The following is a 144,179-nucleotide window of genomic DNA, read 5'->3' on the forward strand; positions in this document are numbered from 1 at the left end:
TTAGAACAGTGTTTGTCAACCTCGGCAACTTGAAGATGTCCGGACTTCAACTCCCAGAATTCCCCAGCCAGCGAATGCTGGCTGGGGAATTCTGGGAGTTGAAGTCTGGACATCTTCAAGTTGCCAAGGTTGACAAACACTGTATTAGAACAAATAGTATATCTGGTTCCAAGAGTAAGGATAATGCTCGTTTGCTGTTTAGGCATTGGTTTGACTAGGTCTCCATGGGCTTTAGTAGAGCATCATTCTCTGTTAGAGGCATAGTGGGACCTAAAAATTCAGCAACAAATGAAAGGATTAGCCCAGATCAATGCTGAAACTGCTCTCTATGCTCCTCACAATGAAGGAATTGTGTAGCAATGAAGGAGAGTTGAGAGACACAAACCTGTTGTCCATTGAGCAGCCTGAATCTCCCTCATAGCAATTGGGTTTTATTATCCTTCATGTCTGCTGGAAAGAGAAAGAAGCAGGTTTATGGCATGTGAAGAGGGCCACTCTCCATACACCATATCATGGTGGGAAGTGCGTGCATGCTGATCCGCTTGTTCAGTGTCCTAGCATCAGGTCACTGTCTCCATGTGAAACAGCAGCCTGGATCAGTAGTGGAGAAAAAGAAAAAAGGTGAAAGGCTGAGATGCATCTTGGCTTCCTGCCTCCACTTGGTGGCACAGGGCAATTTAATACAAGCAGTCTTACTTTGCCTAGAAAACGTCCAAAAGGAATGCTTTGATGTGGGCTTGGCAGAGACTTTTGGGAGCAGACCACCTATATTGTCTGGTGGCATAGAACAGAAATGGCTTAGCATGCCATGTGGTAGCACAGTGCAACAGGAGTATTGAGTGGAACTGGTGTGAATACCTGTGGTTTTCTAGTACTCACAGTAGGAGTAGCTGCACCACCCACAGCCTCTTCCTAGCTTGGAAACATGGAAATTGAATAGCAAGCAGGGACTTGCCATTGTGCTCTCAAAGGAATCTATAGGTGCTCCTTGATAAAGTATATGACTTTGATAATGATAATGAATCATTTGCAGGCATTACTTGGTGCTATTGTTGATCACCTTTCACAATCATTTTCCTCTCTCCTTTCCCACCACTCAATGTCCAGATATTATATGTCTCTGAGAGCCATAATGGTAGAAGCAGCTTTAGTTTACTGATGGAGTTGAATATTAATTATCAGTAGAAAGATAAGCCAGTGTATGCATGCTGCAGTCAAAGTTCTGGCAGTAGTGCAGTCTGATGTAAGGCAAGAAATGGCCTCTGACATCTCTCATTTAGTTCCAGAAAATATTGAAAGGAGGGTGAATAACAGGAATCCAACAAGCCCCAACCACAATTTGAGTACTGATCACTAGGGCAGCATATTAGGAGATTCCAAGACTTGTCTTCCCAAGCATATACTAAGAATGCTACTGGACTGCTTGGCTAGCCATCCAAAAGTGTGGGAAACCCTTAAAAATGAGCATATTGCCTTTTAACAGATCGTTTGTGATAAGTTCAACTCCTCCCACAGAAGCCAAATCTTGCTTGCTCATCTGTAAACAAGATAGAGTGGTGCCAGATTAATTCTGCTCTCCTTTAAATTGTTTCAAAGAGGTCTTACATTATGTAAATACAATAAATGTCATACAATTTAAAAAGAGCCTGCCTCTTTCTCTCGTTCTCTCTCTCTCTCTTCCCCCAACTATTTGAATGAAGGAGAAAAAAAGAACACCGCCCCTTTCTTTTGTCCTGCCCCCTTCTTCCTTCAGGTTCTCGGGAAAGACTTTTATACTTCTCTCTCTCTCTCTCTCTCTCTCCTTTTTTCTCTCACCCACCCCCACCCCCACCAAAAGACTGAATTGGGAGACTTGGCGAACTAAACAAAGCGAGCCTGGCTGCCAGGAACGGTCTAAGAAAAAAGCCACAGGCTGATTGTGAGAATGAGGGGATTGTGCACTGTGGCGTCTCCCCCTCTGCCAGAATCTCAATCCTTGATGTTTTCCAGGTAAGATGAATGGCCCCCATCATCAGCATTTCCAGCCCCCAGGGCAGAAATGCAAGAGCCTCTTGCCATAAAGCTCAGATGAGAGCCAGGCTGGGGGCGGAGGGCAGAAGTTTTCAATAATCCAGTACAGCTTTTTTTTTTTGACAAAACTGAGGCTTTTGCATAATTAGATCAACATGTGATCCGCTTAGAAACACTGATTTTACCATGAATGAATGATGGCAAATGTCAGATTTTCCCATATATCATTCTGAAAGCTTAAGATAAGATTTCTTAGACTAAGCAACAAGTCCCAATCCATGCGCCTTAACATATGCCTTGAACATTTTATCAGCAACTGCAAAAAATCTGGAGTTACACAATGGCATGGAACGATTCAGATCCTATACTTATAAACAATCTAGCAAATCCATGGATATCTTATTGTTAGGGACTACTTAAGATTGTATGTATTTGGAGTTATCTATGCCTTTAATTATATATTTATAGCAAGTCTGCTTTTGGTTTTGTAGTAAAAACTGGTTGTCTTGAATATCATGAAAAGGGACCAATGTCTAGTTTTCATGTCACCTATGTATGATTTTACCTAATGCTAGTATTTTTTTCCCCAAAATTAAGACTGCTGACATAAATGTTCTCACTGGAGAATAAATATCAGCCACATACATTTTCAAATAAATTCCTCTGAAATTAATTTTATGTATTATATCGTAATTCTTCATTGCTGTTTTAATATGTTTATTTGCAAGTAGGTTCTGGTGAGTCCAACCATATTTACTCCCCAGGAAATATGCACTGGGTTCCTACCAAGGTTTTTAAATATTTTCCTCAAATGATTTTAGTTTATTAGCTCATAAATCATAGTGTAGCATTTGCATCAGAAGCTGTTATTATTATTATTGTGGCATGCCTGACATACATCTTTATCAATGACCAAATAATTCATTTAATCAGCACTTTCATTGGAAAAAAAACCAAATGATTTAGGTAGGTAATTTTGTTGTTAAATAACCAACAAATAATAAGGATTCCTATAAAAACTCAGAGAGCACTCAATGGAACAACTTGCCTTCAGAAGTTGTGGAAGCTCCATTACTGGAGGCTTTCAAAAAAAAGACTGAAATGGTATAGGGTCACCTGCTTGAGCAGGGAATTGGATTAAAACACCTCCGATGTCCCTTCAAACTCTGTTATTCAATGTTCTATATTTTAAAACTTTTCAAATAAAGAGCCACTTTATTTTGCTCCACAGGAACTGCCCACTTGCCTGTCTACCAATCAAAGCAGATTCAGTGTGTGGGATGGCCCAACTTGCCATACTAAAAAGAGACCAAACCAGAATAAATCAGGAGCAGCTCGTACAGCAAGAAAAAAAAACCATGAAAAACCCAATGTATGAAATAGCATCCCTGTTACTGGAAAAGTTACTTCTTCTTGCCAACCTTAAAGTTCTTCAAACAGGTTCCAGTGGAGAGGAGGAGAAGAGAAAAAAAGATGTATGTTGGTATGACTCTTCCTATTTCACACCCGGCGATTTGCTAGAAGTGCCTCGCACTCTCTTCATTCATTTTGGCATTTATTTGGGAGATAACCAAGTAGCACATCTTATGCCAGACATTCTGCCTGCTTTCACTAATGACCAGAAGTTGATCCAGAAAGTAGTGACGAATAAAAGACTTATCTTGGGGGTCATCACAAAAATGGCAAGGATCCGTGTGGACACAGTGGAGGACTTTGCTTATGGAGGCTCTATCCTGGTGAACAATATGGATTCATTGTTCAAAAATTGTATTCTTTGTAATGATGAAGTGGTCCACAGAGCAAAAAAGCTAGTAGGCACAACCGAATACAGCTTACTCTGGAACAACTGTGAACATTTTGTGACCTTCTGCAGATATGGCTCTCCAGTCAGCTTCCAAACAACCAAGGTAAACTGCCATTGTCCAAATATCCTCTGACAAATGGGGGCTATATCCTTGTTTTGACTTATGATGTGCTAGAAGGGGGAAGACCAAGTAGCTTATGTTTATAAACACTATAATATATATTTTAAAAGCACTTTTTCCTAAGACATCTTTGTTTAAAACAGAGGTTTGTCTAGGATTTTGGAGTGGGTGGATGTGGTGGAACCCCATTAATAACTGATATCTACCTAGACTGGCTTAAAATGGATTATAAAAGTCTAGAACATGTTTTACATTACCTATTAGATTCAAGCCCCAGTTTTCTTTGCTTATCCAAGAGACTAATATATGGATAGCCACAAATGATCTATGAACTGGGCAGAACTGTTGATGCTGCCAAGGAAGCACAATGATACTGGTGCAACTTTAATTCTTCAATGCCCTTATTTGAATACAGACGCAGGAAGAAAGTTATTCTGTTCATGCTATGTTAATTGGAGTATCTTCTGCTGAAGCATAATTCACTTCTGATTTCACAACTGGAAGAGGAAATAGTACAAAATTGTAATTACTTTTATAAGAGATAATTATCTCTATTTACAGTTTAGCAATATATTCTTGCAGAACATTGGCAATTCATTACTTTAAACTCTCTGGTCTCCCCCCTTCTCTTAAATCAAAGATTTCTTTATTTATTTGTTTATTATGAAATTTATTTGCTGCCCTTCTCGTGCCAATATTTATTGCGAGGGGCAAACCATTTCAGAAGAGAGTTTCAAAATCTTAATGGTTCCTTAATATTAATTCCTTAAGTCTGTGCAGTAATGAGGTATCTTTTAGTATTGCAAAAGTTTAAAAGTCCACCATTTCTACGAAAATAAATTTAAGGATTTGTTCATTTATTTTCCTATTGTGCCACAATTATTCCTCCAGGATATTGCTAAACTTAATGTGCAAGTAAAATTCTGCTGAGAATGCTTTATTAAAATATTAAGAGCAAAACTGAACTCTCCCCACACCGTACACCAAAATGAAGGCATGCTTGTGCAGGGATATGGACGGAAAATTTTTGAAAGGAAATACGTCCTATATTTAAGTCAGAAGCAAATAATTTATTTTAATGGAGATAGTGTTTCTGTGAAGGTAATTAGAACACATGTTTACATCTGTGCGGAATCACTTAAGTTATTGCATTTGAGTAAAAAGCTATTAAAGACATTTAGATTTTCCATGTTTCTATGAACTTATAGGAATTAATATGTAGTACTCTTCATGCAAAAATACATATTAAATACATACATACAGTGTCAGCAACTTTACAATAAATTGTTTAAGAAGGAGAAATTTCAGTTTCTCAATCATTAGAGATGATGTGACTGGAAAAGGATAACAGTACCTTTTATAACTAAAAGGTGGGACTGAAGAGTTTTTCTTGTCCCAATGAAACACCTACTGTTCAGTGTTATGCTCTACCTTTTAGAAGAAATAGTTGCTTTTATGTTGGTTACATTTTCAAATTAAAACAGAAGGGGGCGTGGGAAAGCACCACGCAGTGTTTTCTCACTGGTAAACTACCAAAAGTCCACAGGTAAGTAGATGCCAGAAATATAATTCAATTATCTGGAAAGCTAGGCTAATTTGGGAAGTCAGAATCTCAGAACTAAGATAAGCAGTACTGACAGTTGAAATGGCAACCCTCTAGGAAGGCAATATCTCTTCTGCCCTGCATTCAAAAGACCAAAACTTTGGGTGAAGAAATAAGAAATTATTATCTATTGTCCCTAAGGAGGAAGAAAATTCAAGAGAAATTCTCCTTCATCTTTTAATATTAAAAACTAAATCCATATCTTGTTTTGGAAAACAAGCAATAGCAGTAGACTTATATACCGCTTCATAGGCCTTTCAGGCCTCTCTAAGCGGTTTACAGAGAGTCAGCATATTGCCCCCAACAATCTGGGTCCTCATTTTACCCACCTCGGAAGGATGGAAGGCTGAGTCAACCCGACTCAGACAGGGAAACATGCTGACACTCAGTCTTGAGAGCCAAAATGCCCATCCAATATTGAAACAGCAGAAGCAAGACCCAAGTTAAACATTAACATGATGACATGACCTCCAATATGAATTTGAAACTACCAAAATTCTAGACACCTGAAAACATCACTGCTGGGAAGGAAAGATACTGGCAGTGGAGACATAGATTAGTTGGCAAAAATGAGCTAAAACTCACATGAAAGTTAAAAGAAAGGTTTCTACCATTCCATTTCCAAGGGGGAAAAGTTTCAGACTACAGTTCACATAATCCCTTATCATTACTTACGTTGGCTAGAACTGATAGGAAAAGCTTACAGTGCATGCATTGTTTCAATGTGTAAATTCTACAAGTTTATGCAAGGCTTCAATCTGCACATTCAAATGTGTAGGTTGAACCTGCACAACCTGCACATTTAAACATGGAAGTCATAAATCATGAAACAAAAATTTCCTCCCATGCAAGGGAAGGAACATGTTTAATTTTTTATTCTAAAGTCTTCTACTATCTTTACAGTTCTGTGAAACCGTGAAGATGATCATTCGAGACCAGAGAAGTGTACTTGTTTCGGCACTGCTGGGACTGATTTCTATACTTTATCTGGGTCTGGGACCTTCTACTACTCTTCCTACTATCATCATTCCATTTATGCTGTGGATGGCTGGTTAACGAACACCCTACCATTTATTGGCTACTAGATGACCCATGGCCTATTGAGTCCTCTTTTCAGAGATATTTTGCTAATAGCTAATAGCTAATTGAAGAAACAGAAAAGCAGTGGGAGCAAAAGCAACTTTTGGCTTCCTGCTGGCTTCCTGATTGACTTTGCTTCTGGGAAGCCAGCAAGAAGTGTTAGAAATCACAATCACATGACCACGGCAGCACTGCAACAGTCACAAGTTGATGAATACAACTGAAGATCTTTGACATTTTAATTCCATGGGAGTAATGGGTTTTTGTATGTTGTCCAAATTAGAAAATTTGAAGTAAGTTGCTTCAAGAACAGTTGCTTCAAAAATGGTTGCTCTATGATGCAGCATTTTGGTCAATTGAAGGTTACAAATAGACAACACAGGAGAGTTTTAGTAGTATTTAGATTGTAAATAGAATGTATCATGTATTTATGAAAGCTCAAACTAATAGTATTATACAGTGAAGAAAATATGAAATAATTAATACGCAGCATATAGAATACAGTGAACAAGCAATAACTTGTGGAAAAAAATTCCAAGCAATTTCAGGAATGACCATATTGGGTTTATTCCCAAGGAAAGATGATTAATATGCAGTTTTACACTCAGCATTACATTTTAGAAAACTTAATGAGGGTGATCTCCCAAGTAAATTTGCATAATTTCAAAGCTATTCTGCTTTGCATCTTTTTCTAATTTCTCTCTCAGTTTACATTCACTAACTGTATTTTTATTTAAATGGAATAACTGCATCCTGATTGGACTTGAGATGAACAAAATATTTGCACCAGAAAGGTCTTTGCTATTCCTTGCTAATGAAATCCAATATAAATCAGTCCAAAGGGCTTCCGTAAAATAAGTGACAAGCAAACTACTGGTAGTGAGAAAGATATATGCAGTTATATCCTTTTGGAATTTCCCCCGCACACTATAGACAAATAATTTTCAATCATGGGAAAGGGTGCACAGACATTATCGTGTGTTTGTTAGAGCTGCCATTAAATAGGACAAAAAAGGTTATCCAAGTTTGAGGGATTCTGTTAAAAAGACATAAATGCCTAGCTTGATAAGACCAAATGTTGCTGGTTTTTTTGTGGTTTAGAATACTTGCCATCATGGCAATAAGCATTAATTTATGTCCAATTAACATTCATATAATCAGGCTGCACATGCACTCTTTCAGATTTACAGTTTCCTTTGCTTCCTGTTTTGAGACATTTCTAACTGTATTGGGACATCAGAAATGTAATAATTTAGTCATGTTCTATAAAATAGAGGTACTTTACATTTCAGTAAAATGAGTTGATTTCCATGCTATGTGCTACAATTTCTCCACATCCCATTATTAAATGTCTTTATGGTACAAAGTCAAAGAAAAACAAACAAGCATATGATGCTTTAAATTTAAACATGATAAAATTATGTATATTTTTTTGCCTTACTTCATTGCATTTTTATATAATTCCTGTCATCTGTGAAGATGCTGGTAAATGCCTAAATAACTATGATAAATAAATAATAAATCACCTGCTTTGCTGATGTTCTAAGAAATAGAGTGGTAGGTAGTATGTGACATACATTTATACCCATTGCTCCTGTTGGAAACTGAATGAAGTTTCTGCTTTGTGACTGTGGTCTCAGATCCTACTTACAAATTACACCAACCCATAGGTTGCACTATGAGTTGCTTGGTATGGGTAAAGCTACTTAGAACTATCAAAAGTGAAATGTTTTTTGGTTGTATAATTAATGTATATCCCACAGATAGACATCCATCCAAACAGCTAATGGTCCAAAGATATCCTCAGATTCCTAATGACAACTAATGAAAAATGCACTTGACAGCCTACTTCTCAATGTTTGTTTCCAAAAGAGCAGCTACTTTACAAATATTAAGCCATCTTCATGAAATGTATGCATTAGAAGTTCAGAAGGTGCATATGTTTATGAATTTTACAGTGCAATGTTTTCTCTAAAGCATAAGCTACATCATAACCATGTTGTATTTTGAACATGCACAAATACTTGTTTAAACATGAGACCAATATGTTAATATTTTTAAAAAGTGGTTCATGCTGTCTGTACATAAATGCAACCTACATCTATGGAAGACATTTTAACCAAATAAGTAGTCCTCAACTTATGACCACAATTGAGCCCAAAATTTATGTTGCTAAGTGAGAAATTTGTTAAGTGAATTTTGCCCGATATTATGAGCTTTTTTGCCACATTTGTTAATGATTCACTGCAGTTGCTAAATTAGTAACATGGTTGTTAAGCGAATCTGGTTTCCTGATTGACATTGCTTGTCAAAAGATCACAAAAGATGATCACATGACATCAGGACACTGCAACTGTCATAAATGTGAATCAGTTTTCCAGCAACCAAATGTAAATCATGTAACCATGGGGATGCTACAAGTCATAAATATGAAAAATGGCCATAAGTTACTTTCAGTGATGACATAACTTCAAACAGTCATTAAACGAACTGTTGTAAGTCGAGGACTTACTTGGAAAACAACACAGGACTGCAGGGGTTTGTATAATGGATACAGTTTTAAGTGGGTTAATTATAACTAGTTGCCCTCTTGCATATTATCTTCTTTACTCCAATTGCAAACCATCTATGGGAGAAGTTACACTTTGGACAAGCTGAAAATAGTAGCAATGGGCAGCCCAGCCATGTTGTGCTAACAGCAAGAGACTCCCTTTCTCTGGTGAAATTGTTCAAAAAGTTATTTAGAAGAATTTCTGAAATGAACAGAAAATGTTGGCAAAGGTTATGGGTATTAACAAACTCAATAGAAACAAGGGTGAAGAAAAAGGTTGCTGTTCTGGAATATAAAGGAAAGCTGGACCTTTGTTTCCCAGACTCTATAAGCCTGTCATCTTCCAAACAAGACAAATGACCTCCATCAATAATCCTGGTAGCTCTTGCTGAAATAGGAGATCTGCTTGGTCCCAAAATATACAATCCTCCAACGTGGAAGAGAGAAAGAGAGCAAAGGACGAGACATTTGTATGGAACTGACAAGAGGTGCTTTTTTGTAAAATAAATTGCTCATTTGCATAATGCAAATCATTGTAAACTTTAGTCATGCTGTCCCAGATGATGGAATTAATTGGGATCAATTTGTCAGCCAAAATGAAATCAAAATAATCATAAAGGAAACACAATTGGTTTTATAGGTATGATTTATCTTCCTTCTTCAACACACATTAGTGTCAGAACATAGTGCTTAATATTATCACTCATGTTCTTGATTTATACAAAAAATATATTCTGTATATTAACTAAAATTTAAGTTAACCAGTAATAATTAGTCAGCCGTAACATGTAGTTACATATATGTATAACATGTAGTTATACCCCTACTTTAACACTCCCTTTAGTAGGAACTATTAAAACTTTGGTACAATTTAATATGTACAAACATTTTGTCACTTAATTTGAGATGAAGAACGCCATTTTTTTCCTTTAAAATAGTTACAAATTTCTAGGTAGTTGAATGAATAGTAAGCTGAATCCGCAGTTAAATTAGTTCTGAGCAGCCCAGCAAGCATTAATTAGCCATTTCATTAATTATATATTTCTCTGATTATCTATTCTCCTTCCCTATGGCCTTGTCAGAAGAAAGCCATTTATCACCATTTTGCTTTTGCATCAGACAGCCCAGGAAAAGGAAAGCTGGAACAAACCTATCTTAGTGTCAATTCATCATTTCTATGTAGTTCTTTGATAACAAATTGATAATTGGCAAGGCCCACATACAGAAGGGAATCCTTAATTAACTGCTCAAGCAGACGCAAATTAGGGAATTGACCTTGCTATGCCAGGAGTTTAAAAAAACACTCCCCAAAACCTCTAGCACATCCTGGGCAGGTCCCATTGTGGCAAGTGCCCTGAAATTCTTTTCCACAATAACTTGCATGCCAATTTGACTGAGGGGGGCAGGAGGATGTCTACTACAGTAAACTCCCATCAAATTTAAGATCAACAAATAGGAAAAAAGAGAATATATCTTTTTCAGTTTCTCTCCCGTTCTCCAACTGTACTGTATATTGCAGTGGAATCCATAATTTAGAAATTAGGACCTGGGTATCAGTTTGCTAGTTGCTGTATTGTACATTATTTCCTTGTTTTACTTCCTTCAAATGCTTAAAATTCTTTCTGCTGTTTTCACTAAAGAAGTTGATTTCTTTTTCCTCCCTAATAAATGTTCTCGGAACATTTTCTCTGAATGAACATTAACATATTGAGGCAAGTGGAAACAAAGCAAGTCCTATGTTAAACTTCTACTCTGCAGTGTTCAGTATTGATTACTGTATGACTTATCCACATGATACCTTGGTCCTCACTTCAAATAGAGACATAGAAGACTTTAAGATGACCATTTATTCAGAATCCTGATGATGACACCCTTTGTCTCCCTTCATTCAGGTACTTATAATAGTGTTGGCAAACCTTTTCAGCACCAAGTGCCAAAACGGGAGCGCGCACGCACGCACACACACACACACACCAGTGGTGGGATTCAAATAATTTAACAACTGGTCCTCTGCCCTAATGACAGCTGGGTAGGCCTGGCTTGGTAGTCTGGTACTGGGTGGGTGTGGCCAACTCAATGTCACTCAGGTCAATGGGCACTTCGCCTTAGCTGTTACAATGTAATAAGGGTTAAGCGGAGAGGCAGTTTCTGTAAGCAGGTCAATAAAGATTAGGCTAAAAACACCACCAGAATGTTTCCTTCCTGCCTTCCTTACAGGATTAGCCCTGTAAAGTGGGGAAAAAACAAAAGGAGATTTCTTCCAACAATCGGTTCTCTGAACTACTTAGAAAGTTACCAACTGGTTCTCCCGAATAGGTGCGAACTGCCTGAATCCCACCACTGACACACATGTGCCAGAAACCGAAAGAGCAGCCACCCAGTGCACATGTACGTACCGGGAAGATGATCTTCCGGTTTCTGGCACATGCATGTGCACGTGGACAGCTTCTCTTCTGGTTTCTGATGCTCCCACGCACGGGAAGACCAGTTGGCCGGCGCACCGGAACCTGGAAGAGCAACAGGCAACAGCTCGCATGCCCAGAGAGATGGCTCTGTGTGCCACTTCCAGCAGGCATGCAATAGGTTTGGCATCACAGACTTATAACGTGTAGGATCAGACAGTACTAAACAACCAAATCATGTCTACTGTCAGTCCAAAGGACGTCATATAGTGATCCCCACCAGATCTGAGGACAACAACAAAAAAGAAAAGAAAAGAAAAAAGAAAAAGCTGGGATTTTTTTGTCACACTTTACAGAAGCAGTCCAAAGGACAGCCTCCTCTGGCATTGCCCACTAAACAGTGTTTGGGTATTTATATAGCCCTCCAGTCTGAAAACAGTTCCAAATGGAGCAAAGTTTCCTTTCACAGGGTGAAGCAAGTCTGTTTTGCAAGAGTCCCAAGAATCCTTGCTACTATTTCACAGCAAAAGGGCTGGGCCGGATACAGATGCCAAATGCTTTTACAATTATTGTTTTAAAAAAGTTGTTACATTTTCTTTTCTTTTTTTAAAGTTTTCATTGTAAATGCAATGTGAGAAATAAAAGTGTTCCTCTTTCATGTATTGTACATACTAATAATAATAGCCTGTAAAAGTCCTTATTTTTAAAATTAGGGTGTCTGGGTCAAAGGAATGTTGTAACCTCTGCTACGTGCAGCTGCTTTGTAACTGGACTTTCGAACGTACTTAGTGTTGCTTTTTCCTTACATTAAACAAAATACATTACATTATAAAGCCAGTATCTAATGAATGGATTGTCCCGGATGATATTTAGTATGTATGTAGATAGCAAAAGGGTTAAACACTGTAAAATACTGAATATAAAGTCGTTACTATTTTTACAATTAAGACCCCTCTTCTATAATGAAATTGCATGAGAGCTGCTTCCCGCTCTTGTGCCATTTTGTTTAATCAGAAATATGACCCGGTATTTAATTACTAGCCCAGATCCATGGGTAGTATAGCAGACACAAGCAACCTATAAATCTCAGGTATATTATTTGCAACCATTGAAGCCTCCGAGACAGTCAGTTATTCCTTCTTTCTGGCCACTCAATCAGTGAGTAGATCAGGAACAGATAATTTCCATTTCTGGCTCCAGAAAATCAGAGACTTCGAGCAGAATTCCCTTTCCTCAGCACTTCTCTCTAGATCTATGGTATCTTAAAACAGTACTATCAGTAGCAGAAAACTATTATTCTGTTCCTGTCAACTACCTGATTAGGTTGATCAGCTTGCTAGCAAGAAAGATAAATAGCCTATAGCAGGAACCAGTCCTAGGTATATAGCAGTGTTGGCGAACCTTTTCAGCATCAAGTGCAAGAACGGGAGCATGCGCGCATGCATATACGTGCCGGAAACCAAAGGGGCAGCCACCCGGTGTGTATGCGTGTGCTGGGAAAATGATCTTCCATTTTCCAACACGCGCATGTGCACTGGCCACCTGGTCTCCTGGTTTCTGGCACCTATGTGAGTGTGAAGACCAGCTGGCTGGCACTCATGCGGCACCAGAAACCGGAAGATCATCTTCCTGGCGTGTGCATGTGCACCGGGCGGCTGCTCTTCCCATTTCTAGCACGTATGTGCATGTGCACACTCTCCCGTTTCTGCACTTGGTGCCAGTTTCTGGAATTCCCACGTGCGTAAAAAACAGCTGGCTAGTGTACTGGAACCTGGAAGAGCAACGGGCGATCGCTCACGTGTCCGGAGTACATAGAATTGGGTATATAGAATCCTTTGAAGGGAAGAAATAAGAGTTTTGTTCTCTTCCCTCCTAATATTCATGCTCAGTGTAGGCAAATGTGTTGTGTGATACGTAGATGGGTTTACATTTATGTCAGGATATACCTCCAACCTGGCAATCAAGGTAGTCCTTATTGGAAGTTCTTCCCTACAAGAAGAAACTAACCACTTGTTCACTTGTTTAAGTGATGGAACAGGTAGTGGACATGAAAGAAAGCTTTCTGTTGCATCTCTGTGCCAAGGATACGCAGAAAGTGGGATACCAGAAGAGGAGACCTCCTCCTTTGTGCACTGCACTCTCTAATAAAAGAAAGATCCACAGTAGCAAAGGCAATCAGGTACAGACTGGATATCTGTTTCCACAATTACCAGACAACATTATCCATAGGTATGATGCCTATCATTTATCATATATGTCATATAAAATAATGCATACTGATAATTATATTTCAACATAACTGGAAGGGACTAGTTAGAGTCTTTGAAAAAAAAGTTGGAAAAAACTTTAAGACAATGCTTGATGAACAGAAATAAGAGATATCAAGTTTCCTTGATCTAGATTTCGCATATAAAGAAAACAATTAAATTCAGATAGCATGATAAATTTCATCTTTTTATTTGCATCTATGACTAAGGTAGGAAAATTTTTGTTTTATAAATCATATCACTCATACAATTCATACCATAAAATAAACAGCGTTTTTTTAAAAAAAACCATCAATCAATGTTGTTATTAAAAAGACTGAGAGGGGATTATTGTAGGATCCAATCTGGTTGGTCACCAGAACCAGAGTTTTAGTCTTCCAGGCTCTGAGACTCATGCTGGATGGAGCCCATCCTTAGGGGACTTCTGTCTACAACAGCGGTCTGCAACCTTAAACACTCAAAGAGCCATTTGGACCGGATCCCCACAGAGAAAAAAAGCACTAAGAGCCAATAATTTAATAACCAGTGTGACTGAGTGGGCATAGCCAACTCAATGTCACTCAGTCCCATCCAGTCACATGACCCCACCCTCCCAAAAGCCATGCCTACCCAGCCAGTCATTAGGGCAGAGAACCGGTTAAGTTATTGGCCCCGCCTCACTTCTTGCCATACCCGGCCTTGGGTGTGTTCTTCACTTTTTTCTCTCTGTCTCTCTGCCTTTCCTCTCTCTCTCTCTCTCCCTCCCTCCCTCCCTCTCTCTATTTCCCTCTTTCTCTCTCCTCCCTACCTACCTCTCTCTCTCACTGTCTCTCTCCTCCTCCCTCATCTGTCTCTGTCTCTCTCTCACTGTCTCTCTCTCTCCCCCCCCTCTCTCTGTCTCGGTTTCCCTCTTTCTCTCTCCTCCCTACCTCCCCCTCTCTCTCTGTCTCTCTCCTCTCTCCTCCTCCCTCATCTGTCTCTGTCTCTCTCTCACTGTCTCTCTCCTCCTCCCTCGTCTCTGTATCTCTGTCTCTCTCTGTCTCTCTCTCCCCCCTGTCTCTGTTTCCCTTTCTCTCTCCTCCCTACCTCCCTCTCTCACTGTCTCTCTCCTCTCTCCTCCTCCCTCGTCTCTGTATCTCTCTCCCACTGTCTCTCTGTTTCCCTCTTTCTCTCTCCTCCCTACCTTCCTTCTCTCTCTCCCTCACTGTCTCTCTCCTCCTCCCTCGTCTCCGTATCTCTCTCTCTCTCTGTCTCTGTTTCCCTCTTTCTCTCTCCTCCCTACCTCCCTCTCTCTCATTGTCTCTCTCCTTCTCCCTCGTCTGTCTGTCTGTCTCTCTCTCTCTGTATCTGTGTGTGTGTGCGTGCGCGCGCGCGTCTGCATGTGTGTGTCTTCTCTCTCTCTCTCGGAAAGCCGAGGCTGGGCCAACCCAGCGAGTTCTCCTTGGGGCTCTTCGCTACTCCTTTTCTTTCTTTTTGGCAACTTTTTGGAAATCTGGGCTGGGGGGAGAGCAAACGCAAGCTGTAGCAGAGGCTTCCCCGAAGATGACCCTTCTCATCCTTCTCACATGACCCCCTGGCCAGTTGTGCTGGGGCCAGGAGGGCATGCACAAGCGGGGAGACCCTCAAGCGAGTGGTTGGGCTCAGGCAAAGTGCAGCAAAGGCGAGCGGAGTAGGCAGGTTGACCGACTAATGGGCGAGCATCTTTGGCAAAGGCACTCTGGTTTTCTCCAAGCCTGACCCTCAGGGTGGGCATGCAAGCTTCAACGGGGCCAACCCTCTTTTTCTGCTGCCCTGAGCTTCTTTACTCAAGTGACCAAGGCATGCAAAGGCCGGAAGAAGTGCCCATGAGACCCAACAAGAAATGAGACCCAGCTGCTTCTCCATCCCCTGCCATTGCTCTTACCTTCTCAGGCCAGGCAAGGAGTGACTGGGAAGGGAGGGGAGAGGGGCGGGGCCAGCCATTGGTAGAATCAGCCGGTTTGCCGAACTGCAGAAGTTTACTGGTTCGGCAGGGAGACGCAGCAGATGGATCAAAGAGCCACATGCAGCTCCAGAGCCACGGGTTGCCAACCCCCTATCTACCAGAATGCATGCTTTATGCCTGTGATGGTGAATCTATGGCACGCATGCCTCAGGTGGCATGCAGAGCCATATTTGCCGGCACTATACCCCTCTGCTCTCGGTCATTTTCGCCCTCCCCAGGCTTCAGGAAAGCCTCCAGAGCCAAGGTGGCGCAGTGGTTAAAAAGCAGCACTGCAGGCTACTGCTAGATCAGCAGGTCAGCGGTTCAAATCTCACCGGCTCAGGGTTGACTCAGCCTTCCATCCTTCCGAGGTGGGTAAAATGAGGACCCAGATTGTTGGGGGCAATATGCTGACTCTCTGTAAACCGCTTAGAGAGGCCTGAAAGGCCTATGAAGCGGTATATAAGTCTACTGCTATTGCTATTGCTATTGCTATTGCTCCAGATCCTGGGAAGGATGAAATCACCATCCCGCATGGGAGGTGGTCATGTGCGCACGTGCGGGGTGTGTGTGTCATGCACACATGCACAAGTGGATGAGCCAGTGTGCATGTGTGATAGCATGCACACACAATTTTGGCACACCTTTAGAAAAAGGTTAGCCATCACTGCTTTATACTATTCTATGCCTAGTATCTATTTGGTGCCTGGTTATGTGTGGCTTTTTAGTTATTGATAGGAGTGTTGATGGTCAGTTATTAAGTTATTGGCTGTTGGCTGTGCTGCTCCTAAGTACCCGATAAGCTGGTTCCCCGAGGAAGGAGCCCAGCACAAGTCGTAAAGCTCAGAAGACTAAATCTTTGGTTCTGGTGACTGACTCAGATTGGATCCTACAACGTTATCCTGGAACACATATATTTGCCTTCATCTGTGAGAGAGGATTATAGACAATGCAGCTACCTCAATTAGTTTCTTGAGATCACCAAGCCTGTTGATGTAGTCATATTTTGAGGGATTTTTTGGAAGAACATCAAGTATGGGAGCCAGTCTCACCTTGGGAGGATATTGCACAAGGTATCCACATCGAGATACAGACATCACACTAATGGACTTTTTTTAAAAATCTCTGCAAGAGAAGTATGTTCCTCCCACTTTTTTTTTTCCTATCCAGCAATAGGCAAATCTGGGACCCACTGGTATTTCCCTTCATGCAGTTTTCATTGGGGTATGGTGTAGCTATAAAACTGATAGGCTGTAGGTATTTTTAAAAGGGATCATTCATTAGCCATAGAATTACTCTTATCTTCCATCAAATCTTGCCAAGGAATTTCTGAGAAATCATTTTTTTTGCAGCTCTATTACGGTATTTTACATTATATAATATTGCCACCTAGTGGTTCAACAGGGACTTCAGTATAGTATTGTATATTTCAAATAACACATTTTGACCACCTTTTAACATTATTATTATTCAACATCTTAGAATTTTATTTATTGGGACAAATAAGGTGTGATTTTGTTCTCTGTGCACAATTCTTGTTTCTATACCAATAATAGTTTTATGATTTTTTTTTTTTTTAAATATGCTTTTAGAATATGGGGCTTTTCAGGGACTCGTGCTTCCAAGGGATTTTAAAACCTAAACTGTAAAACATATTTCTTCTTTGTATAGGTTCCTGTAAAGTACAATAAAGCTTTGATTTAGCTAACTGAGGGTATTTGGTATTATTGACTCTACATTAAATACCAAAGTATATCATTTGTATCAATTTGCATAATACCAAGAGTTGATGCTCACACTGATAAGAAGTTTAACAAATGTTTCTAAAACTATCAACAAGTCTGGACTATCTTCAAAAAAGAGACAAGCCTCTTCCCCTTACACAAACAAGTATAAAAAATTGAATTAAAATCTTACTCTTTTCAATTGTATATATTTTTCAACTGAAAGAAGATTGATAAAATTCTTCTGTTGCACCCTTAATTCATTTTCTAGTAAATATTACTAGTTAGAACTCTGAGGACCTTATTCTCTGGACTCTTTCCAGTTAAGATTGCTGCAAGAAACATCTTATTAATTTCAATAAATGCTTCTTCCCTTTATAATTTGGTCAATTGTGCTTCAAATACTTAAGAGCAAATGACTGATTCATTTGCTGTGCTATTGACTGCTGAACAGGTTGCAAATGTTTTCTCTAATATAGAATCTAGCACAGATGCAGCAAAGCCAGACAGATGTCCAAATTACCCAACTAACTCAAGCACATGGGGCAGATCTGTCTACATTCCAGCTCTACTGCATCCCTGGCTATACCACCTCCCACAATGCTCCTTCGACTATGTTATTTTGCTTTCCTGCTTTCTTATCTGATAAATACAAGAGAAATGCAGAGAAATTCAAAGTTTTCATGACTCAGTTTGAGTTATATGTATTATTGAGATGATAATTATCCCTAGCTGAATTTTAAGTGCAATAGAGCCGTCAAATCAGCAATTCCAATTTTAGAGAATAATGACTCTGTGATCATTTATGCGAGTTTTATGTTTACACTGAAATTGGCTTTAATGAACTTGCCAGAAGAGCAAGAGTTAATTGAAATATGCAGATAACATTATGGTAAAGACAGGCTATTGGCATGTGTAGTTGATGGAATAGATCCTATTGGAAATTGCTAAGAATCAGCACCTAACTAAGACAGGGGTGTCAAACTTGATCCCATTGTGGGCTGCATCAGGTGGTTTTTCTGCCCTTGGGGGGCTGGGATGGGTGGCCTCATTGTTGCCCATTGGATGGGCATGGCCAGTCCTGGAGCATTAGGGGCCAGTTCCTCGCCGTCTCTGGGACAGCCCCATGAGCCAACTCCGCAGCGTATCGCAGGCCACATCTGAACTAAGAGATTGCTAAGAGTCAGGTGATCAATCCGATTACCTCAAAATGGACCTTAAGGCAAATGCATACATTGTCCTGGAGCATCCGCAAGAAATATTACAAAGTTCTAAAACTCTTGCTCATATCCTCATACTGTGCTCCATGATGCCCCAAAGTGTGCTCTGATTGCTCCAATTAAATAAAAGGGCCATACAGTTAAATTTAATTTATTATTTTTTATGGAGTGCTAGCCCCACATTCACAGATCAGCATGCTAAATGTCTGCACCAGGTTATACAAATGTGCAAAACTTTTAATTAGATAAGATTGTTTCATTGCCCTATTATTTTCCCTTTCCCAATAACAAATAGTTATGTTAAACTAATTCTCTTTTTTACTAAATTTTTTATTGTAAAGGCCCAAAGAGCTGCAGTTACAGTTCTACGGAGGAATTATTGAGTCTGTCATTTGTAGTTCTATAACTGTCTAGTTTGGTACAACTATTGACAGGACAGGTACAGACTCCAATTGATAGTTTGGACTGCAGAAAAAACTACTGCAACCACCCTGCCTTCCACTGGTGGCCTGTATGGGTCAGAAAGGGCTGAGAAAATATCTACAGACTCCTCATATCCTGCATATAAACTGTTTTACTTTCTCCCTTCAGGACACCGCTATAGAGCATTGCATACCAAAACAACTAGACAAAGAGAGTTTTTTCCCATCATGCTATCATTCTGCTGAACACCTAATTACCGTAGTACTGTCTTATTATGTCTAAGTATATTTACCCATGTAGTATAGTTGTATTAATTTTATCCATCTGTTTCACTACCTTTCCTTATTGGTATAATTAGTTTGATGTTATGATTATTATTTTTTATTTTGCATGTACATAGATCTTATGCACCAGACACAAATTCCTTGTGTGTATAATTACACTTGGCTAATAAAGTAATCTATTTCTATTTTTATTTCTAAAGACTATCATACAGACATTTGAAAGATCTAGTCTTCTATATTTTCTAACATTTATCAGCATTTTATATATTATTTTGAAGCTCATACAATATTTTTTCAAGTTTATAAAGGGGCTCTTCCACGAGGATCCCCAAAATATGTCAAGCTTTCACATTTTTCACCTATCAGGCTCTTCTCTGTCAGTGCTACATTTGCTCTTTTAAAACAGTTGCTTTTAATTTGCCTTGGGAGCAATTTACCTTGGGAGCAATTTACCTTTAAGTAAAGATGTTTCAGGATTAGAATTGCTGCCTTGGGCCTTTTGTTCTCAGGGGTCGTCACATCAGGACTTTTTTCCTCCTTCCCTAAACTGGGCATGGGCATGACCAGCGTGTGACGCATCCAGGCCGCAGCTTTACAGCCCTGTTCTAAATAAATGCTGTTTGGTGAAAGAAATAGAGATGATTTAAACAAGAAATTCTTACCACTGGAGACATCTGTTGGAAGGGCAATGCACTCTATTCAAGTTTTGTCAACCCTACAAGGTAGACCCAATTAAGAAACTAATGCCATGTAAGTCAGCACTATTTTTATTACAACAGCTGTAGTAACAGAACCTTGCAAGTCTTAATATGCTTCCCCTCTCACTTTATCTTTGTGTGAACTGGGGGGGGGGGCAGGATCTGTATGAGATGTTTACTTGAATTAGTCTCCGGGAATAGTCTCATGCACTACTTATTTGATTGTTCTTTTTTAGTGGTCCTTCCTCTTGACCCTTAAAGCCATTTTCTATGTCATCTACAAGTTAGACTGACCACAAGAATTTGGGTTATCTACAGATTGCATACCATAGAAAGCATATATCAGATCAGATAGATACAATTTTTCCTTCATTTTGACTTCTGTGTTACTTATGTTCCTTGCTCACAGAATAGGCAGATTGATGCTCTTTCTTCTAAAGTGTCTAAAGTGCATCACCCACAATCAAATGATAGCAATAGCAATAGCAGTTAGACTTATATACCGCTTCATAGGGCTTTCAGCCCTCTCTAAGCGGTTTACAGAGTCAGCATATTGCCCCCAACAACAATCCGGGTCCTCATTTTACCCACCTCAGAAGGATGGAAGGCTGAGTCAACCCTGAGCCGGTGAGATTTGAACAGCCGAACTGCAGAACTGCAGTCAGCTGAAGTAGCCTGCAGTGCTGCATTTAACCACTGCGCCACCTCGGCTCTTGCCTTTGCCTTAAATGATGACATTGCAAAGGCAAGTGCTACTTTGGAGCAATACCTTTCTTGTTATGTTAATCCTAAATAGATGTAATTGGCTGTAACAGTATCCTTGAGGAACAAGAGGAAGAGCTGCAACAAAAAACAAGGGTCAAATAAAAGAAATTTAAATCCAAGGCAGATAACACAGATTTGACCCTCCCTGATTTTCTTTGAGAGAAGGAGGCATGTTGAGACTTGCAAGATTCTGTTATTGTAACTCTATAATAAAAGTAATTAAGTAGTCCTTGATTTACAACTGTAATGGAGTCTTGCCCATCATTATTGTAAGTTGTGACAGTTGTAAAAAAAAATGTTACAATCTATTTTTGTGGTGATTTTTAAGCAAACACAACAATCTTAAAGTAACCAACGTGGTCATTAAGCGAATCAAATTTGATCTTGGGTGTGGTTTTGCTGAAAACTGGAAGTAAATGCTATAAAAGTCACATGACCATGGGACAATGCGCTGTAAATGTGGCCCAGTTGCTGAGCGCCTGAAGTTCAGTCACATGACTGCAGGGGAGGGTCCTGACCACCAGAACTTCAAATCCATGTTATAAGTACTTTCTACAGAGGCCCATCACAAAATTAAAGAGTCAATAAGCAACTTGTTGTAAATTAAGGACTACCTGTATTAGCACTCATAAAAGGCTTCCAAATCTGGCCTATTTCAGAGAGCTGACATCAAAACAATTGGGCCGAACTTTTCCCTAATGTTTGTCTACAATTCAATTCATTCTACTTGCATGGTGAAGACTCAAATGATTAGGCAACCTAGGCTGCAAAACACTCTCTGCCTTGGGCTAAGGACAGAAGTGAAATCTGTACCACAGAAAAAAAAGATCGCCAAAGCAAATTGCGTTGTTTAAATGTAAATGTGTTTTACTTATAAGAACCCAGCTACTGAAAGGCAGCTAAAAGTAGTGGCAAGGTAATGTTTTGGGTTTCTCCTGCCTAAGGGAAAAAGTTGCCTCATCGTGGGTCTAATTTGTTGTAAATTGTCAACTACTTTGCAATTATAGACTATACGCAGTAATGCACTGGCACTCCTGACGGAAACTTTTCTTGTCCGTTGGAATAAACGTTACCACCGCCCACATTCTCTCTTCTCCCCCGCCCTTCCCACCAACGAATCTCCAACTTCAACTCCGCCCCATCCTCTTCCCACACTTTGAAACCCAAGTGGGAAACAGAACCTTCCCACCTCGCTTGAGTACCACACCGCCAGTTCAGTCTCAATTGGTTAGAGGTGCTGTCAATCCTATAAAACAGAAGGCAATAAAAAAAAAAAAAGCCCGCGCAAGTTCGGAAGAGCCTGCCCTGAAAATTGCGCGGGCCGTGCGTTAGTTTGAGACCGTGTGTCGGTAGCTGCAAAACCAGTCGCCGTTTCCTCTCCAGGGAAGGAGCGGTAGGCTAGTTTGTAGGGCACGGAGGGTATTGGGTGGGATACGCTTGAACGACGAGGCGTCGTGGATGATAAACGTTTCCAACCCTTGGGTGGGACCTTCGTTGCAGTATTTCCAGTCCCTCGTGCGGGGCATGTCTCTTCATTTAAAAGGGCCAATATAAAGGCGCCTCAAATGAGGATTTGCTTGAGGGAGCAAGAGGGTGGTTATAGAAAGTAGAAATAGTCCTCCTTATGAAATAATTCAGTGGTGTAAAAAGTATCTTTTTTTCGGCCGTGGGCGCTAATTTAAGCGAAATACTTAAGCTAATAAATAGTAATAGCCCATTTAGTAGTTTGTCAGTTAAAAACAACGACCTTCGGTCGTGAAAATGAACTACTGTTAGGAGTAGTGGAGGAGAAAATAGAAAGTAGCGACTCAGCGTTGAGGCAGAGGGGAACTCTTGTGGCGGGTAGTAGGTTGAGGGCCAGGCCGGGAGTAAAGAAATAGCGGAGAAAGTACAGATGCAAAATAGCTATAGGTTAATCGGTGGATATAACCAGTTATAATCATTTTATTACTTCCTATTGGAAGACACTAAAATGTCGTTCTGTTCTTTAAAAAAATTAAAAATAACCAAATAAATTAAACCAAGATAAAATCAAAAGCCATATACATCAATGAATCAAAATTATAATATCAAATGTGAACACCCAATTTAAAGAGAAATTGGCTTGCCACTTTTCCTAGAAGCAATCATAGTTCTAAAGCAGTTTCTCCAATTCTGCCTCGAGATATTTTTTTTATTACAATCCTCATTTTTATCGAGTCCAACCAGAGGTGAAAAGAATTATATAGCACACCTGTATGTATATCACATACATGGTTATTTCACATAGGCTTCAAAAATAGGCCTTCAAGTACAGGCTACTTTCAAAAACACCTATGAATTTTTATAATCAGGCAGACTCAGGATGAAAGAGGCAACTTTTAAATAAGTAATGCCAATAAGAAAACACTATTGTTTCCATTATTTGCAAGCATATATTTCTGTTTACGAAAGCCAGATGGAATTTTAATATCTTTAACCTTGGCTATTTGGCAATTGTTAATCTGTAGAGAGATTGGTTTTCACAAAATACTGTTACTACTTTGCAAAATTCTTAACTTTTAGCAGATAAGTTCCATGGTGTCTGATGCAGAGTGTATTTATAGAACTTCTCCAATACAGTATTTTCATGATAACCTTTCAGCTATGTTTTAGATTATATTTTGATTCAGAAGTTGAAAAGTGATGAATATAGACATTTTTATATAGAGATGTTCAATCTCCGTACATTGTAAGAAATGCACATAACACAAGGTGTATTCTAGAGCAGTAAACGGTATATTTATTAAGTTTCCTCCAATCACTATATGTAATTTTAGTATTCAAGGGGATGGAGCTGACCTGTGAAATCTGATCTCCAAGCATGTTTGCTTTCTGTATTTAGGAAAAGTGCTTGGAATGAATGGTGCTTATGCCATCCCTCATCTGATTTTTTTTTTCAATATAAAAACTGTCCTGCTTATTTAACCTGGCTTATTTTTATGAATTGGGGATTAAAAATGACAAGTGTGATCACATCTTGCTTGATGATAGAAAAGTCTGTATAAATTGAATCTTCAGGTTTATCTTACACAGAATGAAATTAAATATACTTTCAATAAGTAATAAACTTGTTACCACTTGGTGTTCACTTGAAATTTTATTTTTGTCCACAGATATTAATCTGATCCGATTTATTGGACTGGATGATTGATCAGAGTTCTGTTTGTGCAACCCATGTATTAAAGTATTTATTTGAAAACAGTTTGATATTTCAAAAGGCTACAGAGAACAGTGAACTGATTTTGAAACATAAAAAAATCTTGTAAGTTTTAATCATTCTAAAGTGTAATGTGTGCATATAAATTATTTTTCTCTCTAAGTACTCTGAACACTAGTATATAAGATTTAAAATACAGTTTGAAACAGGGCTTCACAAAGTGATCAGTATTAACCTCAGGCTGATAGGATTATCCAAGAGGTCAATAAATGGCTGGAGGTCAGTGGGTAGTCGATAAATGATGGGAGAGTTGATTGGGTTTACTTAATCTTTTGGGATTTCTGAAGAGCTTCATGTGAGTCCCTAGTCCTGAATGTGAAGTGGCTAGCCGGCTAGCTTGTTGCCTAGGTTGTATAGCTACCAGTGAGAGCAGCTTTGTCTCTATTGCTAATATTCATAGCATTATTAAAGTAGATTTATTACATTTTCATTTAATAACCATTTAGCTTCAATGAAGAATCTAAAACTTAATGAAAGATCAATTAACTGAAGAGTTTGGGGACCTCTGATCAAACATTGATGTAATACTGTTTATCACTTTGCAGATTTTATCCCTTTTGCACTTAGCATCTGTTGCAAGCATGCAAGCAGCATCATTTGTAGTGTGATATCACCATGCATATATCACTTTGATATAAGCTTGGCTTTCTGCAGATACTTATTTTGAAAATATTACTTTCCCGTGGAGAATTTAAACATTGGTAAAAGTCTTAAATCTAATTCATGCATGAAATATATACAACATATATCTATACAATATATATATGATTTAAACAACATTTAAATCATAATTTTTAAAGAGCAACTGTCATCTCTGTCCCATAGCGGCTCCTCCGACCCTCTGTTGACTCACCAACAGTCCCAATATTGCAGAATATACAACCTCATGCTACATAACTAAGCTCAATTTCATGCTGAATAAACTAAATTATTAATGTATCTTAAATAGAAAACTATAGCTACATGTTTACTCCAAAAGCATTTTATTAAATTCAATAAAAGAAAATGCAATTTAAAATTTAAACCAATTTTTTAATTATTTTTAAAGCAATTTTTATCCACCCTGAATATATAGCATACTCTGTTGACATAAGTCTACCATTATATGTGTGAGTCCATTTTGTTTTTTGAGAAGTCCACTGAAAAATTTCCCCTTCCTTGCTTATCAAGCTAAAATAATAATTTTAAAATGAACCAAATTAGCAAAGGATAACTGTCAGCTCTGAAGCTGGCAGAAATTTGGGAATATCAGTTTTTGTTACTCATCTACTTAATTCACCACCACTAGTTTAGGTTTGTCTCTAAATTCTACTATACCTTTCTCTGTAATGAAGCAATATGTGATAGATGTTTTTCAGTATTTAGTAGAAAAATATGGTTTTAAAATGCATTTTATTAAGATTGCAATCAGTTTGAGAGTTGAAAAAGCAGGCTGTTTCAGAGTTGAAGAAATGCATTTTGGTGACTATTTCTTCAAAGTACGGTTTCCAAGTATACACAGGTAGACCTCAACTTAACAACCATTCATTTAGTGAAATTTCTAAGTTATAATGTCACTGACAAAAAGTGACTTACACCTGGTCTTCACACTTACAGCCATTACACATCCCTGTGTTCAGTGATCAAAATTAAGGGCAATTGGTATGTGTTTATGATTGTTGCAGCATCTAAGGGTTATGTGATCACCATTTGAACCTTCCCACTGGTTTTCAACAAGCAATGTCAATGGGAAAAGCTGAATTTGTTTAATGACTATATGATTCACTTAATAATTACAGTAATTCACGTAAAAACCATGGTGAAAAAAAATCCTAAAATTGAGATTGATTCAAAAACTGTTTTTAGCAACAGAAACTGGTCCCAATTGTGGCTTTAAGTCAAGGAATACTGTAGTCCAGTCTGTTAATGAATTTTCAATCCCAAATTATAAAATAAATAGTGGATTAATTTGAATATGATGTTTGAAATCATACTATCCAGTTTCCCTGAAAATAAGACCTCCCCAGATAAGCCAATCGGGCTTTTGAGCGCATGTGCTAAAATAACCCCGCCCCCCAAATAAACCCACCCCAAAAATATTGCAACAGAGCAACAGCCATGAGGTGACCATGCTCACCATCTTCTGCACCTCAAAAATAATAAGTCCTCCCCAAAAATAAAGCAAAGCGCTTATTTCGAGGGTCAAAAGAAAATTAGACCCTGTCTTATTTTAAGGGAAACACAATGTATGATTTAGTTCTCCGTAATGAAGCATTTTAATTCAGGTAGTTGATTAATAGGTATTTAAATCAAATAGCAATGGGTTCTACTATAAAACAATAAGGATTCATTCTTATACAGAACTCTACACACTCGAATACTATTATAATATTTTTGTTGATTTGTTTTACCTGAAGCAAACATGTTAAATAAGAATTTGAATAGGATTCAGTCTCTAATAGTTACCATCAAGTATTTGAATTTCTACCCAGAGAGAGACAGATCAACAAGAGTATTATAACTTTTTGATACTGTTGATATTTATAAAAATGTATGCTTTACTTTATATGAACATATGAAAATTTGAATATTCACAATTTTATTTGTTAAATTTATATCCTCATCCATCAGCTCAAGTAGTGTTCACTTATTTCTTTTCCAATTTTCCTCCTAACTAGAATAACACTATGAAGTAGGTTGGCTAAGTTATCAAGTTAGCTTCTGGAGCTAAGAATTGACTTTATACATATGACTTGAGTTTACACATATTAGATGAACTCCTTAACCAGTATAACTCACCAAACAAAATAATGCAAATCCCTTTCTCAGAGGGCTTCAACATAATTTGCAAAATATGTCCACAAAATAATTTAGACCAGCCGATCCCATAATCCCTTCTTAAATTATCCTTACGGTAGAGGTCTATGCATCCAGCAATTTCAACTGGATTTGCCTCATTCCCATGATACATGTTATCTCTCCTCAAGATTCCATTAGGAAAGAAAGTTTTGATGAAGGAGGTTTTTGTCATTAAATTTCTCAAAGCACTTTCTATAATCTCAAAAGGAAAATCTAAATCTTGAACATGATTTCAATTTTAATTTAATGTACATTATGCATAATTTGAATGGTTTGATTTAGTTTGCCATTTTTATTCTGTAATCATTTTCATATATATAGCAATTTGATTCTTTGAGGAATGTAAAATAAAAAATAAACCATACAGTGTAGAAAACCTATGTGATCAAAATCACTATTTAATAAACTAGCTTGAGAATCTTTTGCTATTTTCCATAGATGTGGCTTTGCTTTTCCTTGAAATTATTTACACATGTAAAATGTTTGATTTTCATGTAAGAACTCCTTTCTAAGGAATGTGTTCCATATATATAATAACTATTGGTTCTCCTTAAGATGTTACAGAAATGAATGAAGAACACACAGATGTAACAAATGGATGTAATAAAGTTAGATCTCGTACTCAGAATGAAGCTGCCTTATTGGCTCTTATGGAGAAGACAGGGTATAATATGGTTCAAGAAAATGGACAACGAAAATTTGGTGGACCTCCACCAGGTATTTGATTATTGCTTGATTTGAAAATATTAATTTTGGAAAAATAAATAATTGAAAAATGATTAATGCGCACAAAAATAGACCCTGTAATTATTGCCTAAGTAGTATAGCTTTGATTAGGGTATGTGCAAAATGGGAGAATACCCAACCCATAATAACCATTGTGTTTCAAATATTCTGCTGAATCATTTTTAGGTTAGCTATGGTTGCTAGAACCAAAATCCAGGTGGGACTGGACTAGTCCCATATAGTTCCCAGTGTGGCATACTCCATCAAATCATCTTATCTTCCTGGCACTATTTCTTCCTTCCCACCTCTCACCTGCCAACTTAACCCAGTAGTGACCCACTGGCTTTCCTCCTATTGCTTCTTAAGTGTTTTGCCCAAGTGTTCTCTTCCATTGTTCCCTTACCTTCCTAACATGCTGATATCCTTAGCTTTTTTTCTTCTGTCCCACCATCACTTCTGTCCAGAACAAAATAGACCCATTTCATTCCACATATAGACCAGAACCCCTCAACCAGGCATGTTTAGTTCATAATGGATTACTCTGTAACCACTATCTGCACAGAACATTTTTTCACAGTGTTTTGCACATCTGTGCTGAATAACCATGGAGTACACATTGCATTTCTTTACAATATGACAATTCCTTGTTAAGTTAAAATATTTTACTTAATTTTAGGTATTCCAGTTGAACCAAGTATGATAAGGTTATATTCCTCACTATTCATATTTAGGACTAAATTTAAATTGAAGCAGTAGATCTTTGTTTAAATAGAAATCACTGGAGTAAATTTTGACCAGATAATACAAGTCATATTTAATGGAGAACTGTTGGAGAATCAGTATTTGTAGAGTGCACTAGCATTTTAGTTTGTATAATCTGTTGGATATTAACATGAAAATCTCCCAAATTGTTTTAAGGTAAGTGATAGTAAAATAATATGATAAATAATTGGCCAGGGTTTTTTTCTTAGTATCAATTAATAAAAATGTGTTGAATGTGTTTTTTAAGGTTGGGAAGGTCCGCCACCACCCCGAGGCTGTGAAGTTTTTGTGGGGAAAATTCCTCGTGATATATATGAGGATGAATTAGTTCCTATTTTTGAAAGAGCTGGGAAGATTTATGAATTTAGATTGATGATGGAATTTAGTGGTGAGAATCGTGGATATGCTTTTGTAATGTATACAACAAAAGAAGAAGCTCAGTTTGCCATTAAGACCCTTAATAATTATGAGATTCGTCCTGGAAAATTTATTGGAGTTTGTATAAGTTTGGATAACTGCAGACTATTCATTGGAGCCATTCCAAAGGAAAAGAAGAAAGAAGAAATCTTGGATGAAATGAGAAAAGTCACTGAAGGTGTTGTAGATGTTCTTGTGTATCCAAGTGCAACGGACAAGACAAAAAATCGTGGGTTTGCCTTTGTGGAATATGAATCCCACAGAGCTGCAGCTATGGCAAGGAGAAAATTAATTCCTGGTAAATATGTTCATTCTTCACATAGAAGGTTTAATCACATTCTTGTTGAGAAGATGTATGTTTAAGTTATACTAAAAGCTACTCTGTATGCAAGAGTGCCAGATTCCTTTGCTTCCCTCATGTAGACGGCATAGATTTTGAGAAAAATAAACATGGCTGGAGTGTATTATGCTATCCCCTGATTGTAGGTTTCTCTTTTGCAGTCCTTCTTTCCTAGAACCTTTATTGTTAAAATTAGAAATATCTCCCATTTTCTACTAAATGTAGATATTTGCATATTGCTGTTTTAAAAGTGAATAGCCTTGATTTGAAGGTAAGGTAGGCAAATTTCATTTACAGTAAGCAGAGAGGACATCTCAGTATTTTTTGGAAAGATGATGGAAGTTATAGGCAACATCTGTGCATGAACACACTATCACAATCCATGCTTATATCCTAGAGCTGTGATGGCGAATCTATGGCAAGCGTGCCACAGGTGGCACGCAGAGCCATCTCTGCGGGCACACCAGCCATCATCTCAGCCAGCTCCACCACACGTGTGCGCCTCCTGCCGGCCACCTGATCTTTGGGTCTCTGCTACACATGCGGGGGGCACATGTGTGGAGGGGTCGCATTGTAATTTGGGAGCTTACGCATGCCCGTCATCCATCCCCCCCCCACCCATCTTTGATTTCCAGGTTGGTGCAGGAGGCCTTCCAGGCCCAAAATGGGGCACAGGGGTACCGTGCAAAGTCCCCCTGTGCCCTGTTTTGGGCCTGGAAAGTCTCTTGCACCAACCTGGAAGCCAAAAATGGTTGGGGGGGGGGTGGGGAGCACAGGAGGGTCGCGTGCACATGCACAAAAGTGCAGGATACGCGCATGCACAGTGGCCAGGGCCCATGCATGGGGTGCGCGAGAGGTTCACTTGCCCGTTGCACTGTCCTAGAGGTCTGAATTACTACAGTGAGATTATATGGACCTCAACCTTTATTATTCATGGTATAAACTTAATTTCAGGTTTAATTGCACGTACTTGGGTTACAGTAGAGGTAATCAACTTTTTGCTGTTAAAAGGCTGGATATTCAATGTTTTAGTAGATTTTTTAAACAGTTGTGCTCTGAATATAGGGAAATGAATAGTTTTAGAAATAAGATGGCAAAAATCAATTATTACAAAAAAATTATGTCATAAAACTACTTACCTCAATCTTTGTTTGACTTGATATTTTACTAATTTTACTAATTAGTTAAGATTGCCTGAGTTTTGTAAGCAAATTTGCAGGTGTAGTTCATGCATGTTTTTGATGCACTAATGCAACCCCCTGGTCCGTGGACTGGCACTGGTCTGGCGTGCCAGAAACCAGTCTGCACAAACAAGCAAAACCCCATCTGTGGAATGCAGGCAGCATACAAAACCACCCCTTCTCTCTATGGAAAAACGTCCACAAAACCAGTCCCTGGTGCCCTAAAGGTTGGGCCCTGGCTGATGGGTTAAAAGGCAGACAGACAGGGTGTACTCTATCTTTAGAGTGCCAGCTCTTAAGGTAAGAGAGAAAATACCGATGTGGCATATGACCAATGGGCATAGGAAGAATACCCGCTCAAGACAAGGAACAGTGCAACACAAAGCTCTGACTAATTTGCTGGTAAAAGCAACACAGCTTATACAATTGCTTGTAGTATTATTATTGGACAACTGCTACAGCAAGGAAAGGACAGCAGGGGTAGTCTGACTTTGTTCAAGAGCCCTAACACATTAATGCTCTATATTACTGGGAATCTAAATGACCAGCAAGTTGGGAGAATTTGTCTTTTTTCAGGTGCTGTGTTGCACTTCACCTCTGATGCTAAGTAGTCCTATTCCAGCCACCTTCTGTTCACTAATCAGGCATGTTGTAAGGCAGGGGCTCTTAAAGCTGATATAGCAACCATTTTACTTAAGTACCAGCTTCAGGAAATGAAGTGGCAGAATCACCAGATTTTCTCAGGGATTAGAATGTCCATATTTGCATTCTCCATTAGAGTTTTGTCAATATGGTTTAAATCTACAAGAACCACTGATCAGGAATCCAGATAAATAAAATAGCATCAGGAGAGCTAGTGGCAAACTCCCAACCTCCAAAGTTACCTCATCCTCCCTTGTATTATTTCTAGCTTTTTTTCCACCTCCTTTCACTCATTTTTTCCTTCATCTCTTTTTCTTTAAAACGATTCCGCATCGCTTAGAGTACCCCTAAGTTAATATCATAAAATTCATTAGCATACGATTTATGTTAGAAAACTTTATTTCCTTTCTTTAAAAATTTCTTACAGATATGTATGTATGTGTGTGTGTGTGTGTATGTATATATATAAGTATGTATGTATATGTATATATATGTAAGAAATTGTATAGACAATCTCAATCTTACACGGGAAAAGACCCGAATACAAGACCAGCATACCTACACCTGTGAAAATATATATATATACATACATATATACATACATACATACATACATACACACACACACACACACTGTGTGTGTAGTTTTATGTAATTGTAGTCTGTTGGGTATCTTTCTTCAAAACTTAAGGGGAACAAAATTACTTCTATTTAAATTTTAAAAAACTGATGACTTTTTCTTTTTGGTAGGAACTTTCCAATTATGGGGGCACACTATTCAAGTAGATTGGGCAGACCCAGAAAAAGAAGTAGATGAAGAAACAATGCAGAGAGTAAAAGTACTGTATGTTAGAAACTTGATGATGTCAACTACAGAAGAAACAATTAAGGCTGAGTTTAACAAATTCAAACCTGGAGCTATTGAACGGGTAAAGAAACTGCGAGATTACGCTTTTGTTCATTTTTTCAACCGAGATGATGCAGTTGCTTCTATGTCAATTATGAACGGAAAATGTATTGATGGTGCTAGCATTGAGGTAACACTAGCCAAGCCAGTAAACAAAGAAAGCACTTGGAGACAACATCTTAATGGCCAAATTAGCCCCAGTTCTGAAAATCTTTTAGTCTTTACAAACAAAGAAGATGGTCATCACAAATCACTAACAAAACCAGCAAATCTTCCAATACGTCTTAATGGGCAGAATAGTCCAAGTCCTCCTGAAATTGAAAGATGTACTTACCCATTTTTTCCAGGAACAAAACTTACTCCAATTAGCATGTACTCTTTAAAATCGAGTCATTTTAGTTCTGCTGTGATGCAGTTAGATTATTATTGCAATAAAAATAACTGGGCACCTCCAGAATATTATTTATATTCAACTACAAGTCAAGATGGAAAAATTTTGCTGGTATATAAGATTGTTATTCCAGCGGTTGCAAATGGATCCCAGAGTTATTTTATGCCAGACAAACTCTGCACAACAGTAGAAGATGCAAAAGAGCTAGCAGCACATTTTGCACTCATGCACTTGGGTAAGTTTTTAAAACTTTGGTTTTAATTTTAATCATCTTAGTACTAAATTGTTATTTTGGCATAACTTATCTAAAATGCCCATTCCACTTAGTAGGCAGCTTCTTCAGAAACTGCAGTATTTCAGGTTTTTCTCCCTTTAGGGATATATGTGCGTATACAGTAAAAATATTGTCACCTCAGGATATACTAGTGAGTTTTTAATTTTCTTATTAAGAAGCAAGCCACATCTTGCTTATTACTTAAAAAAAATCTTTGTAGCAAACGTAGAGAATTAATATTTTAAAAACTATTTTAGATATACAGTTTGCTTCTATCCATTGTTTCAGTTTCAGTTTATTGGTATTTGTATGCCGCCCACTCCCAGGGGACTCTGGGGGCAATTGCTGAATTCTTTGCCTTTATACCATTTAACATTGAGATATTCTTTCAAGTGTTATTGAAAAGGCAGTGGCAGTTAATTTGGATTTCTAATTTTTTCTATTTAAAAATGCTATGATTAAAAATGGTTCAGTAGAAAAGGAAGCAATGTTTGGGAATTGATTTTCATACCTATTTAATTTCTTTTTCCTTATGATTTTAAGAAAGTTAAATTTCATTTATGTTAATTACAGTATAAAGTTTGGATTTCCTTTTTTAATTACCTTTGAAATGAGTCTACAAGATAGTCACCTTTAAAAATCTTTAAAAATTTCTTAGTACTTAACAGATAATGGATGGAAATTGTAATTTTTGTGGTAATAGGTAAGAATCCCTGCAGGTTTTAATCCACTGGTCGTAGCTGACTAGGGAGTGGTACTCATCTCCATTTCTTTAATGTATTGATCCAGCGCTGTCTGAAGATATTTCCTCAGTCATGTGGCCAGCATAACATCATGCTGCAAGGCAAAGTGTATGGCGAAACTTAGAATGCTGCTATCTTCCCACTGAAGTATCTATTTATCTACTTGCATTTACATGCTTTCAAAACTGCTAAACTGGCAGGAGCTGTGGCAAGTGAGATGGGAGCTCACTTCATCACACCCTCACACAGTAGTATGAATATAGATATTCTCTGGCATCTTTAAGGCACTGAGTCACTGAACCTCTCAATTTTTGTAGTAGTCAATTATATTTTTATTTGAAAAGACACCTTGATTTCTCAAACTGGATTTTCACATCACACTAAGCCTTAAAAAATTAAATTCGATGGTGAAAAAATACATTTAGGCAAGAAAAACAAAATCCACAGATGCAGTATATGTGGTACCTTGCTTCATAGGGGTGACTGTAAGAGGTATCTTGGGAGTCCTAGTGGACAATTACATATGATCCAGCAGTGTGCTGCAGCTGCTAAAAAAGCCAACTCAGTTCTAGGCTGCAAAAACAGGGATAGAATCAAGATCTTGTGAAGTGTTAATACCACTTTATAATGCCTTGGTAAGGCCACATTTGAAATACTGCATTCAGTTTTGGTCACCACGATATAAAAAAGATGTGGAGACTCTAGAAAGAGTGCAGAGAAGAGCAACAAAGATGATTAGGATTAGGACTCGAGGATAAAACATATGAAGAACTGTTGCTGGAACTGGATATTTCTAGTTTTAAGAAAAGAAGGATTAGGGGTGTCATGATAGTAGTGTTCCGATATCTCAGGGGTTGCCACAAAGAAGTCAAACTAATCTCCACAGCACCTGAGGGTAGAACAAGAAGCAATGGGTAGAAACTAATCAGTAAGAAGCAACTTAGAACTAAGGAGAAATTTCCTGACAGAACAATTAATCAGTGGAACAATTTGCCTCCAGAAGTTGTAAATGCTCCAACACTGGACGTTTTTTAAGAAGAGATTAGATAACCATTTGCCTGAAGTGGGGTAGGGTTTCCTGCCTAAGCAGGTGTTGGACTAGAAGACCTGCAAGGTCCCTTCCAACTCTTGTTATTCTATTCCAAAACATTTGAATTTACCGCAGTATGTGATTCATTACAAATTGAAGGTTTGGTTTTTCGTGTACTGTACTATCATCAGTTAGCTTAGTGTGATAATGTGAATGTAATTTATGTGAAACAAAAAAGTTATCTATTCATCCTTTCCATTTTGCTCATTCTGCTCAAAATGTCAACTGAAAGCAAGTGGTTAAATATAACAGTTCTCCATAGGGGATGGGGAAGCCTCCAGGAGTGAGACATTTTCACAGCCAATCTGCCCTTAGACAGAGTTAATTTTGAAGCCACACCGCTCGGCTTCTTTTGCATGACTCCATTTTCAACTCAGTCTAGCCCTGAAAGACACCTTCTTTAGTTGACTCCGGAATTGTATTTGAAAATTTCTTTCCTGGATACTTTCCTTCCCCCCACCCATCTCCTGGCCTCTGTCTATTTAAGTGTAGGGAGTCTCCGCTTTGATCTGCAGGGTCAAAGGCACCAGTAGGTGCTTGAATTCACGTACAGCTTGATTGGAGTTGCTGGACTCAGTACCCGGGTTTTGAGGCCACCAGGACGTCAAGGTTCATTCCACAGTGAGGCTTGAGTTCCCGTGTGACGGGGGACAGCCTCAGGAGGCAAGCAGAGAGCCACTGAACAGCTGAGAGGCTGTTTCAGCATCGGGAGGATTGCACAGAACCGTTGGAATGCAGCAAATCGCCGGATGGCTGAAGCTGCAACCGCGCAGCAGCAAGAGGCTTCAGGAAGCCTCAAGAATGCATTGGTGGCCATTTGGGGGGCAGGACTGATCCCAGGGAGAGGCAACAGTCGTAGAGGCAACCAGGCACCATTTTGGGCGCCGCATGAGTACCCCGTGGTGAGGGGGTGGTGCAGACAAAATGGTGGATGCTGCGGAGGAGGCTCCTTCCACTTTGGGTGGCAGAAATAGGCCTACAGCCTCTGCTAGGGCTCAGAAGGCAATTTTGAAGAGCTCCTCCAGGAGGAGTAACAGCAAGCCCTCAGGGAAGCCAGGGGAGAGGGCTAGGCAGTCCCTCGAGATCGAGATCCCCACTTGAGATTTCCCCTGTGGCTGGTCCCTCTTGGATGTCCCCTGGGCACATTGCGGGGGAGGAGGATGAACCTTTGTCCCCACCTCTTTCCCTTGGGGATCTAGGGCAAGGGAATGAAGATCCCTTTGCTCGTGGAGTTCAGGCCAGGCCTAGGCTGGCCCCACAGGCCCCTATTCCAGAGGCAGCCAGTTCTTTTCCACCTTGGCCTGAGCTACCAGAGTGTTATAGGTAGCTCATTACACAGGCTATTTCCCAGGGCACAGTTATGGGGCTGCACAGAAGCCATAAGCCTCTGCTGCTCATTCTGAGCGTGGGACCCCACAAAGTAGTATAGACCAACCCTGTTCTCAAGGTACCGGTCAGGATAGGCAGGCCTCCCCCTCCTTGGCCAGTGAACGTTCAATGGAGGGTGAGGGGGCCCAGATTGGTTTGGAATTGTCTGACAATGAGGAGGATAAGGACCCAGATCCACCTGCAACTGCAGGCCTCTTCCCCTCAGGTGTTCAGATCCCTCTTGTGTAAGGCTAGGGCCACTGCTGATTTGGAGGAGGGATATCCTGCCCCCCAAGAAGGAAAAAGGGGGACCTTTCTCTAAGCCTCAGGCCCCTAAGGAGGAGATTCCTGCTACTCAACTTTTTCTGAACATGCTAAAAATCAAATGGGAAAAGCCAGGGTCATTTCCTATTTCTGGGGCAAATGAGAGGAGGTTTTATAATTTAGAATCAGGGTTTTCCCAGGCATTGCAAATGCCTACTGTTGACCGGCCGGTGGTTGCTCTGGCATCTTCCTCTTCCCTGGTCGGGGGATATCGCCGATAACCTCAAAGTGGAGGATAAAAAGGCAGAACTCACCTCGAGGAAAACCTTTCAGGCTGTATCCTGGGCCGTTAAGGCGGCGGCTTCGGCTTCATTTTTCAATTGAACCACTTTGCTGTGGCTACGCTAGATGCAAGAACATCTTCCCCTAGATGACCAGAGTTTGCAGCAAGATTTAAACAAAATCATGGCTGCTACCCAGTTTTCATCTGATGCCACCCTGCATGCAGTAAAATATTCATCCAGAGCCTTGGCGATGTCCATAACCTCCAGGAGGCTCCTATGGCTTTGCAGCTGGCAAGTGGACACCAAACACAAATGGCACCTCACAGCAGCACCTTATGCAGGGACCCAGTTGTTCAGGGCACCACTGTAATCCATTCTTGTCAAAGATAACAAGAAGGAGGTCTTGCCCACGTCAGCCAAGAGGTCAGAGCAGAGGCCTGCTCCATATTACCACAGACCTTCCTTTCGCCAGCAGAACCAGGAAGTCCAGGTACTTTCCTCCCTGTAATGACAGGCAGCAGGACAGGCAATCTGATTAGGACCTTTAATAGAGATAGGTCCCGCTATCAACCCCAGAACAAGAGGCCCTTCCTTCCGCAGAGGGAAGTAATTTGGAATCACTTCCTCCGATTGGTGGCCCCCTCACCCTATTCACAGATTGGTGGCATTCCATCACCACTGAAAGGTGGGTTCTAGATACTGTTAAATTCGGCCTACATCTGGAATTCCTCTCCTTCCCCCTGAACAAGTTTAGGGTTTTCTCTACTTCGAGGAATCCCATTAAACAAAATCTCATGAGGGTGGCCATTCAACACCTGCTCAAGATTCAGGCTGTACAGCTGGTCTCTATGGACCAGGAGGGCCAGGGGTTTTATTCTAACTTGTTTGTGATTCCCAAAAGTTTGGGGGTGGGGGGGGTGAAGGGCGATTTTAGATATCAAAATATTAATCACCACATTGTCTACAGGAGGTTTAAGATGGCATTGTTACACTCTTATCTTGACTGGGATTAGACCTGTGGACTTTATGGTTTCTGTGGACCTGACTGAGGCCTATCTCCATGTCCTGATATTCCCGCAGCATAGGAGGTTTCTGAGGTTTTCCTATGCGGGTATCCACTACCAATAGAGGGTGCCTAACCCTAACCCTCGCCTCAGCCCCTTGGACCTTTATCAAGGTACTGGCCACGTTGGCCGCCCATCTTCATTCAGTTCTGGTTAGACTTCAATGTTATTTAGATGACATCTTAGTTCAAGCATCATCCCTTCAGCAGGCTCAGTCTGGCCTTGACCATTCAGACCTTATAGCAACATGGGTTCTCAGTTAACTTTGCAAGAGCAACCTGGTTCCATCCATTAGACTGCAACATCTCGGGGCGATTATAGATGCCACTCAGGGTGAGGTTTACCTTTCCCCAGAGCGTAAGGAAAGCATTACCCAGTTAGTTAGACAGGTTCGTAGGGAGTGATCTGTTCCTGTCGTCGTTCTCTCCAAGCTGCTGGGAAAATGATTTCCTGCATCGCCATAGTGCCATGGGCCCGTCTCCATGCTAGGACACTGCAGTGGCTGCACCTGCCACACAAATGCAAGGGCACAAGCAACACATCCTTCAAGGTCAAGGTTTCGGCCCAGGTTTGCTTGTCCCTGTGGTGGTGGCTCTCCCCGGCCCTTTGGAAGGGATCAGTCTTCAAGGATCCGGCGCATCTCACATTAACAACAGATGAAAGCCTCTTCAGCTGGGAAGCAGTGCTGAGCTCGCAGTTGGCCCAAGGTCAATGGTCCCCGGCAGACTTAAGACACAATATTAACTGGTTGGAGCTGTGAGCGGTCCACCTAGCGCTCAAACACTTTGCTCCCCAAGTGGCTGGCTGGCATGTGTTGATTCTGACGGACACTGTTGCAGCCAAGTCCCACATCAACAAGCAAGGGGGCACCACTTGATGGCACCATGGCAGGAGGCGTTCAGTCTAGGGACATGGGCGGAACCTCATCTCTTGTCGCTGACAGTGGAATATATCTTCGGAGTGGACAATGATCAAGCAGACTGGCTCAACAGGGCCACCGTTGACCACAGAGAGTGCCAGCTTCAGACCCAGCTCGTCCGCCGGATGTCAGAGGTTCAGCCAGCTGCAGATGGATCTCTTTGTGTCACCAAACAATGCCCAGCTTCCGAGATTCATCTCCCAGCTCGAGGAGCAGAGAACATAGATGCACTATGCTGCCGGTAGCCGGAGTCTCCTATATGCTTCCCCCCCCATTCCCTTCATTCCCGGGGTTCTGAGACGTGTGGTCACAGAGGGTGTGGAAGTGATTATAGTGGCACCCTTTGGGCCTCGCAGGCCGTGGTTTGCAGACTTCCTAGACCTAGAACCCCATTGGAGGATTCTGGAGGAGGAGGTCGTCCTGCACTAGGGGATCCTGTTCTACCCGGAACCACAGTGGCTCCAATTGACTGCCTAGCGCTTGAGCAGGAACATATAAGGGTGGCCAACTTTTCTGACAGGGTGATAGGAACTATCGTAGCCTCATGCAGACAGTTGACCACACGCGTATACAATGCCACATGGGCCTTGTTTGTAACCAGGTGCCGTTGGGAACATGTGACTCCCACCGAGGCCTCGATTCCTCAGGTTTTAGAGTTCCTGCAGGATGAGTTGGAAAAAGGCCTTTCTCACAACACCATCCGTAGACAGGTGGCGGAACTATCTACAGTGCTTGTGGGGGAGAGGTCCGGATCACTTGCCCAACACCCGGTAATCAAGCGGTTCCTTAAAGGGGCTGCTAACCTCCGGCTACTGGTTGTCCACAGATTCCCCGCTGGTGCTCCAGATGCTAACAGAGGGTCCTTTCTAACCGCTGAAAATGGTCAGTACTCAGTATCTCACCCTCAAGATGGTATTCCTGGTGGCAGTCAGAAATTAAGCATATCTCTGAATTAAGTGTCTTATCGTCTAGGGAGGATCTCTGCGTGCTCCATGCAGACCACATGGTGCTTAAATTGGACCCCTCCTTCCTACCTAAAGTTAACACACCCTTTCACAGGGCTCAGGAGGTTGTGCTGCCGGATTTCTGCCTCGCCCCTTCCAGGCCTAGGGAGCGGGCATGGCATCAGCTAGACGTCTGACGAGCGCTGCACATTTACCTTCAGCAGACCGCTTCATTCCGACGCATGGAGGCACTGTTTGTGTCCTTTCGGCCTTCCTCTTTAGGGTCCAGGGTTACCCCTTCCACCATCAGGTGCTGGATTTAGGGCAGTGATCTCCACTGCATATCAGGCAAGGGGCATGCATGTGCCAGCTGGCATCACTGCTCACTTGACGAGAAGTGTGGTGACCTCAGCGGCTTAGTCTGCGCAGGCTCCGTTTGAGGACATCTGTCGAGCGGCTGCCTGGGTGTCGCCCACGCTATTCATCAAGTCTTGATACCTATGCTTCGGCTGAAGCTTCATTTGGTCGCAGGGTTTTGCAGAGGGTTTTGGAAGCCTGGCGTTCTCATGCTTCTTAATTTCCCTCCCTTGCGGGGTAGCTTTGACATCTCCCACTCCTGGAGGCTTCCCCATCCCCTACGGAGAATGATAGTTGGACGTACCTGAACTGTATTCTCCTAGGATGGGGAAGCCTCCAGGTTCCCGCCCTGTGGGTAATTTTGAAGGGTAGCACGTAGATCTGAAGAGGTGGGTGCTTTTCCCTTCTGCCTTGTTTCCAGGTTTTTCATGGATCCGTGATCTTCATTGAAAGCGGAGTCAGTCATGCAAAGGAAGCAGCTTCAAAATTAATTCAGTCTAAGGGCAGATTGGCTGTGAGAATATCCCACTCCTGGAGGCTTCCCCATCCTACGAGAATACAGTTCAGGTAAGTCCAACTATCATTTTACAATTATAAATATATTTAGTTGCAGTTATATCACATTAAGCCATAAATCATAATTATGCATATAATGGCATGTTCTCAAATTCAGCCATGCCTGGAGTTCTGAAACATTATGGGGGCTTAGCACACTAAAATACCATATTTTTTGGAGTATAAGACGCACCGGAGTGTAAGACACACCAAGATTTTGAAGAGGTAAATTTTTAAAAAAAGTTTTTGCCCTCCCGGGCTCCCAGGAGCACTCTGCAGGCATCCCAAACCATCTGCACACCCCGTTTTTTGTTAAAAATGGGGCATGCAGAGAGTTTGGGAGGCCTGCAGAGTGCTCCTGGAGAGGGCAAAAATGTGACGCGTGGGGCTTGATCTTCTTAAAGAGTAAGGCTTTTATCTATCTCAAATCCACTTTTCTCTACCCCTCCCATGGCAGGGCAGGACTAAACAGCTTTCTCTGTGCTTTATTGTTTTTCCCCTTCCCTTGGACTGGTGGTGACAATGAACCGCTTGGCCCAAGGAGCGGCAATCAGCTCGCTTCTCTTCAGCTAGGAGGAAAAGACATGGGGTTGCTGAATGGCTGCTGCTGTGTTTGGCTAGGAATGGCACTTGGATGAGGAGGAGTGGGTATCCCTTCCATTTGGATTAATGGTTCCTCATGACAGTGCCTCAGTGGCAAAAGGGAAGCATAAAGGAAATGAGGCTGCCTTGTCTCACACACACAAACTCCAAATCCGCCCGGATCTGTCAGCAAAGAGATATGGTAGCTGGGCTCAATAGCAGCAATAGCAATAAGCACTGCATGACAGATCCGGAGAGATTGGGGGGCAGGGGGTGGAGCAAGGTTTAGGTTTATTGGACTTATATGCCGCACTTCTCCCAAGGGACTCGGCGGCGTACAACATAAAAACACATATTACAAAAGTTAAAAGAAAGATTAAATAGAATATCCAAAAAATCCAATAGACATTTACAATGAGATTTAGAAATTCAATTAAAATTAACAATTAAAATTAATAATTTATTTTATTCAGGCCAGACTGCCTTGCTGGAAAAGCCAACTTTTTAGGGCACGCCGGAGGTCGGGAATTATGCGAAGCTCCGGGGGCAGTTCATTCCAAAGGAAAGGTGCTCCCACAGAGAAGGTTCTTCCCCTGGGGGTTGCCAGCCAACACTGCCTGGCCAATGGCACCCTAAGGAGGCCAAGTCTGTGGGATCGTACTGGACGGTGGGAGACTACCGGTGGCAGTAGGTGGTCTCACAAGTACCCTGGGCCTAAGCCATGGGACACTTTAGAGATCATAATTAACACCTTGAATCACTCTCAGAAAACAACCGGCAACCAGTGCAGGCCGCCTAAAAGGGGTGTAACATGGGACCACCTAGGTACCCCCATGACAACCGATGCAGCCGCATTCTGGGCCAGCTGAAGCCTCCGGGTGCTCTTCAAGGGCAGCTCCAGGTAGAGAGCGTTACAGTAGTCCAGGCGAGAAAGGACGAGGGTGTGTGATTGCACAGGGCATCCCGATCCAGGAAGGGCACAACTGGCATACCAGGCAAACCTGATAAAAGGTCGCCCTGGTCACAGCTGTCAGGTGTTCTTCCAAACTAAGCCACGTATCCAGGAGGACTTCCAGATTGCGGGCCCTCTCTAAGGGGGCTAAAATTTCTCCCCCTATCATCAAAGATGGTACAAGATGCACAAATCGTTATGACGGGAACCACAGCCACTCAGTCTTGGAGGAATTGAGCTTGAGCCTGTTCGTCCCCATCCAGATCTGTACATCCTCCAGGCATTGGAACATCACGTTGAGGGCATTGTTTGGGTGGTTTGGGTAGAGGTGAAAAGTTGGGTATCATCAGCATATTGATGATACTGTACCTCAAAACCACAGATGATCTCACAGCGGTTTCATGTATATGTTGAATAGGAGGGGTGAGAGATCCAACTCCTGGGGCACCGCACAATTGAGGCGCCTCGTGGTCGATCTCTGCCCTCCAGTCAACATGCGATTGATCCGACAGGTAGGAGGAGAACCACCGCAAAATGGTGCCCCCCACTCCCAACCCCCCCGAGTCGTCGCAGTAGGATACCATGGTCGATGGTATCGAAAGCCGCTGAGAGGTCTAATAGGACCAGGACAGAGGAACAACCCCTGTCCGGGGCCCACCACAGATCATCAACCAACGCGACCAATGCCATCTCCGTGCTGTACCTGGGCCTGAAACCCGACTGAAATGGATCCAGATAGGCAGCTTCATCCAGGTGCTGGGGAAGCTGACGTGCTACCACGCTCTCAACAACCTTGGAAACAGGACGATAGTTGGCTAAAGAGGCTGGGTCCAGGGAAGGCTTCTTAAGGAGGGGCCACCACCTCCTTCAAGGCAGTGGGAAAGAACCCCTCTCTCAATGAAGTTGGTAATCGCCTGGAGCCAGCCTCGTATCATCTCCCGGGAAGCCGAAACTAACCAAGCACACAAGTGGCAGCACTGAGTCTCCCCATAATCCTGTCCATGCCCTCGGGACTCACAGGGTAAAACTCATCCCAGATAGTTTCCACAAGATTCATCCCCGTCGACTTGCCCGAATCTACCCAGTCAGAGTCCAAGCCTGTCTGAATCTGAGCGATTTTATCCTGCAGATACTGAACAAATTCCTCAGCCCTTCCCTGCAACGGAAGAGAACCGATCTCCTCTGTACAAAGACTTTTCTCAGGATCCTAGATCTCCACTTTCTCTCCAGAAAAAACTATTGGCATTGTTGGGATTTTGGCTAGTGAAAGAAGGGCGGGATAGAAAGGAAACTTCAGAATGCGGCAACTGCGTGTGTGTGTGTGTGTGTAGGAAGGGAAGCCTCTACACTTCAAGCTTGATTCAAAGGCTTTGGCTCCTGAGAAAAACCTTTGTGGAGATTTTCTTTTCCCTTTCTCTACCACCACACCCCCCCAATCCGCCCGGATCTGTCTTGCAGCAAAGAGATACAGTAGCTGGACGCAATAGCAATAAGCACATTCGGAGAGATTGGGGAAGTGGGGGAGTGGAGGAATGGAAGGTAAAAGGAACAATCTCTCTACGAAGGCTTTTATCAGAACACTAGATTGGGAAGTTTAAAACTTGGAATGGAATACAATTAAGCTTGATTCAAAGGCTTTGGCTCATGAAATCGCTGCGCTGCCACCCGAAAATGCTACCGCAATCTCTGCCACCAGGAACCACCCGAGAAGGGGCAGGTAAAGCAGGCGCTGCAGAGATCACGGTACCAGCGTTTTGGATGGCAATGCCGCGATCTCAGGAGCCAAAGCCTTTGAATCAAGCTTGATTGTACCCCATTCATGGTTTTTAACTTCCCAATCTAGCTTTCTGAGAAATCTATCATCTCTGAGGCACCTTTCGTTTGCAGGAGGAGGAGGAGGGCAACTTAAAGCAGTGCCTCTTTAAAGCTACATTTGGAGTATAAGACGCACCCAGATTTTCACCCTCTTTTTTGGAGTAAAAAGGTGCGTCTTATACTCCGAAAAATACAGTAATTTGTGTCTTTTGAAATCATGCAAAGGCAAGCTATTTTCAACTTTTCTGGTCAAGCACATCTAGTAAATGGCAGATTTAGATACAGCTGGAAAGCGAATAACTTTTATATCAATGAAATTTAATGAAGGAAAAATTAAATATGGCAATTGGAAAAAGTCCATGGACTTGTAACTTAATTTAAATGTGGCTTTTTTAATAAGCTATCTTTAGTGTTAATACTCTTTCAATATTTATTTATTCTGAAAAACAAGTTACATTTGTTGCTTTTTTGCTTCTCTTAAAAAGTACTTTAATCATTTCCAACAATTATAAACTAGTCTCACATATTAATATGCTATTTTCCCATTGATCTTTTATAGTCACAAAAATTATTCATCAGACATGCTACTCCAGTAATATAAGATACTGAAATATTATAAATTTATAGTAAACATAAACTATGCTTTCCTCAGGACATTGCATAGATTTTTATGGTAACTTCTTATTTGGCAGTTGTATCCTGATTCCAAATCTACCTTTGGAAAAAAAGATCTGACTGGATCCTGACTGGAAAAAAGGAACTAACTCATAAACATTCCTCATGCTTACTAATAATTGTACAATAATTATCTCTGAAAAAACTGACTTTGAAATGTTGACTGCTTAATTGTAAAAAAAAAATTACATTATTTTTAATAAAATCTCTATACTTTACATAAAATCTATCATAATTTACATTACGAGAAATTGATATCTGGTGAAAAAATATTTGGTCGTGTTTAAAAAATGTTATTCTAATTTTTAAAATTAACAGTAGAATATTAAAATGTTCAGTACTCTTGATGATTTTGTATTGAGCGAAATGAAAATATATCTGCAACATTTTACTTCAAGTCTTACTCTAAACCCACATATCTGCACATACGTTACTCTACAGTGTAACATAATACAATAAGCCTAATGGATATTGGGTTTGTAACTTCTTCCATAGCAAGTTGATTAAAACAATGTATTTGTCTGCAACTTTAATGCCCTCTTAACAGTTTTAACTAAAGGATTATATATACATAAAAAGATGTGAATATGTAGTATGGAGTACTGCAGTTAAATCAATCCCAGAATTTCAAACACTTCAATGAAGATTATCATCACTCTTGAAGAGTGTTACATTCTGTCTCCACCACTTGCAGAAAGGGTACATAACATCTCCAGTCAGGACCTGTGTAGGAAAATTTGGACAAAGTAAACAGGTAAGTAACTTAAGTGAAGCAAACCTGAGTAAAATTGGTGCTTGGTTGAAGTCTAGCAATTTTTTTGATACTGTATTTGGCATTGATAGAATAGTATAAACCAATTATGGTTAACCTTTTCCGGACCGAGTGCCCAAAGCATGTGCCTGAACCCCCAATGCAATGAGCACAGCCCCCTGCACATGCCGAGCCCCCATGCATGCGACCCCTCCCCGTCCGTACGCACACAGCCTCCACATACATGTCCCACGCATGTGTGGCAGAGATCCCAGTTACCAGCTGGGGCAATGGCTTGCGTACCCACAAAGAGGATGCTGCATGTCACCTCTGGCCTGTATGCCATAGGTTCTCCATCTGGGTATAAAATATCCTTAGATAACATAGTTTATATTGCAAGCATTTCATATTCAAAATTATAATGTTCAAATTTTTGAAGTCAACTATAGATAAGAAAATAAGGATAAATGCTAAATTATTGACAAAATAATGTGAATGTTTATAGAAATATGCTATAAGAAGTTTTTTAAAATAATATTTTATATTCTTTTATAAATATTAAATATTACATAATATTGTGCTGTGGTTTATTAGATGCGAAATTTATGTTCAAGTAGGAATTTCTTTGGAAAATACAAGGTCCAAGAAATCAAATTAGAAATTAAAACTTAATTATTTTAATCTATCTAATGTAATTATATATAATCAGCTTTGTAACCTTAAAAGTAGCAAAAAGGCAGAAAGAATATCTTAACGATGCTGAAGTTTATAAAATAGATGTTATGTTGTTTATTTACTTTCTCTTGATTAGATATTTACACAGCACTGTCCTTTCAATTTAATAACTGCAAAATTATTGCAATATAATTTTTAAAGGAAGCCATGTACATCGTATATTAGAATGTAACTATGTCAAATCAGTTTAAGTGTATTGTATTGCCTGATGATGGAATGAAATAGGCTCACTCTATTATTTTAATAGTGTTTTGTTTAGGCATTATATTGAAATTATGATTTCAACCTCACTGTTACCTTATGATGTACTATATCTTTTGTTAGGGGTGGGGGAAGCAACTTTCTATTGACAACCACAATTGGGCATACAATTTCCATTGCTAAGCAAGGCACTTATTAAATGAATTCGAACGACATTAAACAAATGGTTGTAAGTGAAGAGTGTATATTATGCATATCAATGCCCATGTATTGAAAAAGATTTTAATAATTATATTTAAATGCCCTGCTTTGCATCTAAAAGATGTCACCGCTGTCTTTAAATATTGGCTATGTAACATGACTAAAAATGCTGCCACTTTATTTTTTCTGAACAGTTTATTGCTAACAAATATGAAATCTTAAAGGCAAAGATTAAAACCATCTTATATTTTGCAAGTTTATTTTAATTTTATTGTGGCAGGAAAATAATTTCCATTTGCTTGTGCAAAATAAAAGAAGTAAATAATAGTTTAAGTGAAAATGTTTAAATTTACCATGCCATAAATTTATCAATCATGTAGTTTTGATTCTATCAACTAGAAGTAAATCCTATTGTGTAAGTGAAATTTATGTCCAGGAAATGAATGTATGCCTCCAGTCCAAACACATTATACATGACCTAATTAAATATATAGATACAAATATATCAGCAACGGGCGCAGTGGTTCTGTGTTTAAAGGCTGAGCTTGACAGCCTGAGTTTGATACCTGAGCCCTGCACGATGGAGTGAATTCCCATTACTTGCCTCAGTTCCTGCCTACCTAGCAGTTCAAAAAAATGCACGTGTAAATAAATAGGTACGACTTCAGTGGGAAGATAATAGTGTTCTGTAAGCCTTGGTGTATAGTCATGCTGGCCACATGACCATGGAAATGTCTTCAGACAATGCTGGCTTCCTCGGTTAAGAAACAAAGATGAGCACCACTTCCTAGAGTCAGACACTACTAGATACCATCTTTACCTTTACCTCTATGCAAATTGTAAGATTTTAAATGATAAGTCCATTTGTATATAATCATTAAATATCTATAGCTACTTGGAACATAACATTTTTCTTACATGTCATAAGATTTTTCAGTCAGTTTCTTTCTTGTCTTGGCTTTCAGTGCTTTTTTCCTATTAAAATAGGAAAGTTAGTGTTTAACAGTCATATTACTTGAGTTATGTAAGAATAGTGTACACTCTGGGAAGTATTGGATAAGTTGTAGGAATTAATCAGGTTATAGGATGGTTCTTCAGATTCTACTTTTTTTTTCTCATTGAAACATTCAGAGTTATCTAGATTTCAGCCAGTAGCTTGATTATGTGAAGAATCACAAAAGTTCTATATTTAATTCACTATATTAACATATATTAAAATAGCCATATTCATTCTTTTGAGAGGGACGTGCAAAATGTATGCACCTAATCTCAGTGAAATCTATACACCTGCAGAAGTGTTTAGTTTCTTCTGTTGAGGACTGGATGCAGTACAATTAACCCATTGAGATTTTTGATTTTGTATTTAATCCTGTAGTTTCTAGTAACGGGAAATGGCTTTTGCATAGGAGGAAATGCTGTTTTTGTTCCCAGTCGCTGAATAGAAAAGGTAGCTTGTGTGTAGTGCATTTGCAGAAGTCACTTGTAGCTATTGGAATTGTTGGATAGACCTTGAAATGACCTGCTTTCCTTTTATAGAAAATATTGTTTCACCTTTCAACTTGCAAAAAGTGCTTCATGTGAAATTTCATCAAAACAAGGCACTACAACAAGGCATAACTCTAATATAAAATACTTTGAAAGCCTGGGATCAAAATTGTATTTATATAGTAGTAGCCCGCAGTATAATTCCTATGTTTTTGAGTGATAAGATTTAGAATAAGAAGTATATGGAGGGAATTATGCTGACATTATTATTTCTCCAGTTTTCTTTTGAAATTGATATTCATGCTGCATAAATTTCTTTTGCAGAATACAATTTTTGTCGAAATCCAGTAAATAACATTTCTCCTGTTAGTGCTACGCTTTCTTCTGGAACAACCAGCGTATTACCATATACATCAAGACCATATTCTTATCCAAGCTATCCCTTATCATCATCAATTCCACTTGCTAATAGCAACCATGTTGGACAGCGTTTGTACATCTCCAGTCAGGCCTCATTCTTTTGAGGAAAAAAAACCTGGATGAAAAAAATTACACTTTAAAAAACAACCCTATAATGTAGTTTTAGTTTTAATTGGGTTTATACAATTGCTTTTGCTTGGTTATTTCATATTACTTATAAATTATAGATAAGAAAACCCATTTAAATGTTTTTTTAAAATAATTTTTCTCATTAAATAGAAGCTTTAAAATATTTTAAATGCTTGCAATTGTTGTAATCTTGTTACCAGGAATCCATTCTTTGGAGATGAAAAGCAGTATTTGGTAAAAAGTAAAGTATTATGTAAGAAGGAAATGATGCACAGTATTTTTTTTTTAAAAAAAACAGAAACCTTAACTCCAAACATATATAAACATTTGGGGTCCTTTAAAATTATATTGTATATTTTAGTTGCATGATATTTGTTTTATTAATCCACTGTTTACATTGTTAAATTTTATTTGTTAAAAATACTGTTCTATTTGCACGTTGTAATGTTTTTAAAGTTCATATCATGTGTTTAATTCCCTACTTAAATACAGTCACTTTGACATTAAAATCTTGCTGTATTAAAATAGTTTGGATTCCTTTTTAATATTTAAACTAAATATTGATAAATTTCAAAGTTCTTTTTTTTCTCCTGTAGCAATTAAGCATGAGTAAACAATAGGCAAATACAGAAAATAGTATGAAATTATCTCTAGTTTGCGAACGTAAAGCTATTTGAACCCTCACCACAGGATTAGGATTTTAGAAGTTTTTGTAGAGACAAAGTTTTGTGTCTGTATTAGTTGATATGCTAGTTGGTCAAAAGTGGTTCTGCCTCTGACCTTTGAGTAGCAAAGCTCTTCTTTATAACAAAGATAGAACTGTAATAAAATTGTAGAATTATAATAAAATTCATTTTGCAAGCCACAGTATATAATGCTTCGTTTATACTGCAGAGGAAGTTGAATCCCTGTTCCATTAGATCTAATTAATACAGGAATCAGGCAAAAGAGATAAACAATATTCTTTCATAAGAGAACTCACCAAATTGATTTGAATTTGTTAAAATTTCATTTATGAATTTAAAATAACTGCTATATGCGAGCAGAAGACATCAGAGGAAACATTTTTGTTGAAAAAGTTTCATATATTGTATTGCAAAAAAAGAAACTTTGCATCTTTTAGAGGTCATATTACAACTTCTAATGTAGGTACCCATTGACTCCAAAGCAGGACCTAATGAGTGCCTCATTATTTTCATCTGATTACATTGGTATTCAACTTTTCTTTCATTTTATCTAAGAAAAAAATATTGTTCCATGACCTTTAAATAGTCTAAATACTGTAATAGCAATTGGGAGTATTGTAAACATTATTTTTTATACATTATATCATGATTTTTCTCCCTTCCTATATGGTAAGTTTGAAAGGTATCTGCATAATTCTGTCTTATTTACCAAAGAAACATTTAAGCTATAACAATATTCAAATTTCTTAGATTCCATTTATATGGTATTTAAATTCACTATCTAGATAAGAATTTAGATACAGATTATTTTAAATGGTCTGAAAATTTCTTCAAAGTATATATTTATTTGGTGGTTTCCAGTATTTACTTCTGGTTTCTGGCAAAAAAAACACCATTGGGGGGAAATTTAAGTTTGCTTAATGACTGGTATTCAATTGACTGCAATAAAAAAGGTTACAGAATCTGCTGCAATTATGTTGTGACCCACTTAATAATCACCACAATTTATTACCATAATTCCTAACAATTAGAATCATACATTGAGGACTAATTGTTGCTTCAGTTCTTCACTATCCTTCAGATCATCCTTTCAATGCGCCTTGGTAAAGTTTGTCAGTGTAATTGTGTGGATGAGGGGTATGATTCATTGCCATTATTTTTCTAGTTTTCCCACCCAAAACTACTTCAGCTTGCATCCAGTCCATTATTCCAGCTGCATAGATATATCTGAAATTGCCCAAGTGTTAATTTCCTTGATAGTATTTCCATCTCTGAATTTGGACTTTAAAAATTTTTTTTCACTCTTCTGATGTATTCATTTCTAACCTTTTTCTTGAACTCAGTGTACTTGATGCTGTTAGCCAGAAGGATGCCCAGATATTTGTAATCACTGTCCCATCCAGCCTTTTGATATTTCCATAGAACATCTTGATTCCTTCAGTTTTCACTATTTCCCCTTCTTGATTATATAGGTCAGTGATGGCTCGCCTTTTTTGGATCACATGCCAAAAGCGGGGGAAGCGCAAGGGGATTGTGCATGGGCGTGCCACACTCATAATGCTATGCGTGTGACCCCCCGCCCATGGATTCATGCGTGATCACCCCACCCCACTTTTGGCACACTTTTTCCACCCTCCCCAGGCTCCAGAGGCTTTCTAGGAGCCTGGGGAGGGTGAAAACAGCCTCCCCCACCCCTCTGGAGGCTTCAGGAACCTCCCTGAAGCCTCCGGAGGATGGTCAACCTGGAGGTTCGAGAACGGTGACTTCCGATTTGTCCATAGGGCTGTTTTTTTACCTTCTGGAGGCTTCCCTGAAAGCTCCGGAGGGTGAAAAACAGCCCTACCGCTAAACCGGAAGTCCCGGTTTGCTCGTAGGGCCGCTTTTTGTTCTATGGAGCTTTCGGGAAAGCTTCCTGAAGGCTACGGAGCACAAAAACTGGCCCTACAAGCAAACCGGAAGTCCATTTCTAAACTTTAGGTTTGCCCATAGGGCACTCTGGAGGGTTCAAGGAAGCCTCCGGAGGGCAAAAAATGGCCTTAAAAGAAGGCTGAAGTCAGCTGATAAGGCAACGCCTCGTGTGCCCTAACAAATGGCCCCGTGTGTCACTTGTGGCACACGTGCCGTAGGTTCACCATCACGGGTGTAGCTGGTTCATTTGTCTTATCAAGTTCCTCTGCAATATCTTTGCTGTATATTCAGACAATGTTGAGCTGGATTCCATTTCAGAGAGAGTTTTTTTCCATAAAGATTCAGATTGTCCATGTAAAGGAGGTCAGGTAGTTTAGCTGGTAATTTTGATGTTTGATTGCCATGGACTGACTTGTTCAATACTGTTGACAGAGGAATCAATGCAAGTAGTGGTGATAATGTGTCTCCTTGAAATATTTCTCTCTTGATAAAGTTTTTCTCTTGAAAAGCTCTCCCATTTGTCACCATTGACCAGCAGCTGTGTCTTCTATTATGCCATTGATCTTTCACAAATTTCAGAGTTTTAATTCAATTTTACCTCCTTGCAGTATCTTGTTAAGCTGCTTAGCAATGAGTGGATAAAGACCATCTTAGTGTTCCAACCAAAGCCATGTAGTTTATCTTCACCTGGATGCTCACCAATTAGCTTCTTTTAACCCTCTCTTGCCTCCTTTACACAAACTATTGTTTTCAATTTTGGCACTGTTAAAACTTTTCTTGTTTGGTAATTTTGCATTTAAAATCTTCAGGTGGTTACCCCTGGTTTGTTTCTAATCTCTCAGCTATTTCTTGCAAGACTTTGATTTCTTTGCTCTGAGTAGATCTTTGCAGTTCTTCTATTTTTATCAACACTTTTGTTTCATATTAGAAATCAATGTCTATCTGCTGTTATGTTCTGTTATTTCTGAATCTAAATGTTTTTTTCAGAACAGGAACATTTTTTTCAAACATCTTATTGGACTTGATTTATAAAAGGAAATCATTTTTCTATGTTTTCAGTCTTCGTATATTTACAAGAAGCAAGTTTTCTTCCAATAGTCCTGCAGCTGCTGGCTCTGGTTGCTTGGTCAAGAGTCCTAAGTTCTGCAGCTCACATGTTACCAGATGTCCAGGAACTCCCAATACTATGGGAGATTATGGTTAGTCAGACAGTCAGCACAATGTTTAGACTGGATTTGGCATTTTTATCCATACGTTGTTTGCTGAACTCCCTCTTATGGATATTTGCCTGGTCCACCCTGTTGGATAGAGTGGGCTTGCTCCAGATGAATGCTGCCAACTAGTGGGATCTAAGAAGTGGAGGAAAACATTTTCAGAAAAAGAAATAGATACTTCATCACTGAATTCTTAAATTGAAAATCATACATCCTATGGATAATCAAAAAATTATCATGGGGCAAGTACTTCTATGGAGTAGGAATGTCATTACAATTTAGATTCAACATGGACAAGTGAATCATTAACCATGCATCACCTTCAAGAAATTATTTATGGCAGGAATTTTTTTAAATTATTAATAAATAATACTCCTTTGAAGACTGCAGAGTTTGCATAGCTGAATATTCCAAATAATACATTGAATCAAATCCTCAAACTCAACCAAATCACCAGGTTTGATGTAATATCATTGACCCAGGCATGCTTGTCCGGGTACATCACTCCATGGTGCTCCATGTAGTTCCAAACTAGGGTCAGGAAGTAAACCAAGTTGTCAGGTCACCCATCAAACGAGATTTCTAGAGCAGGCGGCAGTTGGTCCTCTTGCATTAGGATGTATCCAGGCAGCAGCCTCACTGCAACTAGGGGTGCCTGAATGGGAATACACGCTGCTGCTAGGAATGTGTACCAGTGCTTGCCTCCCAATGGGGCGGTTGGTTTGGGAGATGCTGTCCTTTGATGGAGGGGCTCTCACAGTCCCAGGTGGGTTGGCACCATTGGCTGCAGGAGGAGAGGACATGGGATAGGCAACAGTTTCATGGCCCACATCCTGACTCCCATGATCACTGCCCTTACTGAGGTGGCTCCCTAGACCTCCAGCCCGTTGAACTCCCCTAGCTGCTCCATTTACAGACTGTGAGCTGCAGCTGGGAACTTCCACTCAATTGGGTGATCCCACTCAGCTGCTCACCTAGCCTTCCATTGATTCGGGATAGTCCTCTGCTTCTGCCGTCTTTCCCACGTGACTCACCCACTGGCCCTTGGGGCCTGAATGGGGTCTTTCTGTCGCTCTTTACCCTTTTAGTGTGGGTTGTTACTCTGGCTTCTTGGCCCTCTGCTTGGGGCATGCGCCAGCTGCTTGTATCCTAACTTTGGCTTGGGCTGTCGCCAGGATCTCGAGGGAGCCTTCCTCTGGCTTCATCCTCCTTCCATTCCTTTGTCTGTTGTTAACATCTCAAAAATGCCAACCACCTGGTGGGGTCCAGGTAGGATGCTATTAGCAGAACTGGTTAAATGAGAGGACTGTTGAGATTCTGGGACCATCAATTTCCGATTGTATGAATTCCATACATTTATTCTAATGGGAGAAATGTGCAGAAGCCCCAACTGCTGATCTGAAGTCTTTGGGCTGTAGGATTTTCCCCTGTCTTCTATTTATATAATGGTAAATAGACACATATATCAAGATCTGATAGAACTTATACTGAAAGTCTTTTCCAGCTTTTAGGAGTTTAAGTGGGGAAAATAAATGTTGTGTTCCTTGATGTACAATCTAAGGTTCCAGCGTCTCAGAGACTTCTCTCCTTCAGAAAATCTCCATCTTTTAATGTGAGAGCAAACAAAAATTACACCCTCACTGTGAGATATACTTATAATCCATACTCGTTACTTTAAGCTCATTATAAACCAATTTAGCCCATTTGGAAAAGAAAATACCTCTTAACTTTAGTGTGAACAATAAATCCCTGCAAAGTAATTGCATGCAATTTATTCTCTTTGAACCTTTTACCTTTATTTGAGTGACCATTCAGCCATTTCAATTGCTCTACAAGTGCTCCAGTTGATATTACTGGATTATCTGGATTCCTTTCAGTCTGGTTTCAGGCTTGGCTACAGCACAGAGACTGTTTTGGTCGCGCTGATCGATGATCTCTGGAGAGCCAGGGATAGGGGTCATGCCTCTATCCTAGTGCTCCTTGACCTTTCAGCGCCTTTCGATACCATCGACCATGGTATCCTTCTGCGGCGGTTGTGGGAGGTGGGTGTGGGAGGCACAGTTCTTCGGTGGTTCTCCTCCTATCTCTCGGACAGGTTGCAGTCGGTGCTGGTCGGAGGGCAGAGATCGACCCCTAGGCCCCTTAACTATGGAGTGCCGCAGGGTTCGATCCTGTCCCCCCTCCTAATATCTACATGAAGCCGCTGGGTGAGATCATACGTCGGCACCAGATAAAATACTACCAATATGCAGACGATATGCAGCTGTATCTGTCTGCCCCGTGCCAACTCAGTGAAGTGGTTGACGTGATGTGTCAGTGCCTGGAAGCTGTTAGGGTCTGGATGGGAATGAACAAGCTTGCACTCAATCCCGACAAGACCGAGTGGCTATTATTATTCCCTCCCAAAGATTGGCCATGTACTCCAGCTCTCAGGCTGGGGGGTGAAATTATACGCCCCTCAGACAGGGTTCGTAATTTGGGAGTCCTCCTGGATCCGCAGCTGACTTTAGAACAACATCTGTCGGCTGTGACCAGGGGGGCATTTGCCCAGGTTCGCCTGGTGCACCAATTGCGACCCTACCTGAACCGGGAGGCCCTCCGAACAGTCACTCACGCCCTTGTGACCTCAAGACTGGACTACTGTAACATGGGGCTGCCCTTGAAGAGTATTCGGAGACTCCAGCTTGTCCAGAATGCAGCCGCGCGAGCGATTGTGGGTGCACCTCGGTACACCCACGTTACACCTATCCTCTGCGAGCTGCACTGGCTGCTTATTGGACTCCGGACATGCTTTAAGGTGCTAGTCGTTACTTTTAAAGCCCTTCATGGTATTGGACCTGGGTACTTGAGAGACCGCCTCCTGCCAATTACCTCCCTACGACCAATTAGATTCCACACATTGGGCCTCCTCCGAATTGCATCTGCTAGCCAGTGCTGTCTGGCAACTCCCCGGGGGAGGGCTTTCTCTGTGGCTGCTCTGGCCCTCTGGAACGATCTCCCCGTGGCGATCCGGACCCTCACCACCCTTCCGGCTTTCCGCAAAGCAACTAAGACCTGGTTGTTCCGGCAGGCCTGGGGCTGATGAGTTCCCAGCCCCACTTGAACTGTTAAGACTGTTGCTGTGTTTTAATTTGTCTGTTTTTGTTTTCCTATCTGTATTCCCCTTCCCCTCTGCTTGTTAGCCGCCCTGAGTCTCTCGGGAATAGGGCAGCATACAAATTGAATAAACATTCAACATTCAACATATCTTCTCTTCAAAGGGTTCAAGAATTAGCATGTGTGGAGTGGAGCTATGTGAGCTAAACGCTATTTTCATGAATGGATCAGTTATTGGCTTTTGAATATTATGAAAGCACAAAGTTCATAGTTCAGTAATCAGCAATACATTTTATTTCTCAGACTGACATGATCAGCATGTCCTTGAATATTTAACAAGGAAAGAAGCAGAATATTAAAGAATGAAGGCATTCAAGACAGTATCTTTTTTGATAGCCAGAGAAGCAAACAAAGACCCTATTTATTTAGGATGAATTGGCATTCTCGGAGGCATACTTTTTAGATTGCTTCTGTCATTGCTCTGGGGTCTATGTGTGCGTGCATGCCTGCGTGCGCTAACAACTGGAAAGCGTGTCTGCTGCAGTGCACCTTTCTACATCGCTAAATAACTAGGTCATCATAAATAGCTGTGGCTACGCATGAGACTTTAAAGTAAATGGTTGATTTCCTTGTCCTCAGGGGTCTTGCAAATCCAGCTTACCTAAAGGAAAAAGGATCAAGAGATGAAAAAAGTAATTCTTGCAGCAGATTTCTTCCAGCATAAACTATTATGAATTAGCACCAGTTCATCAGATTTGTGAAATATTACTCTTGGTAGCTAGTAATAGATAGAGCCGAGGTGGCGCAGTGGTTAGGGTGCAGTACTGCAGGCCACTTCAGCTGACTGTTATCTGCAGTTCGGCGGTTCTAATCTCACCGGCTCAAGGTTGACTCCGTCTTCCATCTTTCCGAGGTGAGTGAAATGAGGACCCAGACTGGGGGTGATATGCTGACTCTGTAAACCGCTTAGAGAGGGCTGAAAGCCCTATGAAGCGGTATATAAGTCTAACTGCTATTGCTATTGCTATAGTGCTACCAATCCACCTGTTTTCTAATGAATCCACAGGAAATGCTAATTGTGCTTGTGGTTCTCCAGAAGCAGCAGAATACAATGAGTTAGCTGCTTTGTCTTTAATGTATTGCAAGACTATTGTTCTCCTAGTTGCAATAGCAGGGTAACATAGTTGCCCTTCTAGAATTTGTCCCTAGGGGAAATATGTGTCCATGTATTCGGTGGACAATGGTAAAATTAATACACACAAACACAACCCCAAAGCACTGAGTGTTTTTTTTTGTGTGTGTGTGCATGTGTCTGTGTGAAAGGCAGCAGTGATCACTGATTATAGCAGCACAAGAACAGGCCCACGCACCAGATCCATAGAAGCAGGGATTTAACACACTAGATCTGTGATGGTGAACCTATGCCATGCGTACCACAGGTGGCACACGTATCCCTCTCTGCGGGCACGCAAGCCATCGCACAGCTCAGCTCTACCACGCATGCATGTGCGCCTCCCACCAGATGATTTTCAAGTCTGTTGCACATGCGGGAAACGTGTGCACAGGGAGCAGGGGTGTGTGCCCCATTTTTGGTGCCAGGAGACTTCAGGGAGAGCCTCTGGAGCCCAGGGGAGGCCGTTTTCGCCCTCAGAAGCTTCAGGAAAGCCTCCAGAGCTTGGGAAGGGCAAAAAACAGGACTACCAAAAGTCCAGAAACGGGCCTGTTTCTGGCATCTGGAGGGCCTCCGGAGCCCAGGGGAGGCGGTTTACGCCTTCCCGGAAGTTTGAGGAAAGCCTCTAGAGCCTGGGGTGGGCAAAAATGCCTCCTCCTGCTGTGGGAGGGTTTTTTTCCGCATGTACAGGGGAACATGGCTCATTGCATTGTGGGTGTGGGTACATGCGCGCCCTATTGCAACTAGGAAAACAATAGTCTTGCACACACAATTTTGGCATGTGAGGACAAAAGGGTTAGCTATCACTGGTATAGGTGTTCCTACTTGAGCAGGAAGTTGTACTAAAAGACCTTCAAAGCTCTCTTCCAACCAGTGGTGGGATTCAAATAATTTAACAACCAGTTCTCTGCCCTAATGACCAGCTGAGAGGCATGGCTGGGTATTCGTGTGACTGGGTGGGTGTGGCCAACTTGATGTCACGTCAAGGGATGCCTCGCCTCACCCACCTGCTCGCCTGGCCTCCCGAGCTCTTCTGGTCTTTGTCTATTAATTTGTCTACTACTGTGGTGTCTGTGTTGATTATCTAATGCCTACCTGTCCATCTGGATCCGGAACTCACACAGATTCTTAACTCTATTATTATTCACAACCTTCTGTGAAAACTCCTTGATGGCTGCCTGGAGAATTCTGAGAATTAGTCCACACATCTTTCAACTGAGACACACTGATCTCCCCCTTGGGTTCTATCTAGTGCAGTGATGGCTATCCTTTTTGCCATGGTGCCCATTGAAACCCCAAGATGCAATACAATTGCCCCTGTGCATGCGCCCCTGTGCATGCACCCTGCTCCTTGTGCGTATGCCCCTTTGTATTCACGCATGTCCCCTGCACACCCCCTGGTCCATTTTTGGCTTCCATGTTGGTGTAGGAGCCTTTCCAGGCCCAAAACAGTGCGGTGTGCATGTGCCATGCACGGGAACCCCCAAAACGCAATACGAGTGCCCCCAGCACATGCCCCATCCCCTGGGCATGCCCAGCAGAGAACTGAAACCAGCTGGCCATTAGGAGGTGCACAATCATGCACGATGGAAGTAGGCTGGGGCAACGGCTGGAGTGCCTACAGAGAGGGCTCTGCATGCCACAGGTTCGCCATGACGGCTATAAGACATACATAATGCATTGTATGATTTAAATACAATGTTGACTAGAGATTATTGTAAATTAGACTACTGTAATCAGGAATATAGTATATAAAATTGAGTCCAAAATATAATTGTACTGCAGTACACTTGATGCACTCATTTTAGATTCAGAAAAAAGATATGAAACTACTGAAAATACACTAACCCTATCTAATGCCACCTTGGACAACCTATAGCTCTCAGGTGGGGACAGAGATGTAGATAAATTTAACTAATAATGGAGTCAATTACTATATGAAATGGAAGGACATTTTCCAATTGTTCAAGAAACAACTTGAGATAGTATTTCTGAAATCAATATGGATCTACATTAAGGATTGCTTACCAGCTGTGTGAAAAAGTCCTGCACACTTTACGGTTTACGACATTTTTGGGATAGGCCATTGATTTTATGATATTTTATGCTAACTGCTATGCAAATATTGTTAGAATTAAATAAATACTGGTGGTTTTTAAGTGAAAAGCATAAGCTTTTTGGAATTTGGTGCTGTCTGGATGGGGATTGTTAATTTTCTTCCATGCTTACAACGCATGCTTACAATGACTATGAAAACAGATTAACTGATGCATACCCAGTGGCATACGTGTTCCAATTACTAAGGCCGATGCTAGTGTTTTACTAACATTTTTATTGTTTGTGGCTCTAGAAAGGACCATTTAGGAAACCAAACATGGTTACTAATATGAAATTGGCGAGCCCTTATTGCTTATCACCAGGCGGCATCGCTTCGGCATAGACTGTATAAGCCTTTGCACGTGATCTTTGATGACAATGTGATGCCAGGCTGCAATAATGGATTCAATCAGCTCCTGCTTGGTCTCCGGATGCTTCTTGCTTATTTCATAGCCAATCTTGGCCAATAAGTTCCCAATTGGGTTCAAATCCGGGCTCTGAGATGGCCAATCCAGGAGTCGAACACCATGCTTCTTCATTCACTGCTGGATGGACTTGGCTCGGTGACAAGGAGTGTTGTCATCCTGGAAGTAAAAGTCCTTCCCTACAAATTGCTGAGCTGAAGGAAGCATGGTCTTTTCCAGGACATCAACATACTGCTTGGAATTCATGATTCCCTGCACGATTTGTATCTGACCAATACCAGAAGCAGTGATATAGCCCCAGATCATGCAATGGATGCTTCACAGATCGATTCAGGCAGTACGGCCTAAATTCTTCAGCTGGAAATCTGACATACGTATTGCACTGATTCACAATCAAATAGAAATTGCTCTCGTCACTGAAGATGATCTTGGCCCACTGTTCATTGGTCCATTTGGCATACTTCTTGGTCCACGCACGTCGAGAGCAGTGAGCGTCTGTGAGCAAAGGTTTGCTTCGAGCGCTGCAGCCTTTGAGCTCTCTGGCAAGCAGTCTGTGACACACTGTGCTCTGCACACTTTTACATCACATATTTCATCTCAAATTCTTGTAATCTGAGGTGAGGTGAGTTTCCTCTCAGCCATCAAAATGCATTGCAGAGCCCGATCTTGCTGTTTTGTCGACTTTCTTGGTCTTTCAGAGCAGAGTCTGTCATCAACTGAACCAGTTATTTGCTATTTTTCAACCACTCTGCTCACTGTGGTGCAATGGCATTTCACACTCTTGGCTATTTCTGTACAGGAGTAACTCTCTTCATGAAGCACAATGATGCGATGCCGCTGCTGGTGAAAGCAAAGGCCTTCATCCTTGCCCGCAGCCAGAGCTAAATTAAATTTCTCGATGCTTTTCATGCCTATTTATAGTCAGAGAGTATGACAACATTGATTGGCTCATAGATTTAGCCTCTGTGAATTTTGATTGGTCAGTCAAAGCTCACTGCTGATTGCTACTTTCGATCCTAACATTCTCAAAAATTCAAGTTGTGTTTGTTTTAGCACATAAACTCCAAACCTTTAAAAGACTTTTGTTATATTAATAAAAATTATGCATCTCAATCCGACTGCAGAAATTTTCATCAAAGTACTAATTTTGCGTGCTTTCTATGAGTGAAAAATTGATTAAACGTGTAAATACAGCTTAAAACTGAAAGCATGCAGGATTTTCACACAGCTGTATCCAGTTAAGTACGAACCTATGATCTTTAAAACTAATCCCATGTTTCCCCAAAAATAAGACAGGGGTCTTATATTAATTTTTGTCCCAAAAGATGCTTTAGGTCTTATTTTTGGGAAAATGTGGTACTAAATGCATCAGTCTGGTTGAAGATCTTAACTGGAGCTTATTTGGGGGGTAGGGCTTATATTACAAGCATCCTGAAAAATCATACCAGGTTGGGTCTTATTTTCAGGGAAACAGATTTTTAGCATTTTTTAATCTATGGCTATAATATGTACCTGTAATGTGGCATATATGAAGCTAAAATAGTTTAATGTTCTCATGGATGTAATAAAAGGCAAATTTCTAGTTCCTATTCTCTGAAAGGTTTAGGCTTGACTGCCGACATCTTAAAATTTTACTTTCCAGGAGTATTCCATTACTTTATACTGTTTTAATTTAATATGTTAAGCATACAACCACTGCTACATTATAATAAGTATTATTTTTTAACAATAACAAAACTTGAAAGTATATCTGAAAATGTATTTTAATTTTGTGGACTTTAACATATATAGTTATCACTGACTTTCTGAAACACTCCTAATCATTCCTTTTCTTGACTAATTGCTAAATTGCTTTTCTTTGTAGATCAATGGACAATTGTTCACCAAGACTGTCTATTAATAAGTGTAAGAATCTTGTAAATTCACACTTGTGATATCAGTTATAATATCTCAATTAACATTCTCTGTAATAAAAAACAGAGTACTTATCAAAAAATAAAGTTTATTACATATGAATATTTTAAGGTTGAAATACTACAAACAGTAAATACATTTAAAACATCTAAAAGAAAAATAATATTTTGTTGAAATAAATCAAATATAACACAAGAACACAAAAAAAGTCATTCATGGTCCAATTAAAATAATTTCAGAAGTAATTGTCTAAAGTGTTCTTGTAATAAAAAAGTAAACTGCAGCATTTTTTTCATTTTTAAAAATAATTATTATCTCCTGGGTATTGTAAATTGGTGTTGCACACTGCATAGTTTTGCTATTTTTTTTCTTATGCCTGAATAATGCAATTTCTACAATAAATGTGCCTTTTAAATCAGAACAAGTGATCTAAATGTAAAGCTAAAAAACAAAACAGCTTTAGACTTTGCTATGATATATGTAAACATGGCTATAAGCTCCCAAAGTCTCCTAAACCATCCAATCACGTTGTAGCGAGATGGGTAGCAAACAAATTTAACAAATATCAATGCGAAAAGTTGCCCCTTTTGTGTCAAACTTTTTAAGTCCAACTCCAAAAGATGATAAAGTTACTATGAAAAACTAAAGCTTATTGCTGTAGGAGAGAAGCAATAGATTTAACAAAATAACAGAGTTGGAAGGGATCTTGTAAGTAATCTAGTCCAACATCTTGCCCCAGCAAGAGATTCTATACAAATTCTTACAGTTGGCAGTCCAGATCAATGAGTAAAGAATGAAGAATGAAGAAAAAGATAAAAAGACTGAAGCCCTTCAAAAATTTCTTTAAGTTGACTTAATATTAGGAATCATGTCTAAATAATGGAAAATGGCATGTAGACTCTTTAAAGGGCTATTGGAATCATAACCGATCCTATCTCTTTTTATATCTAACCAGCTGACATTCTCTCATCTCTTTAAGGTAACAAGCCATTTGGATGGAGCACTGCATTTTTGAAGAGAAGCTCCCAGAATTACTTTTCGATATACTTGCACATTAACAACAGCATAAACAATAGCTAGACAGGTAACAGCAATAGCTGTAATTCTTTCTTACTTTTTGGATATAGATTGTTTTCTTTAAAGCTGACAATTATATATGGTTATACATAACGATATAACCATTGGTATAAAAAGCATATAAAATCTTACTAGATAACTATTTTGGATAAAACCAACTTGTTTAATTTCACTGGGTTCAAATTTAAATCAATGTAAATTTTTTCTAGGTGGGGTATAGACGTTTGTTTATGGAATAATGTGCCTATGATTTTGATTTTTCCCTCTTAATTGCTTTCCAAGTCAGAAAATTGTCTTTATTTTTACTAAATTAATCTTTCTCCTAGCTAATTTTTTTTTTGAGTTAGTAGTTGGGCAATCAGTCTACAGATATGTACAAACAATTCCAAGTTTAATGTCTCTCAAAAACTATGAAAATGCAATGGAGGAGGTGAAGATGAATTGTAAGTAGCAAGCTTAATGTGCAGCATATTCCTCTTGTAAGGAAGTCTCTGCTACTATTTTAAAGATGATACAAAAAAATCTATATAACCAACAGAATTAAAAAGTGTAGAAAGCTACAAACGTTTCTCCAAGCAATTGCCCTTTTATTCTACAATTATTTTTAAAAGTTGAAAAAACTGAAAATAAAAATAAAAAGGGAGAAAAAAGGATTAGAAATCATAGTAATTTATTATTATATGTTGTCAAAAGAATTATGATGAAAGTATATTGAAGAATTTTTACTTTGATGCTGTGAAGGATACTACAAATGTTTTTGCATAGTACCCCTGAAATAGGCAATTTTAGAGAGAATTAAATTATTTAGGGACGCGGTGGCTCGGTGGCTAAGACTTTGAGCTTATCAATCAGAAAGATCAGCAGTTCAGCGGCTCAAATCCATAGTGCCACGTAACAGAGTGAGCTCCCGTTACTTGTCCCAGCTTCTGCCAACTTAGTAGTTTGAAAGCATGTAAAAATGCAAGTACAAAAAATAGGAACCACCTTTGGTGGGAAGGTAACAGCGTTCCGTGTATCTTTGCATTTAGTCATGCTCGCCACATGATCACGAAGACGTCTTCGGACAGCGCTGGATATGAAACGGAGGTGAGCACCGCCCCCTAGAGTTGTGGAATGACTAGCACATATGTGCAAGGGGACCTTTACCTTTTAAATTATTTAGAGTATTACAAAAACAACGTACCATTGTCTGCCAGTGTTTGAAAAGAAATTTTAAATATTGCAAAGTTTAGCATAACAAAGCAGGCTTCTGAAATGCTTGTCTCTGTTGTGACTGGAAATATTCCAAAATGTTAACACGTGAAATGCTAATTTTTTTTTAGTGGTCCCTTTTTCTTCTTAGAGATGGCTATTCTCCTTTGTTTCAGCATCAACTTAATGGTAGTTTCTGCACAATTTACGTTTCATCAAGAATACTCTTCAGCTCCTTTCTCCAACATGGAGTCCTCCAAATGTGTGGGAGTCCAATTTCCAGGATTTTTACACAGGCAAATTTGCAAATTCCTAACCTGAAGACATTAGCCCTGTGAACAAAAGGATTATTGCACTATGCACAGTGGTGGGTTCCTACCGGTTTGGCCCAGTTCAGCTGAACCAATAGTGTTATGGCGGCCTGGGTCGCTGGAACCGGCAGCGACCCAGGCCTACCACGCCTACCAGATCGGTTCTCCAGTCGCTTCTGTCACCATCTTGTTTTTGAGTTCTGCACATGCGCAGAACAATTTTAATTGAACTGTGTGTGCGCGGACAAGCGAACCGGCAGTAAAGCTGGCCAGAACCCACCCCTGACTATGCATTATAACACTATGAAAACTGAGCCATGTATCTCTCTCTCTTTGGAAAAATTGTTCCCTTAACAGTGTGCCTGAAACAGCCCTCTCCCTAATGATCAGTTTACAGGCAATGCACTCCACTTTTTCTTCTTCTACTCTCTCTCTGGTAACAGTATTTGCTTCAACTGACCACAATTCCAAAATTACAAATTAGAGTAGAGATATTAATAGTAACAGACAGACTAATCAGGAACTGGTTTTATTGGAATTTCTTCAAAATGAACCAATCCGAGGTCCATCTAGGTGAGGAACCAGTCAGGAACAACTTTTCTATGAAATTACTCCCATAAATTTGGACTAGCCAGAACTCAACTTGTTGGGTTTAAATACAAGAGCTCAATCTGCCCACTTCATATCAGTCATTCAAAGTAGCCCAGACTTGGAAACCTAAGTTATGGATACTAAAACTATTTTTATAATAGCATTACAGTAACAGAATCTTGCAAATCTAAGTCCTACTTCCCACATTTATTTACAAAAAAATGTAGGAAGGGTCAAGTAGGAGGCATTTGTCACATTTCTACTTTGGATTTAGATTTCTCGTATCTTACCATTGTCTTAGCTCTTTCTTCTGTTCCTCGAAGTTATTCTCACAAACCATTATGATTCAGCTGCCTATGAGCAATTCAAAGGTATACCACAAAGCAGTTAATTCTGCCTCTGAGGATGCCAGCCACAAGTGCTTGTAAAGTATGAGGGGGAAAATCCTAGATCAGGGGTGTCAAACTCACGGCCTGCGGTCCAGATGGGTCACACACGGCCGGCCATGCCCACACCTAGTTTAGTGAAGGGGGAAAAAGTCATAATATGTCACAAAACAATACCATGACAATGCGAGTTTGACATCCCTGCCCTAGATCATGGTCATTCATCCTGAAAGCTAAACATGCTTCATTGATGCCAGCTGTGGAAGCTATACCACTATAGTGCAAATAATATGTATCATTTTTTATAATCAAAAATTAAAGTCAATCCTCTTAAATTTCTTTCATCATGATTTGGTGGTTACATTCAGGGGTCATAAATATATTATTTATTATAATTTATTCTGAAATAAATCAGAAAATATCTGTTATTTATCTACAACAAATACTAAAAAAAAGCTTTTAAAACCATTAAAATGTACAAAATTCATTTCTTGGTCCTCAAATAGCAAAGAAGAAATTTCATTTGCCAATGAAATTCTCAAGAGGATAAACAGTGCAGTGGGTATGGCAATGTTGTAATGCCATGTCATATTTGTAGACATATCTAGATTTTTGTTATTTTTTCCTAGATTTATGAGGCTTCTTTGATTTTGATATTTTAGACATACACTAGCACTGCAGCAATGCAAAAATAGCAACTGGCCACTCTTTAAAGCAAATTTTTCTCAGAATCACCATGAAATAAAATCTAAGCATTATACAGCCTCGATTGCACTACTGTTTTTATAACTTTTCCCTCTGAAAAAGGTAGGATGCAATGACACCAATTTTGGCAATTGTTGTTGGAAAAAGCCCATTTTAAAGTGGGTTTAATGTGCTCATCATTAATTTTCATCAAAGTATCCATATGTTGGCTATCTCAAAAATATTTATTTTAATATTCAACTGTTTATGTAGAAACAAATTAATTTTAAATGAGTCCAACTGTGTTAGCTAGCTACTTAATAATGTTGAGAGCATTGTTAGAAGTTGAGAGCCTATTCACACAAATAGTTTTGTCAATTAATTTTATGTGTAGAGAAGCACTCATTTATAATGTGGTGTGTGTATACGGACAATCCAAATCACCATTCACATAGAAAAAAAATGCAAGAGCCAATTCAATTCATGTTAAAAACCAGTTGTTATGCAATAATGATTAAGTGATGGCAAAAAGTTCAACTTCCCTCATGGCACTGGGCGTTCTCAATAGCTTCTTGAGGGCACAGCCTTGCCAGGTGGACTCCACGGAGGGGGAGTTTCATCCTCAAGAATAACCTGGAGGTTTTTTTGTTTTTTGTGCATACTTTCATCCATCTCTTTCTTTTCCTGTTAAAAGTGGATTATGATAATTATTAGCATAATGCATAGATAAATGCTAAATTGTTTGACATTTATTTTGTACAACATTACTTTAGCTTCCTTTACAAAATTACAAAGAAACTTTTATGCCTATTTCTGTGCACGTATCTCTTAACTTTATCTGGTGAGAGTTCTATTGTTTTTTAGTAAAGTTGGACAAACTGCAGTTGAAATAAACTCAGCATTTTCATGTAATTCTAACAATGTTGTAAGGCCCTGCTGATTTTGTTACAGCTTCAAATTAAAAAGATGATCTATGCAGAGACTATTTTTGTTCTTATTCATTAATCTTTTCTAACACTTTCTTCCATCAAAACAAATATCTAGTACAAAAATATCTATTTAGTGCTAATTATAAATATATAGTTTGATTTTTATTATCTTTATTTGCAATTGATATTAATATTTTTTACAAAGACATATCCTTAGAGAATTAGATTTATAACAAATGTTCCATGTGTAGTTAAAGAAACAATCATGGTAATCTATTAGTCTGACTTTAATACATGAGCATATCTATTAGTCTGATCAGCAACCTAATAATTTAATAGTCTGGCTAGGTCACCCATCACCTTTCAGAGAAGAGATAGTTTGGAGTTTGACTTCAGAATGTTCAAATAAATTGAGATAAAAATGTGTGTATGTATATATGTATATGTATAAATGCATGTGCACCCATACACACATGCATGTATTCCTTAAAACAATGTCTTGACTGAATACATTGAAAAGCTATATGCTAAGAAGGGATCAGGCATTTTGGTTTGGTTTGGTTTATTGGATTTATATGCCACCCTTCTCCCAAGGACTCAGGGTGGCGTACAACATAAAAAAAAAACATATTACAAAAGTTAAAAAATTTAAATATAATATCCCAAACAAACCCAATTAGGATTAACAATAACATTTTTTTAAAAATTCGATTAAAATTAACAATGATCAATTTAGGGCGCATCGGAAGGACCGGAGGTCGGAGATTATACAAAGCTCTGGGGGCAGCTCATTCCAGAGGAAGGCGCTCTCACAGAGAAGGCTCTCCCCCTGGGGGTCGCTAGCCGACACTCTGGCCGACGGCACCCTGAGGAGGCCAACCCTGTGGGATCGCACTGGACGGTAGGAGGCTACCGGTGGCAGTAGGTGGTCTCGCAGGTATCCTGGACCTAAGCCATGGAGCACTTTAAAGGTCATAATTAGTACCTTGAATCGCACCCGGAAGACAACCGGCAACCAGTGCAGGCCGCCTAAAAGGGGTGTAACATGGGAGCACCTAGGTGCCCCCATGATAACCCGCGCAGCTGCATTCTGGACCAGTTGAAGCTTCCAGGTGCTCTTCAAGTATTTTCATTCTTTTAATACAGATAGTCTTTGATTTACAACAGTTCCTTTAATGACCACTTAAAGTTACAATGGCACTGAAGAAAGTGACTTCGTTCATCACACTTACGACTTCACAAAATTTGGTCATGTGATGAAAATGTGAGTGCTTGGCAGCTGGCATTTACAATGGTTGCAGCATATAATTATAGATAATTATATCTAGCAATATGTCAGATTTTTAAAAAATATAAGTTTGCCATCCAATTAATTCTCCAGAGTTACAGAGAAGGAGAAATATATGTGTCAAACTAATCTTCAAAAAAGTATTAGTGCACTTGTTTTAAAAATCAAAACAAGGATAAGAAAAAAAGAAATATTATAATACATCAGTTTAAATTAAACATTTTAATTTAAACTATTTTTTAAAAAAAATATATTTTATTCATTTTCACATTCCATTTTACAATCACTTATATACAGGGTATTTACTATAAGAAAAAAAAATAAAAGAAAATAAAAAAAATAAAAAAAAAAAGAAAACACAACTCATCATTCACAACCCCACCTAACACTTCCATCCTCCATACACCCCATCTACCCCCTCCAACTTTCCTTTCCTCCCTCTAACACTCCCCTCCTACTTCCCTTTCCCCTCAAACCTTCCTTCTCCCCTTACTCCCAACACGCCCTCCTTACATTCCCCTTACTCCTTCCTTACTCCTCCCTCCTCTTTCCCTCTACCTCCCTCCTTGGTGTATTCCTTTATTCAAGTGTTATTTATTATAATTTGATAAAAAGTAAAATAGACCAAGGAAAAAAAAATTTAAAGAAAGAAAAGAGAGAAAAAAAAGGAAAAGAAAAAAGAAAAAGAACAACCGTATATAAGTGCATTCTTGTTCTTATTGAGACTATGTTAACACCCACCCACCCACCCCCCAAAAATCCCCATCCCTACTCCTCCCGACTTCCCAGGGCCCACACCTGGCACTGCCTTCTATCTAAAGTATCTTATATTCATATGGATTAAAAATAAAAGTAATGTATTAAAGGAAAAAAAGAAACCAAATTTAAACTATTAATACAGCACTTCCCCAAATATTCTAAAAGTGTGGTTATTGGGCCTTTAAAACCCTGATGGTATCACAGAAATGCAAATCAGACTACATTAATATCTGTACTTATTGCTAGCCAAGAGCATCTCTTCCTTCTATAGCTGATCAGATATAATTCTCCATAACATATTGAGTCCGCTCTACATTTTCTGTTGCCAATAAATGCTCTGTTCGGTCTTTTCTTTTGTAACTCAGCATAACAGATTTTATATCTTATATATCCTCAAGTTGCAAATCATACACCAAAAGAAATCAAGAGAGAGATACAAAACATTTTATCCAATGCATAATAAGAAAGTTTCAAACGGCTTGTGGCCAGACCAAAACATGTTTGTGTATATAGGTAGATATTTTCAAGGTAATGGGGGAACAACAGGAAAAATGCATGGACATTGTTGGTATTGTAATAGGAGTGGCAGCTAGCAGGAAGTTAGACAAAGGAAGATGTTGGGAAGATCATTCAAGAGATAGTATGCTATTTTGATATACAATGCTTGAAACCATGGACATCAACATGGGGGCTTATGAACAAGCCACACAGAAGAAAGGAGAGATAGGCAAAGTGCGTGACCCGTCAAAAGCGCGGACGACAAAAGCGCGATCGACAAAATCGCGCCTTTGACGTCATCACAGCGCGACGAAAAAGATCGAAAAATTCAAATAAAAATTAATAAAAATTAAATTAAAGCAAGCCGATTCACATAAAGGTAAGGGTTAGGGTTAGGGTTAGGGTTAGGGTAAGGGTAAGGGTTAGGGTTAGCTTTAGAGCGTTAGCGTTAGCGTTAGTTAGGATAAGGGTTAGCGTTACGTTTTTCGTTACTTTAACGGTTAGGTTTAGGGTTAGGTTTAGGGTTAGGTTAAGAGTTAGGGTTAGGGTTAGGTTTAGGGTTAGGTTTGGGGGGGTTAGGGGAAGGTTTTAGCTTTATTTTTACATTTTTTCGATCTTTTTCGTCGCGCTGTGATGACGTCACAGCGCGCTTTTGTCGAGCGCGATTTTGTCCTACGCGCTTTTGTGGTGGAACCGGCAAAGTGCACCTGCTGTTCCTACTTACTTGTAAAATCCCTCTGAATTTTGCTGGAATAGCTAACAAATTCTGGATCCAATTATCCTGAACCTTCCTGGTAGCAATCAGTAAATTTTATGAAATGTAAATCAACACTTCTGTTGACAGACAGAATGGTTGAAGTCTGTGAAACAGCCCCCTTTTCACAGTCAACTCTACTGATTTACCACCAGCTTAACAGGTACTTAAAAGCCAAAAACTTGGCAGCACAAGGAAACAACATCCAACAACTTAGTAGCCAGCCAACAACACCCTTATTAACAACTAAATAGCCACACACAACCAGGCACCATATAAATACTACACATAGAATAGCCCAAAGCACACATTCTGATACAAAGAAGTGATCGCCCCAGATTGGATCTTGCAAACTGAAGCTTCTTTTCTGCATGCCAACATTGTAGATTTTGTCATTATCAACAATACTGTAAAACTAAGAAAGTAAAGCAACTTCAAGTAGGCAATTAGACTCTTGTAGCTTCCACACACTAGTATTCAAACACCAACTACCTCTACTTAACTGTTTCTTTATATTTACTGTATTCACTCACTTGTGCAGCTGCTGCTATGCTATGCTGGTTCTGGGCAGTGGTGACATGGTGTTGTAGGCGTGGTTGTTCAGGCTCCTGAACAGGAGAAGAGAAAACTCCACTGACTCTTAGCAGGAAGAGCTGCTTAGCAAGAAACCACTTAGCAAGAAACCACTAATATGGCAAATTGTACTCGTAGTCATTCTTCTCTAGTAACTTCTCTACAGAATAAATGGACTTTCCTTTTTGTTAAGAAAACTATTAAAATGATGGTCATAATGAGGAAAAATAACTTAAAAACATGAACCAAAAGGCAGATACCTTTAGGGAGCTGCAGAAGAGTCAGTGGGAGCATTTTTTCTGATATCTTTCTCAGACTTGTTAGATTCAAAGTGCACAGCCCTTTAATATTTAGTACAATATTGCTTAAACCATAAACAAAAACCCGGTAAATAGTGTGTGTTAAAGAAGCCAGGCAAGGATGATAGGACATATGGGATGAGGATAACTAATCATAATGAGCAAAAAAGATCAATTTATTCTAATGGTATGGGGATAGGGTTTTTTTGTTCAATCATATTTGATTCTCAGATTACCTGGACAAGTAGCTACAGTTTTTTTAGCAAGGTTTTGTTAAGAAGTGATTTTCCATTGCCTCCTTCCTAAGACTGAGAGAAAGTGACTAGCCCACAGTCCCCTGGCTAACTTTGTACCTAAGGCAGAACTAGAAGTCATAGTCTCACAGTTTCTAGCTTGATGCTTTAATCACTACACCAAATTGACTCTCATGGTAGTTATGAGAAGGATAAATTTATTTCTCAGTAACTTGGCTCTTAATAGGCTTCTTATGAATAATTTCTGACAACTCACTACAATTCCATCCCTCATGACAACAGCAATTACATTCTGGTTGAACATTTCTGACTATTCTTATGTTATATCTATAGAAGGATTATCTTTCTACATTATGTAAATGATATTTAATTTTGGTATGCAGAAATCCATCACTGAAATCTCAGGCATCTAGATGTTTTCTAGATGCATTGTAAAAATTTAGCAAGAAAGATTATACTACCACCATCTGGTCTTTACAGAATGAACGTTTAAGCACATTTCAATGTGTGTGCATATCTGAAATAATATCACATATTATCACAAATACAGAGACTTACCAGCCATTTTGTATATTCATCTAGAGCTCTTTTATCTTGTTGTGCTTTCTCAATCTGTTGTTCTACTTCTTTTTTCCTTTCTTGGATTTTTTCTTTTTCCTTTTGCTTCATGAATTCTTCTTTTTTCTCCTTCCTAAAAGTTAAAAGAAAAAAAATGTTTTATAATGTAGGAAGCCCCCCTCAGATTATAATATTCTTTATTCTTAATATTAAAAGAGGCAGGATAGGAGAAATGGAGAAACGTGTTCTTAAAGGCAGAAAGCAGCCCCTGTCTTCCTGCCATAGTAAAACAGCCTCCAGCGGAAGAGACTGGACTTTTGGAATGGAGATTTTATATCTGACTGGCCCAGTCAATGGTGACTGACCATTGACTGGGCCAATCTATTCATAAACAACATGCACAGAAGGTTGGAGCTGATGGGATTAAAATCCACATTCCCCCATCCAAATTCTAAGGACAGGACATGACCTTTAAGCCATAATAGGATCAATCCACCGCCATTGAAATAGTAAAAGACACAAGACTCACTACATTGCACAACACCCTGGAGCATCTCAATCACAAAACCCCAGAACCCTATAAAGATCCATCCATTCACCTAGTAAAGGGTCAGTCACCCCAGAAACATTGCTGCTGACACTGAAGTTTATGGAAACCAAATAAACTTTCTTTCTTTGCAGTCAGCCTCCATTTTATTTTCAGTGCCTTTATCCTGGCTTGGAACCAGACCCCACATTTTGGCATGCTGGATGGGACTCCAAGCTAACTTGACCAATGGAACTGGCAGGAGTAAGCCTCCACCTTGCCAGCAACAGACCCCATGCATCTGTGGGTGGGTTCTCTGGACCTTGACCATTTGGAGCAAGGGTAGTAAAAACAGAGTTTTGAGTCTTGAGCTCAACAGACTGCTTGGAAAGAATGTGAGTACCTCCAAATTTTAAATTTTAAAGCCCAGGAGAGTGAGGAAAATGTGTGTATGCCTATGTGTGTGAGAGGATCAATTACAGCTGGATCATGCTCCCTCTATGTCTTTCCTAGCCACAAAGAGAACTGTTTAATGGACTGGCCCTGGAAAGCAAGCAAGGCTGGAGCACAGGACCTTCTGTAGGGAGAAGGGAAGCTGGTAAAAGTGAAATGGAAAAGTGAGTGAGAGAGTTGGATATGGGCAACCAGCTAGGAGGTCACTGAGTGAAGTCCATTCAGTAGGTGGTCATACCACTGCTAAGGAGAGCAAGGGTCCTCCCAGACTCTCCTGAGCCTGAAACCTGAGGTAAGGAAGCCCGTGCAGCACCTTTCTCTGCCTTGGAACCAGACCAAAGTTTTCTTCCCACAATAATATAGACAAAATGTGCATTTTCATAAAATATAGTAAGTTGTGTAATATAGTATGCAGAACAAACTTAGTTAGAAGTAGCTGACATAATCAAATGTATAAAATTCAAAATTAACTACCATTTTTCAATTGCAGATCTGCTGTCTTTTCTCTTCTCTGCAACAAGCTCCTGCTCCTTCTTTTTTAATCTTTCAACTCTTTTCTCTATTTGTATTTGCTGTTTTAAATATGCAGCTTTCTTTTTCTTCCATTTCTCAAAAGCCTAAAAAATAAATAAAAATCCATTAGATTTGATCCAGAAATTATCTTTTTCCACTTTAATTGGTAAAGAAAAAGGAAGTTACAATTGCCATGAAATTTAAAATTAATTATAGATAGTTCTCAACTTACCACCATAATGGAGCCTGCCCATTATGGTTGTAAGTTATGATGATCATTAAACAAGACACCCACATGGTTGCCTTGCTTAATGATCCCCATCCCTGCTCTCCCTGATGCAGTTGTTAACCAACAGCACAGTTCATTACAAGAGCATAGGGTGCTTCAGGGATGGGGGAGGCTCTCTGAGGTGTAGCATAAGCCCAGGCCACTTGCCTCAGCCTCCAAGGCCTCCCCCACCCCAAGGCACCTCATGGTCCTTTCCTTGCCCATGAGTCCTCACAGGCCTTTCTGTTGTCATCTGCAGAGCTGGCAGCAGAGTTGGACAGTGAGGAGGTTGGGGAGGAAAAAGGGCCAGTCCTGGAGTCTGGGGAAGGCTCGGAGGGCTTTGCGTTGGAGACAGAGAGGGGGCCAGGGCCACCTGGGAGTTATGTGCTGCCTCCAGAGTCGGACATCAGTGATGCAGAGGAACAGGCGCCCCCTGTTCTCAGTGCGCATGGGCAGAGCTTCCAGAAGGCAAGAACAGTTAAGACAGAAGGGATGACTCGGGAGTAAGGCTTGGAGGTGATTAGTCCCTCCCCTAGAACATAAAGAGGAGCAAAGGCATGTGAGACTTTGCAGGAAGCAACTTGGTTCATGCTGGTCATTTTATCATCTGAAGCTCTGTTTTGACTCTTTGCCCCGTGTGGCCTTGCCAGTGTTTCAAGGAAGATAAAAGTGGATGTTTATCAGTCTTATCAGGACTTTGGCAGCCTATTGTAGGACTCTTTAAAACTATTTGGGAGTCATTACGGGCTGTGAATGAACATAATTCACAGCTTTGAAATAAAAAGAGGGTTTTGGGACTAAGCGTGTGCTTTTTACAGTATTAGGAAGGCTAGGTCAGAACACTTTCCTGCCATGCTGGCCTTGGGCCTGCTTCTTACTCCACTGGATCCGACCCCATCACTATTTGCTCATGTATTTTCTGTAGATCTTTGAAGCTGTGTTAGGAAGGAAAGCAGGCTACTCCACCCGTCAGCATACCTGCAGGCTACATGGTATAGTCCTGGAAGCAGGTATCGTTTTCATTGCAACTGCTCTGAAAATGGTACTTGATTCCTGGACAGATCCATGCAGCCATGTAGAAATGCCAAGGAAATGAGTGGTCAGTTCTCATTCTCTAACACAAGCTTCAGAGAGCTACAGAAAATAAATGAGCAATTAGTGACCGGTGGAACCTAGTCAGGTAAGATGCAGGTCCAAGGCCAGTGTGGGAAAGCAAGGCCTAAGGACTGTGGGAAGCAGAGCAGGTTAGCGAGGAAATGAGAAGTCTGCTGCAGTGTTCCTACAATTACCTGTAAAGGTGAATTTGTCTGAATTTTGCTCACATGAACATGGGGGCACTGCAGCAGCAGTAATTTTGAAACCGGATTATAGATGGCTTTTTAGGCATTCATCATAACTAGTTGCAAAGAGGGTAGTGAGAAATTGAGGACTATCTGGAGAGCACTGACAATACAATTCAATATATTATGATTTTTCACCAAATTTAACATTTGCAAGATAAAAACTACTGCCTTTTGTGCCTCTTCCTTTTTCTTCTCATTTAGTTCAGCTTCTTTCTTTTTCTTTGCTGCTTCTATTTTTTTTTTCTCAGCCAATATTTTTGCTTCTTTTTCTTTCATAGTCTTCCAAGCTTCAAAGGATGCAAATGCTTCTTCTCTTTTAGCAACTTCTTTCTATATGGAAAGTAACATTGTGAATGTTGCATACATTTTTTATTATGGTCATAAAAAGTAATAATCTTGCAGGCATGTTAAATTGCTGGTTTCATAAGATTATTTTTACTACAAAACATGTAAAATTCAACTCTCTACATTCAACACAGTAGAGCACAGGTGCTGCTAATTGTGACCTATTTATCTGAATTGGTAGATATTAATATAAAAGTATCTAATATGATAGACAATTGTGACTTTCCTCTTTCTTTCTTGAAGAATTCCTGCTATTTTGGAAAACTGGTGTTAGTCACCACACTGACTTCTAAGCTACACTATATTGCCAAAAGTATTTGCTCACCCATTCAAATAATTAGAATCAGGTGTTCCAATCATTTCCATGGCCACAGGTGTATAAAATCAAGTACCTAGGCATGCAGACTGTTTTTACAAACATTTGTGAATGGGTTGCTCTCAGGAGCTCAGTGAATTCCAGTGTGGAACTGTGATAGGATGCCACCTGTGCAACAAATCCAATTGTGAAATTTCCTCACTCCTAAATATTCCACAGTCCACTGTCAGCTGTATTATAAGAATGTAGAATGTTTGGGAATGACAGCAACTCAGCCACGAAGGGGTAGGCCACATAAACTGACGGAATGGGGTCAGCGGATGCTGAGACGCATAGTGTGAAGAGGTCACCAACTTTCTGCAGAGTCAATCGCTACAGACCTCCAAACATCATGTGGCCTTCAGATTAGCTCCAGAACAGTGCGCAGAGAGCTTCATGGAATGGGTTTCCATGGCCGAGTAGCTGCATCCAAACCATACATCACCAAGTGCAATGCAAAGCGTCGGATGCAGTAGTGTAAAGCACGCCGCCACTGGACTCTAGAGCAGTGGAGACATGTTCTCTGGAGTTACAAATCGCGCTTCTTCATCTGGCAATCTGATGGACGAGTCTGGGTTTGGTGGTTGCCAGGAGAACGGTACTTGTCTGACTGCATTTGTGCCAAGTGTAAAGTTTGGTGGAGCGGGGATTATGGTGTGGGTTTGTTTTTCAGGAGCTGGGCTTGGCCCCTTAGATCCAGTGAAAGGAACTCTGAATGCTTCAGCATATCAAAACAGTTTGGACAATTCCATGCGCCCAACTTTGTGGGAACAGTTTGGAGCTGCCCCCTTCCTCTTCCAACATGACTGTGCACCAGTGCACAAAGCAAGGTCCATAAAGACATGGATGACAGAGTCTGGTGTGGATGAACTTGACTGGCTTGCACAGAGTCCTGACCTCAACCCAATAGACCACCTTTAGGATGAATTAGAGTGGAGACTGAGAGCCAGGCCTTCTCGTCCAACACCAGTGTGTGACCTCACAAATGCGCTTCTGGAAGAATGGTCAAAAATTCCCATAAACACACTCCTAAACCTTGTGGACAGCCTTCCCAGAAGAGTTGAAGCTGTTATAGCTGCAAAGGGTGGACCGGCGTCATATTGAACCCTATGGATTAGGAATGGCATGTCACTTACAGTAAGTTCATATGCGAGTAAAGGCAGATGAGCGAATACTTTTGGCAATATAGTGTATTTTGTTCATCTCATATTTTATGTAGGGATACAAGAACATAAAGCTGTACAAGCATAAATATAAATTTGTATATTAGAAAAGTAAGTAGTCCTTGGTGCTTTTTGAGCTTGATTGTTTTCTTGCAGACATTTCATTACCCAGACTAAGTAACATCAGATGTACCTCATTTCAACCCAGAACTACACATATTGTCCTTAATTAGAAAAGCTTCAGGATCTGGGGAAAATATACTATTAAATTCTTTCTTTCCCATCACCTTTACTAAACCTACCTTTAAATATACAATAGTGATTTTTCTGTTCAGAACACACTTGTTCCTAGCCAGCATTGCCTATATTCAAGACTGATTGGGAGCAAATATAGGCAGTTACAACAGATTTTTTAAAAAATCCAATAAAAAGTTAAAAACCAATATACAAACATATAAAAACATCAATAATTATTTTAAAACAAAAAACCATGATCAACATCCTGTCTGTTTATGTTTAGAGCTGACACTAATATTTGTTATTCTGTGTATAATAAAATAAACTGAAATACAATCCTCTTTGCTTGCTTCATTATTTATCATAATTAAATTTAACAATGAACGTTTACTATTGCATTTATGCTGAATACATGCCAGTCTATAAGACCAACATCATTTGCATGAAGTCAGAAGAAACAGGACATAACTGGAGCATATATGGAATGCAGGGGTGGGTTTCAAATTTTTTTACTACCAATTCGGTGGGGGTGGCTAGATGGGGGACATGTGACTGAGTGGCCATGGCCAACTTGATGTCACTCATGCACATTTAGTCACTTGACCCCCTCACCAAGCCATGCCCATCAAAACGGTTTCAAAAAGTTTTGACGGGGAGGGGGAGGGTCCAGCCTTGCCGGAGGTAAGGGAGCACCTGCAAACTACCCAGTAAGGAAAAATAAATTGTCCTTCCCGCCCCCCCGGAACATTCTGCAGGCTTCAGAAGGGCTGGAGGAAGGCAAAAATGCCGTTTTTGCAAAAAATGGCCCATTTTTCACCCGATTTTTGCAAAAACAGGGACATTTTTCTCTGCCTCCGCAGCCCTGCTGAAGGGCTGGAGGAAGGCAAAAACGCCTCAGGGGACTCTCAGGGACTGGCATGCGCAGACCATTAAAGGGGGAGGGAATTACCGTATTTATCGGCGTATAACACGCACCGGCGTATAACACGCATCCCCCATTTTAACACAAAAATTTGAGTAAAATTTTTTTTCATTAAAAATAAATGACTTGGAAGCTCGGAACTTAATGTTGGATTAAAATTTATAACATTAGAACATGAATTATAACATTAACTCCTCTTAAAAGGCAAATATGAAATGAAAAAACACCTCTTTGAGCAAAAAGTTATTTCCATTTTCTTCCTTATATAATATTTTCTGTTTCAACATAAAGTGCCTTCCTTCCTTCCCTCCCTCCCATCCCTTTCTTTATGTTTTCTTCATGCTTTCTTTTCTTTTTCCTCTGCTCTTTTTAAATCCCCCCCCTTCTTCTCCTCCTCTACATTTAGGTTGGATTAGTTTGTACAACGGTCATCAAACTTCTGAAGTAAAAATAAATAAATAAATCATATTTAAGAAGAAGAAGAAAAAGGAAGACGTTTTTAGTTAAGTCAAACGTTTTAATAAAAGTTTCATCTTTTAAGATTTGTCCAACACATCCAATTGTAACCTTAACAGTAAAGAATATCACCCCAGCTGCTAAAGGTTCAACCAGTCTGAGAACCATTGAAAAGACAACAGTGCAAAATCCAAAAGACACAACTTCCTCACCGCCATTGCTTTGGTACCAAATCTTTGAGGAAGGGGCTCCAGAAAGAAGGAGGAGGAGGAGGAGGAGGAGGAGGAGGAGGAGGAGGAGGAGGAGGAGGAGGAGGGAACCAAAGAGAGGCTTTTACCGAGTCTGCGCCCCACAGCCAGGACCGTCCTTGCGCCTCCAGCCGCGTTTCTTCCCCGCAAAGCCCTTCGGGCAACCCGAGAGTTCCGCTTGACGCCAGAAGGGCTTTGCAGGAAGAAACGCCGCGTTTCTTGTGTGTGTGTGTGTGTGTGTGTGTGTCTGTCTGTCTGTCTGTCTGTCTCCGCCATCCCCAACCTCTACACCTTGCAGGACTGCTGCGCCTTTGAGAAGCCGGGGTGGGGGGGAGAGGGGGACGGGAACGACGCCTAACCCCCACCCACACAACCCGGTCCCCGGGAATGCCGCTCCCGCCGTTCAGAAACCGAGGGGGAGAAAAGTTCAAAAGCCGCCGGAGCCAGCTGGAAAAGGAGCGACTTTCCCCATTAGCCGGCGCCCTCCGCCAATCCGCAACGGCCTCGCAAATTAAAAACCGAAGGAAGGCGGCGAGCTCAGCCAAGCGCGGCCAGGCAGCCAGCGGCGCGCACCGGCTTCCCCGCGCAGGGAACTTCTCCGGCGGCTGGGGGGAGGCCGTCAAGCGGAACTCTCGGGTTGCCCGAAGGGCTTTGCAGGAAGAAACGCGGCGTTTCTTCCTGCAAAGCCCTTCTGGCGTCAAGCGGAACTCTCGGCAACCCGAGAGTTCCGCTTGACGGCCTCCCCCCAGCCGCCGGAGAAGTTCCCTGCGCGGGGAAGCCGGTGCGCGCCGCTGGCTGCCTGGCCGCGCTTGGCTGAGCTCGCCGCCTTCCTTCGGTTTTTAATTTGCGAGGCCGTTGCGGATTGGCGGAGGGCGCCGGCTAATGGGGAAAGTCGCTCCTTTTCCAGCTGGCTCCGGCGGCTTTTGAACTTTTCTCCCCCTCGGTTTCTGAACGGCGGGAGCAGCATTCCCGGGGACCGGGTTGTGTGGGTGGGGGTTAGGCGTCGTTCCCGTCCCCCTCTCCCCCCCACCCCGGCTTCTCAAAGGCGCAGCAGTCCTGCAAGGTGTAGAGGTTGGGGATGGCGGAGACAGACAGACAGACACACACACACACACACACACACACACACACACACACACAAGAAACGCCGCGTTTCTTCCTGCAAAGCCCTTCTGGCGTCAAGCGGAACTCTCGGGTTGCCCGAATGGCTTTGCAGGAAGAAACGCGGCTGGAGGCGCCAGGACGGTCCTGGCTGTGGGGCGCAGACTCGGTAAAAGCTCTCTTTGGTTCCCTCCTCCTCCCCCTCCTTCCACAGTCTGTGTGACGCTGCCGCCAGGCTGAGATCGGCGTATAACACGCAGGCAGGGTTTAAGCTTCCAATTTTAGTTTTAAAACTGCGTGTTATACGCCGATAAATACGGTACATTTTTTCAATGAAGATTTTTCTGTGCATGTGCAGAACAGAAAATAAAGATGGCAGCGCCCAGGATAGAATCGGTACGGTTCACATGTCCAGCCACGTTACTACGTATCTGGCCAAAGCGGTAGGAACCTACCTCTGATTGAATGCCTTAATAAAACTTATGGTTAAGGTTTTAAAACCAACCTTTTCATTTTTCTGTCGCAAGTTCTCAGCTTTGTTTCTTTTTATTCTTTGTAATTCCAAAAGGAAGATTTTCTTTTTTTCCAACCAGTCCTATAAAGAGAGAGAAATAGATAGCAATAACATAGGAATTATAATAAATCAATGAAAAGTGTTGTGTCACCTTATGACAATTTTGTCACATGATTTTGTTAAAATCTCATTGATTTCTGAACCACCCAGCAGTAAATCATTTGGTTTAGGTTTGGTTTGGTTTATTAGATTTATATGCCGCCCTTCTCCCAAGGACTCAGGGTGGGAGGCATATAAGCTGAAGTTTATTAAAAACAATAAATCTAGGGTGGGAGAGAGGATTGGAGGCAGGAGGAGAAGGAAGGGAGGGAATGTATTGGGAGAGAGGAGTGATAGAGGGGGAGGGGAAGTAGGAAGTAGAGGGGAATGTTGGAAGGAAGAACGAAAGTTGGAGGGGGTGAAAGAGGGTGTATGGTGGGTCAAGGTGGTATATTGGGTTTGTATTTTGGGGGGTATTGTCTATAAAAGGGAGGGCTGTGTTTATAATTCAATGTTATATGCCCCGGTTATGCACAGTATACATGTGATTGTATGGAATGAATTGGAAATAAACATTTTAAAGATAAAAACAATAAATCTGATTAAATGCTATTTAAAACTTTAAAACTGACTTTTAAAATGTGCACTTATTCTTATAACGTAATTGACAGATTGTCTTTTTAGAACATTCTTAGAAGCTTAAATTGCTTTTTCTGCATATGAAGTGGCAGCAGCAAATAAATCTAGAGAAGTCTCCCTGCAGGATCAAAGAAGGTGGTTCATCTCTGTATACTATAAAAAATTAAAATGGGAATATGTAATGGGAGCTGGCTAGGTGAATCTGTACTAAATCCATGTCCTCAAGAGGAATAACTGAAATCTGGAATCTTCAGTGTGCATTCAGTTTAACCTAACAAAGTTCCTGAATTGTATTTGGGATTTTATGTGGTTTAATAGGATCAAAAAAATCCAATGACTTAACATTAAATGAACAAATTTAAGACAATTTGCTCCTTTTTTGTTTAAAAAATGAAATAAAAGGAAGGCCAAATACCAGTATTTTCTCATTCGTTCGTTCGTTTGTTCATTCGTTCGTTCATTCATTCATTCAACATTCATTCATTCATTCTAAACAATCACCAATCTGAGAATCATCTCACAGTTATGAGAAACCCAGAAACTGGTATACTACCTAAATCGAGAAACTGTTAATGTGACAGATTTTCTCATAATATTAAATATGCTAAGCACATACCTGGTAAACAGCTGCTCGTAAACTATCTGCTTTATCAAGCTCAGCACCGTATTTTTGTAGATGCTGGTTGTCCAAGGATTTTAATGTCCCTAAATATTGAGCAGATGTACTTCTTGGGACAGGAGAGCATTTCCCTGTTTTCTTCAAATATGTAGTACTCAAAGATCTGTAAAATAAAAGTATCATATTAAATTATTAATCAGTTAAATAAACACAGCATGGTATTCTAAGAAAAAGTATACATTCTTAGGTTTATTACAGTCTTAAAAACACAACTGCAGCACTGAAAGCACAATTCAAGAAACAAAAATATTACATCCAGCCTAATATATTCTATATAGTCTAGAGAATCCAGTAGGCAAGCTTCTTGCCCTCTGATGCTACAAAAGCCCTATTCACTCTGCAATCCAGTTAATTATTGAAAGGAGGAGCTGAGAATAACATTATGTCAGAAACTTCCTTCTATGGAAGAAGAAATATAGAATTCAACATTTCCACATTGTCTGAAGAACTATTATATGTCTGTGAACTAGAAACTGTCATTAGAACATTTAGTCTAGGCAAGTGAAAACATCTGTCTTTTTTAATGTAATAATTTTTATCTGGGATTAATTATATTATTACACACACACACACACACACACACACACACACACACACACACACACCAGGGGTGGGTTTCAAAACTTTTTACTACTTATTCTGTGGGGGTGGGCTATTTTGTGGGCATGGCTTGGTGGTCATGTGACTGGGTGGGCGTGGCCAACTTGATGTCACTCACCAGGAGATGTCATGGATTGGGTAAAATGTGGTGAAGCTCACTTAACAATACTCTTGCTTAGCAACCAAAATTTTGGGCTCAATTGTAGTCATAAATTCCATCCACCAGTCAGTGCCGACTGGCGACTACGCGGAGGAGAGCCTTCTCAGTTGCTGCTCCGACATTATGGAACAACCTCCCCGTGGAGATCCGTACCCTCACCACAGTCCAAGCCTTCCGCACAGCCCTTAAGAACTGGCTATCCCGTCAGGCCTGGGGATAGGATTACTCTCACCCCGCCCGAATGTTGACTGAATGTTGTGTTTTTATGATCAATTTTTTTTTAATCACGATTCTTTTCTTTTTAAGTCTTGTCTTGCACTCCCTTCCCTTTACTGTTGTAAGCCGCCCTGAGTCCCCTCAGGGAAAAGGGCGGCATATAAATTTCCAATAAAATGACAAAAAATAAATAAATAAATAAATAAATAAAAGACTATCTCTGCCTTCCTCTGCATGGTAGTCTTGTTCTAGTAAACTTCTCCTTTCTGGCAATTTTCATCTCTGTTAGAGGCACCAAAATAATCCAGACAATGTAAGGTTTCCTGCCGCAGCAGGGGGTTGGACTAGATGACCACTGAGTAGCTTAGCCCTAAATTGCTGTGCTGTCTTTCTTTCTTTCTTTCTCCCTTCCCGCTGTGGGAAGCAACCACCCCTCCCCCAAAATAACTGCTGAATGTCACTTTGCAAACCTGAGCAGCTTTTCAATTTAAAGCAGGACTCCAAAGTTTGCAGCTTTAAGACTTGTGGATTTCAAGTCCCAGAATTCCACAGCCAGTAATGCTCAGTTCCAATTTAAAGTGACAGCAGTTGTTTTTCTCCTTTGCTGAATCTCCCGGCAGAAAAGTGCATTTTCTTCCTTCTCCCCACCCCCCTCTCTTACTTTTTAAAGTTTTTTTTCCCCTTGCCTGAACCAGCACCATTTTTACTGGTCCTATTCGGTACGCCAGATTTTCAGTACCTCTTCTGGTGTATCGGATCATATAGAGAAGAACCCACCTCTGACACATACATGTAGTTTATTTAATAGCAAATATGATCAGTGACAAGCAACTTAAAAAAATTAAAAGGTCTAAAATATAGTAAGAGTAACTAGATAGATAGATAGATAGATAGATAGATAGATAGATAGATAGGGAGGGAGGGAGGGAGGGAGGGAGGAGGAAGGAAGGAAGGAAGGAAGGAAGGAAGGAAGGAAGGAAGGAAGGAAGGAAGGAAGGAAGGAAGGAAATGAGAAGGTAAAAGAAAACTGGTAACAAAAGCCTCATGACAAAACTAGTATTTTCCTCCTGCGTACGTGCCATGTATTTTTAAAAACTCCTTCCTTTTGCTCTGCCTGGATTATCTTTTTCATCAAACAGTTTACCTGATTATAAAATAAAATATATTAAATAGGTTCTGTTCAACAAAAACAATGATTTTGGGAAATATAGTAATATCAATCATGAATTAAAACGTATTTCAGAACATTGCTTTGGAAAATGAGTACTGCCTCTTGAGTCATCTAACTCATAAGTTTGATTACATGCATTAAATTATATTGTCTGTAATTTATGTATCAGAATATAAATTGTGAAAATTTTAATATCATGCCACTTCATTCAGCATATATGTCAAATTATTGTTAACTATGTAAAATATAAAGAATGAAGCCCAAAAAGATACAATTATTAATATTTCCAATTAATTCTTTGGGAAAAATTAAATTTCCTACCTGATTTTAGCTTTTTGTGGAACTGCCTCTACCTCTTCACCCTCTTCCTAATATAACAAAAAAAAAATAGTTATACGACCCAGTAAAGGCTCAAATTACAGATTTAATACATATGTTGGTATATGAAATTAAAGGCCTGAAAAAAGATGGAAAAGTTGTGATATACAATTTCCTTTACAGCACATACACCAAGTCTAACAAGGCACAAGGAGCCTTGTTTGATGTCATTTTCTTTCTCTTTTTCAAATAGCCCTACAAAATTGGGCTACATTCCAGAGTAGCTATAAAGAGGGATTATAGACATTATGTGCTACTTACCACCCATAAAGCCCTTCATGGTAGTGGATCTGAGTACTTGAGAGACCGCCTTCTGCCGATTACCTCCCTTCGTCCCATCAGATCGCACAGAGTGGGCCTCCTCCGAGTTCCATCCGCCAGTCAGTGCCAACTGGCGACTACGCGGAGGAGAGCCTTCTCAGTAGCAGCTCCGACCCTTTGGAACGATCTCCCCGTAGAGATTCGCACCCTCACCACAGTCCAGAGCTTCCGCACAGCCCTTAAGATCTGGCTATCCCGTCAGGCCTGGGGATAAGATCTTCATACACCCCACCCGAATGTTGAATGAATGTTGTGTTTTATTGCTATTATTATTTGTACTCACATATTATTTTACGTTCTGTCTTGCACCCCCTTCCCATGAGTTGTAAGCCGCCCTGAGTCCCCTCAGGGAAAAGGGCGGCCTATAAGTGACAATAAAATACTAAAAATACTAAAAAAATGTTATAAATGAGAGGAAATCAACTTTTTCTCAGAAAAGAAGTAATGTGCTCATCAAATAGTTATATTTTTAGATATAACCTATAACTGTTATGCTACAATTCAACCCTTAAACTCTTAATTTGCTTTTTTCAAGTACTTATTTTGCTTGAGAAAGAAAAGGTAATTCCATTAGAAACTACAAATACTGACCTTTGTCACTTAACATTACAATATAGATTGAAGTTTAAGCTTGTAATCATTATGAATAACTAAATATATTGTGTATATCATGTATGGACACTTCAACATTATGCTACTTTGTATAGCAATCATGTCAAGTTTTAACAGCAGTCATATTAATTTGATTTCTGCCAAGAATACATGATATTGATCCATTAATATTACCTTTACAAAATTCTTTGAATTATCCATTATAGATTTTGAAGTAGGTAATGCTACTTTCTGTTCTGATTGATCATCTTTTGGTGTCTCAATAGAATTATCTTCAATGACACTGGGTTTTAACATCTGCACTTTTTGTTCTGGAAAGTGTTCAGTTGACTTATATTGCTTCTTAGTATTCTCATAAACTGTGGTCATCATTAATTCTATCACCGAAGGAGATTTTCTGTCATTCTCTGGCAATCTGTGATCATGGCAATAGTCAAATTCTTTATGTTCATTATCTATTTTTAAAAGGAAAAGTTAAAATTATCAATTTTATTAATTTTAAAGAAAATTAACAAAGATGATAACAAAAGAATTCAGACAAATGTATGTGTATAATCTACCTCAGAACTGCATATGAAACAAATATAAATCACACTAATTCCTTAGTACATATATATCCATATACAACAGGAAATGCGAAAACATATTTGATTGAGTGAAGAGGCAAGGTGAATGGGATTAAGGGAGGCAGATGCCTGTGTATTTCCTCTACATAAACACTATAACAGTGTTTCTCAACCTTGGCAACTTGAAGATGTCTGGACTTCAACTCCCAGAATTGGCATTCGCTGGCTGGGGAATTCTGGGAGTTGAAGTCCAGACATCTTCAAGTTACCAAGGTTGAGAAACACTGCACTATAAGGATAGCTTCCTTTGTGTGTACAGTGCAAAAGATGCTGTCAGATCCCTAAAAGTGATATTGCCATTCAATTGGAAGGAGGATGGCCTTGGAGTTGATTTATTAGCAGTGCCTGTGACAACTGATGTCTTACAACTGGTTTCCTGGTGCCAAAGTGCCTTGAGATCTCCTCACCTTTTGGGGGAATGTTTATGATGGCCCTGTGGGACGTTTCACTTTAATGTCTAATGGAAGATAGCCATGGTATGTTTATTCAGTTCTCAGGGCAGTTGATAAAAGAAACATCTTCACACTTGTGTATTGGCTAAAATCTGCATTCTAACTAATGGGAGGGGTCTCTACCGCTTTAATTCTACTTGCATTGCCTGAGGGAATTCAGGTGTTGCTTTGAACATAATGGTTTCCATTCTACTTAATAAAAGGTTCCTTTTTAAATACTCAGTTTCAAGAGTCTTCACTTTCTTAAGTTAGCCCTTACATAAAACAAAGCTCTGCAAAATGGTCAGCCTGGAGAAGCAATATTTGCTCTACTGAGGGGACCCTGCAAACCATGTCCAAGCACAACAGTGAGCAAGGGGAAGCTGAATGCTGGAGGGAGATATCAAACCCCCAGCAACCAGAGACCTGCTTCATGTACCCTGTCGGAGAGGATGAGGTGAACCTGGAGGACCCCAAAAAGTCCTCCTGGTCAATCGACATCAGGATGAAAGACAGCTGGGATGGGAGGAGCAGAGGAGTCACCCTCACCCGTGGTAACCGAAAACTAGGGTGGAAATTGGAGCTGGAAGCCTCCTCTGACCAGGAGGAGCTAAATGAAGCCTCCCTGAGAGAGGATTGTCTGAAGAGACATGTAACCCAGTTGGTGATGGAGATTTTGGAAAATCTGAACATCCGGGGGGAGCCAGAACGGCAGCCAAGAAGCATTAGAAGGGCAGCAGCCGCGGATGATGCCAGGGGGGCTAACCCCCCTCTGGGCCCTGCTGATCAAGCAGATGGCAAAGCAGCAACAGCAGGGAACCCAACAAACCCTCTCCCCCAGTTGGCGCATGGATTGGGGCCCGATCCCAACCAACCCCAAAACCTGCAATTAGAAAGAAAAACTCCTTTCCTTGGAGTGATGTTTGATGGGAACCCGAAAAAAATGGGATTCTTTGTGGCACATGTGATCGATCACCTATATGCAAGAATACAGGGGTGATTTTCAAACAAGTGGTTACCCTACCCTGGAAGGAGACACTGCCAGATGGATGGTGACCTTACATGATGCTGATGTGCCAAAACTGCGGGACTTCAACCATTTCATGATGGCCCTGCGATGACGTTTCGGGGACCCCCTCACAGACCACAAAGCATGCGACCACATTAAAGTTGTGAAGCAGGGAACGGTGGCCAGTGGCAGAGTATACCAAAGAATTCCAAGACCTGGTATGTCGTGTGAACTGACCAGAGGATATCCTGGTAAGCTGGGTCAAGGGTGGGCTGAGTGATGACCTCTACAATGCCTGTGTGGCCCGAGATGCACCGAATCACCTATGTGAGTGGTATCTCACTGCCGAAGCGGCTGAGATTGACATGGCCAGGAACCAGTACCGAGAGGGGCGAGTGTGGAAGAAATCACCATCCCAATGGAAGTAAGAATGTTTCAATCTGCAAACAGCCTCCAAAATGCTCACCCTGTTTTAAATGTGGAAAAGAGGAGCACCAAGCTGCAGAATGCCATTCTCAAGCACTGGCTAGATTAGATTAGATTTGTTAGATTTATTATAATTTATAGGCCGCCCTTTTCCCTGAGGGGACTCAGGGCGGCTTACAAAAACACGGGGAAGGGGGTACAAAGACAAAAAGCATAAGACAATACATAATATTAAAAAAATAGAGCACAACATTCATTCATCATTCGGGAGGGGACGAACTAAGATTTTTATCCCCAGGCCTGACGGGATAGCCAGATCTTAAGGGCCGTGCGGAAGGCCTGGGCGGTGGTGAGGGTGCGGATCTCCACGGGGAGATTGTTCCATAGCGTCGGAGCTACAACTGAGAAGGCTCTCCTCCGCGTAGTCGCCAGTCGGCACTGACTGGCGGATGGGATTCGGAGGAGGCCTACCCTGTGCGATCTGATGGGACGCAGGGAGGTAATTGGCAGAAGGCGGTCTCTCAAATAGCCAGATCTAGGAGACCAGAGCGCCCATTGGGGAGGAAACCTATGAAACCTGGCCAGCGTGGGAAGGAGACAGCCTTGAGGAGCAGGGAGATTGTAGAATCTCCATCCCTTCCCCTCTTTGAGGAGGAAACCCAGGCTTCTCAGCAGGAGGAACCATACTCACTCGGAAGCGATCCAGAGGATGAACCACTGGTAAGCAAACCAATTAAACTGCTTACCCTCTTCTAAGATTGTTTATCCCCAACTTGGAGAGGGGGATAAAAATCTCTGCTTTAGTGGACTCAGGGTGCACCCCTATTTGATCAACCCAACCCTGGTAAGGAAGTTGAGGATTCCTTGACTCTAGGATCCACAGGGGGGAAACCCAATACTTAGTTGCTTGGAAGCATCTACCTTCATCCCAAAATGAATGGATAGCTAAACAATCCCAATACCCTGACAAACCTTGTTAAAATACTATGATGGAATTTTTGTTTCTATCTTTTCACAGGTGGATTTCTCCTTTTTCTAAGGACGGCAACATGTCAGATCCCTAAAAAATGATACTGCCATTCAATTGGGAGGAGGAGGGCTTTGGAGTCGATTTATTAGCAGTGCCTGTGACAACTGATATTTTACAACTGGTTTCCTGGTGCCAAAGTGCCTCATTGCATGCAACCAATATAATTGCTATTGATAGGAAGTAGGGCCATATTTTTTAAAAATATATATATTTATCTATTAAATAAATTAGGCAACTTGAGGCACACTTCAGACATTCAATTAAAATGCATTATAAAACATTAAAACAATAAACAAGGTTCATAAATTTAAAATTCAATGAAAGTAAAATTAACCAGGATGAAGAGTGAGGAGAAGGGGATCTAATTACTTCATCAGCTACTTCCAAAGTGCCACACCCCAATGGGGGTGCACATTAATTGGCATAGCCATGTCTGCAAGGCCTTTTGGAAGGCCAAAAAGGTGAGTGCAGATCTCATTGTGGGTGGTATGATAGTCCAGAGGGCAGGAGCAAGAGCAGAAAAGGTTCTTCTTTTAGACGTTGGGGTGCCCAGCATGCCCCTTCTACCAGCATGGGTAGGGCATGCTAATCCCATCAAAATGAACTGATTTCTTAGACTGCCTGAACCCATGCCACGAAGGGCTTTAAAGGTGATAACCAACACCTTCAATTGGACCCAGAAGAAAACTGGCAATCAGTGCTGCTCACAGAACAGCAGTTTAACTGTCCATGCAGCTGATGTTTTTGGATACTCTTCAAGGGTAGCCCCAGATTACCTTCTGTTAAGGATGATATATATATACTATGATTGAGAATGTAACCATGAAAAAGGAAGAATTGCCTACTATTCAAGAATGGACATTAAAAGTAACAAATTTAGCAGAGATGGCTAAAATATCAGCATACCTCAAGGATTATTCAGATGAGAAATACAAGCTGGAATGGAGAAGATGGATTGATTACATTCAAAATAAATATGGGACTAAGAAACTTCAGATAGTTTATGAATGAATGAACAAGGAATGTTACAACTTATCTAAAGTTAGCCTTACAAAAGGGGAGCGAGGGATGACGGTAAAGTTAGTTAGTTTGTTTTAGAATATGGTTGCTAAATGTTTATACCCTGTATTTGCTCTGGGAGATTGTGGGGGGAGAGTGGGAGGGGATCGTGGGGGGGAGGGGAAGGGAAGGTGGAAGGTATATAATTGTAAAACTCATTAAAACTTTCAATAAAAAAAAGATAATGTAACCATGATCTCCATGTTGGAGAGATCAAGGTCAAATACAGAAAAAGAGAAAAATCATCCTGGCATTGCATTTCTCTAATAAATCTGGAAGTTTTCATCTTAAATATCTTTTCTTATACTCAAGTATATTATAAATCAATTAAAGTATAAGGGCAAGCATGTAATAACTGCAATCCTGGAATTGTTACTTAGGTAATCTGAGACAGCTATATTTATAATTTAGTGTTTGTGGATTTTACTTCATTTAATCTAGATACTTAAAATATATGTAAACCCAACAAGAGAAATATTAATTCCATGGAATAGAGAATGTAATGTAGCTCAGATGAAAATTTTTCAAGAGACTTTATTTTCCATCATGTTATAGCACTGGACATGAATGCCATGGGAGGGAAGGAGGGAGGGAGGGGGAAGGAAGGGAAAAGGGTTAGGAAAGAGGACTTCCACAATAGATTATACTGGATTGACGATATGCTACTGGATTGACGATATACAGCAAGATTGAAAGTGATATTAAACATTAACCGATTTGAAAATCATTTACAATTTTATTGAAAAATGTTTTTTCTAGTTCTTGAATTCATGAAAATATAATGGCAGATAATTGAGAGAATTATAAAATAATTGGAACACTTAGAAATATAATCAGCAACATTTTGCCCATTCATCCCAATTCTCATAGCAAAGTACCTCACTTTACTCTAAAATCATGGCTGTAAACATTTAGATCTATTTCTAACCAGCAAGTGAATAACTACTTCTGTATAACAGTTAGACCCTGGTCTTCATCAATGCAAAACACAAAGAGACAAATTGTAAGACAGGTTGCTACAAAAACATGATTTATATTTAAACTATGAAAACTGGCTTAATAATGTACATCAGCAGCAACATAGGCTTTTTATAACAGAAATTTAATTTTAAAACAAAAGAAAATAGGATATAAATTGAACACACACACACACACACATGTATGTATGTATGTATGTATGTATGTATGTATGTATGTATGTATGTATGTATAGGAACATAATTCTCTAGTCTCATTTTGAAAAATGTAGGCTAATGGCCAGAAATTACTTCAAGGAAAATTGCACTAGATTCCTAATAATGATTTAGACATAAGCGGTATTGGAAGATGACAGTCTATAGATAGTTTGTTGGATCATCTCATGAGGATAAGTGAGATGCTGGGTTTTAATTTTGTTTTCTTGTTTTTATTGTGTTTGTAGTTTTATTGTAGTTGCAAATCACCTAAAATTATGCTGTAGGAAGGGCAGCCACATAAATCCTTAAAATAAATAAATAACTAAAACATCCTATACATTATAAATAACATTTAAAGTATTATATCTTCATATACTTTACCTTTAGAGGAGGTTTCATTTCCAGATATTGCCAAATTAGAATCTCCAGTTTTCTCATTTACTGATGAAAAATGGATAGATAATGAGGATGAGGAGTTTGCAATCAAGGGTCCCTAAAATGTAAATAAAGTCTCTTGGGTATCTTAAAATATATATGCAAATGCAACACACATAGACACACACATATATGCATACTAAAGTAAAAGAGGAGCAAAATGCACAGAACAGAGTCAATAAAAACTCTGCACCAAGTGGAAGATCCAACAGGTTCCTAACGAACCTAGCAGACAACTTTGTTTTCCAAAAAGTAAAGAAGGGAACAAGGGGATCAGCCATATTGGACTTAATTCTCACTAACAGAGAGGAAATGATAGAAGGTGTTGAAGCTACAGGAACCTTGGAGGCAAGTGATCGTGCAATATTGGAATTCAACAATATGCAAGCACAAGTACTAAAACAAAGTCAAACTAGAGTCTTGGACTTTAAGAGAGCTAATTTCAATAAACGTACAGAGAGCTTGGGAAGGATTCCATGGATTAGAATCCTCAAGGAAGAAACAACTCAAGAAGCTTGGGAAATTTTAAAAATTGAGATTACAGAAGCCCTGTCTAACACAATACCAATAAAGAAGAAAAATAACAGCTCTCAAAAGAAACCAGCATGGCTGCATAAAGAACTCTCTGACAAATTGAAAAACAAAAAGGGTAAGTATAAAAAGTGGAAAGAGGGGTACATAACTAAGGCAGAATATCAGCAAATAGCCTGAGCATGTAAAGATGAAGTGAGGAAAGCTAAGGCTCACAATGAAGAAAGCTTTGCGAAAAAAGTAAAAAATAACAAAAAAGCTTCTTCTAATATGTTAAAAAAAAGTCAAGGAAACAATTGGTCCATTGTTGAAAGTGGCAAGAAGGTGACAAGCAACAGAGAGAAAGCAGATCTTTTAAACTCATTTTTTTTGCATCTGTCTTTACACAAAGGGAAAAAACGGTCCAACCTATCAAAAACAGCACCACAAAAAACAGATTGGGAACACAAGTTAAAATAGAGAAGAAAATGGCGAGTGAGCATGTGTCTATCCTTGACAAGTTCAAATCACCAACACTGAATGGATTACACCCCAGGGTCCTGAAGGAACTGGCAGACGAGATCTCAGAACCACTGAACTATATCTTAGAGAACCTGAAGCACCGGGGAACTGTCAGAGGACTAGAAAAGAGCTTTCTTTCAAAAAAGGAATAAAAATAAATAAATCCAGGAAAGGACAGACCTCAATACCAGGGAAGATTCTGGAAAAGATAATCAAGCAACAAATCAATGAACACCTAGAAGTAAACAAAGTAATAACCAAAAACCAACATGGTTTGTCAAAAACAGATCATGACAGACTAATCATTGCATTCTTTGACAAAGTGACAAAATTAGTGGACTAGAGGAATGCTGTCAATATAATTTACTTGGACTTCAATAAGACATTTTATAAAGTAGACCATAACCTACTACTAGATAAAGTAGAAAAATGTGGGTTAAACAGCATCACCACCAGATGGATTCATAACTGGCTGACCAATCGTACTCAACATGTAGTCCTCAATGGAATTGCATCTACATGGAGGGAAGTATGCAGTGGAGTACCGCAAGGCTCCATTTTAGGCCCAGTACTCTTCAACATCTTCATCAATGATTTGGATGAGGGAATAAATGGGGAACTCATCAAATTTGCAGATGACACCAAGCTGGCAGGAATAGCCAACATTCCAGAAGATAGGCTTAAGATACAGAAAGATCTTGACATTGGGCGCTATCTAACAAAATGAAATTCAATGATGAAAAAAGTAAGGTTCTACATTTAGGCAAGAAAAACAAAATGCACAAGTACAGTATAGGTGGTACCTTGCTCAAACTGTGAGAGGGATCTTGGAATCCTAGTGGACAACCATTTAAATATGAATCAGCAGTGAGCAGCTGCCAAAAAAGCCAACACAGTTCTAGGCTGCATAAACAGAGGGATAGAATCAAGATCATGTGTTAATACCATTTTATAATGCCTTGGTAAGGCTACACTTGGAAAACTGCATTCAGTTTTGGTCACCACAATGTAAAAAAGATGTGGAGACTCTAGAAAGAGTGCAGAGAAGAGCAACAAAGTTGATTAGGGGACTGGAGGCTAAAACATATGAAGAACAATTGCAGGAACTGAGTATGTTTAGTTTAAGAGAAAGAAGGACTAGGGGAGACATGACAGCAGTGTTCCAATATCTCAGGGGTTGCCACAAAGAAGAGGGAGTCAAACTATTCTCCAAAGCACCTGAGGGTAGAACAAGAAGCAATGGGTGGAAACTAATCAAGGAGAGAAGAACTGAGGAGAAATTTCCTGACAATTAAAACAATTAATTAGTGGAACAACTTGCCTCCAGAAGTTGTGAATGCTCCAACATCAGAAGTTTTTAAGAAGATGTTAAATTACCATTTGTCTGAAGTGGTATAGTGTTTCCTGTCTAGGCAGGGGGTTGAACTAGAAGACCTCCAAGGTCCCTTCCAACTCTGTTATTCTATTCTATTCTATTCTTCTATTTTATTCTATTCTAATAATTACATGAAGTATGTTTATCATTAAGTTGGTCAGTTAGCTTAAAATCTGAATCAAGTCAGCTTAAAATGTGGATCAGATGAGATTCTTACAGTAAATTTTCTTTGGGTGTTTTGTACCATATGTAAGTTATAATATTCTGCTAACCTCAGCACCAGGACTTTCAGAAAGTGCTCTTCTTTCAGATTTCATCACTTGATCATTTAATCTTGTTTCAGAAGATGGTGCAGATAAAGAAAACAGTCGATGGTGATTAGGTATTCTTCCCTCTGCCTTCGTTCCTTCATAGTCTTCCACATGGTTACTTTTCCTCAAAATACTTCTAGGTTGAGGAGATGGCTTTGAAAAATCATATAATGCAGGAATGCTTATATTTTCAGCTAAGAAAAATATAAAAAATAATTATTATTTACTTCTAAAAATGTTCATTTAGAATAAATTTAAATTCCGTAAATGCTGCCTTCAGTCAGTTATAGTCAGAGCACATAAATAATATGTGTCCAAATATTTGTTACATTCTGGGACTTTCTGATAGATATGAGCTTGTATTTATTTCTAAAATTCACTTCTTTGTATCAGCAGGCACGCCTCTTTTGAAAGTAATTAATTTCTGCAGTAGCACCAATGTTCCCTCTAATTTTTTTTCCCGTGTGTGCGGAAAAGTATAGTGTCAGATACAAACCAGAAGTAAAAAAAACAAAAAAACAACCCCAGTTAAAGATGGATCAAGAAACAACAATTATCTCGATAAATTTGAATGGACTGAATGCACCAAAAAAAAAAAGAGCCCAGATGTTTAATAAAATAAGAAGGTTAAGAATGGTGAAATCAATTCAGGATGATAGCTGGCATATAAACTATAGAACGAAAGAGAAAAAAGAAAATGATATGAAATTATATGGGTTTGTGGAAATACCATCCCAAAGAAAACATAAATTGAGATTTGAAAGAGACACCTATAACAATAGAAAAAGAAAGGGAGGGAAGAAGGAGAGGAGAGGAGAGGAGGAAGGAAGTAGAGAAAGGAGGGAAGAAGGAAGGGAAAGGAGAGGAGGATGGAAGGGAGAGAAAGAGAAGGAGAGATAGTAGGAAAGGAAGAGGAAGAGTGGAGGAGAGATAAGGGAAGAAGAAAGAGATAAGGAAAGGTGGGTGGAAGGGAGAGAAAGAGAAGGAGAGGAGGGAGGGAGAAAAAGAGAAGGAGAGAGGGTAGGAAGGGGAAGAGAGAGGGTAAGAGTAGGGGAGAGGTAAGGAAAGAAAGAAGGGAAGGAGAGGAGGAAGGAAGGAAGTAGAGAAGGAAGGGAGAGAGAAAAGAAAAGAAAGAAAAAATAAGGTGGCGTCATAACAGAAGTTAGGGATGGTAAACAATACAATCCAAACTACCCTATAATCTCTTAAATGGAATAACAATAGTATAAGATTGGCAAAGAAAAAGAATAACCATGCGAATGTATACATAGAATTGTATGTTAGAGAATAAATGATAGTAAGAATATATAGCACATTATAGGTAAACAATATTTGGTTATAAATAGCTAAGTATAAATAAATATAGAATTGTACATAAAAATGGATAACGAATAAAGAGGCCATGAATGTAAGATAGAAAGGTATAGAAAGGGAAAATACTAATTGCAAAGAAACCGATACGGAACTGCTGTATGATATATGATGGAACTTCTTGTTCCCATGTTGTCTTAAGTCATGTGTTTGTTTTTGTTGATGTGTTTATGTGTGTAAAATAAAAACTTTAAAAAAAGCAATGCCTGGCATCTAAATACAGGCAATCTTAGACTTATGACCACAATTGAGGCCAAAAATTCTGTTGCTATGCGAAACATTTGATAAGTGAATTTGCCTCATTTTATGACCCTGGTTGCCACAGTTAAGTGAATCACTACAGTTGTTAAATTAGTAACACAATTGTTAAGTGAATCTGACTTCCCCATTGACTTTGCTTGTCAGAAGGCTGCAAAAGGTGTTACATGACCCCAGGACACTGCATCCATCATAAATATGAGTCAGTTGCCAAGTGTCTGAATTTTGCTCATCTGACCATGGGGATGCTGCAATGGTTTTAAGTGTGAAAAATTGTCATAAATCACTTTTTTCAGTGCTGTTGTAACTTGGAACAATCACTAAATGAACTGTTGTAAATCAAGGACTACCTATATACTGCTGCCTTATAAGTAATTCTACATTATATCACATGGCAAAATGGCAATGCTTTAATTTTTAAATAAACTAAACAAAACTTACTTTGTCAAATAGAAAGACAATGGTTTTCTCCCTTTTAAATACATATATTCAAAGAATTAAAACTTTATTTAAATAAAAAAGTTTCTATTTTAAAACTATTTTGTTTTAAAATAATTTTAGCAATCTGGAAATTACACAATTTAAGCAATAACATTTAAATAAATTTCCTTTACCTGATGCTGATGTAGCCTTAGTCTTGAACTCCCTTGGCTTTGGCACTGGCTTGCTTTCCATTTTACACTGGATCATATCCTTTTTCTCTAATGACAATTCACACCTAATTGTTTCCTCCATATGACTGTAGTTTTCTTCACAATCAGATCTTTCTTCAATAAGTGTGTCACCTTTGGTGTCTTTGATCAGTTGTTTATTTTCTGATGTGGTTGCTTCTTGAGGCATTTCTTTATAGTTTGCTAAAGTCAAGTTACCAACAGTTTGTTTTCCAAACGAACAGTGATTTGACGAAGATATTTCAAATGGAATGGATTGTTTTGCTGTACTCCTTTTACATGATTCAGGATGTTCACTTAGTGAAAAAGGAATAGTTGGCCTCTCTTTGCTCAAAACTTTTCTCTCCAGAATGGACATATATTGAGGTCCCTCATATTCCTCTGATGAAGACAAGTCATCGGCACTTTCACTTTTTAAAGTGTCCCTGTTACAAAGATTAAACTTAGATGGTGATACTGTAAAGACTGCTGATTTAGGACAGATGTTTTCCTCAGATTCAGGAAATTCCTCTTCTGAGTCTGGAAAAAGATTGACATTTCATGTATAAAAGAAAGAGCAACAGTGCAAAGTCAAAGAATGATTTTGACAGCAATGAGTACTTAACACTTTTCTCACACTTTCTGCTGCCAAGCATAAATCAATCTATGCCTCTCCAAAGTGATAAATAAATTATGTGAAACAATTGTCAAAATATGGTATGTTGTAATTCAAAGCAAAATTGTATCTGTGAATCAATTAAGATAAATTGTACATCTTGCTATAGTTCAGTATAAAAAGAGATTATTAATCATATTCTATTCAATAACTCATTCAATTTATATAGTCACCCATCTCACGTTCATGAATCTGTGTGGCTTACAATTAAAATATAAAAAATATATTAAAACATTTTGAGAAGCAACCATACAAACAATACAAACGTTAAACACAATTAATCATACAGCAGTCACCAGGAGGTCATTATCTGGATCTGCCAGATAATAGTCTCTCGTAGACAAAACCTGTAACAAGCTTCTTCTGCTAGACTTGATGGGACAGACAGATGTCACTGTGGAAAGGCGGTCCCTCAAATAACCTGGACCCATGCCATGTAAGGCTTTATAGACAATTAGCTGATAACCTGGCGTTGCCTGGGTATTTATTTTTCCTAATCCTGTATTAGACAGGAAAAATAATGAATTATATTTATAGTGTTGTGCGATACACACACGCCATGCTCCCCACGTCCCTGCACATGCACGCACAACCACCCCCATACCCCGTTTTGGGCCTAGTAGGCCTTCCTACAACTCCACCTGAAGAGAAGAAAATGAGGAAGGAGCTTGAGAGAGAGAAAGAGCCCAAAATGACAACAGCAAACAGGGAACAAACCAGACTCCTCTGCTGGGGCGCTTTCCTTCGCAGAGAAGCTGCACAGCAGGCAAGAGGGCGAAGAAAGCCCGAGAGTGGCAGAAGCAACAGCAGCAGCGGGGATGAAAGCCACCACTCAGCCTAAAGTGACCCTGATGCATCCGCCTTTTCTCTCGGTGCTCCTCAGGAGTGTCCGAGGCAGAAACTCTGTAGCCGAGCTGCAAACATGGTGGCTGGGGGAGTGCTCCTCCTCCCACAGCCTGTTTGAGCCCCACTACTGGGTACCGTGTGCATGTACCCCTTTCCTCTTGAACCAGCAGTCCAGTGTCCCCTTACTCCACCCAGTCAAGTCCCCGCCTCCGACCGCGAAACTCCCCCCCCCATCACCCCTGCATGAGGAACAGGAGCCATACCTGTCTGTTTCTCGGCTGCTGCCACTTTCCCTGCCATGAGGGCTTTCCCCTCATTTGAAGCTTCCCACTCCTCTTATCAAAATGGTGGTCAGGGTCTTGGTGCTCAATGCACAGTAGAGATCCGAAAATCTGCATGCCACCTGCATGCCAGGGTTACACACGCACACACACAAACACACACACCGAGGGGTATTAGGGCTGTCTTACAACACCCCCCCCCCCCCAGTATTTGTGTAATCTGTGCACCAGGTTTGGTTGAAATTGCTCGAGCCATTCCAGAGTTATGCTGGAACATACACAGACACACACAGCCATTTTTATATATATAGATTACCAGCATGCTTTACCAGCAATTAGTCCCAGGAGCAAATTAGTAATCAATGCAGTTTGTAGAGCAGAGGTTAATATGTAAAGAGCTAGGTATGCACATTACTGCTCACAGTGCTTCATTTTGCAGCAATTTACGCTTCTGAGTACAGCCCCAAAGACAGCCCCAAATAGTGTGCATTATAGTAATCTATACAGGAAGTAATCATGAGTCATTAAATCTAGAGCCATGAGTCATTAAATCTAGAGCCTCCTGATTCAGGAATAGATACAACTCAAAGTTATTCTTTGAGCAGGAGTTTTAAATACAGGATTCTCAGATTGTGCAATGCATTGGTCTGGAGAAATGCAATCCAAAACCAAAGGTGATAAATTCCTTAATCCATCTGACCCTAAAACCCAAAGTCACTTTGTCTTGGCAGGGTTGAGCTGAAGCTTGTTCTACTCCATCTAGACCTGTGCAACCTCCAGACACTAAAACAGGATATTGGAAGCATTGTTTACTTCACTATATAGCTGGCTATCATCAGCATACTGCTATACTTCATTCTACAGCTATGAATGACTTCACTGAGCAGCTTCATGTAGATGTTAAACAGGAGCAGAAAGAGTACCAAACCATGCAATACCTCTGGACAGGACCTCTGCCCGTCAATGAACACCATCTATATTTATTAAAAATATATTATAAATGATTAAAAATGAAATCCACAGAGTACAACATTTAAGTCTTCCTCAACGTACATTCATCACTTTCAAAGTCTTCTGAATATTCTTCAGCCTGCTGATTTACTGCACGAGCAAGAAGTGCTTCTTGTAGCTCTTCCTATAATATATTAATACATAAAGAATATTATTATGTGAAAAACAAATATTTTCCAGAATGAATTCAAAAACAGAAGTGTTGCAAACTTTAGAGGCAATTCAAATACTGTTTCTAAAATAACTACTATATTTTTGGAGTATAAGATGCACCTTTCCCTCCCAAAAAAGAGGGCAAAAATCTGTGTGTGTCTTATACACTGAATACAGCATTTTTGGCCTCCCGACACCTCACCCCCTTTGAAAAATGAACATGCAGAGGGTTTGGGAGGCCTGCAAAGTGCTCCTGGGGGCTGGGGAGGGCAGAAATGAGCAAAAAATGGGCCACATTTTGCTCGGTTTTGCCCCCCCCCCAACCCCGAGGAGCACTCCACAAGCCTCCCAAAGCCAATGCATGCCCTGGTGTTTTGCAAAAAATAGGCTGGTTTTTGCTTGCTTTTGCCCCCAGTCCTCAGGAGCACTTTGCAGGCCTCTCAAACTTTCTGCATGACCCATTTTTCACAGAAAATGAGGTGTGCAGAGGGTTTGGGAGGCCTACAGAGTGCAAAAACTTTTTTTTTAGTTTACCTCTTCCAAATCTTCATGCGTCTTATACTCCGGTGTGTCTTATACACCGAAAAATACGGTAACCTAGCTAATTATTATATCTTTCAATGTGTCCTTAATTTTGGTATTTATATATCCACACACCAGTGGTGGGTTTCAAAAATTTTTGGAACCTCTTCTGTAGGTGTGGCCTGCTTTCCGGGTCTACTGGTGGAACCTCTTCTAACCGGTTCGGTAGATTTGACAAACCGGTTCTACTGAATAGGTGCGAACTGGTAGGAACCCACCTCTGCCACACACGTATACATACACATGAGATATAGTTATGGAATATATAGCAATCATATTGCCTATTATATTGTTAAAAGGAGGTGGAAGAGTCCAATTGTAACATCAAAGATATTGCCAGTTCTGACTGTGGAACATATCATGAATTCTAATGTGCAAAATTCCAAGCTAAATAAGAAGATAGCCAATCAGTTTCCATAATATGAGTTTGAACATATAACCACCAGTTTTCAAGAACTGCTTTAAAGAGTGATTGTGAGAAAAAGACTTCAAAAATGAAATATACAGAAGAGATCTCAGAATACACATGGAAATTGCTCAGTTGGAAGAGAAACCAAAGATCTCTGAACTCAAAAGGAGGTTCAAAACTCCAATTGGTAAACTAAATATGCCAAAGGATGGTAGCTGATTTAAAGGAGATAAAATGAAAATGGAAGGAGTATACTGAAATACTGTATAGGAAAGATGTAACATCCAAGATACCTTAGAAGATATTCCCACTTACAAGAACTTCTAGTAGTAGAAGATGAAGATAGGTGATCCTGATTAATCCTAGTCATTAATAGTCCAGAAGGCTCTAGGAACTGATGGAATGCCCAATAAAATATAGACAGCAAAAGAAAGAATCAGTAAAGTAAACATTTTAGCCTGCAAACCTGAAAAATGATATAGTGGCCAACATATTGGAAGAGGCCAAATGTCAAGCTTGTTCCCACTTGGACATTTATGAAAGAAAAACCCTTGACTCCATTCATTGAAGTGAAAGGTTCTTTTACTAAAGTCAAGTGGTTATAGCAAAGGTAAAGCTGGATCTGAGTATTCCTACACAAAGCTTGCTTTTTTCCCTTTCCCTGCCGCCCCCCTTGACCAATCAATCAGTGTCCAGTAGTATTCTTTTTTTTTTGTTTTATCTATATATAAAATACAAAAAAAAGGTAGAAATAGGAAATTAAGGGATGGAAAAAGAGTGGGGAAAAGAAACTGTAAGGTACAAGGGAAAAAAGGGAAAAAAGACATTTGACTCTTTTTAGCACAATACAAGATAAAAAAAAAAAACTCCAGCCTCAACTTTTTGCTTTTACACATTAGTTTATAACTAACCATTTCTATAAAGACAAATCTATCTAATCCACAAAACCAGCAATAGATAAGAATTATCACTGTTTAAAATAGTTAAAAGATATTACTAATAATAATAGTAAGCAATAACGTCCATAATAATAAAATACATGATATGAAACAGTATGGCTCTTGCCCTTGGTTACATGATGGGAAAGTGGGTAAGTATGTGTGTAAATACAGATTCTTTAAAAATTGTTAGAGATAACTATGAAAAATTGATGCATGTAAACATAATAGATAACAGACTAACAGAGTTGGAAGGAACCTTATAGGTCATCTAGTCCAACCCCCCGCTCAAGCAGGAGACCCTACACCATTTCTGACAAATGGCAGTTCAATCTCTTATTTAAAGTCTCAAGTGATGAAGCCCCCACAACTTCCAAAGGCAAGCTGTTCCATTGCTGGATTGTTCTCACTGTCAGAAAGTTCCTCCTCATTTCTTGGTTGAATCTCTCTCCTTAGTCCATCCAATATTCCTTGCCTGGACTTCAGATCAGAGGTATGTTGCTTCTGGTTCGGCCCAGGTTGGGCGAACTGGTAGTAGCGGTGGCAGGAGGCTCCGCTCACTCACCTGGATGCTTCTGCACACACATAGAAGCTTCACGAGTGTGCAAGCACAGGAGTACGCACGAACAGGTAGTAAAAATATTGGCAACCCACCATTGCTTCAGGTGCTTTGGAAAATAGCTTGACCCCCTTCTCTCTGAAATTGAATTTTCCATGTGATCATTGTAGCTGCATAGAATTTTGCTACCTGTCAGGTTTATATTCCAAAATTGCAATGGACTCCTCTGTATTTTCTGCTACTGTATTTTTCAGAGTATAAGACGCAATGGAGTATAAGACGCATCACGATTTTGAAGAAGTTCATTTTTTAAAAAGTGTTTGCTCTCCCCAGCTCCCAGGAGCACTCTGCAGGCATCCCAAACTAAGGTGGGCTAAGAGGCCCAATTATGAACCATAGTTCTACAGGCCATGTTTAATATCAAATACTCTGATTAAAGCTGAGGTTTTGCACCATTAAGCAGAAAACAATTGCTGACAGTTGCTGAAGGAGCAATAAATATTTTTACACATCTGGGAACAAGTCGACCCAGACGGGGAGTTTCCTGTTATCTTGCAAGATGGGCCCTGTTTATGTCACGCATGATCTATAAGGTGCTGACCATGTATATTTTAGGAATAGTAACTGTTGGCCATCTGGCATAGACAGTTTTTGGTTCCTCTCATGACCTTATATGCTTAAACACTGCCTCTATAGATGATGACGTAATTTGCACTATAAATGTATGGCTTTAAGGACCCTTCGGGGTTCAAACCCTTGATGCTTATTTTGGCATGTTTGAACCTGCGCATTCAATAAACTTTTCCTATATTGCATCGCTTGGCTTCATTGTCTCCTAATTCTACTACATTTTCTGGCACCCTTCAGATGGGACAGAGAAGCTAAGGCAATATTTTGCTGAGGTCCACTTTGCCCCGTTGGGGTGTGGGGCTGCTGCTCCTTGGCTTCCAGGCGCCACGGGTCTTCTTTTGCCCCGGGAAGCAGCAACAGCAGCCCACCCACACCAAAGGGGACACACATTGTGAGTCCAAGAACCCTGCAAACTTAGGAAAGGAGCTGTGGTGTTTCCTGGCCAGGATCCGTGGGGAGAAGACGTCTCAGGCGAGTATCTTGATAATTGTATTGTACCTATCTCGTTTGAAGATAGAAGAGGGGGCCTGATCACCCCCCTGGACTCGGGACGGCGTTCCTAATGAAGTCCGTATAGGTTGTGTGGGTGGTTAAACCAGCGCAGTTCCTGCAGGTGGCCATTGAGTTCCGGCTTCTGGGGCCTCAGGTCGCTGGTAGTGTGTTAGGAATGGGTGGGGGAAGCAGCATACCCAGCACACCGCTGGACTGCATGATTAAAGGATTTGACTCATATTTTAACCACACTGAATATAGAGTCCCTTACCCAAAATTGACCAAGGATAGGCTTATTTACTTGTGTCAGAACCAGTGGCCACATATGGGGGTAGGATGGCCAATGGGAGGAACTTTTCGAAATCAAATTATAGATGATTTAACTTCGTTAATTGCTGCAGACGAAGAACGCTATCCCAATCAGTTTCCATATATAGATCAGTGGGGAGACGCTGTAGCAGGACAGGCTGATGAATTATTGCAGTGTCAAGCCGAAATGGTTCGCCTGTGTGTGGTTAGACCGAAGGAAAAGGGGAAGTTGAGGTTAGCGTCGAGATGTGTCAAAAATGTAGCAGCTTCAGAGAAAAAGGAGTCAGAGAAGAAAAGGATTTTTGCCCAAGACGAGGGGGAACTCTTCAGACCTCCCCCTCCCTATGCATCGGCACCTGTAGGCATTGTTGTGCCCCAGGCTATGGGTGCTGCTGTTGCGGGTAGTGGAGATAAGGAAAGTGCTGTGGGGGCAGGAGATCATCGGACAGCAGGAGGCAGAGAGGGCGGAAGCCGGGAAAGAGGAAAGTACATTGTTAGAGGAAAAGGAAGGACTCTTTCCATTAAGAGTATCAGAACAACAGGTGGCCATCAACGCCCAGGGAGATCTTGAGTACCGCCCTTGTTTTCAATATATCCCTTTTTCAACTACGGACTTATTGAATTGACGGAAGCATTTTGGTCCATTGTCCGTGAAGCCCACGGAAATGACGGATCTGTTTCAAACCATTATGCATAGTCATAACCCCAATTGGCGAGATATACAACAGCTGTTAACTACGTTGCTAACAGCAGAGGAGAGAGAGAAATGCAAAGCAGGAATGCGAGAGGTTTTTAGAGAACGTTATCATACAGAAGCAGATAGGGCTCGGAAACTTTTGGAAGAGGCACCGGAACGGGACCCTGGTTGGGATCCTAAGGTAGCAGGTGACATGGCAAAGATACAAACGTATCAAACCGTGATAGTGGCAGCTCTCAAGAAGGCAGGAAAAACCCCTGTGAATTTGTCTAAGCCCTCATTGGTTATGCAGGGAGCAGATGAGAGTCCAGGAGCATTCCTTCGAAGGTTGATTGAGGCTTATGAGTTGTATACTCAGATGGACCCGAGGGCTCCAGAGAATGTGAGGATGTTGAATGAGAGGTTTATTGCACAAAGTGCGTTGGATATTCGTAAGAAATTGCAAAGGTTAGAGGGAGCGTTGGGAAAGAATACGACCGGGTTGGTAGAGGTGGCTAGGAAAGTGTATGTGAATAGGGATAAGGTTGAGAAGAAGGACAAAGATGATCGTATGCATAAGAAGACGGAGTTGTTGGCATTGGCCTTACAGGGAGGAAGGACAGGATTGGGGCCAAATCAATGTGCCCATTGCGGATCTGAAGGTCATTGGCAGAGAGAGTGTCCAAAAAGGTTGACTCTTAGAGGACGTGGAGTGTTTAGGGGCCCGCCCGGGCGACGCCCGTTGGGACGTAACATGGTAGGTCGTGGAATGCCTGGGCAAGGGATGATGAGCCGAGGAGGGCCACCCAGACATCCAGGTCATGGATGGGGATCGCAACCGGCTCAGGGTCAAGGAGGAAGAGGTTTTAATGCTCAAGTAAATGCAGGAGTAGAGGGAATTGGATTGGCAGGAATCGGTTGGTCAGATTGACGGGGACCTGGCTTGGAGCAGACTCCCCCCGAGCCAATGGTTACTCTGAATATTGGGGGTCAACAGACTACCTTTTTAGTAGACACAGGGGCTGGACGATCGGTGATAAATAACCCAATAACTACTCCTGGTCCATACCAAATTCAAGTACAAGGGGTGTCTGGACAAGTTGTAGGACATCAAGTCTTGAAACCAGTCACCTGTACTTTTAAGGGCTCTGAAATTCAACATGTGTTCCTGTATATACCCGAATGTCCTGTCCCATTGTTAGGAAGGGATTTGTTGAGCAAGTTAGGAGCTACTATTTCCTTTGATGAGGGAAAGCAGTATCTCACTGTTAGTCACCGGCCTGATGAAGTGTGGAGGTTGATGGTGGTTAGGACTTCTGAGGAAGAATGTTTGGATGTATGGAGGGAATTTGATGTACCAGGACTATGGGCTGAGGATAACCCTCCGGGGTTTGCAGCACATCACCCCCCTATTATTGTGGAATTGAAGCCCCTGGCAACTCCTGTTCACATTGGGCAGCAACGACCCTATTGGAGGGAAGCCATCCTGTCTATATACGACTGTATTCTAACATACTTAGATGCTGGAGTGTTGGTCCCTATTCAATCCCCATGGAACACTCCAATTCTGCCTATCCTAAAACCAGACGGGTCTTTCAGACCAGTGCAAGATTTGCGCGTGGTTAATGATAGGACAGTCACAATTCACCCGTCGGTGTCTAATCCATATACTCTGCTCAGTCTCATCCCGCCTAATGCTACATGGTTTTCAGTGATTGATTTAAAGGATGCCTTCTTTACTATACCCATTCATCCTGTTAGCCAGCCATTGTTTGCTTTTGAATGGGAAAATCCGTATACTGGAACAAGGAGCCAATATAGTTGGACAAGGTTACCTCAGGGGTTCAAAAATTCCCCAACTCTCTTCGGAACCGCGTTAGCCAAGGATTTACAATATTTTATCCCCTTCCAACAGGGAGATTCGGTTTTACAATATGTGGATGATGTGCTGGTTACTGGATAGTCACGGGACGGTTGTTGGGAAAATACGAGACGTATGTTGTGTTTGTTGTTAGATTGTGGATATCGGGCGTCCAGAAGTAAGGCTCAGTTAGTCCAACAAAAAGTCCGTTATTTAGGTTATGACATAATGCAAGGGCAAAGAGCACTAGGCCCGGAGAGAAAGCAAGCGTTGCTTAATCTGGCGAGGCCAACCGATAGGAGGCAATTGAGAGGCTTTCTAGGCTTGGCAGGTTTTTGTAGAATTTGGATTCCAAATTATGCGCTAATGGCAGCTCCACTTTATTCGTCTACCAAGGGAAGTAAGACAGACCCCTTCCTTTGGACAAAGGAGCAGGATCAAGCCTTTGATGCAATTAAAGAAGCTCTGTTAAGAGCTCCGGCCTTGGCCTTGCCAAATCTGAGTAAGCCCTTCAATTTGTATGTGGATACACGAAAGAATGTCGCTTTAGGGGTGTTGACTCAGCAGCTCGGCCAGTGGCAACAACCAGTTGCATATCTGTCAAAACAGCTAGATGCTGTGGCGCAAGGGTGGCCGCATTGTTTGAAAGCTTTAGCAGCCATCGCAGAATTGCTGCAAGATTGTAACAAACTCACTTTTTCCTGCCCCATCAAGGTCCACACCCCACACTCTGTTCAAGCAATTCTTGATCGGAAAGGCCATTTGTGGATTAGTAACCAACGACTCATCAAATACCTTGTGGATTAGTAACCAACGACTCATCAAATACCAAGCCATGATGATCGAAAACCCCCAGGTTCATCTAGTGGTTTCTACCTCATTAAATCCTGCTACCCTCTTGCCCACAGAAACTGAGGTGGAGCATGATTGTGTACAAGTGTTGGAAACCGTTTATTCCACACGACCCGATTTAACTGACATACCTTTGCCTCAGGTGGATTATAACTGGTTTACCGATGGGTCTAGTTATATACATCAGGGGATGAGAGTTGCAGGCTATGCCATTGTTGATGATGAGGGGGTAATTGAAAGCGGGCCGTTGGGAGCAGGAAAAAGTGCGCAAGTGGCAGAATTGTGGGCCCTCATTCGGGCATTGGAACGGGCTGAAGGTGAACGCTTGAATGTATGGACGGATAGTAAATACGCCTTTTTAACTTTACATGCTCATGGTGCTGTATACAAGGAAAGGGGATTTAGGGATTCAGCTGGCAAATATATACAACATAGCCATTTAATTCAGAGATTGATAGATGCTGTCCAAAAACCAAAAAAGGTGGCAGTTATGCATTGTAGAGGCCATCAACGAGGTGATGATAGAATTGTTTTAGGGAACAGGGCAGCAGATGCTGAAGCACGAGCTGCAGCATTGCGTCATGAGCCTCTACCAGACATGTATATTAATGTGGCCTTGGATTTAGGGGTTATACCAGTAGACATCCAACCCTCCTATTCTTTAGCTGAATGTGATAAGGCAGTCAACGATTTGATGGCGGTCATCGATAAGGGCTGGTACATTCTTCCGGATGGAAGAATATATGTGCCTTCCACAGTGGCATGGCAATTGGTTCGGTCCGCTCATGAAACCACCCATATGGGGAAAACAGCTTTGGAATCCGCTCTTATGAGGGATTACTATATAAATGGGTTAGCAGGGATGGCAGTAAAAGTCGCATCTTCCTGTGAAACGTGTGCTAGAGTTAATCCTAGGCAGGGTCCTTCCCTTCCACCAGGAACTATACCTATTGCCTACTATCCTATGGACACAGTCATGATTGACTTTACTGATATGCCACGAAGTGGGTTTTATCGGGCTATGCTAGTTATTGTGGATTTATACACGGGATGGCCAGAGGCGTTCCCTACTAGAACGAAAAAGGCACAGGAAGTAGCAAAGGTTTTACTTAAGGAGATCATTCCTCGATTTGGCAACCCCTCCTTTATTTCATCAGACAATGGCCCGGAGTTTGTCCATCATATTAATCGAGCCATTGCACAAGCTACAGGGGTGAAATGGCGCTTCCATTCTTCTTTCCACCCACAATCTGGTTCTCCCGTGGAAAGGATGAATAGGACTTTAAAAGAAAAGATAACCAAAATTTGTGCGGAAACACACTTGAAGTGGCCCGATGCTTTGCCCCTTGCATTGTATGCAATTCGGAGTGCTCCCAGACGACAACATAGACTCTCCCCATATGAGTTGATGTTTGGTCGGCCTCTGACGTTGTTGCGGCGCAATTTGACTGGATGGCCTGATTTGGGGCATAAGGGGGGAGTTTGGGCCATGGAAATGGTGCAGGAACTAAATAAACAGGTTGCGGAATTATGTGTTAGAGCAGACCCCTCCCAGATTGGTAACTAAGTGTCATTCTTTCAAGCCAGGGGACCGAGTATGGGTAAAACATTGGAAAAAGGAACAATTAGAAGGGAGGTGGAAGGGACCTTATGAGGTAATTATGACATCTCCACTTGCTGTTAAGATTGCGGAATCTAAAACCTGGATACATTGGACTCGTGTAAAGAGGGCCGCTGACAAACAATGGACCACACATCCCAGCGACCAACCGTTGAAGTTGAAATTGATTCGTCAATAAAGTCCAACTATATCCTTTGTTGTATTGCTATAGGTATTGTGATTCTTGCTTTCATTGTGTGCATTATTTGTATTGTGAAGTACGCCAACCCAACGGTCCAACAATCAATTGGCGGAACAGTCAATTAGCGGTTGACTGGTGGCCATTTGCTGGTGTCCCATTCGCTAACGGACAGTTGCATACAGACAATTTAAGGGAAATCCAAGCCGATCCTGCACCTGAAGCAGATCCCGCACCTGGAAGGGAAGACGGAGAGCCAGCGCAGCCTTCCCCCCCGGCGAATTTTCCAAAGGTCGGCAGTGGAGAACCCTTGCTAAGTCACTCCGGAAGCTGACTTTCTACGCACGGGTGAAGAATAGTGGACCAGCATACTAACCTTTAATTATTTTCGTCTTTTATCATCTTTACTAACCATATGTGCTGATTTTGTACCTGTGAATGTGGATGTTGTTGTTGTGCCCACTGTATTGATTGTGTATACGCAGTCACCCCAGGGGTGTAAGTCTACTAAAATGAATTGCCTTCATAACAAAACTATGTATAGTTTGTGCACCCTGCAAGGAAAGACTGTATGTTATAATCCCAACACTCCAGTACGCCTCAATGTAACCCTATGGACAGGCCTGCCCAAGGTGGGTGCTAGAAATAGCCCACAGGGAGAAGGCAAGCTGTATTTTCCTTAATAGCAGAGCGAAAAGCAACAGCACAGGTAATGGCTCTATGGGAATATGAGAAAATGCGTCCTGTGGAAGAACCATCCAATGAACCTGAGTATGTGACTCTTCTGGAAATGTCAGATGAGTCACAAAGGGGGGACTAAGGTGGGCTAAGAGGCCCAATTATGAACCATAGTTCTACAGGCCATGTTTAATATCAAATACTCTGATTAAAGCTGAGGTTTTGCACCATTAAGCAGAAAACAATTGCTGACAGTTGCTGAAGGAGCAATAAATATTTTTACACATCTGGGAACAAGTCGACCCAGACGGGGAGTTTCCTGTTATCTTGCAAGATGGGCCCTGTTTATGTCACGCATGATCTATAAGGTGCTGACCATGTATATTTTAGGAATAGTAACTGTTGGCCATCTGGCATAGACAGTTTTTGGTTCCTCTCATGACCTTATATGCTTAAACACTGCCTCTATAGATGATGACGTAATTTGCACTATAAATGTATGGCTTTAAGGACCCTTCGGGGTTCAAACCCTTGATGCTTATTTTGGCATGTTTGAACCTGCGCATTCAATAAACTTTTCCTATATTGCATCGCTTGGCTTCATTGTCTCCTAATTCTACTACAAAACCATCTGCACACCCCTTTTGTTGTGAAAAATCAGGCATGCAGAGAGTTTGGGAGGCCTGCAAAGTGCTTCTGGGGGCTGGGGAGGGCAAAAATGCAACATGTGGGAGCTTGATCTTCTTAAAGAGTAAGGCTTTTATCGATCTCAAATCCACTTTTCTCTACACCTCCCATGGCAGGGCAGGACTAAACATCTCTTTCCACGCTTTATTTTTTCCCCCCTTCCCTTGGACTGGCGGTGACGGTGAGCCGCTTGGCCCAAGGAACGGCGGTTGGATCACTTCTTCTCTTCAGCGAGGAGGGAAAGACATGCAGGGGCTGCTGAATGACTGTTGCTGTGCTTGGCTGGGAACAGCCCTTTGGATGAGGAAGAGTGGGGATCCCTTCCATTTGGATTAATGGTTCCTCGCGGCGGTATCTGAGTGGCAAAAAGGAAGTATAAAGGAAACGAGGCTGCTTTGTCACCCCCCCCCCTCCCAAATCTGCCTGGTTCTGTCATGCAGCAAAGTGGTAGCTGGGCTCAATAGCAGCAGTAGCAATAAGCACTGCATAACAGATCCAGAGTGATTGGGTGTGGGGCAGGCTAGGGAAGAACATCTGAAGGTATGTGTAATAGTCTAATGTATAGAAGTTATAGTTAAATATGTGGCAGAAAGTGGACTCCGGCTGTGTTTTTCCACATGCAGTGAGGTTGAATGTGTATAGTTTTAGTAGAGGGGTGTGTGTGTGCACGTGCGTGCGCGTGTGCGTACATATACATAGAGTATATGTATAGTAGATAATGTATCTTTTTGTATGCCTATACACACACTATACTATGTAATATGTATGTATACATATGGCATATACGTATACATGGATTAAATAGCATATTTTGGATGTTCAGAAGTAATAAATAAATAGACAGAGAAATTGTATCTCCTCTTTGAGGAGAGGCCAGCCAAGGCACTCCTTGACGTGAGTGATGTCAAGTTTGCCATGCCCACCCAGTCACATGACCAACTAGCTATGACCACCCAGTCACATGACCAACCAGCTTCGTCCACCCAGTCACAATGATTGGTTGATATGGTCACATAACCATGAAGCCATGCCTGCCCAGTCACATGGCCAACAAGCCATGCCCACCATCACATGCCCAACAAGCCACACTCACCAAACAAGCCATGCCCACATAACTGGTAGTAAAAAAACCTGAAACCCACCCCTGCCTTAAAGGTGATTAAAAAATAAAAGGCATAACTTGCCCATTTGAGTAAAATGGTGAATTTCAAAATGTGAAAGTGAATTTCAAAATGTCAGCTTCTTCAATGATGAACAGATTGCAGCCCTACCCACTACCAGGTTTTAGCACTCAGTTGCTTTGAAGCACAGCTCCTGAAGTTACTTGCAGACATGAGGTGTATTGAAGGCTCTTGAGAGGTAATTCTCAGACTCCCTAACCCAGACGAGTCATATAAACTGAAGAAATGCCAGTTCCTTCTGTTAGTAGTTGAAGAGCTACATCCCAGTGAAAAACCCTTCAGGGATCCCTCCCTGGGTGTATATTTAGTTGGCTATCTTCACCGGAAGTCCCCCAATAGAATTCATTTTTGATATTTTGGAAACAGCTTTGAGATTTAGAGCCTCTTGGATGTAATTTCGCATTCTGTTCTTAAGCTCCTCCTCCTTGGCCAGCCAGTTTATTCCAGACTGACACCTCTGGTTCTTACCAGCCTGTCACACACACACCCTTTACTGTCCATTCCCCTGCTCATGCCCATGCCTTACTTTGCCAACTGCCTTTCCCCTCCCTTGCATTTTAGGAAAGGATGCCGGTGAAGTTAAATATGCTGAAGGTGGCAGGCCTAACACTTTGGGCACAAATAACCAAGCTCATATTATCCTACTTTGAACACATTATGCAAAGACCTAACTCTCTGAAGAAGACTCCAATGCCGGGAAACGTGGAAGGAATGAAAAGAAGGAAAAAGAGCAGCAAGGTGAATAGATTCAGTTATCCTGGTGATGAATGAACCACAGGATATGAGTGTACTATTTCACTGAAAGATGAAAGATTAAGCTAGAGACAGATTGTCATGGAGAAAATCTATATGGTTGCTGACAGTCAACAATGTCTTGATGATAATTAAATTATCAATCCAAATATACTTCAGAGAAGTTTGGCACTTACATATTTCAGACATGATGAAACTCTAAATAATCATTAGTATTTTAAAAAATACAAGGTACTGACTAGCACGCCATTGCTAAGAAAAACCTGAATAGTTTTTTTGGCAGTTGGCCCAGTTTTTGTACAGTTACAAAACATAATATATGTATGTAAATATAAAACAGTTCATCATTTCAGCAATGACAGGGCTATATAAAACAGTTTAAAGAGGTGTTTTGCAAACTATGTTGACATTAATAAAGTATCCCTCTCCTAGGTTTTAAAGTACCTGCATTGTTTATGTGCAGACAGAGGGACCATCATTTAGAGTTATATGAGCCTTCAAGAGAATGTCAAGTTAGAATTGATAAAGACTACTTTTGTCAAGCTAACAAGTTTTATGAAAGCACCTCTTTCAAATGTTTTGAAGAACTCAGATTTCCAATAACAGGATAGAAAGCAGAAAAATTATTTTACCTGAAAAGTGATTCTTTTGGAGAACTTTGGGCTCTTGGTATAGGCTAAAGTAGTGATAATATCTTCATCAGACATGTTGCTTGATCTGAGTTAATTAAGCTTACATATTCAACTTGTAGTCCTGTAAAGATGTATTTTCTTTTTGAATGTAATAAAAGAGAGAAAAAATATTTAAATGATACTGTATTCATATTATCTAAAATAGTATAAACACTGTTTCCTTTAAAACACCATACACTGTAATCTAATTTCTCACGATTAAATTTGTTGTGACAAATTTGTGAAGAGTAAAATTGATAGTAATTTCTACACTGTACTGATTTTGACATGGCATTTTATAGCATCTACCATCTATCATCTTGCCCAGTTATACAGAAATGCCTTCAGTTTTGGAAAGCTGTTGTTTTCAACATACGTGTAATTGTCCAGCCTATAAGATGTTATTTAGATCATTGGCCATCTTAGCTTAGATAAGCCAGCTGGAGGAAATGATTGGGTGAATCCAGAAAGTGGCAAATGTATCTTTGTATGATGGAGTGGGGCTACCAGCCTTAAAAGAAGCAATGCATAGATTTAGAATTCATGAGAGATACTGCTCAAATAAGTCTCTTGAGTGTGTATTGGTCTACAGATAGTCTTCAACTTATGGCTGTGATTGAGCCCAAAATTTATGCTGTTAAATGAGAAATTTGTTAAGTGGGTAAGAGATTAGATGCACTGATTTCTTACTTGCATTAATGATTTCAGTAAATAGTAATGAGTGACTCCATCATGCCACTCTAGGAGCAGTACTAGGAGATTCATTATTATTCAGAAAATTAATTACTTGCGTTACTTTATTAATTTTTTACAAATATGATTGTAAAATAGCTATCTATAGAAATTACTAGAAGCATTCTTTCTTATAGTACCCATGGGGACATATTGTAATTACTCCACCATTCAGGATAATGAGATAATGATATATAAGCGCTGGTTCTTAAACTGACCCAATTACCCTTTTTTTTGTCAGCAATAATGCCCTTAACAGATACACACCCAACACCACACACACACACAAAACAGTTTGTCTTGTTTTACAGGTGCCTCTAGGCAGCAACAGTTCCAATCTGGATCCTTGACGCACCAACAAGAAATTACAAATTATTCCCTCAGACTCTTAGGTTAAGAATCGCAGCAACCAGCTGGAGAGTTAAACAATTAATTGACATTTAGCCCCATCGACGACGTTTATTTCCAAGGAGGAAAGCTAAATATCAGATGTTCCAATCTGTTGCCGAAGTGCCCCGGGTCGATCCTTGCCAAGCAAGCGCCCTTCCGTTTTTTCCGCAGAAAGTAATCATGCCAAGGCTCCGACAGGTAGCGGTCTCCAGCGAATCTGTCCGCTAAGTCAGTGTTTCTCAACCTTGGCCACTTGAAGATGTCCGGACTTCAACTCCCAGAATTCCCCAGCCAGCATTCGCTGGCTGGGGAATTCTGGGAGTTGAAGTCCGGACATCTTCAAGTGGCCAAGGTTGAGAAACACTGCGCTAAGTTGCCCTCCCTGCCAAACTTCTGCCCTTCCAGCGCCTGAGTCGCCGAGGACAGTGCCGCGTGGCCGGACTGTCTTCCCCCAGGCCCTTACCTCGCGTCGCAGGAAGGTTATTTCGTGCCTCGGTTAAGATGGCTGACAGCTCCCACTCTGATCTTTCTCCTGCCCTGGCTGCAGGTGTATGAAAAGTCCAAAGCAGCCTCGGCTCGTGTAGGCCTCCTCGCCATACAGGTAACTTAGCAACCTCCAGCACGCGGCTGCTGACCGCACAGATCAGTAGGATTGTTGCCGTGGCAACTAAACCACACTTCCGTTTCCCCAGGGGGTTTTAATCGACAGTTTGGGGGGCGTTTTTCGGGGGGGGGGGGTTATGGTTGCTCTGTATCTTTTTCTCTTTCCGAAACTTGTTTAAAAGACAGTGCTATTTACATGTCCCTGTTTGGTCAGGGACGAAACAGTAAGTATTGTTTTTAAAAGGCCGGACTTTTTTTTTTCTGAAAGTGGAAAACCTGATGATTGATGATTGGAAAATGATTAAATAAGGGGCTGAAGGGAAGGAATCTTTGTAATGCCAAGAGGGAGGTAGAATAAGTTTGTCAGTAACTGTTGAAAAAAGGGTGGGAAGGCTTATTTTTTCTTGCTTAACGTTTTTCTGTTCTTTTTCTTTTTGCACTTTATTTTCATTATTCCATATTTGTCGTTCATTATATAAAAAAATCTAAATAAAAAGAATTTTTCTTTTACTTGTGTAAAATCTGCTTTTCACGTTTTTCTTTGAAGTCTGGTTTACATATCTTTCTTTTCCTGTAATAATATATATATATATATATATATATATATATATATATATATATATATATATATATATATATATATATATATATATATATATATATATATATATATATATGTGTGTGTGTGTGTATATGTATATATATATGTGTGTGTATATATATATATATATATATATATATATATATATGTATGTATGTATGTATGTATGTATGTATGTATGTATGTATGTGTGTGTGTGTATATGTGACCATATATATTTTCTTCATTTTGAGTTTTAGTGCTACATTCAAGGCCTTGGTTTTAGGTTTTTTTTACTAAAACTTAGTTTTAGCTTTAAGGAAGCTATACAGATTCTTCCTTTAGCTTTTATCAATCCTGTCTCCAGGCATAGAAGTGTGTTTGAAACACAATGAGGCATCTGAAGAATTGCAGGATCTAAACAAGGTCCTGTAAAGAAGCTGTACTAGCAATATTAGTCTGCATTTATAGGAATGACATTGACTGCTTTGTACTGTTGGAAGAAATGTCCTTCTGGGTTCTGCTCCAAGTGGGGAAAAAGACACTGGAGACATGGAGGCTGCTTGGAAAGATGGTTTTAATGGTGGACAGGACCACATGGCTTGAGTCCTGAACAGAAAAGGTCACCACATGCTTCAATGTTGGTGGAGAAAAGAGAAGGAAGGACTGAGATGCTGAGTCCCTGGTTTTATAATCTCTCTGGCCTTTGATCTTGAGCTTGTATTCTGATTGGTTGTCAGACTCCCATGGGGCCATGCAGGGACAACTCTCTAGGCTGCATTTTGAATCCAGGTTTGGTTGAGTTCTCAGATGCCATGTGGTGAGTTGGGTAAAGTGCCAATATTATCATGCCTTAATCCCATCCCCCTGGAGCTGAAGTGGAGAAGTCTTTATTATGTAAAGGGACTAGCTTGATCTTCTTCATGGCCCATTGACAAAGTGGGAGTGGGCAGGAAGCTACAGGCAGCTATTCTCTCTTTTAAACATGTTTCTTTCTTTTCACATCCAGAGAAATATTCTGCCTTTTCAATATTTTCTAGGATATTTTATTTTTTGGGGAGAGGGCTGGGTGATAACTTCCTACAGTACATCCAAATGTTATTTAATGAATAGATTAAATCTTTTAATACATTCATTTAATCTAGATCTATTAAATCTAATAGATCTTTAGCTTTTGATGTCACATGAGCAAGATAAAATGCTTCTGATGACATTTACTCTAAGCAAGCAATAGAGTTCTTTCAGGCTATTAATCCTTTCTAGATCAGTGTTTTTCAAATTTGGCAACTTTAAGATGTGTGGACTTCCTCCCAGAATTCGGTTTTACTAAATTCTCCTTCTACCAGTTCCTATCGCCACATCTACAGCTGTATAAATCACAGATTTATTTTTTCCAGAAAACTTTTCTTGGAAGATAAAAATATGCCCTGTATTTAGAACAAGCATTTTTTTTCACATAGAAAAAGCAATGCTAGAGTGTTTGATTCACAATGATTTAAATTTTGTCTAGTCATGACCTTGTCATTGTTTATAGGTGTTAACTGTTTTAAAATATTAGTAGTAATAGTATATACTGTATTTCTAAAGAGTACACAGCTGGATATTAAACCATGGGTTTTAATGTTTCAAAATGCTCTCTTTGCAGAGGTCTTTTGTAGGAAGTAATCATGCACCCTTCCCCCTCCTTTTCCCTAGAAAAGCCAGCCATAAAAAGTTCCTCAAAAAATTTAAAAGTCAAGCCGCTAATAAAAAAAAACTGTCTGAGGTGCATTTCACAACCAGCCAGATGCTTGAGAAAGATACATTGCAACAAGGTGCTAACCACAAGCAGATGCAGATACTAAAAGAGATACATTGTAACAAGACACCTGTTGCAACCAGATGCCGCCTATCTAGACAGCTTCATTCATAAGGAAATAAGTGCTGTCAGCTATAGCTGATTTATAATCAAACCAACTGAACAGACTAAAAATAGGAAATAATGGGATTCGAAATCTTCCTACCTCACTCAATTCCAAGGACAGGACAGGACTTTTAAGAATATAATAGGATTTACCCACCCCCATTAAAATAGCAAAAAACACAGGGATCGCCATTTTGCACAACACCTTGAAGCATCTTAATAGCAATAACAATAAGACTTATATATACTGCTCAGTGGTGGGTTTCAATTTTTTTTAGAACCTATTCTGTAGGTGTGGCCTGTTTTGTGGGAGTGGCTTGTCATTCATGTGACTGGGTGGGCGTGGCCAACTTGGAAAATGTGGTGAAACTCACTTAACAATGCTCTTGCTTAGCAACCAAAATTTTGAGCTCAATTGTGGTCATAAGTTCTTTTTCTTTTTTCTCTTTCTTTCTTTCTTTCTTTCTTTCCTTACTTACTTACTTACTTACTTACTTACTTTTGTCTCCCTCTCTTTCTTTCTTTCTTTCATCTTTCTCTCCCACTTTTTTCTTTTTTCTTTCTTTTTTCTTTCCTTTGTCTTTCTTTTTTCTTACTTTTTTCTTTCTTTCTTCCTTTCTTTCCCTTTCCTTCTTCTCTTTCTTTCTCTCTCTTTCTCTTTCTATCTTTGTCTCTCTTTTTTCTCTCCCTCTCCATTCCTTCCTTCCTTCCTTTCTTGTGTGTATCTCTCCCATTTCCTTCCTTCCTTTCTCTCTTCCTTTTTTTCTTTCCTCCCCTCTCTCACACACACTTCCCTTCCAATTATATTTGTAGATATATTCAATGAACTAAAACTGGTGCCCAATAAATCCTATGATCACGGCATTCTGTGTCCTACAAGCCAATTCACAGAGCACCCAATTCAGCCTCTTACCACTCTGGAGGTTAACTGAATATGGTTCCGCTTTCCCAGCCAGCCACCCAGCTAAGCCGAGCTTCTGCTAGGGGCAGCCTTCTCCTCCCTCTCTCCCCCTGATTTCTCCCCGGACGCACTCATGGAGGAAGGAGGCAGAGATATTGGCCGGCACTCTCTTCACTTACTGCTCGCCACCACCGCCCCTGTGGCCCACGGAGAAACAGAAGCTTCTTTTTTGCCAGCCTCCCAGCTGATCCAGTCCTCCTTACACATGCTGTGTGTGTGTGTGTGTGTGTACATGCGTGTGTGTATATGTGACAGCCCCATGGTTTACAAAGAGGGGAAAGAAATCCATACACAGGAAGGAAAAACTCATGGATTTCTCTCCCCCCCCCATTGGAAACCAGGGGGCTGTCAAAGAGAAGGGAGCATGCATCACGTGGGCTAGCCCCCAACAGCCGAATCCTCCTCTCCTGTTTCTCCTTTGGCTGTTGGAAGAAGCCCATGTGGCATGCGCTGCCTTCTCTTTGACAGCCGCCTGGTTTCCAATGGGGGTGGGGGAAGAAATTCATGCAGAAGGAGGAAAAACGCATGGATTTCTCCCCCCCCCCCATTGGAAACCAGGCTGCTGTCAGAGGGAGTGCGTGCCACATGGACTTCTCCCAATCCTCCGCTCTGGCAAAGGTGGGTGGGTGGGGCAAGCCTGGTGCGGACAGGCGGCGCAAGCGAGGGCACAGCGACTGGCCGGGTGGGGGGAGCAAGCGGGGGGCAGGCCAGGGGAGGGAGCGTTCTGGTACGAGGCTTCTGGAAGCTCAGGTACAGGAAGGCATGCTAAATTTCACTATCGGATAGGCGCGTACCGGTGTGTACCGCTGAAACCCACCCAATACCGCTTTACGGTGCTTTACAACCCTCTCTAAGCTGTTTACAGAATCAGCATATTCCCCCCAACAATCTGAGTCCTCTTTTTACCGACCTCAGAAGGATGAAAGGTTGTATCAACCTTGAGCCTGGTGAGATTTGAACTGCCAAATTGCAGGCAGTCGGCAGTCAGCAGAAGTAGCCTGCAGTACTGTACTCTAACCACTGCACCACCTGTGGCTCTTGCTCATGAAACCCCAGAACCCTATAAAACTCCATCCACTCACCCAACCAATTGGTCAGCTGCCCCGGAACTGAATTGCTGAATGTCACTTTGCTTCTGAAATAAACCTTCCAAGCAGCTCATTTTGACCTTTTAATTTTAAATGGCATCATTTTGTTTTCTTTTGTGGGTTCTCCCAGAGAGAAAAATGAGCCCAAAATTTTATTCCAACACTTTTTAGGGGTTATGAAAAGATATTATAGTGTGCTAAATATAGTTTAGTGACTAATATATTTGATAGTACATAATTTATGTGGTTATAATGGAACAGTTGGGTATATAATTTTCTTTGCAATAAATACTTTTTTAGGATTAAAAGTATTTCTTTTAAAGCAAATTGTTCAGTTACAAAATGTTTTAAAATCATTCCTGCCAAGAACTGTGCTTCTTGATTTTTATTACTGGAGTTTGCAGATTCTTTGTAATTTTGACTCTCTCAGGATAGTGTTATCAACAGATAAGCATAGCTTATTGATGTAAAAGACGACCATGTATACTCTCACCTTATTTGTCAATAATCTCTGTGTGTTTGCCATTCTAGCAGCAGTCTATTTCACTATATTTTGTCCATACTATAGCTTCCTGATCTATATATAAGTTTCTCATGAAGACAATTAGATCTTCTGGAATACCGCTTTTGCTAAACACATTCTACAGTTTGACATGATCAACACAATCAAAAATCTTTCTAAAATTAATGAAGCACATAACTTTTTAATATACTTTGACTTTCCAGTTATTCAGCATGCTTCAGCAATAATCTGTTTCCTGGTCTTTTATAAGTCAGCATCAACATATGCTAGAAAACATTATTACGCTAATATGTGAAATTCAGGACATTGTACAATAGTTTAAACAGGCACCCCCCAAACTAGGTTTCATTGCCCCTATTAAGTCTGCAAATACCACCTCTAGTGGTTTCTTGGTCTTAAATCTGTTTAACCTAATAGCCGGAGTAGCTCTACTCTTCTGTTCATTACAAACATTACAATTTATATACTGGCTACATGGCTTTATCTTCATTCTATCAACTAACTTCACAGTTTCTTGCAACATTTTGAAACTGATATGTCCCATTTGCCTATGCATTAAGTGAATACACTAATTGTGTGGTTTAACGTTCGAACACACAGAATTAGCAACATAGGAATCAGACATTACATATAATCCATTTTGTAGCTTAGCAGTAACCTTAATACTCCCTTTTTCAATAAAACAATTATCCCCTTTAAATGTTACAATGTAGACACGATTAACCAAAACTCTAACTGAAAGCAAATTAAACCTAATTTCTGGTACATATAACATATGCAATGGTTCAGCAATACATGGACATTTAGCAATATCTTCACCGGATACATCTAGCCTCCACCCATTCGCTAAAGAAACGTGTGGTTTACTTGTGACTAACTTTACAAAGTTTTTTCTATCTTTAGTAATGCACATCGACGCCCCACTGTCGATAATTCACAAATTGTGGTTAAATGATGCATTATTAGCTATAGTCAAATTAATCTCATGTTTCCTATATTGTAGAGGTTTCTGTGGTTTTGGCTTCTTGCAAGACCTGGCAATGTGACCCTTCTTACCACAATTATAACATTTTACAGTATATACATAACTAGGTAAATCACTACTCTCTGGCGTCCTCTCTCTTAACTGTTTTCTATCTTCTCTTCTTCTAGACTCTTCCAGCAGTCTTAAGGTAGTGGAGATCAATGTAATGTCCTGTTGAGATAGAACTTCAAAAGGCATTACAAAATCGCCGTAGCTTTCATCAAGTGATGAGAGAATAATATAAACTTGGTGCTGCTCCGAAAAAAATTAACTCTTTCTCATGTAGCTCTTGAAACATCTGTTTCATGTAGTTCAGATGTGCTAACCTTTGGTGAGCCGTGTTCTAAAGAGAACAGCCCAAACCATATATGCGGGATCTCTGTATGACGGCCACCTATTTTGAATACAATGAAGATTTCTACAGACAAAAACATGGCTTGCCCCATGTATTTTACCTATGTCCCCGATTGTGGCCAATCTCTACATGGAAGAAGTAGAAACCACAAGCTTAGTGTCATCTGCACATTTAATGATTTCCCCTTCTATTCCCTCATCCAAGTCATTTAGGAAGATATTGAAGAGTACAATCGTGACCTGGATGACTGAGAATTTCCATAGACATTTACCAATTCTTCACATTCTTCTTTACTTTAACTTCAAATTTTTTTATGTTATCTTTAAATTTTTGCAATTTTCCTAGTTACCTTTAAGGCCAAGCATTTAGTACATCCCTCACCCAATCCTGATGCATACACAATGAAAAGCTAATGCTAGAAGGTAACATCTTTAGATTTTTAACTGCATTGTGCTTGTTCAAATTGCTTAGTCTCACATATTCTCTTCCACTTTTGATTCTTTTTGACTGATTATCCAATATTTCCCTTTAGTTTTCTAAAATTTAACTGGGCTGTAATATTCAATAACCCAAAATGTTAGACATCACATTTCGGAACATTCATTAACATTTTAATTCCCAACTTTCTGTAATACGGTTTACCTTAACTGTCCATTATAACTCCTTTATTTAAAGATTAGTACTAGATTTTTTTAAAAATGGTGCAATGAATATTTTGTCCAGAGGATGGCAGCAAAAGATTTTGTTGCCAAGAGACCAGAACATGCTGTGTTTACTCTCAGATGACACCATTTATAGTCAAATTAGAAAACAGAATTCTTTTAGCAGCTTTTCTGCAGTTAAAATGAAATATTCAAAACAAAAACAGATGTTGAAAAAATCATCAAGTTTGAATTCAAGTTTGCATGGTAAAAGATTGTATTTCTGTCCTTACTTGTCTGGAAAAAACCAAGGAAGTTTGTGGCATTTGGCACTAGCTTTTTAAAATTAAATCTCACCTTATTTGATTCATGAATTATTATCCTCAATTGACAGAAATATAAACACATATAGATGATTCACATGCATTGAACAAATAAATATAGATGAAAAAATATAAAGCTGACAAAACTATTTCTCTATAAAAGTGAATAAAACCAGACTGACGATGCCAGCTTGCCAAGTAATGCATCCTTAGTTTTTAAAAAAGAAAGAACAATATCTACTACATTCTAACCCAATACTTCTTCAGGCTAACCATTCTTCTTTTGTTGGAGAAAGATTGAAATAAATCATTCACCCGCATTAGGTGACTGACAACTGCTATGTTATATATCTGCAGCTGTGGTGGGTTCCTACCGGTTCGGACCGGTTCAGCCGAAATGGTAATGGTTTGGCGGCATGGGTCGCTGGAACCGGCAGCAACCCAGGCCTGCCAAGCCCCTGAACTGGTTCCCCTATGCATATGCAGAACAACTCTAATTCATGCAGCACGCATCAAACGCACAGCGTGTGCGTGAAGCGCACACGGGCGAACTGGCAGTAGTGCCTGCCAGAACCCACTCCTGGTCTTCAAGGTCTAGTTGTCCTGTTTGAATTCTGAGGAGGAAATATTCTGATGGAATTTTATTAGTCAAATAAAAAGGTAAATTGGATATGGAAATAGTAAAATGCAGTGTGAGGTGTGCATATACTGTTTATATTGCATTAGAGCAGTGATGGCGAACCTATGACACGCGTGTCAGTGCTGACACGCGTAGCCATTTGGGGTGACACGCACAGGATTTCATGCGATTCATCCTCGGCTCCTGCACGGCCGCCGAGGATGAAAGAATCTGTGCTGGAGGAACGGGGGGGGGGACGATGTGTGATCTCCCCCGCCCACACTCACTTACTGTATCGCCACCGCCCCTTTCTGAGCGCAGGGGCTGCTGGTAAGGCGTGCGTGCCGTGCGCACACACGTCATCAGCGCGGCGAGGGAGGACCCGCAGGAGAGGAGCGCGGGAACAGTGCGCGCCTCTTTCCAGTCAGGCCGGCACAGAGAGTCTTATGTTTTTGTCGAAGTGACACACAACGCGAGTTATGCTCGATTTTTTGCCGATTTTTGACACACCACGCCAAAAAGGTTGCCCATCACTGCATTAGAGTGTCTTGGAACTGTTTAGGAGCAACAAACAATTACCGTATTTTTCAGAGTATAAGACGAAACTCCCCCCCCCCAAAGAGCATGGAAATGTTGGTGCATCTTATACACCGAATACAGTCATTTTTGGCCTCCCAAAGCTCCACCCCCCGCATCAATTTTTTGCGAAAGATGGGCTGTTTTCCACAAAAACGGAGGCCGACCTCTATAGTGATGAAGAGCTTTGAGAGACTGGTCCTACAACACCTCAGGACTTGTCTTCCACCAAATTTTGATCAAAACCAGTTTGCTTATAGAAGCAACAGGTCGACAGGGGATGCCATCGCCACTGCTTTACATATTGCATTGAGCCACCTTGAGAAATCTGGGAATTATGTCAGAATGCTTTTTATAGACTATAGCTCGGCTTTTAACACCATCTTACCAAGAATTCTCATTGAAAAGTTGACTGACCTGAATTTCCCTCCCCTCACTTGTGAATGGATCAAAGACTTCCTGACTGATCGTCCACAAACAGTAAAGGTTGGGTCCTTCACATCTTCCACACTGAAGCTCAGCACAGGCTCCCTTCAGACTGTGTGCTCAGCCCATACCTGTACTCACTGTATACATATGACTGCATATCTTCTGATCTATCCATCATCATAATAAAGTTTGCAGACGACACAACAGTGCTGGGTCTCATAACTGGAGGGGATGAATCAGCATACAGGGAAGAAGTCCAGAAGGTACCCGCATGGTGCTCAAGAAACAACTTATATCTAAATACTAGTAAGACAAAGGAGATGGTGCTAGATTTCCGGAAGCACAGAGAGGAACCTGCCCCACTGTATATCAAGGGGGGCTGTGTGGAGTGGGTTTCCTCTTTTAAATTCTTGGGAGTGCTCAGTAGTCAAGTTCTCACCTGGAAAAACAACACATGTCTGGTGATTGGAAAGGCCCAACAGAGACTTCATTTCCTTAGAATCCTGCGAAAAAATCAGGTGGAACAACGGCTGATGACTTCTTTCTATCGGTCCACCATATAAAGTGTCCTCACATATTGTATTACAGTATGGTATGCTGGTTTAACAGGAAGGAAGGCACTACAGAGAGTGATCAATTCGGCACAAGAAACCATTGGTTGCCCTCTGACACCACTGGATGACATCACCAGATTTCGCTGCTTTAGCAGAGTAAGGAAGATACTCAGAGATGAGTCACACCCTGGTCAGTGTCTCTTTGCACTTCTACCATCAGGCAGAAGACATCAAAGTATAGCCAGCCGAACAAACAGGTTTAAAGATAGTTTCTATCCTTGGGCTGTGAGATTTTTAAATACACCCACAATCACTCCACGCACACGCTAGTTTTTTTTCTTTTTCTTTCTTTTTTTGTTTGTGTTGTAATTTTGCACCAGTGAGGTTAAAACCAATTTTGTTGTATTTAAGTACAATGACAATAAAGATTATACTTATACTTCCCTCAGCCCCCAACAGCCCTCTGCAGGCTTCAGCAGGACTGGGGCAAGACAAAAATGGGGGCATTTTTGCCTGGCCCCAGCCCTGCTGAAGCCTGAAAAGTGCTGCTAGAGGCAGAGGGAAGGCAAAAACTTTTTTTCTTACTTACCTCTTCAAAATCTTAGTGCGTCTTATACACCAGTGCGTCTTATAGTCTGAAAAATACAACATGTAAATATGTGAGAATTAGACAGCCTTCTTAATTACACTTATTCAAAGGCAAATTCTTGAATTCAGTTGGATCTATTCTTGAATAGAATGTCCTGGGATATGTTTTTATTATAATGTACTACTTAGTAAGCATGGATAACATTTGACTATGGGGTTATAAGCTATAATTAGTGCTTAGTTCAGTTAAGTTCAAGTGTCTTTTCCTTCCAGAAGGCTAATAATTGTAAGTTTCTAATATGTCCATCTCTCTACCATTCTTTCACATTTTTCATAATTTACATCAATACAGATATACGTATATATAGCTATTCCAAGTATCTGTTTATCATCCCTGCTTATTTTTTTCTTCCATCATTCTTTCTTGCAAGATCTTTTGTCAAAATATGATTTCATATTTTGTATTTAGTCTGATTTTTTTTGAGGTTTCTCTCCTCTTGTGCCTTTTTATGACTTGGTGATCTTGATCTTTTATGATTCCAAAGCAGGGATGTGCAGTCAGGGGAGGCAGAACCTCACCTCTGTCATCATGAAAAGAAAAAAATGTAAAAGGAAAAAGGCAAGAGCTGAGGTCAGGCTGAGCTAGTTGCTGCTAGAGTCACCATGGATGACTCTGCTTAGTGTTTAACTGTTTAAAAAAGCCTCTAAAAAAAATGCCCTCTACAGGAGGCGGCAGGAGAACGACGTGCCTCATCTAGTCTGCTGTTTTATGATCACTCGAGCAGAGTTAAGCAAGGGTTAAAAGCCTAAAAATTCCTGACGTAGATGAGGCACGTCTTTCTCTTACCTCCTCCTGAACAGGGTGCTTTTTTAGAGGCTTTTTTAAACAGTTAAGCAGAGTCATCCATGGTGACTCTGGCAGCAACTAGCCCAGACTAATCTGAGCTCTCGCCTTTTTCTTTAACATTTTTTTTTCTTTTCATGATGGCAGGCAAGAGCAGAGTCGAAATCCTCTGTGAAACAGCTGGAAAAGGTACATGTGTGGGTTGGAGGGAGGGGGAGGAATTCAAACTTCATCCTCCTGGTGCAACTTTGTGTGTGTGTGTGTGTGTTTGAGAGAGGGGGAGGGTGCATATTGAGACAGTTCTTTAGTTTATGCACTATGTAACACTCTAATACTATGCCTTTGGGTCTTCTGAAATTTTAATTATCCAATCATAAACAAAAACAATGTTTTTAGTACAATGAATTTCCACTTCTACTTACACCTGCCAGCCAAAATGCTGCTAGTGGTATTGCTACATGGGCTGAGGAGGAAAACCTAAATTTTCTGAATCCTGGTGCAACTTTGTGTGTGTGTTTGAGAGAGGGGGGAGGGAGGGAGAGAGGGGGGAGGGAGGGGAAGGGAGAAGAAAAAGAAAGAAGGAAACTTATTTAGCAAATAAGTTTAGAAAAACAAATGCTGTCGCTTTAAATTGGAACTGAGCATGCCTGGCTGTGGAATTCTGGGAGTTGAAGTCCACAAGTCTAAAAAAAATGCTGCCTCACCAGCCATAAACCTCACTGCACATCACTGCCGGCATGCATGACAGAAACTCAAAGACCAGGTGGCCAGTACGCATTCCTTTTTTTATGTGCATTTTTCCTTCTGGTGTATAATTATGAAGTTTATTTTTAAAACTTGAAAAAGTTTAAAATGTATTCAGATAGTAATTGTCAAAATGCATTTAGGAACTTTTATTATTATGATATATAAAAAGGAATCAATATGAGTAACTGCTATGTCTAAAAACCATGTTGGTCTCCTCTCTACATTTATGCTTCGCTTTACTTTTTCCTTCTCCTTATGTTGTCCTTTTCCACAAGTTAAGGAAAGAAAGGTGTTTTCCCCTCACTGATCTTTTTTTTTCTTTACTTTCCTAACAATAATAAGGATACACTAGTTTAAAATGCTCTTTGGAGTTAATGGATAACAGCAATATGCAAAGTGGACACTGCATGATCACTAAATCTTGCCTAAGGATTTTGCACCATCTGGCCAGGTCTGCAATTAAATTTTTGTTCAGCATGAAAAATGAGGAAGATCCTTCAGTTTATCTGAGAGCAAAAAAAAATTGCATGCTGGTTTCTGTGCAGTCTCAAAAATTACAATCTGTTTTATCTGATTATGTGATACAGTTTGTAATTTCTCTTTTCAGCAATGCCTTTGGGCCAGGTTTCACACAATTCTAAGCAGGTCGAGGCCTTTATGTAACAACAGCATTTAATTATTTTTTGCAGGCATGCTTCTATGAAAATAATGCCCAGTAATTTAAATGCAAGCACATCTGTACCTAATCTGAATTAATAAAATATGGGACAGAAGTGGTTAGATTAGGCTGACATCATAAATCATTGATTGTAGAAATAAAGATTGGGAAAGAGCAGGTGAAATGCAGATTCTTTTAGCACTATCTCCTCCCTACTTTACATTCCCAATCCGTTACCTAATTGTTCAGAAAATATTTTCCTGATTTAAACTTTGGAGGTGTGGGAAATACACTAAGGGGACTAAGTAGTGACACACAGCTTTAATTTGCCTTTGGTAATGAATAGTACTGTTCTACCCAAGTCTGTTTTGTGAACTTTATTTTATGATCTTGATATTTACTTTCTTGCTGTGCAATTTAGCAATCACGTTTTTCTCTGCCCATTTTGCTTTGTATGCATACTATGTTCCTTGGTGAAAGTAACTATTGAAATATTCTAATTTAAATGGAAGAGTTTAATATGCTAGTTACAAATATTTCAAACAACATAGCTATTTTCTTGTGTAGGAAGTTATCACCCAGCCCTCTCCCAGAAAAATGAAATATCCTAGGAAATATTGAAAAGGCAGAATATTTCTCTGGATGTGAAAAGAAAGAAACATGTTTAAAAGAGAGAATAGCTGCCTATAGCTTCTTGCGGACCCCCACTTTGTCAATGGGCCATGAAGAAGACCAAGCTAGTCCCTTTACATAATAAAGACTTCTCCACTTCAGCTCCAGGGGGGATGGGAGTAAAGGCATGATAATATTGGCACTTTACCCAACTCACCACATGGCATCTGAGAACTCAACCAAACCTGGATTCAAAACACAGCCTAGAGAGTTGCCCCTGCATGGCCCCATGGGAGTCTGACAACCAATCAGAATACAAGATCAAGATCAAAGGCCAGAGAGATTATAAAACCAGGGACTCAGCATCTCAGTCCTCCCTTCTCTTTTTCTCCACCAACATTAAAGCGTGTGATCACCTTTTCTGTTCAGGACTCAAGCCATGTGGTCCTGTCCACCATTAAAACCATCTTTCCAAGCAGCCTCCATGTCTCCAATGTCTTTTTCCCCACTTGGAGCCGAACCCAGAAGGACATTTCTTTTATCACTTGACATTGAGATTTTTGTCCAGCAAGGCTAATTACCTTCTTGCCAGTAAAGATGGAATATACTGTAGCAATACTGCTTTCCATTATGAACTTTCAGGAATACTGTACTACCCAAAGAGAACGAAGTACATATCCTTGAATTATGCCCAAAAGCCTAAAACAGTTCATGGGAGGATATGCAAATTCCCACAGATGTAGTGATAGCAGCTGTGAAGCCACAAATTATCCTCTAGATAAATTTAGAATCGTTAATATCTTTCTCAGCCAGTTCCCACTATAGCAGAATCCTTCTTAAAAATCAGAGCCAAGTTTTTGTGCAATCATTTTCATGGCAATTGGAAAGCAAAATACTCTTTTGCTGTTTAACATGTTCTCTGTTAGTCAGCATTGCCATTCTTTGGAAATTTGTTTCAGTATGAACTTTTCAAGAGTAACGCATGCTTTTCCCACCTTTAAATCAAAAACATTAGTAAGATTAAAAGTTGTATAGTAAAAGATTCATGCCCTTTCCCACTGGAAGAATATTTATATAAATTCAGAAGTTTTCCTCCCTTACTGGAGTTCATCTTGCCATTTAATCATTTTTATGTCCATCCCTCAGCTTCAGAGAGGAGGCAAGTAGTGAAGTTTATGTTCGCTAAAAATAAACTTGTCAACTGGCTGGATTCTTCCATATGAAAATGTAAACAACTGTCAACTCTTTGGGAAAAGGCATTTTACTCTGTTTGCAACTTGCTCTGGAGAACTAGATGTGGCTCTCCCCCACACACATATTTTTTTCATAATTGGGACAGATCCCTCACACTTCTGGGAAATGAGATTTCTGTTTATTTTAGTATTAAAAGGTTCTGATTAGCATTGCAGTGAAAATTTTAAGCCAGCGTGTATTCACTGGACTCAGGGTTAAAGCTTGAATGCCTGAAGGTAACATTCACAATAAATACAAAAATGAAATGACTTGGCATAAACCTTTGCATTCACAGATGGGGAATTATTTTAGGTTATAGCAATCATAATACAACATCAACTTGTTTATACATTTGATTGATTGATTGATTGATTACATTTGTATGCCGCCCTTTTCCCCGAAGGGGACTCAGGGCGGCTCACAATTCAATCAGGGAAGGGAGTACAGACAAGGGAATAAAAAAGACGAGACATAACAATACAAAATTTAAAAAACACACAACAACCATACCATTCGAGAAGGGGGGCAAAAACTCTTTAGCCCCAGGCCTGTCGGAACAGCCAGGTTTTAAGGGCTTTGCGGAAGGCCTGGAGGGTGGTGAGGGTTCAAATCTCCACGGGGAGCTCGTTCCAGAGGGTCGGAGCAGCCACAGAGAAGGCTCTCCTCCGGGTAGTCGCCAGTCGGCATTGGCTGGCGGATGGAATTCGGAGGAGGCCTAATCTGTGGGATCTGATCGGTCTATTGGAGGTAATTGGCAGTAGGCGGTCTCTCAAGTACCCAGGTCCAATACCATGAAGGGCTTTATAAGTGACGACTAGCGCCTTGAAGCGTATCCGAAGACCAATAGGCAGCCAGTGCAGCTCACGGAGGATAGGTGTTACGTGGGTGAACCGAGGTGCACCCACGATCGCTCGCGCGGCTGCATTCTGGACAAGCTGAAGTCTCCAAATGCTCTTCAAGGGCTGCCCCATGTAGAGCACGTTGCAGTAGTCTAGTCTAGAGGTCACAAGGGCACGAGTGACTGTTGTGAGGGCCTCCTGGTTCAGGTATTTGTATGTGTAAATCAAATATATGCTCTTTCTGAACTTCAGCAACAATATGTTCAGCAAGGTGAAAGCTAATAGTGAATATTAACACCACAGTGGGGGGACTGATTAAATTGTAATGGTTGTTGTTATTTCTCTTCCATTAATAATTTGGGAAAGATGGCAATAGTACTTAGATTTATATACCGCTTTACAGTGCTTTACAGCCCTCTCTAAGCAATTTGCAGAGTCAGCGTATTGCCCCCAACAATTTGGGTCCTCATTTTACCCACCTCAGAAGGAAGTCTGAGACAACTTTGAGCCTGGTGAGATTTGAACTGCCAAATTGCAAGCAGCTGGCAGTCAGCAGAAGTAGCCTGCAGTACTGCCCTCTAATCACTGCGCCACTGTGGCTCATGACATATATAATAATCAACTGGCTTCAATATCAAATACATCTGGGGAAGTATTTGTTGCTGCCAGAGCTTTCTGAGAGTGTACAGTAGCAATCAACAGTAATATGCAGCTCGGTTTTGGTTTTGACATGTGAACCTATAAAATACATGTATCTTCAGGTTTAATAGTCCCCACCCCACCCACCCCAAAAATCAAATCAATTGTTTTATAGAATTCTTTATTGGCCAAGTGTGATTGGACACACAAGGACACTCTCAGTGTACATAAAAAGACAAGATACATTCATCAAGAATCGTAAGGTACAACACTTAATGATAGTCATAGGGTAAAAATAAGCAATCAGGAAACAATCAATTTCAATATAAATCGTAAGGATGCAAGCAACAAAGTTGCAGTCGTGCAGTCGTAAGTGGGAGGGAGATGGGTGATAGGAACGATGAGAAGATTAATAGTAATCGTAATGCAGCCTTAGTGAATAGTTTGACAGTGTTGAGAGAATTATTTGTTTAGCAGAGTGATGGCGTTTGGGGGAAAATGTTCTTGTGTCTAGTTGTCTTGGTGTGCAGTGCTCTAAGGTGTTGCTTTGAGGGTAGAAGTTGAAACAATTTATGTCCAGGATGCAAGGCGTTTGTAAATATTTTCACGCCCCTCTTCAACCGAGGTGGTGCAGTGGTTAGGGTGCAGTACTGCAGGCTGCTTCAGCTGACTGTTATCTGCAGTTCAGCGGTTCTAATCTCACCGGCTCAAGGTTGACTCAGCCTTCCATCCTTCCGAGGTGGGTGAAATGAGGACCCAGACTGTGGGGGTGATATGCTGACTCTGTAAACCGCTTAGAGAGGGCTGAAAGCCCTATGAAGCGGTATATAAGTCTAACTGCTATTGCTATTTTTGACTCGTGCAGTATACAGGTCCGCAATGGAAGGCAAGTTGGTAGTAATTGTTTTTTCTACAGTTCTAATTATCCTCTGAAGTCTGTGTCTGTCTTGCTGGGTTGCAGAACCAAATCAGACAGTTACAGAGGTACAGATGACAGACTCAATAATTCCTCTGTGGAACTGTAACAGCAGCTCCTTGGGCAGTTTGAGGTTCCTGAATTGGCGCAGAAAAAAACATTCTTTGTTGTGCTTTTTGGATATTAGGTGTCCATTTTAGGTCTTGAGATATGATAGAACCTATAAATTTGAAGGTCTCTACTGTTGATACTGTATTGTCTAATATTGTAAGAGGTGGTAGTATAAAAAGTTTTCTCCTAAAACCTACCACTATTTCAATGGTTTTGAATGTGTTCAGTTCCAGATTGTTTCAGTCGCACCACGAGGCTAGTTGTTCAACCTCCCATCTGTATGTGGATTCGTCGTTGTCTCGAATGAGACCTCACTGTTGTATCATCTGCAAACTTCAGTAGTTTAACAGATGGATCATTTGAGATGCAGTCATTGGTATATATAGAGAAGAGGAGAGACCACACAGCCCGGGGGGAGAGGGGGGGGGGCTCCTGTGCTAACTGTACAGGTATCTGATATGATTTTGCCTAGCTTCACCTGCTGCTTCCTGTATGTTAGGAAGCTTGTGATCCACTTGCAAGTGTGATCAGGTACCACTAGCTGATTTAGTTTAGTTAGAAGAATGTCCGGTATGATGGTATTGAATGCTGAACTAAAGTCTACAAAGAGGACCCTTGCGTAGGTCTTTGGAGATTCAAGATGTTGTAGGATGTAGTGAAGAGCCATATTAACAGCATCATCTGTCGATCTCTTTGCTCGGTAGGCAAATTTCAGGGAGTCTAACAGCGGATCCATGATGGTTTTCAAGTGGGACATCATTAGCCTTTCAAAGGTTTTCATAACTACAGATGTTAGAGCAACTGGTCTGTAGTCATTCAGTTCCTTGATGGAGGGCTTCTTTGGCACTGGGATGATAGTGGAGTGTTTGAAGCAAGAAGGAACATAGCACATCTCTAGTGATTTATTGAAGAAGGGGGGCCAATTGTTTTGTTCATTTCTATAATGTCAATGTACCATGCTATTGCCCTAGGACACCAATCTTTTTTTTAATTATAAAGGAAAATGGTATGGAAAAACATTGGTCACACATCTATTAGAAGTGATGAATGAAAGCTTAAAGATCAACTACTTGGCTCATGCATGCATATATTTTCTCAACTGATAACTGGAAAAATAATCAATTATTTATCCAGAAAATTTTCTTGTGTATGGTTCAAAATATGGAAGAATATGTTAGCTTTATTATTAATACTTTTTATCTGACTAATTTATGTTACAAAAGGTAATGCCAGCATCCATGAGCTCTTTTAAATTTGTGTAGCAAAAAAAAGAAAAAATAAGTAAGACATGTGTTGAACATGCTCACTAGTGAAAATATGTGCTTGATAAAATAATTGTTTAAAAAACATTGTCTTTCTAGGCCCTAAATTACAGTATATCTGTTTGGCACTTGAAATACTGATGTACGTATTGAATATATGAAGCAGCTCATCTAACTTTGTTTAGCTTACTCTGCCATCTGTTATGTGATGACTTCTTACATTCTTATCTATCTTGCTAGCAGGAGGATAAAAAGAAAAAGATAAAGAAATCTCCAGGATACAAGATATAGTACTGAAATTCTGTCAGTTGGCAATTTCCAAAAGTCAAAGCCTTATAAGCAATTACAAAAAAAGTTAAAAATCCCAAAGGTGAATCTTGACTATTTTTATTCCAACTAATTAGAAGGAAGCTGAAGGCAACATTAAAAATCAGTATGAAGCAACTGAGCACATATTTTTGATTAAAATAAATAAGATGAGTGTGTTGCATACTCAGTTATACATGTGAAAAAAGCCAAATAGAATTTTAGAAGACTAGCAATTTATTCAAGATGATGAATTATTTGTACATCTTTAGTTAGTTGGAATACTTAAAACTTTTCATACTTGTCTTCAGTCCATGTTTTCTGGCTCAATTTGTATTCTAAACTGAAAAATATGTCTCTCAGAATCCTGTTGATCTTCAGCATTCCAGCTTAGATGGTTTGCAATAGAAGCAACACTGATAGTGTAGGGAAGTCTCAGTAGAAGTCCTGCTACCAATAGGACCTTACACATCAGGGAGTGTAAGGGTCTGCCTCTCCGTTAAAGAAAGTAAAACTCTCCAAACAATTAACATTTCAAAAGGAACCTTTTATTGAAGGAAAGTGATTGCAGGAGAAAAGAATCAGGATCTAAAACTTGCCACACAATTCAGTTAGGATAAAGCAGTTAGAAAACCCTCCCCTCAGTCCGATGGTGAATAAGCCAATCCACAGGTGGGAAGTTGTTTTGAGAATCGCAGGTAGAGAACGTGATAAGAAGTTGTTCCCAGGAGTCTCTTGCTGGAGGCTTCAGAACTGAGAAAAAAAACAGATGGCCCTTACATTCCCAAGAAGGTAAATCAAAGTACAGGATACATAGGCATCAGAAAAAAGGCTACAAAAAGGAATGCATCCAGGCTTCCTTCCCACCAGAATGGCAGCCTCCCGATAGAGATCTATGGGACCTGACAGGGAGACTGTTGCAATTCTTTCATTGGACTACATGTCTTTCTATACAGGTAGTCCTCAATTTACAGCAGTTCATTTAATGACCGTTTACAGTTACAACAGCACTAAAAATGTGACTTATGACCATTTTCCCACAGTTACGACTTTTGCAGCATCCCCATGATCATGTGATCAAAATTCAGGTGCTTGGCAACTGGTTCATATTTATGACCGTTGCTGTTCCCCAAGGTCATGTGATCACCTTTTGACAAGGAAAGTCAATGGGGAAGCCACATTCACTTAACATCCATATTACTAACTTATCAACTGCAGTGATTCACTTAACAACTGTGGCAAGAAATGTAGTAAAATGGGACAAAACTCATTTAACAAATGTCTCATTTAACCACAGAAGTTTTGGGCTCAATTGTGGTCATAAGTGAAGGACTACCTGTATATGAAAAAGCATTATCTATTGTAATCCTTTTGATAGATGTCCAAAATCACAGTATCGAAGTACTCCAATACTATAAGAGTCAAAAATCCAAGGATGTGCATTTAAAATTTTCAGAATGCTAATTTAGCCTGGCCTGTTAGATGGTATTTAAGGAACATAGCTGGAAGACATAAGTTGGTGGAAGGTTTAGAATAGAATAGAATATTCTTTATTGGCCAAGTGTGATTGGACAAACAAGGAATTTGTCTCTAGTGCATAAGTTCTCAATATCCATCCATACAGACATGTTTCTAGAGAGTGGAAAAAATTCCAGGTTTTGGCAGCAGGGACAACTAAAGAAAATCAGCAATCATCTCTCAGAAAAAAATTGAAGGAACAATTTCAATCAAAAGCACACCTTGTTTGTAGAGATAACAGTAAACAACGGGAGCAGGATGCTTTAACCAAATCCATAGATAAGTCAACCAACAAACATTTATCCATCACTAGCAAAATATTTTTTACTGTTTACAATCTGGCACAAAGATCCAAATCATTCTCAGACCTCGAAGGGCAGGTAGATTTGCTAACTGCGATTGGAGTAAATGTGGGAGTAAGCTTGCATTCATGGAGATCCACAGTGAAAATAGTTGAATTCATTGCAAACAAAATTAAAACCACCGGGTTTGCCAGCATTATTGCAAAGGATCTAAAGGTGTGTTTAATAATTTGACGAAGCCTCAATGCTATCATTGAAAGCAGTTCTGATAGTTTTTGTTACAGTTGAGGATTCAGAATGCCTAGCAACCATTTTCATTGAGGTGTTGGAATTGGAGAAACAAGATGCGGAGACCATATGTTCTGCAGCAATGGGAAGCATACGTAAAGTTGGGTTTACCACTGAATATCTGCAGAAGAATTTAATAGCATTCTGCTCCAATGTTGCCAGTGTTATGCTTGGGAGAAAATCTGGAGTCAGCACCAGAATAGCTCAAGACTTTCCAAACATTGTAATCTGGCACTGCTTGAACCACCACCTTCAACTTATGCTGGATGATGCGATAAAAGAAATAAAACAAGTGAACCACTTCAAGATATTCCTTGACAAGATACACACCACTTTCCAGAAATCCTGCAAGAACCAGAATGACCTTTTCCAAATCTCTGAACAACTGGGCATTGAAATCATGAAGATTGGCAGAGTTTTGGGACCTAGATGGGCTGCCTGTAGTTTAAGGTCAATCATAGCTGTGTGGCATGCTTATCCAGCACTACATCAGTCTTTTCTGGGCAATGAAAGATTCCCAGGCATGGCTTCTCGTTTTTAAATTTTAATTTTTTTGAATGATTTGGGCAAAGAGGGGAGCGCATTCCACGCATACTGTCAGCTAAAGTCGGATCTCAGATTACTGCAGCAGGCTTGGGAGGGATGCACCTCTTTGGGGAATGTGATTTATGACACAGACTGAGGGGAGGGGAGGAACAGGGGTAAAGTTCAACTATAACTCAAACAAAGCTTAGATCTGACTGCGAAAAGATCTTGCAAAAAATAAATGCTCCTAATAAATGACTAATTTTCTTTTGAAGTTTGGTCCAAGGCTCATTAATCAATTAGGGCATTCTTTGGAAACCTGACAGCAAGCTGTTCCATAGATTAATTGTTTTCACTGTCAGAAAATTTCTCCTTATTTATAGGTTGAATCTTTCCTTTTTTGAAGATGGGAACCACATCAGCTCTTTTCCAGTTCTCTGGCAGTTCCCCAGTGCTCCAGGATTTTTGAAAGATGTGATACAGTCAGTGGTTCTGAGATAACATCTGCCAGCTCCTTTATAACTCAATTTAATCTGTCAGGTGTAGGTGATGTGTATCCATCAAGATCAGACAGGTATTCTCTTACCATGTTTTTGCTTATTTTAACTTTTATTTCTAGTCTGTCTCGAACATTTCTAAAACATACAATTTACTATGCTTAATTTTGGTTTCATAATTACATTTTTGTATTCTTCTTTCAATACTGGCTCAAAGCTTTATTGCAGGTTTGTTTTGACATATTCTCATTTCTAGATCAATATATAAAAGTTAGTGTTCTTCCCTATTTAGACTATCTTTTGACCTATAGAACTCATAAGTTGGCACTCAGGTATCTAAATATTTTATGTTTTTTTTAAAAAAACAATAAAGCAGAACTGATTTTCTGTTGCTTTTTCTCAGGGTTTAAAGTTTCCTAGGCGTTTCCCCATTATCAATAATTCTATTTGTTTAATCATATTTATTCAGCCATCAGTCTTACAAAATGTGACTTTGGGTTGCATACAATAAAAAATAGACCATAAAATAAATAGCACTTAAAGCACTGCACAGTTTAAAAAAACATTCTTAAAATAATAATGTTATAGGCCATTTAGCCATCTGTCAAACCTGAGAACCCTCTGGTTCCTGCTTTAACAGTTTAATCTTTATCTTGATGTATTCATATCTATTCCCAATTTTCTTTCTTTTTAAAATACTTTGTGTTGGTTTATTCTTAATGCATCAACCATAGAATTGCTATCAAAATACCATCTCTATACAAAAGCCTCAAATCTAGCCTTAAATTTGGAGAGTTTTCTATATTTTCTATAGTACTATATTTATAGTATAGTATAGTATTTCTATACTATATATTTATAGTATATATAAATATGGGAACGAGATAACAGTCTTTTATATACCCAGATTCTAACATGTTTTTATCCCTGCCAAGAAACCTCCCTCCCAACTATGTTGCCAAATTTATGTACTACAGCTGCCAAAATTAATTGTGTGGTTTCCAACTATGTAACATTACTAGAATCACTGTGGCTATCACTGAATCAAAAAAATATAACATGTGGTACATGACATTAATAGGTTGTCCATCTACATCAGAGGTGGGTTCCTACTGGTTCGCACCGGTTCGGTAGAACTGGTTCGTCAAATCTACTGAACCGGTTAGAAGAGGTTCCACCAGTGCACCCGGAAAGCAGGCCACACCTACAGAAGAGGTTCCAAAAAAATTTGAAACCCACCACTGATCTACATATATCTAAAACAGCCCACACTTCCATTTTTTAAGAAATTACAGTAAATAATTTAAGAAAACTGGTGAGGTGGCTAGGTGGAAGCATTCCAGAATGGATGAAGGAAGAATAATGAACATGGGAAAAAAGGCTTTTCCCACTTTTATTATACTTCTTAAATTCCAGGAAAGTAAGTCTCTGAATATTAGTTTCTTCCATTCTGCTGATGGGTTTTGCTTCACCATTGTGGGAAACAGCATACCGTATTAAAAGAGCTTTGAATCTTATTAAGAACTGCACAAGAGTGAACATATGTTCCAACAGACCCAGTCAGTACAGTCAAATGTAAGAGATGCTGGAAGATAATAGTTTAGCAATACTTGGTTGGCTATGCATTGTGTATCCAGGCCCTAGACTTAAAGAATCCTGTGAATCTTCTCTGCAGGTCTCCTCTGCATTATGGTATAGGTTCATGTGAGAAGACTTTTATGCCTTGGGGAAACTCAACTCTTTTGCTCTTATGAGGCACGTTTATCTGGATATATTTTAATAATTTAATTTTAATAAAAACTTTTACAAATGCCATCTTGGCATTAGCAGTCCTCATGGATACCCCTTACAGTTGTCAAGACAATTAACTGAAGGCAGAGAGCAGATACAGTAAAATGCCATCTGTGCTGCTAAATGAGGTTGGCTGATTTGGATAGGAATAAATATGATTTTCCAAATATTTTATTAAGCATCCACATTTTGAAATACATAAATTAATGTTAAGCATTGAAAAGTGCTGGGGAACCTGGGAGAAGGTGGTGAGTGGGCACAAGAATCTGCTGCACTGTTTGATAGAAGCTAAACCTGACTCTCTGCAAGAATCTCACCTGCCCTGTAAAACAAAGAAACATAAAATATGGAAGAAAAAACTTGCTGCATTGAAAAATTCTCTCTCTCTCCCTCCCCCCCCCCCGTGTGTGTGCAATAAATGAAGAATAGAAACAAGAGAGAAATGCATTCAGAACAGTGGTGGGTTTCAAAAATTGTTCAAACCTACTCTGTGGGTGTGGCCGCCTTTGTGGGAGTGGCTTGCTGTCCATGTGACCGGATGGGAGTGGCTTGCCGCCCATGTGACCGGATATGAAGATGCTGACGACACTTGTCAGAACCACCTTAAATTACCTCACACACAGCACTGGCATGCATAAGAATATGATGTAAACCTGTTTTTTAAAAGGCATCTTTGGTTTGCGTTAAAACAACTTCAACACACGCAATGTTCTGATTGCACCACAAGCGCAGTAGTCATCCTTACCTTTCACAGGCACTGAGTTTTATAAATATGAGCATGATGGTGTAGAATAATCATATCCAAGGACCGGTGGTGGGTTTCAAAAAAATTTGGAACCTCTTCTGTAGGTGTGGCCTGCTTTCCGGGTCCACTGGTGGAGCCTCTTCTAACCAGTTCAGTAGATTTGACGAACCAGTTCTACCGAATAGGTGCGAACTGGTAGGAATGCACCTCTGATTCAGAAGTATCATATTTTCCCAACACCATATCAACAATAACTCATTTAAAATTCATGTTTCTTCAGTATAGATCTCAATGCTAAAATGGAATATATTAATGAAAACAATATACAAAAATACCATCTACAGTGAAAAAATGTGTGTTTCTTTCTTTATTCAATTTATTTATTTGTTTGTTTGTTTGTTTATTCAAGAGTCATCTCACATTCATGACTCTGGATTACTTACAATTAAAACATAAACATTACCAAATAAGCAAAAAATAAATCAACTATAAAAACAATACAAAATGTTTAAACAATTGAAGCCATACAGTACAGTCACCAGGAAAGCACAGTTATTCAAAAACAGAAAGGGCCATACTCCTTATCCGACAGCATCTCTACTGGATGGAACCTCTAACAAGTCTCTTCTGCTGTACATGATTGGATGGTTAGATATCACTGTATGACGGGAATAAGTCTATATATCCATTTGCTTATGAGTCTGCATGTATGTACAGGTTTGCAGCTTGTTGAGATGCCCTTTCACTTTGATGAAGCTTCAGATAGAGCAACTAAAAAAAAAAGGCCCACTTCATTTCTATTGCTTCACCCAGGCAAGGCTGGATGGGAAATGGACGTAAGTGCTTTGATGTAAATTAGTTTTTGTCTTTCTCTTCCCCACTCCTAAACTCATGCAGAAATGGAATGAATCGAACTAAACATACAAAGACACTATCAACAACTTCCTTTGTTGTTAAACATGCCACTCTCAAAATTGTCACCGATTTCTTTTTTAAAAACTGTGTTGGGTGTCTGCTGCCAAAATCCTTCTGACAAGCCAAAATCCATCACAAAAACTTTGACTAGCCAAATACACCAGAAAAAAAAAATAGAGTGAATGATTCCATTATTCCTGGATACTTTTCTTACATTTGGATTAAGCTTTCTCTCAGTATTATCATTCATGTCATTTCTCAATTATAATAACAATTGAGAACGGAATAAATGGTTTCCTGAAATTATCAATACTACATAATATTTTGCATTTGCCATTAGGAGACAATAACACTAGCCAAGAAAAAACGTATTTTCATTAGCCAACATCACTGAGATTATTATGATGCAAAATTCTAAGAATGATACATATAGAAGGATTTGGGGAAATGAAGATAACAGCCATGCAGAATAGCTCTTCTTTTGCACTTTTGGAAGCTGAATGGACACATATTTTATACAGCAAGTGGCAAAAAAAAATGCTCCAGGAAGTCATTGGCTGTGTTGCTTTCTAAAGAATGCAAAAATCCATTACAGGGTTAGCTATTGTATCAAGTAATAACTTTACAATATACTGAATTTTGTGTAGCACATTGAAATACTTTGGGGGGGGGGGGACTGAAATCAAAGGCAAACTATTTTTTGATTCTTGATTTAAAAAATAGTCATATCTCTTTTCTGAAAGTGGGAACTCAAAGAGTATCCAGAAAGATTGAGCTTTGCAGAACATTTTTCTTTTATAGACAATATTCAACTACCAAAAACCATAACTACCATATTTTTCAGAGTATAAGACGCACCTTTTTCCCTCAAAAAAAGAGGCTGAAAATCTGGGTGCATCTTATACACTGAATCCAGCATTTTTTGCCTCCTGAAACCCCGCCTCCTTCACCAAAATGGCCATGCATAGCTTTTAGGAGGCTTTCAGATGCTCCTGTGGGCTGGGGAGGGCAAAAATGAGTGAAAAACAGGCCGTTTCCCCCCCCACACACACACACACATACACTCATGAGCCTCCTAAAGGCTATGCATGCCTTTTTTGATGAAAAACAAACCTGTTTTTGCAAAAAATTGACCATTTTTGGGAGGTCTGCAGATTCCAAACCTTTTTTTTAAAATTTGCCTCTTCAAAATCTTGAACTTCAAGTACTCTTGTACTCTTGTATTCCAGTGCGTCTTATACTCCAAAAAATATGGTACACTTATTGATCTGAGTATATCTCAGGCAGCTAAAACTCTCAGCCTCATTACAATTTAATACCTGCAGAACTACTACAACTTATAGCCAACTGATTTGAAATATAATTTTGAGAAGCAGCTAGAGATCTGAAACTAACAATTACATCCTTGCCATTTTCTTGAAAGTTCTTTGCATTGAGAAACGACAAACAAATATTTAAAATAACGTGACTAAAGCATTTTATTTTTAGTAGTGCCACAGTCTTAGTAATTCGAAGCATTTAGATATCTACTCCACAGGTTATGGGTGATACTAGGGAAATCCTGATGAAAAAATGCAATAAGATAATTATAAAAGAAAAGGATCATAAGAAAAGGATCTGGGGATTGCATGTTGACTGAAAACTCTAGACTGCATGTGCCATATCCAAATAGCTATCTGACCTAGATGGTGATGGTCTGTATGGCTATTTGTTTATGTTTTATTGGCACCTTAAATATCTTCCTCCTTCCTTTATTCTAAAAAACTTTCCTGTGAAAGCAGTCTCTGTTAAATCAGCCTTTGTTCCTTCTTAGCACATTATTTCAATGAGATAAGTGCTAAGTAACCAGTTGAGAAAGATTGATAAAGAATGGCTGCTGGAATCCACTACCTCCTCTTGTTTCTAATTATGCAGCATCCCAGCATATATTTTTTTATTAAGAATATGACCTATATTACTAATTTGCTCTGCCTTGGAAAACAATCTTTATGGATATTTATAAAATAGACCATTAAAGCTTTCACAGTCTTCCTTTTTATGTTATTTCATGAGAAGACATAAGATAGACTTTGTTCTTCTTAACTTTAAAAGAGACCTGTGATAGAGATGATGACTTGGTTATCATCCAAATATCAATTAATAAATAATTAATATGGTATGAAGCATTTGAACTCTGGGAGAGACACTGATGGCATCAAAGGCTACTGAGATATCAGTTAATGCCAAGAGGTTTCGTACTTCCCTATCTGTCTTATCAGATGGCATCTAACCATGCAACCACAGTGCCACGTCAAGGCCAGAATTCAATTTAAAAGGTTCAATAATCTAAGATGACAAAGGTTGATAACAATTTTTTCCAAGACATTATATTACAGGTAGTCTTTGAATTATGACCTATTTTACAACCTTTCTTGCCACCATTGTTAAGTGAAACACTGCAGTTGTTAAGTTAGTAAAATGGTTGTTAAGTGAATCTGGCTTCTCCATTGACTTTGGTTGTCAGACGGTCACAAAAGGTGATCACATGACCACAGGACATTGTAAGCATCATAAATATGAGTCTGAATTTTGATCACATGACCAGGGGAATGCTGCAATGGTTTTAAGCGTGAAAAACAGTCATAAGTCACTTTATTTAGTGCCATTGTAACATTGAATGGCCACTAAATGAAGTGTATTAAGTCGAGGACTACCTGTATTGCAACCTTCTTAATAACGAAGAAAAGAAAAATTGTAGACTGGTTAATCTTTGTCCAGAATTCTTGGATTGAGTGATAGCTTCTTGAGAAGAGTGAATGCATATATTGGAGATGCATTTTCCACTGCTCCAACCCAGCCTCTAGTCACCTAGCTTGAGGTTTTCATCAACTAATGAGAGCAAGGTCTAGACCAGGGGTATCAAACTCAAGGCCTGGGGGCTGGTACTTAAATCTGGCCTATGAGGCTGCCCTCGAAACAGTGAAGGACTAGTCCTGCAGTGCCTCTGCCAGTGAACACAGAACTTGGGAAGGCTGCGAGCAGCCCTCTGGAGCTCCGTTTTCATTGGCAGAGGGTTGCAGGAGGCCGTGGCAACCGAAAACGGAGCTCAGGACCTCGCTGACAGAATGCTCAGGCCACCGTGACATGAGTGACATCAAGCTAGCCACACCCACTCTTCCTCCCCCCAAGGTAGAACACAACCATGATATAGCCCTCAATGAAATTGAGTTTGACACCCCTGGTCTAGACTGTCAATATCAGTGCCAATCCCATCCAATTCCTAACTTGAGAAAGTAAAGACTCTTGAAACGGATTATTTCAAAAGGAACCTTTAATCAAGAAGAATGGAGACCATTAGAAGCAAAGCAGCATCTGAAAACTTTTAGGCCATACAAATGGGATTAAGATGATAATGACCCCTCCCCTTTGCCCAATGCAGATTCTGACCAATACACAAGTGTGAAGATGCTTCCTTAACTCTTCTGCCCTGGGAGTCAATAAAGCACACGTTCCCTTGGCTATCTCTAGTTAGACATCAAAGTTATATATCCCACATGGCTACCATAAACATCCCTCCAGAGATGTTGGGACCTTCAGTCTCTCAGTGACAGGAAACCAGTTGTAAAGTTGTAAAACTCAGTTGTTTCAGATGTAGCTAATGATTTAACTCCGAGGCTCCCCTCTTCCCAATTGAATGGCAGTATCACTTTTAGGGATCACTTTTAGGTGTATTGAAAAATTTGTGGGAGGGAGGTTAAGTTCACCTCAAAGGATGAACTTTGCAAAGCAACCAACATCATGTTTTACGTGCACTCTTTATAAATCACTTTAGTTAAGTTTAAAAATAGGCCCAATCAAAGATTTTTCATCACCCATTCACAAGATGTGGCTTGTGTTAGTGTATTTATATTCAATTTTATGATAGAATTTTAGAATCATATCAGTTTTTCTAAAGATATACTGTACCATTGAGAAAGCTTATCAAGAATTACAAGTACATTATAAAGCAATGTCACTGCAAACTATGAAGAGTTAAAATCAAGTAGGAATTAGTAATACTAATATTAAGAAGATACAGGCAAAACAGAATGAAACTAAAGAGTCTTGTGAATATGGAGATGCTCAGTCATCCAGGTGATGGTTGTCCTAAAGGTGTTTTTTCAAGAGGCATCTGGACTTTCTGGTTTTTCTTTGAAGGCATTTCACTTCTCATCCAAGAAGCTTCTTCATCTCTGCCTGGATGGTGGGGAATGGAAGGATTTATACTGCTTGAAAACATTTGCATTGTTTTAGCCAGTCGTTAAGATCACTTGGAGGTTTATCTGTTTCATCAGGGTCACCTGAGTGGTGCAAATGGGTGTGGAGCCTTTTCGGAAGTTGAAAGGACTGTGCTACAACACATCAAGAAAACAAAGGCTCAGAACGAACAAAGACTTGCAACAAAAATCAAAGATAATTTTTAAAAAGTTTCTTTCAACATATAAATAACAAGGGGTCCGCTAAAGAGAGAAGATAGCAAGGAAGTTGAATTGAATTGAATTTATTATATTTCTATGCCGCCCTTTTCCCAGAAGGGACTCAGGGCGGCTCACAACCCAAGTCAGGGAGGGATAGGGGATACAAAGAGGGGGGAAAAAGACATGGACAAACAATACCACAATTTAAAAACAATTCAACAGCCACACCATTCGAGCGGGGACAGGAACTCATCAGCCCCAGGCCTGTCGGAACAGCCAGGTTTTAAGGGCTTTGCAGAAAGCCTGGAGGGTGATGAGGGTCCGAATCTCCATGGGGAGCTCGTTCCAGAGGGCCGGAGCAGCCACAGAGAAAGCCCTCCTCTGGGTGGTCGCCAGTCGGCATTGGCCAGTGGATGGAATTCAGAGGAGGCCTAATTTGTGGGATCTAATCAGTCTGTTGGAGGTAATTGGCAGCAGGTGGTCTCTCAAGTACCCAGATCCAATACCATGAAGGGCTTTATAAGTGACGATTAGCACCTTGAAGCGTATCCGAAACCAATAGGCAGCCAGTGCAGCTCGCGGAGGATAGGTGTAACGTGGGTGTACCGAGGTGCACCCACAATCGCTCGTGCGGCTGCATTCTGGACAAGCTGAAGTCTCCGAATGCTCTTCAAGGGCTGCCCCATGTAGAGCACATTGCAGTAGTCCAGTCTTGAGGTCACAAGGGCAACAGGCAAGGGCAACAAGTAACAGACAGTAGAGAGAAAGTAGAGCTACTTAACTCATTCTTTGCATCAGTCTTCACACAAAAAGAAACTATAGCCCAACCTACCAAAAACATCTGTAAAAGACAGACTAGAAATAAAAATTAAAATAAGGAAGAAAATGATCAGATAACACCTGTCTGACCTTGATTAATATAAATCATCGGGACCTGATTATTTCTATCCCAGAGTTCTGAAAGGTCTGTCAGGTGTTATCTTAGAACCATTGTATTATATCTTAAAAAAATCTTGGAGCACTGGGGAACTAACCAAGAATTGGAAAAGAGCTGATGTGGTTCCCATCTTTAAAAAAAAAAGGGGGGGGGGAACCAGACTCAGGAAACTACAGACCAATCAGCCTAACATCAATACCCAGGAAGATACTGGAAAACATAATTAAAAAGAAACAAATCTGTGAACATCTAGAAACAAATAAAGTTATAACTAGTAGCCAGCACAGGTTTGTTAAAAACAGATCATGCCAAACCAATCTTATTTCATTCTTTGACAAAGGGACTCAATTAGTAGACCAGTGAAATCCTGTGAACATAATATACTTAGACTTCAGCAAGGCATTTGACAAAGTAGACCACAACTTACTTCTTGGTAAGCTAGAAAAATGTGGGAAAGACAGCATCACAACCAGATGGATTTGTAAATGGCTGACAAACCATATACAACAAGTAGTCCTTAATGATACTACGTCCATATGGAGGAAAGTAAGCAGTGCAGAGATGGATTTCTATTGGTTCGGAGCAGTTCTCCTGAACTGGTAACTCTGCCATCAAGCAGAGAGCAAACCAGTTCTCTGTTGCTTTGAAAGTGGCCCACTGCCCGCCCTGGGTTATACTTACCTTTATTTCAGCTTCTGAAGCCCAGCTGATCGGGGTGGGGGCAGATTAAATTGCCGCTCCTAAGCTGTTTTCCTTGCTTTCTGAGTAAGTTTCTTTCCAGTGTGTACACACACACAACATGCATCTGGCACACGTGAGCAAAATGAGAACGTGCTCAGCAAACTGGTGGGAATGCCAGTAGGAACCCACC

The 144,179-nt window shown here is 40.1% G+C and overlaps 3 protein-coding genes across 3 annotated transcripts; 2 read left to right on the plus strand and 1 right to left on the minus strand.

The window, feature by feature from the left end:
* The first annotated feature begins 1,883 nt into the window (after positions 1-1,883).
* LRAT (lecithin retinol acyltransferase) lies at positions 1,884-11,657 on the plus strand. The gene is made up of 3 exons (XM_014067798.2): positions 1,884-1,989; positions 3,242-3,917; positions 6,442-11,657. Exons 1-3 carry the CDS (start codon positions 1,925-1,927, stop codon positions 6,592-6,594), a joined length of 894 nt encoding a protein of 297 aa, XP_013923273.2. The 5' UTR covers positions 1,884-1,924; the 3' UTR covers positions 6,595-11,657.
* Positions 11,658-24,048: 12,391 nt separating this feature from the next.
* On the plus strand, positions 24,049-48,361 carry RBM46 (RNA binding motif protein 46). The gene is made up of 5 exons (XM_014067799.2): positions 24,049-24,177; positions 27,526-27,687; positions 28,706-29,173; positions 31,789-32,571; positions 47,920-48,361. Exons 2-5 carry the CDS (start codon positions 27,537-27,539, stop codon positions 48,117-48,119), a joined length of 1,602 nt encoding a protein of 533 aa, XP_013923274.1. The 5' UTR covers positions 24,049-24,177; positions 27,526-27,536; the 3' UTR covers positions 48,120-48,361.
* A 12,365-nt stretch (positions 48,362-60,726) lies between these two features.
* MAP9 (microtubule associated protein 9) lies at positions 60,727-113,046 on the minus strand. The gene is made up of 14 exons (XM_087724648.1): positions 112,884-113,046; positions 111,260-111,397; positions 98,111-98,192; positions 95,219-95,794; positions 92,937-93,169; positions 90,204-90,315; positions 84,241-84,521; positions 83,077-83,123; positions 80,546-80,711; positions 79,243-79,332; positions 74,079-74,240; positions 72,261-72,403; positions 70,808-70,940; positions 60,727-65,579 (listed from the first exon to the last, which is right to left on the minus strand). Exons 2-14 carry the CDS (start codon positions 111,332-111,334, stop codon positions 65,457-65,459), a joined length of 2,223 nt encoding a protein of 740 aa, XP_087580774.1. The 5' UTR covers positions 111,335-111,397; positions 112,884-113,046; the 3' UTR covers positions 60,727-65,456.
* Between the last annotated feature and the right edge of the window lie 31,133 nt (positions 113,047-144,179).

Source organism: Thamnophis sirtalis, unplaced genomic scaffold, assembly GCF_051295495.1.
Source record: "Thamnophis sirtalis isolate CommonGarterSnake01/CBP01778 unplaced genomic scaffold, rThaSir2_p1.2 scaffold_10, whole genome shotgun sequence".
Classification (NCBI taxonomy): domain Eukaryota; kingdom Metazoa; phylum Chordata; class Lepidosauria; order Squamata; family Natricidae; genus Thamnophis; species Thamnophis sirtalis.

Coding starts and splice junctions, on each gene's coding strand:
- LRAT (XM_014067798.2), top strand. CDS start 1,925: ATGAGGGGATTGTGCACTGTGGCGTCTCCCCCTCTGCCAGAATCTCAA. Junction 1,990..3,241: donor CAATCCTTGATGTTTTCCAG/GTAAGATGAATG, acceptor TTTGCTCCACAG/GAACTGCCCACTTGCCTGTC. Junction 3,918..6,441: donor TCAGCTTCCAAACAACCAAG/GTAAACTGCCAT, acceptor CTATCTTTACAG/TTCTGTGAAACCGTGAAGAT.
- RBM46 (XM_014067799.2), top strand. CDS start 27,537: ATGAATGAAGAACACACAGATGTAACAAATGGATGTAATAAAGTTAGA. Junction 27,688..28,705: donor ATTTGGTGGACCTCCACCAG/GTATTTGATTAT, acceptor GTGTTTTTTAAG/GTTGGGAAGGTCCGCCACCA. Junction 32,572..47,919: donor TTTTGCACTCATGCACTTGG/GTAAGTTTTTAA, acceptor TTTCTTTTGCAG/AATACAATTTTTGTCGAAAT.
- MAP9 (XM_087724648.1), bottom strand. CDS start 111,334: ATGTCTGATGAAGATATTATCACTACTTTAGCCTATACCAAGAGCCCA. Junction 90,316..92,936: donor CTGAAAGTCCTGGTGCTGAG/GTTAGCAGAATA, acceptor TTTACATTTTAG/GGACCCTTGATTGCAAACTC. Junction 65,580..70,807: donor ATGAATATACAAAATGGCTG/GTAAGTCTCTGT, acceptor CACTTTTAACAG/GAAAAGAAAGAGATGGATGA.